The sequence below is a fragment of the Bos mutus genome, chromosome X (genome assembly GCF_027580195.1).
Source record: "Bos mutus isolate GX-2022 chromosome X, NWIPB_WYAK_1.1, whole genome shotgun sequence".
Taxonomy (NCBI): Eukaryota; Metazoa; Chordata; class Mammalia; order Artiodactyla; family Bovidae; genus Bos; species Bos mutus.
The window spans coordinates 76652294-76796472 of record NC_091646.1 but is presented as its reverse complement, the minus strand read 5'-3'; the positions used below and the strand labels follow the sequence as shown (position 1 = coordinate 76796472).

Below are 144179 nucleotides of genomic sequence, written 5' to 3'. Positions count from 1 at the left end.
TATTCTCAAATCATCCCACCTCGCCTTCTCCCACAGAGTCCAAAAGTCTGTTCTTTATATCTGTGTCTCTTTGGCTGTCTCGCATACAGGGTTGTCATTACCATCTTTCTAAATTCCATATATATGTATTAATATACCGTATTGGTGTTTTTCTTTCTGACTTACTTCACTCTGTATAATAAGCTCCAGTTTCATCTTAAATCATAAAATAATACAAGTAGTATTCTCCCTTCTTCTATTTTCTGAAAGATATTGTGTAAAATAGTGTTAATTATTCTTTATTCAGTAGGTTTGGCATGGAGATTTCTTTTTCTAGAGCTTTTAAATTGCAAATTGAATATCTTCCATGGTTATAGGACTAATCAGATTATCAGATTATGTATATTATCTTGGCTAGATTTTGGCAGGTTATGATTTTTGTTGAATATGCCTTTGTCTTCTGTGTTGTCAAATTTATAAATGGAAAATTATTTGTATATTCTTTATGTTTTTAATTATGTAGAATCTTTAACAATATCCCCAATTTTATTCATGATAATGGTGATTTGTGAGTCCTTTCATTTAATTTTTACTCATCAAGCAAAATGTTTATTATTGTTATTGGTTTTTCCTCAAAGACTTTCTTTTTGTTAACACTTGCATTATATATTTTTTGTATGTTTCACTTTACCTATATTACTGAGTTTGAATGACATAGATAAAGTGAAGCTTTACTGAGTTTCTTGTAAATAGCGGCACTCATTATTTTGTCACAGGATCTTGAGGTTCTGGTTTGTATTTGGTCTATTCTACTTTTGGATTGAATAAATTCATTTGATATAGCCTCAATTCAGTGATTTGATACTCTCTTCTCCACTATACTATTGAGTTGAGTTTTCTTATTTCAGTATTACATTATTTCTTTCCAAGAGTTCCTAATTTTTCATTTAAGTGAATTTAAAATTGCTTGTGAAATCATTTTTATGATGACTGCTTTAAAATTCTTGGCAAGGGTGTCTGAGGCCCTGGGGATGAAGAAGCTTCCCCGGTGGAGCTGCTTGTTGTGGTAGAAGCACTCTGGATCCTGCCACCCTGTTGCCTCTTATCTCTTGTAGCAGAGGGTAGCCCAGCAGGGAAGAAATGCATTTCCTCTGGCTGTTTATTATCAGCAGGTGTCCTGATAGATCCTCCTGGCCGTTACTACCAGGCTCCTTTGAGTGTTGGTGATGGTATTTCTCTTCAGCTCAGGCAAGAAATAAGCCTACCTGGGCTTTCTACTGCTAACAGATTGGAGTTTAGGAAATGCCAGGCCTGGGTTGTGTGTGTGTGTGTGTGTGTGTGTGTGTGTGTGTGGTGGGGTTGTCATAAGATACTCTGCCACCATGTTGTTCCTACAACCCCAGGGCCCTAACTAGACTATCTTCCCCTTTCTACCTTTCAGAGTTCTCATTTGGTTTCTTCATGCATTATTTCCAGAGCTTATAGTTAGAAGAGAGGAACACGAAAAAAATGAGACCATGGTCTTGCTACTCACTATTTTTAGAATTCCATTTTTACTTATCTATAGTGTTTCTGAATGTATCACTTTGTACAGATTTTTACATTGTATTAAGTGTATTATATACTATACATATTATTTCATTATACATATTATTCTCTATATGTACATAATTTATCACAGTCCAACCATGTCTTCATTTTTTAGTTCAAGATTAGAAAACTTTCCACCTATTAATTCCCTTTGTTCTTCCCTATTATAATATTATCATCATCTTAATTATTTCTCTACATACTTTGAGAACCACTTAAGACAATACTTTTTTCCTTCAGTTCCTAAATATGGCTTAGAAAACTAAAGAGACAGAAAGTCTATTATATTTATCCCTAATTTTTCTTTTTGTGTTGTTCTTTCTTCTTTATTGATGTTCCAAAGACTCCTTCTTTCATCATTTCCTTTCTATTTAGATTTTTTTTTTCTAGCCATTCTTTTAGGGTAGGTCTGCTGGGGACAAATATTCTTAGTTTTACTTCATCTGAGAATGTCTTGATCTCCTCCTCTTTTCTGACAGATATCTTCTCTGGATATAGATTTCTATATTAACATTTCTTTTCTTGCAGCACTTGAAAAATGTTTTGCTACTTCCTTTTAACCTCCACATTTCTGATGAGAAATCTATTGCTAATCTAAATTGTTTCTTCCTATAATAGCAAATGAAACAACTGACAAAGAATTATTTCCCAAAATATACAAGCAGCCCATACAACTCAATCCAGAAAAACAAACAACCCAAACAAAGAGTGGGCAAAAGATCTAAATAGACATTTCTCCAAAGAAGACATACAGATGGCTAATAAACATACGAATAGATGCTCAGTATCATTCATTATTAGAGATATGCAGATCAAAACTACAATGAGATGTCACTTCACCCCAGACAGAATGGCCGTAATTAAAAAATCCACAAGCAACAAGTGCTGGAGAGGGTATGGAGAAAAGGGAACCTTCCTAAGCTGCTGGTGGGAATATAAATTGATACAGCCACTATGGAAGACAGTATGGAGATTCCTTAAAAAAAAAAAAAAAACTAGGAATAAAACCACCGTATGACCCAGCAATACCACTTATAGGCATATACCCCAAAGAAACAAAAACTGAAAAAGACACATGTACTCCAATGTTTATTGCAGCACTATTTACAATAGCCAAGACATGGAAGCAACCTAGATGTCCATCAACAGATGACTGGATAAAAAAACTGTGGTACATATATACAATGGAATACTATTCAGCCATAAAAAGGAATGCATTTGAGTCAGTTCTAATGAGGCAGATGAACCTAGAGCCTATTATACAGAGTGAAGTAAGTAAGAGAAAAACAAATATTCTATACTAAAGTATATATATGGAATATAGAAGGATGGTACTGACAAATCTATTTGCAGAGCAGCAGTGGAGATGCAGACATAGAGAACAGACTTATGGACAAAAGTGGGGGAAAAGAGGGAGAGGGTGAGATAAATGGAGAGGAGTAGCATGGAAACATATACACTAACATGTAAATAGATAGCCAATGGGAATTTGCTGTGCAACTCAGGAAACTCAAACTGGGGCTCTGTAATAACCTAGAGGGGTGGGAATGGGCAAGAGGTGGGAGGGAGATTCAAGAGGGAGGGAACATATGTATACCTATGGTTAATTCATGTTGATGTGTGACAGAAATCAAACCAATATTATAAACCAATCATCAATTAAAAATAAATAAATATTAAAAATTAAATTTTTTCTTCCTTATATATCATACATCACTTCTTTCTTGCTGCTTTCAAGAATTTTTTCCTCCAAATTTGGAAAATTTTATTCCATTATTTCTTCAAATACACTCACAGTTGCATTCTCTTTCTCTCTTCTTGTGAGTCTCTGATGACAGGAACATTATATTTTATAACAGACCCTGGTGCTGGGAAAGATTGAAGACAGGAGGAGAAGGGGACAACAGAGGACGAGATGGTTGAATGGCATCACTGACTCGATGGACATGAGTTTGTGCAAGCTCCGGGAGTTGGTGATGGACAGGGAAACCTGGTGTGCTGCAGTCCATGGGGTTGTGAAGAGTTGGACATGACTGAGCGACTGAACAACAAGTACTCGAAGGTCTGTTCTCTTTTTTTCCAGTCTGTGAATATTATTCAATTTTTATTGTTCTATATTCAATTTCAATTATTCAGTTTCTTGTCTTCTCTATTCTGGTTTTGAGACCATCCAGTGATTTTATTCTGGTTTTTGTGTTTTCAGTTTAAAATTTTCTATTTGATCTATTCTATTTTATTTCTATTCTATTTATGTCTTTTATTTCTTTGCTGATACTTTATTTGCTGAGATTTTCTACTTTTTTTGTTTCAAGTGTGTTTGTAATGCACATTGAAACATTTATATGATGGCTGCTTTAAAATATTTGTCAGATAATGCTAATATTTTTGTCAACTCGGTGTTGGCATGTGTTGATTGTCTTTTCTCATTCAAGTTGAGATTTTCCTGGTTCTTGATGTGATGAGTGATTTGTGTTGTATCTTGGACATTTTTATATCATGTTATGAGGCTCTGGATCTTATTTGAATCCTTCAACAGATCTCCTCTGACACCATACTAGTGGGATAAGGGGATATGCTGCCATTGCAGGCAGATTCTTTAATATCTGAGCCACCAGACCTGTCCTGGAAGAAGGGGAAGTACTGCCTTATCATTTCCAGGTGTTTGTGGAAGTCTAGGTTCCTCACTCAGCTTCCCTTGATACTCAGAAAAGGAGTGGCTCCTCATTACTGTTGGAAGGTGAGCAGGAGTTCAGGCTCTCCACTAGGCCAACACGGAGACAACCCTATCTGGATGTTGTAAAGGGCACCTTGTTACTGTTCCCTATGTGGCCTCTACTGAAACCACAGGGGAATGCTTCCTTATCACTGAAAATGGAAAAGTTAAAGTGCTGGTTGCTCAGTCATGTCTGACTATTTGCAACCCCATGGACTGTAGCCCACCAGGCTCCTCTGTCCATGGGATTCTCCAAGAAAGAATACTGGAGTAGGTAGCCATTCCCTTCTCCAGGGGATCTTCCCAACTAAGGGATCAAACCTGTGTCTCTTGCATTGCAGGCAGATTCTTTACCGTCTGAACCACCAGGGAGGATAAATTCCAGCTCCCCACTTGGCTTCATCTAAAACCACTCTGATTCAGGAAAAGATGTGCCTTGTTACAGCCAGGTGAAAATGGAAGTCTATGCTCTCCACTCAGCCGTTATTTTGGACCAAGGGGTGAAGTAAGGCTGCATTCTTTTCCGTGAAGATTGGCTGGAGCAAGGCAATAATTGCCTAAAGTTTCCTATCGTATTACACTGAGGTGTGTGATCTTATCCTGGTTCTTTTGCTACAGAAAGAGGCTTTTCTTTAAAATGTACCCATTGGCATTTCTGGGTTGCTAGATTTTGTTGCACATAGTCTTGGATATACGAGGGAAAAAAAAAATCCAGGAACTCACTGCTGTGTTGTACTTCATGTCCTGAGGTTCCTGCTGCTGCTGCTGCTAAGTCACTTCAGTCGTGTCCGACTCTGCAACCCCGTAGACAGTGGCCCACCAGGCTCCCCCGTCCCTGGGATTCTCCAGGCAAGAACACTGGAGTGGGTTGCCATTGCCTTCTCCACCTGAGGTTCCTAGCTGGTCTGATTTCTTCTCTTCACCTATCGTGTGTAGGGTTTTTAGTTGTTCTTAGTGGGAAGAATAGGGAGAAGTGTGTCTACTCTATCTTGTCCCATAATGTGACAGTTGATTTTTAATGAGAATTTAATTTTTCAAGTGCATCAATAATTTACACCTTTGCATAAGTATGTTCTCTTCCTATCTACAATGGAAAAAAGTCCTAATGAGTGAGAAAGATTCCTTGGTGCATAAATAAATAAGATCAGACCTTACAGATTATGATTCTTATGGGTTATGTCAATGAGCCTAACATACTTATCACTTCTACCAAAGGAATTAAATGTTCACATCTTCTTAATTATTGACACTGCACCCCCTCTTTGTTTACTAGTTTTTCTACAGTCTATGCCTAATATAGTCTATTAGATTTCAAGTTTCTTGGATTCTAACATGTAATTTTCATACTGTACTTCTTGTCATTTATATGGACCTTAGGTATGGGTTTTCCTTGTAACTCAGTCAGTAAAGAATCTGCCTGCAGTGCAGGAGACAGGGATTCAATTCTGGGGTTGGGAAGATCCCCTGGATAAGGAAATGGCAACCCACTCCAGTATCCTTGCCTGGGAAATCTCATGGACAAAGGAGCCTGTCCATGCAACCATGGGGTTGCAAAGAGTCGGGCACAACTGAGCAACTAACACTTACTTAGGTATTGCTAAATTATTTCAGACAAATTTGTAAACATGGTTGCAAATAAAGCATACATGGTAGCCCATGATACATTATATAAGAGCATTTTGGTATCTGAATAATATAATACATGATAAAATTTTAAAGTGAAGTTAATACATTTTAGTGGCATGATAACATGACTTCATAAGTTTAGAGAAAGATAGAACTCTATCTAAAGTTCTTAGGATCACTAAGTTTAAAATATCATAACATGTTAGAGACATTTAAAAAGGTATATAGAACTGTACAGTTTAGTCCCATGTCCATACCATCCTGCCTAATAAACTAAACTATACTAATGTTAATGTTTTGTGTTCTTTGAATCATTATGATGATTCTGAAAATTTTGAGTACAGAGTAAGAGATATAATAGTTGATCCAATCTTTACTATTTACTACTACTATGTTAATCGACCTATGCAAGTACTTTAAACTCTTTGAGACTCAGTTTCCTCATCTGTAAAACTGGGTAGTTCAGTTCAGTTCAGTCGCTCAGTTGTGTCTGACTCTTTGCAACCCCATGAACCTCAGCACGCCAGGCCTCCCTGTCCATCACCAACACCCAGAGTCCACCCAAACCCAAGTCCATCGAGTCGGTGATGCCATCCAACCATTTCATCTTCTGTCGTCCCCTTCTCCAGCCCTCAATCTTTCCCAGCATCAGGATCTTTTCAAATGAGTCAGCACTTTGCATCAGGTGGCCCAAGTATTGGAGATTCAGCTTCAGATCAGTTCTTCCAATGAACACCCAGGACTGATCTCCCTTAGGATGGACTGGTTGGATCTCCCTGCAATCCAAGGGACTCTTAAGAGTCTTCTCCAACACCACACGTCAAAAGCATCAATTCTTCTGCGTTCAGCCTTCTTTATAGTCCAACTCTCACATCCATACATGACTACTGGAAAAACCGTAGCCTTGACTAGACGGACCTTTACTGACAAAATAATGTCTCTGCTTTTTAATATGCTGTCTAGGTTGGTCATAACTTTCCTTCCAAGGAGTAAGCATCTTTTAATTTCATGGCTGCAATCACCATCTGCAGTGATTTTGGAACCCCAAAAATAAAATCAGCCACTGTTCCCAATGTTTCCCCATCTATTTGCCATTAAGTGATAGGACCAGATGCCATGATCTTTGTTTTCTGAATGTTGAGCTTTAAGCCAACTTTTTCACTCTCATCTTTCACTTTCATCAAGAGGCTCTTTAGTTCTTCACTTTCTGCCATAACGGTGGTATCATCTGCATAGCTGAGGTTATTTATATTTCTCCCGGCAATCTTGATTCCAGCTTGTGCTTCTTCCAGCTCAGCGTTTCTCATGATGTACTCTGCATATAAGTTAAATAAGCAGGGTGACAATATACAGCCTTGATGTACTCCTTTTCCTGTTTGGAACCAGTCTGTTGTTCCATGTCCAGTTCTAACTGTTGCTTCTTGACCTGCATACAGGTTTCTCAAGAGGCAGGTCAGGTGGTCTGGTACTCCCATCTCTTTCAGAATTTTCCACAGTTTATTGTGATCCACACAGTCAAAGATTTTGGCATAGTCAACAAAGCAGAAATAGATGTTTTTCTGGAACTCTCTTACTTTTTCCATGATCCAGCAGATGTTGGCAATTTGATCTCTGGTTCCTCTGCCTTTTCTAAAACCAGCTTGAACATCTGGAAGTTCTCAGTTCACATACAATCGAAGCCTAGCTTGGAGAATTTTGAGCATTACTTTGCTAGCATGTGAGATGAGTGCAGTTGTGTGGTACTTTGAGCATTCTTTAGCATTGCCTTTCTTTGGGATTGGAATGAAAACTGACCTTTTCCAGTCCTGTGGCCACTGCTGAGTTTTCCAAATTTGCTGGCATATTGAGTGCAGCACTTTCACAGCATCATCCTTCAGGATTTGAAACAGCTCCACTGGAATTCCATCACCTCCACTAGCTTTGTTCATAGTGATGCTTCCTAAGGCCCACTTAACTTCACATTCCAAGATGTCTGGCTCTAGGTGAGTGATCACACCATTGTGGTTATCTGGCTCATGAAGATCTTTCTGTATAGGAGACAGATGGGTCTTCCTTTCCATTCTCCTGAGGAGCCTCCTAGGGCTTTTGCTTTTTCTTCTTTTTGGGTCTTTCACTTGTCTCCTTCTACTCCTTCAATCCAGGACAACTGCAGCCAGCCTTTTCTTTTCCTTCTTCAAGTGTTTCTTCTCCTGTTTCTCCAGCTTCCTAGTAATCTCAACAGCCACTTCCCCTGCCTGAACTATTGCCTCCTTCATGACATCCAGATTTTTTGTGTGGAGTCTCCCCAGTCTCATAGAAGGACAGCTGCTCCACATCTTGTCCTTGAAGTTTCTCTCCAAATATACAGGTGGGTAACTCAGAACCAATCAGTTCATGAGGCAGTACTGGATTTGTTCACCAGGTATTGGGAGATGCAGCCTTTGTTCTTGGCAGCTGCTCAGCCAATGAAGGTAGAATGGAAAATTAGTCCATATTTTGGAGTGTTAGCACTTGTCTTCAAAGCTGTGGAATTTTGGTCCCTTTGCTAGGTGCAGAGAATCACTCAGACACCAGGACCAATGTATTTCATATCTCATATGCATTATATATATTGTATACTATACATATTGTAATATATATTATTTGTAATATAAAATATCCATAATATATACCACATACAAGCTCTTTATATCTTTATATATTATATATAGAATATATTATGAGTATTATATATATTATATACAGATATATGTTCATTATGTATATTAATATATAAATAAAATATATATTCATTATATATATCATGCATGATAAATATAACAAATATCACATAATCTATTTTATATTCATACATATCTCTTATTGTGCCTTATTATTATATATATTTTATAACTTACTTTATATTGATAGTAATATTAATATATATTTATTATATCCATATACATGTATAGGTATGAAATATAATGTATATGTATGTACATATATAATATACAAAACATATATTATGTATTCACATATATCTCATTATGCTTTATTATAATCTATATTATATGGTATATTACATATTAGCAAATTGCCAACATCTGTTGGATCACAGAAAAGCAAGAGAATTCTAGAAAAACATCTACTTCTGCTTCACTGACTACACTAAAGCCTTTGACTATGTGGATCACAGAAAACTGTGGAAAATTCTTGGAGATGGGAATACCAGACCACCTTACCTGACTCCTGAGAAACCTGTATGCAGGTCAAGAAGAACCGGACATGGAACAACGAACTGGTTCAAAATTGGGAAAAGAGTATGTCAAGACTGTATGTTGTCACCCTGCTTATTTAACTTATATGCAGACCACATCATGCAAAATGCCAGGCTGGATGAAGCACAAGCTGGAATCAAGATTGCCGGCAGAAATATCAATAACCTCAGATATGCAGATGACACAACGCTTATGGCAGAAAGTGAAGAGGAACTCAAGAGCCTCTTGATAAAGGTGAAAGAGGAGAGTGAAAAAGCTGGCTTAAAACTCAACATTCAAAAAATGAAGGTTTATGTCATCGAGTGTTCTGCCTATGTTTTCCTCTAAGAGCTTTATAGTTTCTGGTCTTATATTTAGGTCTTTAATCTATTTTGAGTTTATCTTTGTGTATGGGGTCGCACAGAGTTGGACACGACTGAAGCGACTTAGCAGCAGCATTGTGTTAGGAAGTGTTCTATTTTCATTCTTTTACATGTAGCTGTATAGTTTTCCCAGCACCACTTATTGAAGAGGCTGTCTTTGCCCCATTGTATATATTCTTACTTCCTTTGTCAAAAATAAGGTACCCATAGGTGTATGGGTTTATTTCTGGGCTTTCTATCTTGTTCGATTGGTCTATATTTCTTTTTCATGATGAGGTTTGACATAGAACAGCAAAATTCTGTAAAGCAATTATCCTTCAATTAAAAAATAAATAAATTAAAGAAAACAATGAAGATCATGGCTTCTGATCCCATCACTTCATGGCAAATAGATGGGGAAACAATGGAAACTGTGACAAAGTTTATTTTCTTGGGTTCAAAAATCACTGCAAATGGTGACCAAAGCCATAAAATTAAAAGACACTTTGAAGAAAATCTATGACAAACCTAGACAACATAATAAAAAGCAAAGACATTACTTTGCCAACAAAGGTCCATCTTGTCAAAACTATTGTTTTTCCAGTAATCAGGTATGGATGTGAGTGTTGGACCATAAAGAAAGCTGAGTGTCGAAGAACTGATCCTTTTGAACTGTGGTGTTGGAGAAGACTCTTGAGAGTCCCTTGGCCTGCAAGGAGAACAAACCAGTCAATCCTGAAGGAAATCATTCATCATTAGACCCAGAGGGATGGTACGGGGAGGGAGGAGGGATGAGGGTTCAGGATGGGGAACACGTGTATACCTGTGGCGGATTCATATTGATATATGGCAAAACCAATACAATATTGTAAAGTTAAAAAATAAAATATATATTAAAAAAAAGAAGGACTGATGTTGAAGCTGAAGCTCCAATGCTTTGGCCACCTGATGCAAAGAGCCGACTCATTGAAAAAGACCCTGATGCTGGGAAAGATTGAAGGCAGGAGGAGAAGGGGAACGCAGGAGGAGAAGGGGAAGACAGAGGACATAATGGTTGGATGGCATCACTGACTCAATGGATATGAGTTTGAGCAAGCTCTGGGAGATGGTGAAGGACAGGGAAGCCTGGTGCCCTGCAGCTCACGGGGTCACAGAGTTGGACATTATTGAACAACTGAACATCAACAATAACATATTAACGTAGCTATTACGTATATTCTAATATGTTACATATTATCATAGATATTATGTATTATTTTTATATAATTTACTATGATGTAGGTTGGTGTGCTGAAGTCCATGGGGTCACAATGACTCAGACATGACTTAGTGACTGAACAACAGCAACAGCAATATAAAAATCATATATAATTCTTTTTGTGCCTTATATGTAATTATATATATCATATTATATTATATAATTATGTAATAGATTTATTTTAGCATATTTAATATATTATTTTTCAAACGATTTCCAGAGGAAAAACACATTACTGTGTGTCTCTTCCATTCTCAGTTTTTTAACACTTCTTCACTTCTGACATGAGATGTGTTGGGGGGTATCTCCCAGCAAACAATTCTATACCAGCTGGGTGTTCTACAACTCTCATATTGTCTACCTGGAGATAGCATCATATGCCTGAAGTTAAGGACTCAGTCCCACAAGACTGTCCCTCTCACTTCAGATGTCAATCGCAAGTCCAAGTTGTTACCTTTACTTCTCACCTGTTGACTGTAAATTGGAGGTTTCCATGACCCCCTTCTAAGATTCAATTAATTTTCTAGAGCAGCTCAAAGACTACAGGAGGAAATTCATTTACTAGATTACTGGTTTATTATAAAAGGATATAACTCAGGCACAGTCCAATGAAAGAGATGCGTAAGGCAAAGATGTGGGAAGGGGCACAGATTTTCCATGCTCTCTCTGGACACACCACTTTTCCTGCATCTTGGGATATTCAGCAACCTGGGAACTCTCTGAATCTGTTCATTTGGGTTTTTGTGGAGGCTTTATTACATAGGCATGGTGAAATAAATCTTTGGTCTTTGGTGACTGAACTCAATCTTCAGCCCCTCTTCTTTCACTGGGGGCTATGTGTGTGTGTGTGGAGGCGGGGGGTGGTTAAGTCTGAAAATTTCAAATCAAAGTTGTTTCTCCTGGCTACCAGCTCCTATCCTTAGGAGCTTTCCAAAAGTCACCTCATTAACATAATCTTAAATGTGATTGACAGGGATTTGTTATGAATAACAAGACATCCATTTCACCTTTATGCCTTAAACTATTTCAGGAACTGAGGAAAAAGACTAAATGTTATAGCAAAAAATGCCCTTATGGCTCTTATACAGGAAATCACAAGAATTTTAGGGGCTATGTGGCCAAAGACCAAGTATATATTTCTTATTATAAATAACAATATCACACTATTTCTGGCCTTCTTCATTGTTTTCTGTAGATAAGTCTTTCCATCTGGTACCATTTTCCTTCTCCATTAAGCAGTTTTACTAGTTATCGTAGTACATGTTGCCAGTAATAAATTATTTCAGCTTTTGTGTGTCTGAAAAATGTCTTTACTTTTGAAAGACATTCTTATCAGATACAGAGTTTTGCTTTACCATTTTACTTTCTTTCACAATGTTAAAGATGTTTCTCCACTGTCTTCTTACTTGCATCATTTCCTAGGAGAAAACTGATTTCATCATTTTCTTTATCCCTCTGTACATAACAAGCCTTTTACTCTGGGTGCTTTTAAGATTTTCTGTTTTTCAATGGTTTTAAGCACTTTGATCATAATGTGCATAGGTGTAGTTTTCTTCTTTTTTCTTGTGCTTGGAATTCATTTATCTTCTTGGTTCTGTGGGTTTATAGTTCTATCAAATTTATAAATTTTCAGCCTTTTTTTCTTCAGTTTTTTTTTCTGTCTCCTTCCCCTCTCCTCTCTTTCAGAGACTCCAATTATCCATTCGTTAGTTACTGGTCCCATGGCTCACTGATACTCTGTTCATTTTTTATAATTCATTTATAATTCTCCCTGTTTCATTTTGGATAGGTTATGCCATCAAGTACATTAATCATTTCTTATGCAGTGTGTAATCATCCATTAATTCTATCCATCATTATTTGCATCCTAAAAATTTTAGCTTTCATCTTAACAATGTCTATTTGAGTCTTCATATATTCCGTGTCTCTAACTTTATGAACATAAAGAATATGATTATAGTGTCTATTTAAATGACTGTGTCTGCTAAATCTAACATCTCAGCTTTTGATCAGTTCCAACTTCTAGTTTGATTTTTTCCCTCAATAATTTTTGTTTATATTTTTATGCTTTTTGCATTCTCTGTCATTTGAAAGTAAATACTACCTGAAAATGAAAAATGAAAGTGTTAGTTGCTCAGTCATGTCTGAATCTTTGCAACCCCATGAATAGCCCACCAGGTTCCTCTGTCCGTGAAATTCTCCAGGCAAGAATATTGGAGTGGGTTGCCATGCCCTCCTCTAGGGGATCTTCCCAACCCAGGGATCGAACCCAGGTCTCTTGCATTGCAGGCAGATTCTTTACCCTCTGAGCCATCAGGGAAGCCCCAAATACTACCTTGATAGTGTCAATTTTAACTTTTTCAGTGCTAAATATGTTTGTATTCCTATAAATATTCTTGACAAATTTCTGGGACATAATTAAGGTACCTGAAAATGGTTTGATATTCTTGGATCATGCTTTGATTTGTAATTATACCACAGGACTGACATAGTGCTCATTCTAGGCCCAGTGATTCCTCACTAATGAAGCTACTGTTCTGTATACTCTATCTTGTGTACCATGAATTTTGAGGGCTTTTTTTTTTTAGTGTGGTTGGTGGGAATAGATATTATTTCTGGCCCTGCATCCTTCTGCCAGATACTGTTAGTTCTAATCCTTTTGGGTGACTATCTGGCCTTGGATACTTTCCTCACATGCATGTTCTGATCAGTCCTCAGCTGAATGCTAAGGGGAATCTCAGTAGATATCTGTAGTTTGACTTCTGTGCAGTTTCTCTTCTATAGTACTGTCTGCTGAAAATTCTAGCCACCTAGGCTTCTCTGGACACTCAACTTCATGTTCTCAATGCAAGGAGTCCATCACTCTATCCTCAGTTCTCTCTCCTTGCACCATAGCCCAGAAAACCTCTCAAAGTAATAAACTGAGGCAACCTTTGAGTTCACCACACTTGTTCCCATTGCTGGACCTCTGGATCTCCAGTGTCTTAAAAACTGATGTTTCATATAGTTTGACACATCTTTTGGTTGTCTCAGCTTTGAGTGTAAATTTAGGTTTTTACTTCATATTGTCCATAGTAAAGATATATGTAATTTTTTCTTATTGTCATTTTTTAAATTTTTTAATTTATTTTTTAATTTTTAACTTTACAATATTGTATTGGTTTTGCCATATGTCAACATGAATCCACCACAGGTATATACATGTTCCCCATCCTGAACCCTCCTCCCTCCCCATACGATCCCTCTGGGTCATCCCAGTGTACCAGCCCCAAGCATCCAGTATCGTGCATCGAACCTGGACTGGCGACTCATTTCATATATGATATTATACATGTTTCAATGCCATTCTCCCAAATCATTTGAAGTATTTTATGTGCAATAATAGGCACTGGCAATAAGTGCATTACATTCTGCTTTATCTACTTCTGCTTTATTGACTACACCAAAGCCTTTGACTTTGTGGATCACAACAAACTGTGGAAAATTCTTCAAGAGATGGGAATACCAGACCACCTTACCTGCCTCCTGAGAAATCTGTATGCAGGTCAAGAAGCAACAGTTAGAACTGTACATGGAAGAACAGACTGGTTTCAGATTGGGAAAGGAGTATGTCAAGGCTGTATATTGTCACCCTGCTTATCTAACTTACATGCAGAGTACATCATGAGACATGCCGGGCTGGATGAAGCACAAGCTGGAATCAAGATTGCTGGGAGAACTATCAATAACCTCAGATAGGCAGATGACACCACCCTTATGACAGAAAGGGAAGAAAAACTAAAGAACCTCTTGATGAAAGTGATAGAGAGTGAAAAAGCTGGCTTAAAACTCAACATTCAAAAAACAATGATCATGGCATCTGGTCCCATAACTTCATGGTAAATAGATGGGGAAACAATGGAAACAGTGACAGGCTTTATTTTCTTGGGCTCAAAAATCACTGCAGATGGTGAATGAAGCCATGAAATTAAAAGATGCTTGCTCCTTGGAAGAAAAGCTATGACCAACCTAGACAGCATATTAAAAAGCAGAGGCATTACTTTGCCGGCAAATGTCCATCTAGTCAAAGCTATGGTTTTTCCAGTAGTCATGTATGGATGTGAGAGTTGGACCATAAAGAAGGCTGCTGCTGCTGCTGCTGCTGAGTGCCGAATAATTGATGCTTTTGAACTGTGGTGTTGGGGAAGACTCAATTTTTTTTAATTTTATTTTTAAACTTTACAATATTGTATTAGTTTTGCCAAATATCGAAATGAATCCGCCACAGGTGTACCTGTGTTCCCCATCCTGAACCCTCCCTCCTCCCTCCCCATACCCTCCTTCTGGGTCGTCCCAGTGCACCAGCCCCAAGAATCCAGTATCGTGCATTGAACCTGGACTGACGACTCGTTTCATACATGATATTATACATGTTTCAATGCCATTCTCCCAAATCTCCCCACCCCCTCCCTCTCCCACAGAGTCCAAAAGACTGATGTATACATCAGTGTCTCTTTTGCTCTCTCATACACAGGGTTATTGTTACCATCTTTCTAAATTCCACATATATGCGTTAGTATACTGTATTGGTGTTTTTCTTTCTGGCTTACTTCACTCTGTATAATAGGTTCCAGTTTCATCCATCTCATTAGAACTGATTCAAATGTATTCTTTTTAATGGCTGAAGTAATACTCCATTGTGTATATGTACCACAGCTTTCTTATCCATTCATCTGCTGATGGGCATCTAGGTTGCTTCCATGTCCTGGCTATTATAAACAGTGCTGTGATGAACATTTGGGTACACATGTCTCTTTTTGGGGAAGACTCTTGAGAGTCCCTTGAACTGCAAAGATATCAAACCAGTCAATCCTAAAGGAAATCAGTCCTGAACATTCACTGGAAGGACTGATGCTGAAACTGAAGCTCCAATACTTTGGCCACCTGATGCAAAAAGCCAATTCATTGGAAAAGACCCTGATGCTGGGAAAGATTGAAGGCAGGAGGAGAAGGGGAAGACAGAGGATGAGATGATTGGATAGTATCGCTAACTCGATGGATATAGTTTGAGCAAGCTCAGGGAGTTGATGATGGACAGGGAGGCCTGGCGTGCTGCAGCCCATGGGGTTGCAGAGTCAGACGTGACTGAACTGACTGAATATGCACTACTCAGATGTATACAACTCAATTATCTACCAATCTGTGCAATCATTGTCCAGATCAAGTTATTAAAAGTTTTAAGCATTTCTAGATTTCCCATTCCTCCTCCACTACTGTTTCATTGCAAGCCAGTCTCCTTGTTCTTAGGCTACCACCATGAAAAGTCCATGTGATCTTTTTGCTGCCACACTTCAGCTATCAATTCCTGTCTTTTTTCTTCAAGTATTATCACTTCTGATTTTTTTTTTACAGATAGCTATCACAAAACAGAGTAGATCTTTTTGTTTCACTTTTTAAATATTGTGTTATACAAATTGGACAGTTACATGTATAAGAATGAAATTTGAACATTCCCTAACTCCATGTTTCTTCCCTGTGACTCAAGTGGTAAAGAATCTACCTATAATGCAGGAGACATAAAAGACACAGGTTTGATCCTTGGGTTGGGAAGGTTCTCTGGAAGAGGGAATGGCAGCTAACTCCAGTGTTCTTTCCTGGAGAATACCATGGACAGAGGAACTTGGCAGGCTACAGTCCATGGAGTCGCAAACAGTTGGACACGACTGAAGTGATTTAGCCCTTAGCCCTAGCCCTAACATCATATACAGAAATAAACTTGAAATGGATACTGATCCAAATCTAAGATGAGATACTTCTAGAAGAAAGCATAGGCAGAGCAATTTTTGACATAAATTGCAGCAGTATTTTTTTGGATCAGTCTCCTAGAGTAATTAAACAAAAACAAAAATAAACAACCAGTACCTAATTAAACTTAAAATTTTTTGCACAGCAAAGGCAACCATAAACAAAACAAAAAACACACAGAATGGGAGAAAATAGTTGCAAATTATGTGATCAACAAGGGACTAATTTCCAAAATATACAAATAGCACTTACAGCTGAATAAAAAAAAAAAAAAAACAAAAACAAACAATAAAAAAACTGGGCAGAAGTCCCAGATGGACATTTTTCCAAAGAAGACATACAAATGGCCAATGTGCAAATGAAAAGATACTCAACATTACTAATTATTAGAGAAATGCAAATCAAAACCATAATGAGGTATGTAACTGATACCTCACATGAGTTACCAAAAAGTCTAAAAATAATAAATGCTGGTGTGGGTGTGGAGGAAAGGGAACCCTCCTACACTGTTGGTAGGGATATAAATTGGTATGGCCACTACAGAGAACAGTATGGAGGTTCCTTAAAAAACTAAAAATAGTTACCATATAATCCAACAAGCTCACTCCTGGGCATCTATCCAAAGAAATTTCTAATTAGAAAAGATACATGCACCCCAGTGTTCATAGCAGCACTATTTACAATAGCCAAGACATGGAAGTGACCTAAGTGTCCATTGACAGATGAATGGATAAAAGATTTGGTAGCTATATACAATGAAACATTTTCAGCCCTAAAAAAGAATGAAATAAAGTCATTTGCAGCAACGTGGATGTACCTAGAGATTATCACACTAAGTGAAATAAATCAGACAGAGAAAGATAAATACCGTAAGGTATTATGTATATGTGGAATCTAAAAATACAAATGAGCTTATTTACAAAACAGAAATAGGCTCACAGACTTTGAAAACAAGCTAATTTCTCAAAGAGAAAAGTGGGGAGGGTTAAATTTGGGATTAACAAATACAAACTACTATATATAAAGTATATAAATGACAAGGACCTATGGTATAGGACAGGGAACTATATTCAATATCTTGTAATAACCCATAAAGCAAAAGAATCTGAAAAACAATAGATATGTATGTATAACTGAATCCCTTTGCTATACACCTGAAACATCGCAAATCATCTCTACTTCAATTTAAAAAATAAACATTTTAAAAAGAAGTAAATATGGTACTGGGAAAGAATAACAAAGAACAGAAAGAAGCCAACATAGGTGCACAATTGGAATTCACCCAGTTGGACAACTCTGGGAAATAGTAAATGCATCTTAGAGTTACATCAATTAAGGTATAGGAAACTACTGTATTTAGCCACTCATTCCCATCACTTACTAGTTTTTCTAAGGGAAATATCTAACACTTTTGGCTTGCTCTGATTGAAAATAAGTGTACTTCTAGGAATTCCCTGGCAGTCCAGTGGTTAGGTCTCTATGCTTTCATTGCCAAGGGCCCCGGTTCAATCCCTGGTTGGTGAACTAAGATACCACAAGCCACACAGAGTAGGGGAAAAAAATACTTGTACTCCTATCCTATAGCAAGAAACAAAATCAAAAGTTCCCTCAGACAGAAAGTTGAGAAGTTCAATAAGGGCAACCTTCATTGTAAAGACATGAGTGTGGACAGGATATGGGCAGGGCAACAGTATCTGCCACAGCATTTATTTGATAGTGATTATGCTTCCCTTGTAGCTCAGTCAGTAAAGAATCTGTCTTCCTGGGTCAGGAAGATCCCCTGGAGAAGGAAATGGCAACCCACTCTAGTGTTCTTGCTTAGAGAATTCCATGGTCAGTGGAGACTGGCAGGTTACAGTCCATGGGGTCTCAAGAGTCACACACGACTTAGCAACTAAACCACCACAGTGATTATCTGAGGTATTTAATACCTTCAAATGTCAAACAAGATATGAGTATTAAGGAGTTAACTGACAATATACAGATTTTTTAAAGAACATATGAATCAATATAAAATAAAAAGTACAGATCATTTACATTCAAAGACATGACAATCCTAAGTGGGAAATGAAAGTAATAAAAATAAAAAAAAAACACAGGATACTTTTTGATCAACCAACATAGTGGAAAATAAACATTTGGGAAAAAATTAAAGTGTAATTGACATATAACACTATATTAGTTTCAGGTGTATAATAATGATGTGATATTTGTATATATTACAAAATTATCACCACAATAAGCCTAGTCACCACATATAGTTACAAAAAATGTTTTTTTATGATGAAGACTTTTATGTTTACTCTCTTGGCAACCTTCAAATATACAATCCAGTATTTTTAACTAACTATAGTCACCATCTGCACATTATATCCCCAAGATTCATTTATATTATAACTGAAAGTTTGTACCTTTTGACCCCCCTTCACTCATTTTGCCCACCTCTACCCTCTGCCTCTGGCAGCCACCAGTCTGTGTTCTGTATCCATGAGCTTGGTTTGTTTTTGCTTTATTTTTAATTTCATATACAAATGAGATCATATGATATTTATCTGTGTCTGACATTTCACTTAGCATAGAACCCCAAATTTCATCCATGCTGCTGCATATGGCACGATTTCCTTCTTTTTTTGTAGCTGACTAGTAGTCCGTTTATCTACTATCTTCCATTGATAGACATTATTTATCATCTTTATCTAGTCTTCCATTGATAGACATCAGTTTTCTCAAATATCTTGGCTATTGTAAACAATGCTACAATGAACATGGGAATGCTTATATCTTTTCTAATTAGTGTTTAATTTCTTTGGATAAATTCCCAGAAATGGAATTGCTGGATCATATGATAGTTCTATTTTTAGTTTTTGGAAGATCCTCCATACTGTTTTTTTTTTTTTTTTTTTTGTGGCTGTACGGATTTACATTCCCATCAACAGTGCACAAGAGTTCCCTTTCCTTTACATCCTTGCCAGCACATTTTGTCAAACAGTACTGAGCCTGAGTATTCATGTTTTCCCAGCTTGATACCAAACCCACCTAACCCATTGTTATGGTTCAGTTGCTAAGTCGTGTCCAACTCTTTGCAATCCCATGGACTTGCAGGCTTCCCTGTCCTTCACTATCTCCCGGAGCTTGCTCAAACTCATGTCCATTGAGTCGGTGATGCCATCCGAACATCTCATCCTCTGTTGTCCCTTTTCCTTCTGCCCTCAATCTTTTCCAGCATCAGGGAATTTTCCGGTGGGTTAGCTCTTCACATCAGGTGGCCAAAGTATTGGAGCTTCACCATCAGTACTTCCAGTGAATATTCAGGGTTGATTTCCTTTAGGATTGTCTGGTTTAATCTTCCTTCTGTCCAAGGGACTCTCAAGAGTCTTCTCCAGCACCACAGTTTGAAAGCATCAGTTTTTCGGCACTCAGCCTTCTTTATGTTCCAACTCTCTTACCTCTCATTTAGCATGATGTACCCTGCATATAGGTGAAATAAGTAGGGTGACAATATACAGCCTTGATGTACTCCTTTCCCAGTTTGGAACTAGTCTGCTGTTCCGTATCCTGTTCTGTTACTTCTTGGCCTGCATTCAGGTTTCTCAGGAGGCAGGTTAGGTAGTCTGGTATTCACATGTCTTTAAGAATTTTCCACATTTTGCTGTGATCCACACAAAGACTTTAGCATAGTCAATGAAGCAGAAGTAGATGTTTTTTTCTGGAATTCCCTTGGTTTTTCTATGATCCTTGCTTTTTCTATGTTGTCAATTTGATCTCTAGTTCCTCTGCCTTTTCTAAATCCTGCTTGTACACCCAGTCTGTTACCAGTTATTTATCATTCACATGGTAGAATATCAATAGGTGCTAGTAAACGTGAATGATGCTAATAGAATTACAACCATTACTCCAATCAAGAAAAGTGGCAGGATGCTGTAGAAAAAGTAGTGGTTTACTTCCTGTTTTTCATCTTTCCTGTCTAGACAGCAAGTCAAAAACTTTATTTTTTAAATCAATGGTATTCTTTCCTGAGTTTATTTTTTCATCTGCCAATTACCAATTTTTCATGTTTCTCAGGCCACAATGGCCAAAAACTTAAAAGACTAATAAAGGAATATTTCTTTTATTCTGCTCCCACCTAGTCTTCAGAAATTCCAGTCTTTGGCAAATTACTTTGAGAGAAGCCAGGGAGGTTTCTTTTGCCCCTTAGGTTTTCTCACCTTGTTTAGCATAAGAATTACCTCAAAGCCTCTCAGGCCTAATCTCCTCCTCCCCACTCTTCCTCCTACCACTCCTCCTCCTCCCCGCCCCCTCCACTTTCTCCTCCTCTTCTTATTTTTCTTCTGTTAATTTTTGTGTTTAGTATGAGGTAGGGGTCCAAATTCATTCTTTTTGATGTGGATATTCAGTTTCTGAGGACCACTGAAAGGACTATTCTATCACTATATACTGTCTGGTACTCTTGGTGTATTTATGATGAAAATTAATAGACCTAATGATGAAAATCAATAGACCAATTCCAAGAGTTTATTTCTGGACTCTCCTCTTTATTCCATTTATCTGTATGTCTATTTTTATGCCAATATCAAAATGTCTTGATTGCTTTAGCTTTGTAGAAAATCTTAAAATCAGGCAGTCTATGTCCTTCAATTTTGACAATAAAGATTGTTTTAGCCATTATCAGTCCTATGAATTTTATGGCTAACTTGCCAATTTATACAAAAAAATGTAGGATTTGACAAGGGATTGCATTGAATTTGTAGATTAATTTGGAGAGCATTTCCATCTAAACGATACTAAGTCTTCTGATTCATGAACATGTGATTTCTTTCCCTTTATATAGGTCTTCTTGAATTACTTTTAATAATGTTTTCTAGCCTAAGAGTATACTTTTTAAACTTCTTTTATTAAATTTACCCCTAACTGTGTTTTCTAATTCTATGGTAACTGGAATCACTTCCTTGGTTTCATTTTTGGATTGTTTAATGCTAATGTATAAAAATATAATTGAGTTTTGTATATTGATCTTATACTTTACAAACTTGTTAAACTCATTTATTAGTTCTAATAGGTTTCTTCTGGAGATTCTTAGGATTTTCCCTAAATGAGATCATGTCTTCTGCAAATAGAGATAGTTTTACCTATTCTTTTCAATCAAGATTTGTTTTTTTAATCTTGTTGCATAACTGCCCTCTCTAGAACCTCTAGCACAATGCTCTAGTATAGTGTTTAAAAACTGTGGACGTGTCTATCATTGCCTTATTGTTTATCTTAGGGAGAAAGCATGCAATCTTTAATTATTAAGTGTGATAATAGTTGTGCATTTCTCACAGAAGACCTTTATAAGATTGAGGAAATTCTGCTCAATTTCTAGTTTGGCTTTTTTAAAAAAAATCTTGAAGGAGGATTGGATTTTGTCAAATGCTCTTTCTGTGTCTATTCAAATAAGTCATGGTTTTCGTCTTTTATTCTATTGATATGGTGACTTGTTTTAATAGATTTTATGATTTTGTACCAACTTTACCTTTATAGGATATATTCTACTTGGTCATAATATGATCCCTTATATATGCTGGTAGGTTTGTTTTGGTAGTTTTTTGTTTTTTTTTTTTTGAGGATTTTTGTGTAAAAACCTGTAGTTTTCTTTTCTTGTCATTCCTTTGTCTGCTTTTGTTAGTAGGAAAATATTGGCCTTGTAGAATTTGGGAAATATTTCTCTTTTTCTTGGGGCTTCCCTGGTGGCTCAGAGGGTAAAGCATCTGCCTGCAATGCAGGAGACCTGGGTTCGATCCCTGGGTCAGGAAGATCCCCTGGAGAAGGAAATGGCAACCCACTCCAGTACTCTTGCCTGGAAAATCCCATGGACAGAGAAGCCTGGTAGATTACAGTCCATGGGATCACAAAGAGTCAGACATGACTGAACAACTTCCCTTTCACTTTCTCTTTTTCTATTTTCTGTAACAGTTTGAACAGAGTTATTATTGATTCTAATTAACCATTTAAAAGTTTGGTAGAATTTATCAGTGAATCTGAACATGTATTTTCTCTTGTAGGAAGTTTTTTAAATTACAAATTCAATCTTTATAGTTGTTATAGTTTTATTTTGATTCTCCACTTCTTCTTGAATTAGTTTAGATAGTTTAATTCTTTCTAGGAATTTGTCCATTTCATCTAAGTATTAAAATTCATTGGCAACAGTTGCTCATAGCATTCTCTTATATACTTTCTTGTTTCTTTACTGTCAGAGTAACACCCACTATCTCATTCCTTACTTTAGTAATTTGAGTTTTCTGCCTTTTTTCTCTTGGTCCATCTAGCTAAAGAGTTACGAATTTTGTTGGTCTTTTCAGATAATTGATTTTTTTGTTCTCTTGATTTTCAATTTGTTGTTCTATGGCCTAGTGTAATTGTCTAACTTGGAGAATGTTCTGTGTGTACTTGTCAAGAATATCTATTCTGCCTTTTTAAGTGGAGTGTTCTATAGATGTCTATTAAGTTTATGTTCTTTATAGTGTTGTTCAAGTCTTCTAATTCCTTGTTGATCTTCTGCTTTATTGTTCTGAATATCCTAAAAGTAAAGTGTTAAAGTTTCCAACTATTATTGTTGAATTCTCCATCAGTTCAGTTCAGTTGCTCAGTTGCGTATGACTCTTTGTGACCCCATGGACTGCAGCATGCCAGGCTTCCCTGTCTTTCTCCATGAAAGAAAGAAAGTGAAGTCTCTCAGTTGTGTCCAACTCTTTGCGACCCCGTGGACTGTAGCCTATCATGTTCCTCCGTCCATGGGATTTTCCAGGCAAGAGTACTGGTGTGGGTTGCCATTTCCTTCTCCAGGGGATCTTCCCAACCCAGGGGTTGAACCCGGGTCTCCCGCATTGTAGGCAGAGGCTTTATCATCTGAGCCACCAGGGAAGATGTCTTTCTCCATAACTCTCTTCAATTCTACAACTTTCTCCTTCTTTCATTTAATACTCTGCTTTGGGGTGCATATATATTTACAAATTTAATATCTTACAGAAATACTCTTTTATCATTTTAAATGTTTTTCTTTATGCATAGTAAACATTTTTGTTTTAAAGTATATTTTTTTCTAATATTATTGTAGCCACTCCAGCTTTTATACTTAAAAAGCTGAATGCTTTCTGCCTAACTTCTGCAAAGAGGCTATTCTCACCACTTCTATTCAATATTGTATTTTAAGTCCTAAAACAGTGCAATTATGCATGAAAAAGAAATAAAATTTACATTAATTGGAAAGGGGAATAAAAAGATTCCTTATTTTCAGAAAACATAATTGTCTAGAAAAAATTGCCAGGAATCTACAAAACCAAAACCCCTAGAAGTATCAAGTGAGTTTAATAAAAACTCAGGATATAGGTCAGCACACAATAGTGAAATTTTTTAAAAATTGTACTAGCTCCAACATTTAAGCAAAATTGAAGAAACAATACAATTTATGATAACTCAAAAAGGAAAACCGTTAGGTGTGAATTTAACAACAACAAAATAAACAGAATCTGGATCTGCAGGTTGAAAACTATAGGACACTGATTAAAGGAAGCTAAGAAGATATAAAGAAATGGAGATGATCTAGTGCTCTTGTAGAGTCCTATTAATAAGATAACAATTATCCCAAGTTATTCTATAGATTTAACATAACTTCAATCCAAATCACAACAGGATTATAGGTAGTTATAGAAAAGCTGATTCCATAATTCATAGGGAAAGTCAAAGCAATTAGAATCATCAAACCAATTTTGAAAAAGAAAAATATATTTGGAGGAATCACACTACTTGAGATTAAGATTTACTTTAAAACTACAGTTATTAGAGGGACTTACCAGGTGGCTCAGTGGTAAAGAATCTGCCTGCCAATGCAGAAGATGCAGGAAACTTGGGTTCGATCCCTTGGTTGGGAAGATCCCCTGGAGGAGGAAATGGCAACCCACTCCAGTATTCTTGCCTGGAAAATTCCATGGACAAAGGAGCCTGGCAGGCTACAGTCCATAGGGTTGAAAAGAGTTGGACACAACTGAGTGACTAAGCACACATACAGAGTTATCAGGACAGTATGATATTGGTGAAGGAGTAACACACAGATCAGTGAAAAAGAATAGAGCATTCAGAAATAGACCAATACAAATACAATGAATTGATTTTAAAAGCAAAGATACAGATTCAATGGAGAAACAATTGTCCTTTTAACAAATGATATGCATACTAAAATCACTAAGAGATTCTACTACATATCTGTTAGAATAGCAAACATAAAAGTAGTATAAACAATACCAAGTGCTGGCAAAGATGTAGAGCAATTATAACTCACACATTGCTGGTGGGAACACAAAATATTAGAGTCACTTTGGAAAACATTTTGGCAGTTTCTTATAAACATCTATACATCATAACCATTTATAAGCAATCCTATTCCTAGGCATTTCTTTTGAGAAATTAAAATTTATGTTCACCCAAAAGACTGATATGAATGTTATAGCTGCTTAATTCATCATCTTCAAAAGTGGAAACTACCCAAATATTTTTCAATTGGTCAATAGGTAAACAATTTGCAATACATCCATATGATGAAATGCCCTTCATAAATAAAGACTAATGAATGGTTGATATATGCATCAACTTGAATGAATCTTAAAGGTGTTATCTGAAGTAAAAAAAAAAAAAGCCTGTCTCAAGAGGTTACATATTCTATACTTCCATTTAGATGATATTTTAGAAAATAATAAACTAGATTGAAAGAGAACATTAGGAGTGGGAAGGCTGTGTGACTTAGGGTATCATAGGAAATTTTGGGAGTTATGGGATTATTCTGTATCCTGACTGTGGTTTGGTTACATGATCTATGCTGTACATACCATAAAAGTAATTTACTGTATGTAATTAAAAAAACCTTTTTATTTTGTTTTGGAGTATAGCTGAATAACAAACAATGGTGTGATGGTTTCAGCAGAACAATGAGGAGACTCAGCCTACTATATGTAATTTTTTTAAGTGACAATTGTCTATATACCAAGATGAAATTAATGCCCATAAAATATAATTAAATGAAAAAATAATGGTGCAAAATAATTTGTATCACATTAGTTGTTTGATAAAAACATAAATATATATATATATGTGTGTGTTTATTTGCATACGTATAACATATCTTTTGGAGAAGGTAATGGCACCCCACTCCAGTACTCTTGCCTGGAAAATCCCATGGATGGAGGAGCCTGGTAAGCTGCAGTCCATGGGGTTGCTAGGACTCGGACATGACTGAGTGACTTCACTTTCACTTTTCATTTTCATGCATTGGAGAAGGAAACGGCAACCCACTCCAGTGTTCTTGCCTGGAGAATCCCAGGGACGGGGGAGCCTGGTGGGCTGCCGTCTATGGGGTCGCACAGAGTCGGACACGACTGAAGTGACTTAGCAGCAGCAGCAGCAACATATCTTTGGAAGAATAATTAAGAAATGCACTAGGTAGCTAAGGGCCAGGTATAAGATGGAGAGTTGGACTTCCCTGGTGGTTCAGTGGTAAAGAAACAGCCTACTGATACAGGGGACATGAGTTAGATTTCTGGTCCGGGAAGACGCCACATGCCACAGGGCAACAAAGCCCAATTGCCACAATGATGAGTCTGCACGACTAGAACCCACAAGCCACACCTACTGAGCCCATGTGCTCCATCTACTAAAGCCCATGCTCCACAACAAGAGGAGCCACCACAATGAGAAGCCCACTGTGTACAACTAGAGAAAGCCCATGCACAGCAATGAAGACCTAGTGCAGTCAAATTTAAATAAATAAATAGATGGAAAGTTTTTATCATATATCATTTTGTTTCTTTTATGGCAATTTAAAATTATTCTTTATATCTTTATTAAAATATATGATATATAGAAAATAATACATCTAATATATTTCCCATTCTAAACAATAGAATGGGGAAGACTAGAGATCTCAAGAAACTTAGAGATAGCAAAGGAACATTTCATGCAAAGATGGGCACAATAAAGGACAGAAACAGTATGGACCTAACAGAAGCAGAAGATATTAAGAAAACGTGCAAGAATACACAGAAGAACTATGCAAAAAAGATCTTAATGACCCAGATAACCACGATGGTGTGATCACTCACTTACAGCCAGACATCCTGGAGTGTGAAGTGAAGTGGGCCTTAGGAAACATCACCACAAACAAAGCTAGTGGAGATGATGGAATTCCAGATGAACTATTTCAAATCCTCAAAGATGATGCTGTTAAAGTGTTGCACTCAATATGACAGCAAATTTGGAAACCTCAGCAGTGGCCATGGGATTGGAGAAGGTCAGTTTTCAGTCCAATCCCAAAGAAAGGTAATGCCAAAAATGTTTCAAATTACCACACAATTACACTCATTTCACACACTAACAAAGTAATGCTCAAAATTCTCCAAGCTAGGCTTCAGCAATATGTGAACTGAGAACTTGCAGTTGTTCAAGCTGGATTTAGAAAAGGCAGAGTAACCAGAGATCAAATTGCCAACATCTGTGGGATCATCGAAAAAATAAGAGAATTCGATAAAAACATCTACTTCTGCTTCATTGACTAGGCTAAAGCCTTTGACTGTGTAGATCACAACAAACTGTGGAAAATTCTTTAGGAGATAGAAATACCAGACCACCTTAGCTGCCTCCTGAGAAACCTGTATGCAGGTCAAGAAGCAACAGTTAGAACCAGACATGGAACAACAGACTGGTTCCAAATTGGGAAAGGAGTATGTCAAGGCTGTATATTGTCACTCTGCTTATTTAACGTTTATGCAGAGTACATCACAGGAAATGCCAGGCTGGATGAAGCACAAGCTGGAATCAAGATTGCCAGGAGACATATCAATAACCTCAGATACACAGATGACACCACTCTTATGGCAGAGAGTGAAGAGGAACTAAAGAGGCTCTTGGTGAAGGTGAAAGAGGAGAGTGAAAAAGTTGGCTTAAAACTCAACATTCAAAAAGCTAAGATCATGGCATCTGGTCCCATCACTTCATGGTAAATAGATGGGGAAACAATGGAAACAGTGAGAGACTTTATTTTTTTTGGACTCCAAAATCACTTCAGATGGTGACTGCAGCCATGAAATTAAAAGACACTTGCTCCGTGGAAGAAAAGCTATGATAAATCTAGACAGAGTATTAAAAAGCAGAAACATTACTTTGCCCATAAAGGTCTGGATAGTCAAAGCTATGTTTTTTTCCAGTAGTCATTTATGGATGTGTGAGTTGGACCAAAAGAAGCCTGAGCACCAAAGAATTGATGTTTCTGAGCTGTGGTGTTGGTGAAGACTCTTTTGAGAGTCCCTTGGACTGCAAGGAGATCAAACCAGTCTGTCAATCCTAAATATTAATTGGAAGGACTGATGCTGAAACTCCAAAACTTCGGCCACCTGATGCAAAGAGCTGACTCATTAGAAAAGCCCCCGACGCTGGGAAAGATTGAAGGCAGGAGGAGAAGGGGATGACAGAGGACAAGATGGCTGGATGGTATCACCCACTCAACGGATGTGAGTTTGAGCAAGCTCTGGGAACGGTGAAGGACAGGGAAGCCTGGTATGCTGCAGTCCGTGGAGTCGCAAAGACTGAGCAACTGAACTAACTAATTCCATTCTATTCCTCTACAAATTTAAGTGTATGCGTTTTTCCTTATTGTACTTTTTACTCTCACTGTACTTCTGTTATTTTAGTGGTAACTTCTGAATATTTCTTAATTATTTAACTTAACAATGTCTGAACTTCAAAAATATATTAACTTCTCTACCAATTTTATTCTGATCTCTATCTCTTCCTGAGTTGTATGATATTTTTGTTTAGAATCTTTGAATCACCATTTTTTCAATCCACCACTCAGTATGATTATGTTTTTAATACACACCATGTTTTTTAAATTGACATCCATGTTTATCATTTTATTTACTCTTAATTCCTTTTAGCTTTTTAGACTGTCCTTCTGGTATCATTTTCCATATCCTGGAGTGCAATAGTTTTCTATCGTCTCTGTCCATCAGAAACACTTTTAAGGAGCTTTAAAAATATACATAAATGCCTGACCTCACTCCTAAGCTTTAGATTAACATTAGCTGGGATGGGGATCAGGGATTGGCATTTAAAAAAGAAGAAAGATGGAAGCTCTCCTAGTTATATTAATGGGCATCCTGAGTTGAGAACTACTGCTTTATAAAGTCCATATTTATGTTGTTTATTGTTTGTCTTCCTCACTAAAATGTAAATTACAACAGTGAAAGGACTTTTTTCCACTCTTATTTATGGTTTTATTTCTACTGCTTGGAACAGTGGCAATCACAGGATAGTTGACCATCAAATGTTTGTTGAGTGAATGAAAGTACTAAGAATAGTATACATGGCAGAAGCAGAGAAGGGGAGCAGTTGTCTGGTTTTGTTTAAGGAGTGAAACAAAGCATCAGCAGGATTTTGAGCTGACCTTTGAAAGATGAATACGAGTTAGCAGAGTGTGAAAGCACAGAGATCTGAGATCTTAGTGCAGTTTCCAAATGATAAGCAGCTGCATGAGACTTGGATTTAGGGAGAAGCTGTGTGTTGAGAGATGGAGTGAGAGAGAGACAGAGTTAGACTGTCAAGTGTTTTGTATATCATGGTTGGCATTTGGGGGAGAAACATGGAAGGTCTGAGCTAAGTGATCCTGATAAATTAGAAGTGGATGAAGTCTGTAAATGTCCAGTGAGTTTTTCTATAATGGCAACCTTCTCCCCCTTCACTACGTAATGTAACCCCGATAGTACATTCCTATCTCACTTTATTGTTGTTCAGTGTATGTCTCTTTTGTGACCCCCATGAACTGTAGCCTTCTAGGCTCCTCTGTCCATGGGATTTCCCAGGAAAAAATACTGGAGAAGGTTGTTATTTCCTTCTTCAGGGAATCTTTCCAACCCAGGAATCAAACCCTCATCTCCTGCATTGGCAGACAGGGTTCTTTACCACTGAGCCACCAGGGAAGCCCCGCTATTCCACTTCCTTGGGTTATTTCTATACTTGTCACCTTTTAGCATGTATTTTCTAAAATATTTTATTATTCATGACACAAGAATGAAAGTTCTGTCAGAGCAGAAATTTTGCCCAATTTAGTCACAGTTCTATCCTCAGGGCCTGGTGCATATTAATTAAATTTTTTTTTGCATGAAATAATCAAAATTTTGATTGCAGAGGGCACCAAGGAAAATGCTCAGGTTTCACTGCCTCTGGATTTATAATAATCCATTGTTTTTTTCTTTCCAGCTCAACTCCAAACACAATTAATTCTTAATATCATAAACCCCCTCATTTTCTGTATGTGGTCACTGATCACCACAATAGCCTCTAAACCAATCTCTCTGTCTCAAGGTTGCACTTGTTGCTGTTCAGTCGCTCAGTCATGTCTTACTCTTTGCAACCCATGTACTGCAGCATACCAGGCTTCCTTATGCTTCACTATCTCCCAGAGTTTACTCAAACTCAGGTCCATTGAGTCAGTGATGCCATCCAACCATCTCTTCCTCTGTTGTCCCCATCTCCTCATGCCTTCAATTTTTCCCAGCATCAGGGTCTTTTCCAGTGAATCGGCTCTTCGCATCATGTGGCTGAATTATTGGAGCTTCAGCCTCAGCATCAGTCCTTCCAATGAATATTTAGGGTTGTCCCTTAGGATTGACTGGTTTGATCTCTTTGCTGTCCAGTTCAGTCGCTTAGTCGTGTCCAACTCTTTGCGACCCCATGAATCACAGCACGCCAGGCCTCCCTGTCCATCACCAACTCCTGGAGTTCACCCAGACTCATGTCCATCGAATCAGTGATGCCATCCAGCCATCTCATCCTCTGTCGTCCCCTTCTCCTCCTGTCCCCAATCCCTCCCAGCATCAGGGTCCTTTCCAATGAGTCAACTCTTTGCATGAGGTGGCCAAAGTACTGGAGTTTCAGCTTCAGCATCATTCCTTCCAAAGAAATCCCAGGGCTGATCTCCTTCAGAATGGACTGGTTGGATCTCCTTGCAGTCCAAGGGACTCTCAAGAGTCTTCTCCAGCACCACAGTTCAAAAGCATCAATTCTTCGGCCCTCAGCCTTCTTCACAGTCTAACTCCCACATCCATACATGACCACAGGAAAAACCAGAGCCTTGACTAGACGAACCCTTGTTGGCAAAGTAATGTCTCTGCTTTTGAATATGCTATCTAGGTTGGTCATAACTTTTCTTCCAAGGAGTAAGCGTCTTTTAATTTCATGGCTGCAGTCACCATCTGCAGTGATTTTGGAGCCCCAAAAAATAAAGTCTGACACTGTTTCCACTGTTTCCCCATCTATTTGCCATGAAGTGATGGGACCAGATGCCATGATCTTCGTTTTCTGAATGCTGGCACTCTCAAAAGTCTTCTCCAGCACCAAAGCTTGAAAGCATCAATTCTTCAGTGCTCAACTTTCTTTATGGTTCAACTCTCCCATCCATATATGACTACTGGAAAAACCAGACAGATGTTTTTGTCAGCAAAGTGATGTCTTTGCTTTTAACATGCTGTCTAGGTAAGTTATAGCTTTTCTTCCAAGGAGCAACTGTCTTCATTTCATGGCTGCAGTCACCATCTGCAGTGATTCTGGAGCCCAAGAAAATAAAGTATGTCAGTGTTTCCATTTTTTCCCCCATCTATTTGCCATGAAGTTACGGGACCAGATGCCATGATCTTAGCTTTTTGAATGTAAAGTTTTAAGCCAGCTTTTTCACGCTCCTCTTTCACTTTCATCAAGAGGCTTTTTAGTTCCTCTTCACTTTCTGCCATTAGGGTGGTGTCATCTGCCTATCTGAGATTATTGATATTTCTCCAGGCAATGTTGATTCGAGCTTGAGCTCATCCAGGCTTGCATTTCCCATGATGTACTCTGCATATAAATTAAATAAACAGGGTGACAATATACAGCCTTGATGTACTCCTTTCCCAATTTTCAACAAGGTTGCACTAGTACAACCCATTTCTATATTTTGATTTGAATCATTACTACATTTTTTCTTACTTAAAATTGTCTTTGATTTTCTGTTTTCCTCATAATTAAGCTCAAACTCCATAACATGGCATGCAAGGTTCTTCCTTGTCTGATCTCTTACATTCAGCCTTCATCTCTCATCACTGCTTCTTTCACACTATACTTCAAAATCCACTATCTTTCTTCCTTTCCATTCATCCATTCCATCATGTAGTCAACATTAAACAAGTCTTCATTGAGTACCCTCTAGTATATAAGGAGTATTTTAGATTTTAATTATTCACCAATTGATGGAGTAGCCATAGTTTCAACACTGTCTTCTCTTCATCTATTATTATTGTCACATTATAGTGCTACTAGTTGTTTATGTGTTCATTTTGCTCACTGGTTGGAGGGTCTTGAAATCCAGGATTATATCTTAATCTTCTTCATATGGACAATATCAGAAACAGAACCTTACACCAAGTGGTTGTTCAAAATCTGTTGGTTGAATGACAAAACATGAGTCAAATGCTGAAATGAACTATACAAATACTAGCAAAAGTAAAGACCTTGTGCTAGCGCTTGTCATTACCCTGACCACATTTTGGTAATTTATTTATTCATTCCACAAGCATCCATAATCACCTATTTTATGCTAGACTCTTAAGTGTTTAAATGTTGCCTTAGCTCTTAGGCTGTGGGCTTCTAGTGCCATGTCTCTGGGTCTAGCATAGTATTTGGTACACTTGTGAACTGGCTGAAAATAACCACAAAAGAGAAGAACTGGGGTATAGATTTTGGCCCTAGAGGAGTTTTCTGGAGGTAACAGCAATAGGTAACTCAATATTGAACTTTTAACCAAAGTAAGGCTTATTCTTATTATTGAAACTTTTTGTCAATTATCATTGTCTTCATTTGGGTGGGGGATATAAAAGTACACAAGAATGCTTTCTAAATGAGCTCACTTTCATTTGCAAATTTGAGTATGGAATGTTACTCTCTGGATTCCATTTCAAGACAGAAATGATTCAGATTTAAGACTTTTTAAAGATCTTGAAATTTTTATACCAGTAATTAAAATGAACTTATTTTTTAATTCCAGAAAGCAGTTAATCAGCATGGTAAATATGTAACTGTAGACATCCGAGAGTTAAGGAAGTAACAGTACTTGAAAGTCTGAATCAGTAAGGCGAGGTGACAAATAGGATACATAGAGTTTGGCAGAGATGCCTCAGTTCCTGGGATGACTAGGGCTAGTAGGATTTGTAAAAAATTACTGATTCCTTCTTCCAGACATTCTACGTCACTATCCAGGTGCGCATCTGGTGAGAGAGCCATTGAGATACAGTATTTCAAAAGCTTGCTAGAAAGGCACAGGAAGTTGTCTGGAGTGAAGGCGGAGGTGGGGGCGGGGAGTGATGAGGGCGGGGGTGAGGGTGTGGCGTCCCGGGCAAAAGCTTCCGCCAACAAAAGAAATTAGCACTTCCGGTCACGCCTTCATCTTGTCGCGGCGTTCTTCACCAAGGTGAGTGTAAAGAAAGGGATTGATAATTTTCACAAGTGAGTCCCCAAACACTTCAGGAACGCTTTCCTCTTTGTTTCACCACGAGGTGGAAAGAATTCATCTCCAGGGTACACTGAAGGATGTTTCTGACGCTTGTGGTTCTGATCTCTATCTCCACTCTCTCACTCCTCAGGAGATGGCTGGCCGTCGTCCCCTCCTTCTGACTCTTATGGTCCTTTTATGCCTGATTATTCTTCACTTCACCTCTTTATCTCGAATCCTCTTCCTGGTCTTTATGAATTTGGGTCATTCCCTGTACCATCGATTTTCTTTCCTACCTCTTACTCCCACCTTCCACCCCGCCCTCCTCTTAGCTTCAGAACTTTTGCTACCCTCTTCCCCGACTCTGGCTTCCATGATGGCTCAGACAGTAAAGCGTCTACTGCAATGCGGGAGACCTAGGTTCGATCCCTGGGTCGGGAAAATCCGCTGAAGAAGGAAATGGCACCCCACTCCAGTACTCTTGCCTGGAATATCCCATGGACGGAGGAGCCTGATAGGCTACAGTCCATGGGGTCGCAAAGAGTCGGAAACGACTGAGAGACTTCTGTTTTCTTTCCCCTAGTCTGAGCCTACATTCTTCCCTTTTTTTCCCCTTTAAACCCCAGTATTTTATTCCCCCTGAAGGCTTTTGATTCTCTTTGGTCCTACTTCTGCAGAGGACAGTGAATTATTTATTAATACTTTATAAAACCAGGTGTGGCTTCTATTTCAAGGGCAAGGCTGTTTTTGTTGTCTTTAAAAATAAGCAAAGGAGCAGAAAATTTTTAGAGCTCTCAGAGACGTAGGAACTTGTTCAGATTATGTACTTGTATTTATTTATTACCCTGAACGAAATCACATATCAGATATTGCACTGGTTTCAGCCTATGACATAAAAAAATTTTGGTATACAACTGAATCTCCAAATTTTGAGTGACAAACATAGTGAGTTTTGCTTATAACTTGGTGTCAGCTTTAGAGGGTGGAAGCTTTCCCATCTTTAGAATTTCTCACAGGGCAGAAATGGTTGACAGATACGACATCCAATCACAAATTTATTAATTCATGTGAGTTGGGTTTATTATGTAAATATTTTCCTGGTGTTCAGTAGCAACATTGAAGAACAAGTTGACAGATTTTTAAGACGATTTTTTTTTTTTTGAGCTATGCATGTATTATCTATTTGGTGCAATATGAATTTTGTCTTTTTCATTTGTTGCAATGTGAATTTATGTTTTTGCACCATTTATCGTGTGTAAACTGTCTTGCAAGACTATTCATTAATTATCACAATTTATTATTTCAATTCCAAGAGAGAAAATTAAATTTATAATGAGGGTGAGGGGTATTTCAGGTTATAAAGAGGAATTTAACTAGCAGTCTCCTTGAACAAGCAACTTATTCCCTCTTCTGTAATGTGTTAGACTTGCCAAAGTAAGGGATGATTAAGTATAGTTGAGAGACAATGAGTGAATATATCATAAATATATAATAGGTTGTGATAGAGAGGGTTGTACTATGTTAGATAGGAAAGGCAGAAAGGCCTCCCTGGTATTGTGACATTTGAGCAGAAATCTAAAGGAAAAGAGGGCACAGACTATACATATATGAGTGGGAAGCTGGGATATATTTATGACAGTGGCTTTGCATTTGTTGGTAATTTTGCTTCCAGCATTCCCTCTTCTCCCCTCTACCTGTGGTCACTAGCCAATGGCAACCCACTGCAGTATCCTTACCTGGAAAATCTTATGGACAGAAGAGCCTGGTGGGCTGCAGTCCATGGGGTCGCAAAGAGTCCGGCACGACTGGGCGACTAACACTTACTTACTGCCTACTCGAATGATCTAATCTGTCCATGTAGGTTCCCCATATTGTCTTTCTCCTGGCTAGCTTCTTGCTACATTTAGGTGAATTGTCAGTTACCAGCCCCTCTGGGAAGACATGTCTGCCTCTATCCTCACCTCTTCCTCAATGTGTTAATTTGTGGTGCACTGTATGCTAACCTGCAGCATATTTGCTTTCCTCTCTCACTGCTCTTTTCTCTGCATGTTCGTAATGTTGCCCATAAATGTTTGGTGTGGTAAATTGAAATGAATTTAGTGCCTGTCTTTTATATACAACCTTTTTAATGTAGTTGGCTCCCTAATTAATGTTCAGAACCACTGTTTAAAAGTCAGTATCATCATTGTCATTTTCCTGATGACAAAACCCAGACTCAGGTGGGTAGTAACTTGCTAAATGGTGGAGTTAATGGAGTTAAAGTCTGTCAGATACTCAGTCCTGGCCTGATTGTCTCTTTCTCTCTCTCTGTCTCTGTTTATTAATGAGAAGTAGAAAATACACAAAATTTTATTAGACATAGTCTGGATATAAAAATTTCATTTTGTAAGCTCTCTTTCACAAGTCTGATTATATCAGGTACTTGATTTACTTCCTAGTTATAAATGTTAAGAGCTGAAAAGTGTGATGACTTTTTACTTTATTTTTTTTTCCCATTTTCAAACTTTTTATTCTTTTTTTCCTTTTTAACTTTTATTGGGGTATGAATACATAAGGGTACAGCTGAAAGCATTGTCACCACTGTGTAACCTACCACATGATCCAGCAATTCCACTCATGGTATATATCTGGAAAAAGTGAAAACACTAATTTGGAAAGATGTGTGCACTCCAGTGTTCTTAGCAGTACTATTTACAATGGCCAGGATATGGAAACGACCCAAGTGTCCATCAGCAGATGAATGGATAAAGATATGGTGTATATGTACAATGGAATATTGTTCTTTAGTCACTAAGTCGTGTCCGACTCTTTTGCTACCCCCTGTACTGTAGCTCGCCAGGCTCCTCAGTCTGGGGGATTTCCCAGCAAGAATACTGGAGTAGGTTGCCATTTTCTTCTCAAGGGGATCTTCCTGACCCAGGGATCCAACTCACATCTCCTACATTGGCAGGCAGATTCTTTACCACTGAGCTAGCAGTGAAGCTTTGCAATTACTCAGCCATAAAAAAGAATGAAATTCTGCCATTTGTAGCAGTGTTGTATGTACCTAGAGAATATTATGCTTAGTGAAACAGAGAAATACAGATACTTTATGGTATCACTTATATTTGGAATCTAAAAAATAATACAAATGAATATATATATAGCAAAACAGAAACAGACTTGGTGATATAGAAAACAAACTAGTGGTTACCAGTAGGGAGAGGGGCAAATAGCAGGTATGGGATTAAGAGATACAAACTACTATGTATAAAATAGATAAGCAATAAGGATATATTGTATAGCACATGGATTTATAGCTATTGTATTGTAATAATTTTAAATGGAGTATAATCTGAGTCACCATGCTATACACCTGAAACTAATATAATACTGTAAATCAACTGTAAATTCATGTTGGGCTTCCCTGGTGGCTCATTGTTAAAGAATCTGCCTGCCAGTGCAGGCAATGCAGGTTCGATGCTTGGTCCTGGAAGATCCCCTGGAGAAGGAATGGCACCTTGCTTCAGTATTCTTGCCTGAAAAATCCATGGATAGAGGAGATTGCAAAAAAGTGGGACACAACTTAACGACTAAACAACAGCATACTTCATTTAAAAAAAAAAAACAATTATCAGTATCTGAAATCCCTTGAATATATTTCCCTACCAGTTACAATCTAAACCTCAAATTAACCACATCTTGGCTTCTATCACTGTATAATAATTTTCCCGTTTTGGGACTTTATAAAGATTTGGTATGTTTTTGTGTGTGGTTGACTTTGGCTTAAGATTTTGTTTTTGATACTGAGCCAAGTTATTGAGTGTAGTAGTAATTCCTTCATTCTTATAGCTCTGTATTCCATTGTGTGAATATGCCACAACTGATAGGCAATTTGGTTGTTTATATCTTTATTTGGTCTGCAAATAGTACTATAAACATTCTACAACATGTCTTTTGGTGATATATACACAGATTTCTGTTGAACATATACCTAAGAGTAGAACTGATTAATTCATAGGTTATGGATAAGATTAGCTTTAGTACGTATTGCCAACCAATTTTCCAAAGCAGTTGTACTAAAAAAACTCCTAATAGAAAATTTTAAGAGTTCCAATGCTCTAGAATATTGCCAACACATACTGTGTTGTCTTTTTAAGGAAAAAATATGTAACCATTCTAGTGGTTATTAATAGTATCTTGTGGTTTTATTTTGCATATCTCTGCTGATAAATGTGCATCTTTTCCTGTTTGTTGGCTTAGATATCTTTTTTTCAAGGTACCTATTCAAGTCTTTTGACCACTTTTTCTCCTGGACCATCCTTTTCTTATTGTTCTGTAGAAGATCTTTCTTTAGTAAGAATGTGAATACTTTGTTAGATCTGTTTATTGCAAATTTTCAATTGCTTGCACTTTCAGACTCTTAATGGTGTCTTTTGATGAACTGAATACAACCACATTTTGGAGATATTGCAGGTTTGCTACTACCGTTGCAGTAAAGTGAATATCACAATAAAACAAATCATACACATTTTTTGGTTTCAAGTGCGTTTAAAAGTCAATTTTGCACTATGCTGTAGTCAAGTAAGTGTGCAATGCATGCATGCTCAGTCGTTAAGTCTTGTCCAACTCTTTGCGACCTGACCCCATGGACTGTAACCCACCAGATTTCAGGCAAGACTACTGGAGTGGGTTGCCATTTCCTCCTCCAGGGGATCTTCCCAGCCCAAAATCTGTGTCTCCCGCATTGGCCACCTGGGAAACTCCAAGTGTGCAATAGCACTGTCTAAAAAAGAATATACCTTAATTAAAAAATACTTTATTACTAAAAAGTGTTAACCAGCATCACACAGGGTTGCCACAGACCTTTAATTTGTAAAAAATGCAGTATTTGTGAAGCACAGTAAAACAAGATATGCTTGTATCTCAATTTTAATATTGTTGAGTTCATAATTTTTCCTCTATATGGGTAGTGCTTGTTTGTCCTGGTTAAGAAATCTTTGCCTTTCTCAAAGTCATAGAGATGTTTTTCTATGTGATGTTATTGTTTAATCTCATTTATATTTCTAGTTCATTTGATACTGATTTTATTGTATGTTGCCAGTATGATATATGGATAAAGGCCCATTGTTGTTGTGTTGTTGTTTTGAAACAGACATCCAGCAATTCAATACCATTTATTGAAAAGATCATCCTTTCCCTCTAGCATCATCATCTTCTTCATAAATCAGATGATTAGGTTATATATGTGGGTTTATTTCTGAATTCATTTCATTTTGGTTTTTCTATTAGTACCACTGTCATAATTAATGTAACTTTATAATGTATCTTATATATGGTCAGTAAGTCCTACAATTTTGCTCTTTATCTTTAATAATGCTTTGGTTATTCTTGGCCTTTTGAATTCCATATACATTAAAAAAAACTAGCTAATATATTTATTTTAATTGGAGGCTAATTACTCTGCAATATTGTAGTGGTTTTTGCTATACACTGACATGAATCAGCCAGAGGTGTACATGTGTCCCTCATCCCGAACCCCTCCCCATCCCAGCCCTCTGGGTTGTCCCAGTGCACTGGCTTTGTGTGCCCTGTTTCATGCATCGAACTTGGACTGGTGATCTATTTCACATATGGTAATATACATGTTTCAATGCTATTCTCTAAAATCATCCCACCCTCACCTTCTCCCACCGAGTCCAAAAGTCTGTTCTTTATATTTGTGTCTCTTTTGCTGTCTCACATATATGGTCATTGTTGCCATCTTTCTAAATTCCATATGTATGCATTAATGTACTATATTGGAGTTTTTCTTTCTGACTTACCTCACTCTGTATAGTAGGCTCCAGTTTCATCCACCTCATTACAACTGGTTCAAATGCATTGTTTTTAATAGCTGAGTAATATTGTATTGTGTATATGTACCACAGCTTTCTTATCCATTCATCTGCCGATGGACATCTAGGTTGCTTCCATGTCCTAACTTCCATGTAAACAGTGCTGTCATGAACATTGGGGTACATGTGTCTCTTTCAATTCTGGTTTCCTCGATGTGTATGCCCAGCAGTGGGATTGCTAGGTCAAATGGCAGTTCTATTTCCAGTTTTTTAAGGAATCTCCACGCTGTTCTCCATAGTGGTTCTACTAGTGTGCATGCCCACCAACAATGTAGGAGGGTTCCCTTTTCTCCACACCCTCTTCAGCATTTATTGTTGGTAGACTTTTTCATAGCAGCCATTTTGACCAGCATGAGATGGTACCTCATTGTGGTTTTGATTTGCATTTCTCTGATAATGAGTGGTGTTGAGCATCTTTTCATGTGTTTGTTAGCCATCTGTATGTCTTCTTTGGAGAAATGGCTGTTTAGTTCTTTGGCCCATTTTTTGATTGGGTCATTTATTTTTCTGGTATTGAGCTGCATGAGCTGCTTATATATTTTTGAGATTAATTGTTTGTCAACTGCTTCATTTGCTATTATTTTCTCCCATTCTGAAGGCTGTCTTTTCACCTTGCTTATAGTTTCCTTCGTTGTGCAAAAGCTTTTAAGTTTAGTTAGGTCCCATTTGTTTATTTTTGCTTTTATTTCCATTCCTCTAGGAAGTGGGTCATAGAGGATCCTTCTGTGATTTATGTCGTAGAGTGTTTAGCCTGTGTTTTCCTCTAGGAGTTTTATAGTTTCTGGTCTTATGTTTAGATCTTTAATCCATTTTGAGTTTATTTTTGTGTATGGTGTTAGAAAGTGTTTTAGTTTCATTCTTTTACAGATGGTTAACCAGTTTTCCCAGCACCACTTGTTAAAGAGATTGTCTTTAATCCATTGTGAATTTTTGCCTCCTTTGTCAAAGATAAGGTGTCCGTAGGTGTGTGGATTTATCTCTGGGCTTTCTATTTTGTTCCATTGATCTATATTTCTGTCTTTGTGCCAGTACCATACTGTCTTGATGACTGTAGCTTTGTAGTATAGTCTGAATTCAGGCAGGTTGATTCCTCCAGTTCCATTCTTTTCTCAAGATTGCTTTGGCTTTTCAAGGTTTTTTGTATTTCCATACAAATTGTGAAATAATTTGTTCTACTTCTGTGAAAAATACCATTGGTAGCTTGATACAGATTGCATTGAATCTATAGATTGATTTGGTTATTATACTCATTTTCACCCGTATATATTTTTTAGAGGGCTTCCCATGTGGCACTAGTTGTAAAGAACCTGCTTGCCAATGCAGAAGACTTAAGAGATGTGGGTTTGATCCGTCAGGAACATCCAGTGGAGGAGGGCATGGCAACCCACTTCAGTATTCATGCCTGGAGAATCCCATGGACAGAGGAGACTGAAGGGCTGCGGTCTCTAGGGTTGCCAAGAGTTGGACACGCCAGAATTGACTTAGCATGCACACATTTTAGAATCAGCTTGTCAGTTTTCACAAAAATCCTTGGCATTTTGATTCAGATACCAGTTTAATAGGTCAATTTGATACTTTTCCCACAAATATCTCATTGTTCATCTCCTAATATTAGGAACACTTTGTAAATAATTTAATTGCCATCATCTTACTAAGAAAACTTAACAATAATTCCCTAATATCATATACCTACCTACTGCATTTTCAGATTTTTTTCAAACTGTGTTTTATTTAAAACTATTATCCAACCTAATGTGTTTTTATATTTCTTAAGATTTTATTGTTTTCTATATTGTATTGAACTTGTTATATATTTAGTACTTTTCAAGTCATTACTTCTTCTGTTGCTCAAACTGTCTGGTTTGGAAGTAGTCATATGAAACTCCTTCACGTTGGCTTCTGTTTTTTTTTTTCTTTTATTCCTGAAATTTTCAAATAGTTTTAAAGAAGAAAGTAGTAAGCACATGCACCACACATAACCATGCATAATCCTTTCCCAAGCTTCAACAATTAATACTGTTTAACCAATTTCGTTTTATTTTTTCTCCTCACCCACTTTTCTCACTGGGGTATTTGAGAAAACGGCACTCAGCCACTATGTCATTGGACAGATAAATAACTCATTATGGATCCTTAAGTCATAGGTGTGTTAAATAAGGAACCACAAGGGGACGACAGAGGATGAGATGCGTGGATGGCATCACTGACTCAATGGACGTGAGTCTGAGTGAACTCCGGGAGTTGGTGATAGACAGGAAGGCCTGGCGTGCTGCGATTCATGGGGTCGCAAAGAGTCAGACACGACTGAGTGACTGAACTGAACTGAGGCTGTTATACTTAATAAGATTAACAGTAATGCTTTATATTATCTAATACTCAGTTCATATTCAGATTTCCATGATTGTCTGAAAAATGTCTATTTACAGTAGCTTTGTTAAATCTATATCCAAAAAAGACCATTTATTGCTACTGGCTGTTTTTCTCTTGAGTCTCTTTTCCTGTAAATCCTCTAAAGCCCCCACCCCCATGCCCTGCCAGTTTTAAAGACTGTTGATTTATTGGAGAAACTAAGTCATTTGTCTGATTGACAAATGGACTTAGATGATTGCTTCTTTGATGTGGTTTTTATTGTTTTCTCCTTCCCATATTTCCTCTTCACTGGAATTTAGAGCTAGAGGCTTGATTAGCTTCAGTTTAATTATTTTTTTAAAGGTAAGAATCATCTCAGGCAGTGTAATGCACTTTTTATTGCAATACCTCATGGGTGATTTTATCTTTTTAACTGATGCTGGGGTTGATTTGTGTTTTCAGGTGATCTCAGCCTGATCCCTCCATTGTAGCATTTCCTCCCAACCTTTCTCCTGTTGATTTTCAGAGCCATTGGAGATAACTGTCTAAATTCAGTATTTCAGTAGTGGTTGTAAAGTAGTGGTAGAATTCTACCAGTTATTCTGCATTTATTAGCTGGGATTATTTTATAAAGGAGAACTTTTCCTTGCCAGATATGTTTTTTTGTTCTAATTTATGTTTCATTAAAAGAAACTCAAGATTTATGAACAGAAATAGACTCACAGACATAGAAAACAAACTGACGTTTACCAAATGGGATAGTAGGATTAGGGGAGCAAGAGATAAATTAGAAGTTTGGGATTAAAATATACACTACTATTTATAAAACAGATAAACAGCAAGATCCTATTGTGTAGTACAGGGAACTGTACTCAGTATCTCATAATAACTTATAATGGAAAAGAATGTGAAAAGCTATATATACATACACATATGTGTATATAACTGAGTCACTTTACCATACACTTGAAACTAACACAACAGTATAAATTAACTGTAGTTAAGTTAAAAACTGTTAACATTTAAAACAAAGGATAAATGCTTTTTTTCATATATCAGTTTTCAGAATTGATTTCCTAGAGACCTTCATTGCTTAATATCATTAAGAATTCATGGATTTTTATGTATTTAATGTGTATCCATTGTGATTAAAATTTTTCACTGAGGTATAGTTGGTTTACAATGCTGTGTTAGTTTCAGGTCTACAGCAAAGTGATTCAGTTACAGACATATATTTATTCTGATTATTTTCCATTAGAGGTTATTATAAGATATTGAATATAGTGCCTATGCTATACAGTAAATCCTTGTTACTTATCTGTTTTATATGTATATTAGTGTGTATTTATTAAACCCATCAGTTCAGTTCCATTCAGTCACTCATTCATGTCTGACTCTTTGTGACGCCATGAACTGCAGCACACCAGGCTTCCTGGTACATCACCAACTCCCAGAGCCTGCTCAAACTCATGTATGTCGAACTGGTGATGCCATCCAACCATCTCATCCTCTGTCGTCCCCTTCTTCTCCTGCCTTCAGTCTTTCCCAGCATCAGGGTCTTTTCCAGTGAATCAGTTCTTCACATCAGGTGGCCAAAGTATTGTAGTTTCAGCTTCAGTATCAGTCCTGCCAATGAACACTTAGGACTGATTTCCTTTAGGATTGACTGGTTGGATCTCCTTGCAGTCCAAGGGACTCTGAAGAGTATTCTCCAACACCCCAGCTCAAAAGCATCAATTCTTTGGTGCTCAGCTTTCTTTATAGTCCACCTCTCACAGCCATACATGACTACTGGAAAAACCATGGCTTTGACTACACAGACCTTTCTTGGCAGAGTAATGTGTCTGCTTTTTCATATGCTATCTAGGTTGGTCATAGCTTTTCTTCCAAGCAGCAAGTGTCTTTTAATTTCATTGTTGCAGTCTGCAGTGCAGTTCGCATCTGCAGTGATTTTTGAGCCCCCAAAATAAAGTCTCTCACTGTTTTCATTGTTTCCCCATCTATTTGCCATGAAATGATGAGACCAGATGCCATGAACTTAGTTTTCTGAATGTTGAGTTTTAAGCCATCTTTTTCACTCTCCTCTTTCACTTTCATCAAGAGGCTATTCAGTTCTTTGCTTTCTGCCATAAGGGTGGTGCTATCTGCACATCTGTTTTGCCCTGCTTCATTTTGTACTCCAAGGCCAAACTTGCCTGTTACTCTAGGTATCTCTTGACTTCCTAGTTTTGCATTCCAGTCCCCTATGATGAAAAGGGCATCTTTCTTTTGTTGTTAGTTCTAGAAGGTCTTGTAGCTCATCATAGAACCTTTCAACTTCAGCTTATTCGGCACTGGTGGTTGGGGCATAGACTTGTATTACTGTGGTATTGAATGTTTTGCCTTGGAAACCAGCAGAGATCACTCTGTCGTTTTTAACATTGTACTCAAATACTGCATTTTGGACTCCTTTGTTGAATGTGAGGGCTAGTCCATTTCTTCTAAGGGATTCTTGCCCACAGTAGTAGATACAGTGGTCTCCTGAATTAAATTCGCCCAAAGCGGGAGTATGGGTTTAATGGGGATTATTCAAGATGGTGGAGTTGAAGGATGTGCATTCATCTTCTCCTGTGAGAACTCTAAAACTGCAACTCACTCTGAACAACCATTGACAGGAGAATGTTGGATCCCACCAAAAAAGATACCCCACGTCCAAGGGCAAAGGAAAAACCCCAACAAGGCAGTAGGGAGGCAAAATCATGTTTAGAATCATACCTCACACCCGCCAGAGATGCTCAGAGGGATCAAACAAATTGTGCCATTTTAGAAATTAGAAGTAGTTTTCATTTGTTTCCTGTATCATTTGACAAGAATTCATTAGATCTTGACTTCATTGCTCTCTGATACATTTTAGGCTCATCATGTACACTGTCTGCCCCAGTGCTGGAATCAGTCATTTTGCAAGGAATCGTGTATTCTTTCAGTAAGGATTGGTACTTAGAAAACAAGATGTGAATGCTCAGGAGATTTTTTTTGTCATGTGCTCTTTTCCTCTCTATTTTGAATACATTTGAATGGCTTTATTTATGTAGTTTTTCATTCATTCAGCAAAAATTCACTTACAATGATATATATGGTGTTATGTTTGGTATAGGAGATGTGAAGGTAAATCTGACTAGTTTCTTGTCCTTGATGAAGGTTCATTATAGTGGTAATATGAATAAACAGTCAGTGACTAAAGTATGATCGGTACTCTGGTGGGCATAGGCAAGTGGGATTGACAGTCTGTGGCAGCAGAGAATGGGCATTTGAAAATGCCTTGGAAAGAGGAGATCAGATCAGATCAGTCGCTCAGTCGTGTCCGACTCTTTGCGACCCCATGAATCGCAGCACGCCAGGCCTCCCTGTCCATCACCAACTCCCGGAGTTCACTGAGACTCACGTCCATCGAGTCAGTGATGCCATCCAGCCATCTCATCCTCTGTCGTCCCCTTCTCCTCTTGCCCCCAATCCCTCCCAGCATCAGAGTCTTTTCCAATGAGTCAACTCTTCGCATGAGGTGGCCAAAGTACTGGAGTTTCAGCTTTAGCATCATTCCGTCCAAAGAAATCCCAGGGCTGATCTCCTTCAGAATGGACTGGTTGGATCTCCTTGCAGTCCAAGGGACTCTCAAGAGTCTTCTCCAACACCACAGTTCAAAAGCATCAATTCTTCGGCGCTCAGCCTTCTTCACGGTCCAACTCTCACATCCATACATGACCACAGGAAAAACCATAGCCTTGACTAGACGAACCTTTGTTGGCAAAGTAATGTCTCTGCTTTTGAATATGCTGTCTAGGTTGGTCATAACTTTCCTTCCAAGGAGTAAGTGTCTTTTAATTTCATGGCTGCAGTCACCATCTGTAGTGATTTTGGAGCCCAGAAAAATAAAGTCTGACACTGTTTCCACTGTTTCCCCATCTATTTCCCATGAAGTGGTGGGACTGGATGCCATGATCTTTGTTTTCTGAATGTTGAGCTTTAAGCCAACTTTTTCACTCTCCTCTTTCACTTTCATCAAGAGGCTTTTTAGTTCCTCTGCACTTTCTGCCTTAAGGGTGGTGTCATCTTCATATCTGAGGTTATTGATATTTCTCCTGGCAGTCTTGATTCCAGCTTGGGTTTCTTCCAGTCCAGCGTTTCTCATGATGTACTCTGCATATAAGTTAAATAAGCAGGGTGACAATATACAGCCTTGATGAACTCCTTTTCCTATTTGGAACCAGTCTGTTGTACCATGTCCAGTTTTAACTGTTGCTTCCTGACCTGCATACAAATTTCTCAAGAGGCAGATCAGGTGGTCTGGTATTCCCATCTCTTTCAGAATTTTAATGTTTGATATTGGATGAATAGAAGAAGTATGAAGGTAGAGGAGCTATGAAGGGTTTCAGTCAGAGGAAACTGAAAGAGGCAGAGGGATCTTGATGTATTTAAGGAAAGGTATGTATATAGTTGGTCATAACTGAAACATAAGTTTTATGTAGGGGAAGAGAGACAAAATTGGAGACCTGGATGGGGTCCAGGATGTTGAGAGCCCCAAAAGTCAGGTCAGAGAACTGAGATTTCACTCTGAAGGCTATGAAGGAGAAGTAATGAAATTGTCTAAAGCAGATAAGATATATAATCACCCCTGTGATGTACTGATGATACACTGGCTGGGTGGGGAGGAATGGGGCAGTAGGAGAATAATAAGGAGGAGAAACAGAGGAGAAAGAATGTCATGTTACAGTGAACCTCAGGTATGTGTGTAGCATGTGGGAGAAGTGTGTGTGTGTGTGCATTACAATAGGTTATAACATATATACTATAGAGTATATATATACACACGATAGATTATATATATTACACATAGAACTATATGCAACAGGTATATATAAAGTGTTGAATATATAATGTATATACATACACACACACATGACTGTCCCACACACCACACATACATATAGAATAATATATTAAAATAGATCTGTGCATACACACATAGATGTAGTGTTATGTGTTTATAATTCTGTATGTGGGTGTATATCCAGGGGCTGTCTCATTGCCATGGATGTAGACTTTAGAATATTTCAGTGGAGAAGCATTTCCCATGGAAGGCGGAGGGATGGGAAACCACAATAAAGATTCTCCTTGACCTAACATTAGTCATGCTCCTTTGAGCCCTTTTTTCAACTAAACTTTATCCTTGGACATTGTCTTGGCCTACTTAGCTCAGTTTTAGAAAGAATCCTGCCAAGTCAATTTAGCAAGAGTCCCCCCACCCTTGCTTGATATTTTAGCACTCTGATCTGCCTTCAGCGAGAATCCCAAGTCAGTTTAGCAAAGATCAACTTAGTTTTGATGTCTCCTTTTAGTAATTTTCTATAGCTCCATGCCTGTAGATCCCCAACTGTCTTTAACTGTATTCATAGTTGAGTCCAGTCTCTCCCCTGTACTGCAGTAGTCTTGACACCTATCACAGTAGTCTTTAATAAAGTCTTTCTTACCATTTTAACAAGTATCAGAATGATTTTTTATTTAACAGGCCACACCAAAACTTTGGCTTATTGTGCTTTTCCTCTTCAAAGCTCCACCAGTTGGCACTGAGGCCCAATTGTGTATCCTTAAGTAATATTGAGAATTCCTCTTCCTCCTCTCCTTGGGATTTAAGGGTATGGAGAGGGAGGGAGTGAGGTGATTTTTTTTTTGGCTTCTCCTGGAGGTTAGTATGTCGCTTTAACAGTTATCTCCGGGAGAGTGAAATGATGATTGAAGATGCTTATCTCCTTTTATATGTTTCTCTGTGCCGGGCATTGCTGTATACTAAAAAACGTGTATTGCACTTCTCTTTTAAAACTACTGTCTTAAACTTTTAAAAGTATATAATGTGAAATTCATCTACATGGATATATAAGATACAGACTTGAGACGGTTCTGTTAGGTTAAGGATTTAGGGGAAGCCAGGGCAGTGAGTGTGTATCGATCTGTGTTGGTGAAGGCAGAGAGAACCAGTAATGTAGTTGGCAAAGGTGTTGATGAAGTGAATGTAGACTGTTGTCTATGAAAAGTAGAATAGGTAACAAGTGGTATATGTATATTTTCAGGATGAGAAATTTGAGCATGTTTATATGCTCTGTAGTGGAGGAGCTAATAAAGTCAAAGAGGTTGTTGAAAATAGAGGAGAGAAATGGGGTAACTGGAGAAACAGGTGTGGAAAAGGTATGGTATAGTGAATATGTGGAAGAACTGGCCATGAGCAAGAGAAGGGGCATCACTTCTAATATCAGAGTTAAAGAGGGTCAGAAAGGCTTGTTTGTGAGGTTGTGGAGAGGCAAGAAATTGAGAGTTTCTTTCTTGCCCTGGTACATTCTCTGTGATAAGGTAGTAAGGGCTTTCTGGAGTGTGCGAGGGGATGAACAGGGGCCAGAGGAAGGAGGAGTAAGGTTGCACCCTTCTCTGGGGAATGGGAGAAGATTGATGGGCAGTAAGTAATAAATGCATATCTGAGCTGGAAATAAAGTGATTTTAGTCTTGTCCTTTTTTCCAGGTGTATTCAGCTGCCAAGAAGTGGGAGCAAGGAAGGCAAACGTTGAATTTGATTTTAGATTTATGAATGTGTGATGATGATTTTGAGTGGTGGGAGGTTTGAAGGGCTAAGTGGGTTGTTGAGGTTACTGATGAGGTTTGTTCAGGTTATAGACCATGGGATCTAGTCTCATCAGGAAAGAGTGTATTCTCAGTAGGATTCTGTAGAGAAGCTGGGAAGATATGAAGCTGTATGGCAACTTCAAAGCTCAAAGAGTGGATGTTTAAAAGGTGGAATTGCGAATAAGAAATTATGGTCAGAGTAGGATATTGGAGTTTAAGATTTCAGAGGAAAAGTAGTTCTGAGTGATGAGAAGGTTCTGTGGGTGGGTGAATTGGAGTGGAGGAGGTCAAGGAACTGTGAAACTGGGAGATGAACAAGCTAGCCATGGGATCATCAAAGATGGGGAAAGATACAGGGTTTAAGAGTGGAGAGGAAGGTGAGAAAGATGCTCTATTTTGTAGAAGAAGGGGTGAGTGTGGCTGAGAAGCACATGGTATGACATTGATTGGACATTGGATATGACATTGATTGGACAAAGGATAGGACATTCCTATCCTTTGATAGGAATGGAGATTTTTACAGAAGGGAGGAGGATGGAAGCAGCTTTGCACCAGATCCCTTGGATGGTCCTGGCCTTGTTTCAACTTTGTCTTTGCTTCACAAACTTTTTTTTTTTTTTTGGCCAAAAACCAGGACTAGGAAAAAACTGGTGGTAAAATCTTGAATGTAAGGGAAGCTAAGATAGCATTCTGTTCACCGATTCCTGTGCTTGGAGGGACTTGAACAACTGCCCTTAGCAACTCTCAGGGAAATGGCACTGCTGGTAGGACCGTAGCCTGCCCGGGCTTCCCGTTCTAAGAATTCTATTATAAATGAATGTGGATAACCAGTGCCTATAGCTTTCACAAAGGGGTGGATGCTTTTTATATCATCCCTTATGAGATTGAGAACACATGCTCTTAGGGGATGCTTTAAAGGAGTTCTATATGAAGGCCCTAGATTCTTTTTTTTTTTAATGTTTTTCATATTGTGTAATATAATAAAAATACCAAAAGTTGCATAAAGTGTAAAAGTACACTGAAATGAGTAATTATAAAGTAAACACCCATAAAAGAACCTTTCAACACCAAATATAGAACATTGCAAGTTATCTAGAAGCCTCAATTCTCTACCAGAGGTAATGGTTCTCTCTCAGAGGTAACCATTTATCCTGACTTGCCTTTTATGGTAATCATTTCTTCACATGTGTATACAGACACGTTTCCACATGCACACCTACTTGTGCATTCTACTACTTATGAACATTTGGATTGCTTTCAGTTTTTGGCTGTTGTGAACAGTACTGCTCCTGTTCCACATGTGCTTGAGATACATATCTGGGAGAGGGATTTGCTAGTAATAGTTTATGCATATCTTCAGCTTTACTTTGTTGTTGTTCTTCAGTCACTCAGTCATGTCCGACTCTTTGTAACCCCATGGACTATAGCAAGCCAGGCTTCCCTGTCCTTCATTATCTCCCACAGTTTGCTCAAACTCCTGTCCATTGAGTTGGTGATGGTATCTAACGATCTCATCTTTTTCCCCCTTCTCCTCCTGCCCTCAATCTTTTCCAGCATCAGGGTCTTTTCTAATGAGTTCGCTCTTTGCATCAGGTGGCCAAAGTATTGGAAATTCAGCTTCAGCGTCAGTCCTTCCAATGAATATTCAGGGTTGATTTCCTTTGGGATTGACTGGTTTGATCTCCTTGCTGTCCAAGGGACTCTCAAGAGTCTTCTCCAATACCACAGTTCAAAAGCATAAATTCTTCTGTGCTCAGCCTTCTTTAGGGTCCAACTCTCACATCTGTACATGACTACTAGAAAAACCATAATTTTGACTATATGGATCTTTGTTGGCAAAGTGATGTCATTGCTTTTTAACCTTAAAAGATAACTTTAAGAGATAATTAAAAGATAATGGAAAGTTGATTTTCAAAAGGATTGCACCAGTTTTGACTCCCAGTAAAAGTATATGAGGATTCATACTTTGGTTCTTTTCTCCCCTAGTTTTGAGGCCAGAATACTATGGCTTGGAGGTGATCAGAGATAGCCAAGGACTCGTGATTTGCTGTGAATATGGGGGACTTGATTACAATCTTACCTTTCTCCTGGAACAGTTGCCCTTAACTGCTTCAGTAGAGAACCTTGGTTTGGTCCTATCTTTCCCAGAATTGCTAGGCCCAAGAATTGGGCCATAGAATTCAGTGTGGTTGCTCAGCCTTTGAGGCCATTTGAGAATGCAGATAACCTGGGTTACCATCCTACAATACTCCTCTTTCTTGGATGGTCCAAACAATGATCTTAGCAATTAGCCAGGGGTTCTGTGTGTGGACTCTAACTCAGTTAACTCTTCCTCATACTCAGGGCTCAAGAACTGAAACCAGGAATTGATCAGAGATAATTAGCATATGTGGATAATAAGATATAAAGACTTAGATGACCCTGTGTCTTTGGAGGATCCTTGAATAACCGTCTTTAGCCAACTCCAAGGAGGGAGCTGGCTTGTTCCTTTCTTTCCCAGAGTCTGTCCCTTAGGGAATCTTTTCCTTAGGGAGGGCCATGGCTTGTTTGTTTCTTTCCCAAAGTCTCAACTATTGAGAACCTTGGTTGGTTTATTTCTGTGGCCAGTGTGAAGTGAAGCTGGCTGGGTAAGCATTTGGATTGCTTACCAAAGTCTGCTTACCAGAGTCTCATTTTTTTTTTTTTTTTCAGTTTCTTCTCTTATTTATTTGGGGTTTGATCTTTTCATACAATCATGCTCAACAGAAACCAAACTCTCTGGAAGATGCATATTCAACTTTAAAATGCCTTACATTTCTAATACTGGGGAAAGGCATTGTCTTCTAAATTGTCTTGGGGTCTAGAAAGTTGCTTTTAAATTTTTATTTATTTTTTAAAATAATTTATTTTTTTGTTGAAGGATAATTGCTTTACAGAATTTTGCTGTCTCCTGTCAAACCTCAACATGAATCAGCCATAGGGATACATATATCCCCTCCCTTTTGAAGCTCCTTCTCATCACCCTCCCCATTCCACCTCTCTAGAGCCCCTGTTTGAGTTTCCTGAGCCATATAGCAAATTCCTGTTGGCTATCTGTTTTACGTATGGTATGTAAGTTTCCATGTTACTCTTTCCATACATCTCACCCTCTCCTCCCATAAGTCAATAAGTCCATAAGTCAATTCTCTATGTCTGTTTCTCCATTGTTGCCCTGTAAATAAATTCTTTGGTTCCATTTTTTTAGATTCCATATATATGTGTTAGAATATGGTATGTATATTTCTCTTTCTGACTCACTTCACTCTGTGTAATAGGTTCTAGGTTCATCCACCTCATTAGTACTGACTCAAATGCATTCCTTTTTATGGCTGAGTAATATTCCATTGTGTGTATATACCACAACTTCTGTATCTATTCATCTGTCGGACATCTAGGTTGCTTCCATATTCTAGCTATTGTAAATAGTGCTGCAATGAACAATAGGCTACATATGTCTCTTTCAATTCTGGTTTCCTCAGGGTATATGCCTAGGAGTGGGATCCTGGGTTATATGGTGATTTTCTTCCTAGTTTTTTAAGGAATCTCCATACTGTCTTCCATAGTGGCTGTATCAATTTACATTCCCACCAACAGTGCAAGAGTGTTCCCTTTTCTGCACACCCTTTCCAGCATTTATTGTTTGTAGACTTTTTGATAACAGCCATTCTGACTGGTGTGAGGTGATATCTCATTGTAGTTTTGATTTGCATTCTCTAATAATGAGTGATGTTGAGCATCTTTTCATGTGTTTGTGAGCCATCTGTATGTCTTCTTTGTGTGTTTAGGTCTTTTTCCCACTTTTTGATTGGGTTGTTTGTTTTCCTGGTATTGAGTTGTATGAGCTGCTTGTATATTTTGGGAATTAATCCTTGGTCAGTTGTTTCATTTGCTATTATTTTCTCCCACTCTGAGGGTTGTCTTTTCACCTTGCTTATAGTTTCCTTTGCTGTGTAAACACTTTTAAGTTTAATCAGGTTCTACTTCTTTACTTTTGTTTTTATTTTCGTTACTCTAGGAGGTGGGTTATAGAGGATGTTGCTTTGATTTATGTCATCGAATGTTCTGCCTATGTTTTCCTCTAAGAGTTTTATAATTTCTGACCTTACATTTAGGTCTTTAATCCATTTTGAGTTTATTTTTGTGTATGGTGTTAGGAAGTATTCTAATTTCATTCTTTTACATGTAGCTTTCCATTTTTCCCAGCACCATTTATTGAAGAGGCTGTCTTTGCCCCATTGTATAGTCTTGCCTCCATTTTCAAGAGTAAGTTGCCCATAGGTGTATGGGTTTATTTCTGGGCTTTCTATCTTGTTCCATTGGTCTATATTTCTGTGTTTGTGCCAGTACCATACTGTCTTGATGACTGTAGCTTTGTAGTGTAATCTGAAATCAGGAAGCTTGATTATTCCAGCTTCATTCTTTCTCAGGACTGCTTTGGCTATTCGGGGTCTTTTGTATTTCCATATGAATTGTGAAATTTTTTTGTTCCAGTTCTGTGAAAAATGCCACTGGTAATTTGATAGGGATTGCGTTACATTTGTAGATTGCATTTGGTAGTATATTTTGATAGTATATTTGGTTATTTTCGCAATATTGATTCTTCCTAACCAGGATCATGGAATATCTCTCCATCTGTTTACGTCATCTTTAATTTCTTTCATTAGTGTCTTATAATTTTCTGTGTACAGTTCTTTTGTCTCCTTAGGTAAGTCTATTCCTAGATATTTAATTCTTTTTTGTTGCAATGGTGAATGGGATTGATTCCTTTATTTCTCTTTCTGATTTTTCCTTGTTAGTATATAGAAATGCAAGTGATGTCATCTGCAAACAGAGCTTTACTTCTTTTTTGATCTCAAATCCTTTTATTTCTTTTTCTTCTCTGATTGCTGAAACTGGAACTTCCAAAACTGTGTTAAATAATAGTGGTGAATGTGGACACTCTTGTCATGTTCCTGATCTTAGGGGGAATGCTTTCAGTTTTTCACCATTGAGAATAATGTTTGCTGTAGGCTTATTATATATGGTCTTTACTATGTTCAGTTAGGTTCCTTCTATGCCCATTTTTTGAAGAGTTTTAATCATAAGTTGTTGGTGAATTTTGTCAAAGGCTTTTTCTGCATCTATTGAGGTGATTATATGGTTTTTATCTTTCAATTTGTTAATATGGTGCATCACATTGATTGATTTCCATATATTGAATCCTTGGATCCCTGGAATAAACCCAACTTGATCATGGTGTATGAGCTTTTTGATGTGTTGCTGAATTGTTTGCTAAAATTTTATTGAGAATTTTTGCATCTATGTTCATCAGTGATATTGGCCTTTAGTTTTCTGTTTGTATGTTGTCTTTGTCCGGTTTTGGTATCAGGGTGATGGTGGCCTCATAGAATGCATTGGGAAGTGATCCTTCCTCTGCCATTTTTTTATTATAAATTTATTTATTTTAATTGGAGGCTAGTTACTTTACAATATTGTATAGGTCTGCCATTTTTTGACAGAGTTTTAGAAGGATCGGCATTAGCTCTTCTCTAAATGTTTGATAGAATTCTCCTGTGAAGCCATCTGGTCCTGGGCTTTTGATTTTTGGGAGATTTTGGATCACAGCTTCAATTTCAGTGCTTGTAATTGGGTTGCTCATAATTTCTATTTCTCCCTGGTTCAGTCTTGGAAGATTGAACTTTTCTAAGAATGTGTCCATTTCTTCTAGGTTATACATTTTATTGCCATATAGTTGTTCGTAATAGTCTCTTTTAGTCCTTTGTATTTCTTCATTGTCTATTGTAACCTCTCCTTTTTCATTTCTAATTTTGTTGATTTGATTCTTCTCTCTTTCTTGATGAGTCTGGCTAAGGATTTGCCAATTGTGTTTATCCTCTCAAACAGCCAGCTTTTAGTTTTATTACTCTTTACTATTTTTTCTTTCATTTCTTTTTCATTTATTTCTGCTTGTTCTTTATGATTTCTTCCTTCTAATTTTGGGATTTTTTCTTCTTTTTTCAGTTGCTTTAGCTGTAAAGTTAGGTTGCCTCTTCGATGTTTTTCTTGTTTCTTGAGGTAGGATTGTATTGCTATAAACTTCCCTCTTAGAACTGCTTTTGCTGCATCCCATAGGTTTTGAGTTGTCCTGTATTCATTGTCATTTGTTTCTAGAAATCTTTTTATTTCCATTTTGATTTCTTCAGTAACCTGTTAGTTATTTAGAAACATGTTATTTAATCTCCACGTGTTTGGGTTTCTTACAGTTTTTGTCTTGTAATTGATATCTAGTTTCATAGCATTGTGGTCAGAGAAAATGCTTGATACAATTTCAGTTTTCTTAAATTTACTGAGCTTTGATTTGTGAGCCAGGATGTAGTCTATCCTGGAGAATGTTCCATGTGCCCTTGAGAAGAAGGTGTATTCTGCATTTGGATGGAATGTCCTGAAGATATCAATGAGATCCATCTGATCTAATGTATCATTTAAGACTTGTGTTTCCTTAGTAATTTTCTGTTTTGATGATCTGTCCATTGGTGTGAGTGGGGTGTTAAAATGTCCTATTATTACTGTGTTACTGTCAATTTCTCCTTTTATGTCTGTTAGTGTTTGTTTTATGTATTGAGGTGCTCCTATGTTGGGTGCATAGATATTTACAATTGTTATGTCTTCCTCTTGGATTGATCCCTTGATCATTATGCAGTGTCCTTCCTTATTTCTTGTAATCTTTATTTTAAGGCCTATTTTGTCTGATATGAGGATTACTGCTCCAGCTTTCTTTTGCTTCCCATTTGCATGGAATCTAATTTTCCATCCTGTCACTTTCAGTCTGTATGTGTCTTGAGGTCTGAAGTGGGTTTCTTGTAGACAGCATATATTGCATCTTGTTTTTGTATTCATTCAGCCAGTCTGTGTCTTTTGGTCAGAGCATTTAATCCATTTACATTTAAAGTAATTATTGACATATATGTTCCTGTTGCCATTTTCTAATTGTTTGGGGTTGATTTTGTAGACCTTTTTTCTTCTGTTGTATTTCTTGACTATGTAAGTCCGTTTAACATTTGTTGTGAAGCCAGTTTGGTGGTACTGAATTGTCTTAACTTTTGCTTGTCTGAAAAGCTTTTTATTTCTCCATCAATTTTGAATGAGATCCTTGCCAGGTACAGTAATCTTGGTTGTAGATTTTTCCCTTTCAATACTTTAAATATATCCTACCATTCTCTTCTGGCCTGCAGAGTTTCTGCTGAAAGATCAGCTGTTAAGCATATGGCGTTTCCCTTGTATGTTACTTGTTGCTTCTCCTTTGCTGTTTTTAATACTCTTTCTTTGTGTTTAGTCTTTGTTAGTTTGATTAGTATGTGTCTTGGCCTGTTTCTCCTTGGGTTTATCCTGTATGGGACTCTTTGTGCCTCTTGGACTTGATTGACTATTTCCTTTTCCATGTTGGGGCATTTTTCAAGTATAATCTCTTCAAAAATTTTCTTATACCCTTTCTTTTTCTCTTCTTCTTCTGAGACTTGTATAATTCGTATGTTGGTGCATTTGATATGGTTCCAGAGGTCTGTGAGACTGTCCTTAGCTCTTTTCATTCTTTTTACTCTATTCTGCTCTTATTTTCACCATTTTATCTTCCAGCTCACTGATTTGTTCTTCTGCTTCAGATTTTCTGCTATTGATTCCTTCTAAAGTATTTTTAGTTTCAGTAATTGTGTTGTTTGTCTCTGTATGCTTAGTCTTTAATTCTTCTAGGTCTCTGTTAATTGATTCTTGCATTTTCTCCATTTTGTTTTCAAGGTTTTTGATCATCTTTGCTGTCATTATTCTGATTATTTTTCAGGTAATTTTCCTATTTCCTCTTCATTTATTTGGACTTCTGTTTTTTTAGTTTGTTCCTTTATTTGTGCAGTATTTCACTGCCTTTTCATTTTTTTTAAAGTTATTGTGTTTGAGGTCTCTTTTTCCTAGGCTTTCCTTGAAGAAGATTGAGTTCTTTCTTCCTTTTGGTTTCTGCCTTCCTCAGGTTGGTCCAGTGGTTTGTGTGAGCGTTGTATAGGGTGATATTTGTGCTGAGTTTTTGTTTGTTTGTTTGTTTTTCCTCTGATGGGCAAAACTGTCTGAGGTGGTACTCCTGTCTACTGATGATTGGGTTTGTGTTTTTTTGTTTGTTGTTTGGATGAGGCGTCCTGCACAGGGTGCTACTGGTGGTTGGGTAATGCCGGGTCTTGTATTCAAGTGGTTTCCTTTGTGTGAGTTCTCATGATTTGATACTCCCTAGGGTTAGTTCTCTGGTTGTCTAGGGTCTTGGAGTCAGTGCTCCCACTCCCAATGGCTCAGGGTTTGATCTCTGGTCAGGAACAAAGATTCCACAAGTGGTTTGTTATGGCATTAAGGGAGAGTAAAACAAATATCCAAAAATGAGAAACCAAAGATGAACCCCAGACAAATGGCAGTTACAAAATCAGGCAAGTGATAATTAAAATAATGGAATATACACATATACACCCATGAGCAAAGTGAAAACAGTCCAACAAAAATACAGTACAGTAGATTGATCTGGCGAACAAAGGAAAGAAAAAATTATATTTACCAGTTAAGAACAAAACTAACTTAAGCACAAACTGGAAAACAAAAATAAAGCAAGGTGCCAAGTGGGGAATAAAGCAATGAAAACAAAACTAACAAATATGTTGAGAGGAAAGGAAAGAAAGAAAGAACAGATAAGTTAAATAGAGTGAGATGAAGAGGATTTATATACATTAAAGATTAACTACAAGGGGAAAAGAACAGTAGGAAAAGCAAAGAAAGGAATAAATTTGGAAAAAATAAAAATAGGTTTTAAAAATTAAAATGAAAAAAAGGAAAACTCCATACAACTGCAAAAGCCTAATGTAGAGGCAGAAGTTTATGACAACAATAAAAAATGTGAGTGAGAAAACAGAAAAAGCTCAAAAGTTTCATTGGATTTCTTAGTGCCAATAAAATCGACAACCACAACAGACCAGGGTGGGGGTGGCAGGGGGAAGGGGAAAAAAAATGAAAAAAAAAAAATCCAAAAGAATCTACAGAACAAGTCAAAAAATAAGAATAATAAATGTTTCTTTTTTTTTTGATTCTCTACTGTCAGAGTCCTTTCCCGTGCTGGGAATCACCATCCACCTTACCTCCCTAGGATGCCCTCCAATAGGGTACTGATCTTTGGACCTGCCGTCAGGGCTCTTCAGATTCTAATCTGGTCCTACTCCTGTGTGTTCTGCCTCCAATGTCCACAGCTATCACAGCCAGTGCGTTTTCTTTTGTGGGAGCTCTCAATGGCCTTTTATATATTCCATAGACACAGAGTCTGCTTAGTTGATCGTGTGGATTTAATCTGTAGCTTGTATAGCTGGTGGGAAGGTTTTGGGTCTTCTTCCTTAGCCATACTGCCCCTGGGTTTCAATTGTGGTTTTATTTCCACCTCTATATGTGGGTTGTCCACTGGGGTTTAGCTCCTGAGGCTGCCCTGGAGGGCTTGGGTTTGCCCCTTTGAGGGCCAGGTGTGGAAGTGGTGCAGCTGCTTGGGTCACAGAGGTTCTGGCAGCACCAGGTACTCAGGGGCATTGGCGGCTAGGGCAGCAGGAAATACCATGCTTTAGAAGGGTATGGCACCCAGTGTTTGCCAATATGCTCCAGTATTCTTGCCTGGAGGACTCCTTCTCTGACAGAGAAGCCTGGCAGGCCACACTCTACAGAGTCGCAAAGAGTCAGACAGGACCAAAGCGACCCTGAGCGCATAAACACAAGACTTTTTTTTTTTTTTTTTTTTTGCCAGTGGCAGCTCTGCTCCAGTGAGAGTTGAGCATGAAGGTGGTACAGCTGCTTGGCTTGCAGGGACCCTGGCAGAGCCAAGTGTTCAGGGACACAAACTGCCTCCATGGCAGGAATTATGTCCCTATCAGAGTCTTTTTTCGAGCCTCTTGTAGGTGGCAATCAGAAGGCCTCTTTGGCTAGTCTTTCTCTGTAGCTCTGCCCATTCAGGCACTTAAAGGCATCCCTTGCCTGGGGTCCTTCTTTGTTGTTCAGCACATCAGGCACATAGAGGCCCCCCCCCCCCCGACTGGGGTCCTACTTTATAGTTCAGTACTTAAGTCACTTAAAGGATCACCCTGGGTGGGGTCCTACTTGATCGGCCAGCCTCTCTATTATTCAGCTGCTGATGCTGGCCTATGGAGAGGGAGAGGCTATGGTGATGACTCTAGCCCCTACATGTGACTCAGCAGTATCGCCTTGCTTCAATGGCTGCCTGGCTTTCCTCCACAGGCATTTCCCACCATGATCTCCTCCCTCACATCCCCTTGATCCATCTTGCTGCAGTCAACAGCAGCCCTTGCCCTGGGATTGCTCCACAATCCCTAAACTCCAGCTCCTAGCTGCTGCCACTTCCAGGACACCCGCGTTCCTGCTTACCATAAGTATGGCTGCAGCAAGGACTGTCTGATTCTCATTCCATTTAGGTTGCCACAGATCAGCTGTTTCACTCTCAGCCTTAAATGTTTCTCCTCTGACTCAGACAGTTGCCCTGCGGTAGGGATTGGATCCCTGCTTCAAGTCCCCCACCCACCAAGGGTAGGTCCAGTCCTACTAATACTCCTGTTTTTTCCCTCTAGTTCCTTTGTTCTACTGAGTTTTGCATGGTTCTATACATTCTTTTGGAGAAGGCAATGGCAACCCACTCCAGTACAGTCCTCCTGTCCAGAGTCTCATTTTTTATGCTTGTTTGTTTATGGCACACCTTGAATTACCTGAATTTAGTGGAAATACACTTACAGTGGTCAAAAATTGAGTTTATCAACTTTCAGAAAATTGACAAAATGTTTTATATTAAGATGTGAAATATTATGCATATGTATTATTGATTTTTTATTTTAAAACTAATAATAGAATAATAGCTCTAAACCTTAATTAAAGTTAGTATTTAATGTACTTCTTGGATCTGACTATGTATAAGTTATTTCATTAATATTACAGCATATTTAAAATTGGGCTTCCCAGGTTCCACTAGTGGTAAAGAACCCATTTGCCAATGTAAGAGATGTAAGAGACACAGGTTCAGTCCCTGGGTTGGGAAGATCCTGAGAGCATATTTAAAATTAGGAGGTGCTTATTTCATATTTTAGTTCACTGTTTCTTTACTTTTTACTGTTATTATTTCTGTTTTCTCTATGTATGTTGAGAATTAGAATTTTCAAGATATTGAAAGCAGTGGCATATTTATTGTGCTTCTCCACTTGATGTCCTTTCATCCTTTGGCTTCTGTTTGTGTCAGTCTGTTTAATGCTCTGGCTGCATTTTCATACATACTCACATGGAAAAATTATTGTAGAATAACTTTTGTTATTCTATGTTCTAGAAAACATCCTCTTTATTACCAGTTGGACACTACAGTGTAGTCCTATAGTACAGTTAGTGTAGGGGCCTGTTATCTTTTATGACACATTGGGCTTTGCTCTCTTTCACAGGGCAAGCCACCTGAGAATGTCCGTCTGACAGATGTTGCTTGAGTACTATGTTATGCAGAGGTTTCACATACCAGTGTGTGTAGTTTACCAGTTGGGAATTTTGCGACCAGGGATGTGGGAGATCCAGCAGGCTCAGGCTCCGTTTATGGCTTGGAGGTGAAGGGTGTGTTCTATACATCACTGAAGGGTGTTTTGAGCTTATTTTTCAAGGAGGAGGGGATCCTGGAGATCACAAAGGAGAGATTCTAGGTGGGAAGGAGAATAGTGAACAGATAACTTCAGGAGGCAATGAGCATACCTTCCTACTTTTCATTTCCTCTATTTGTTTTCTTGGTTATTAGAAAAATGTTTTCCCAAGGCCCTGGTAGACAAAAAATGTGAGTGAACAAAGGGGGAAGCCATAGTAGATGAGAGAGGAAAACGTACGAAGTCTGAGAATGTTAGAAGTGCTAGGATACCAATGGAGAAGATCAGTTGATTGCAAACCTTAGAAAAATTAGCTAGAAACTGTTAATAAAGAAAATAAGTTAAAATGTAGTGATATAGATAGACTCTTTGCTGCAAAATAAGCAGGTGTAGTTGAATTAGATGTATTTTCTACTGAGTCTGGTGGGTGAGATAGACACAGGCATTGCAACAGGGAATATTCTGATGATGAGACCAGGGTGTGGTACTTTCAGTAGCAATATGGAGGAGGGTATCTCTAACCCATCCTGGGGCAAGGTTCAGAGAAGACCTCCTGGAAGGGCCCATGGGAAGAACTTATTTTCCATAGAAGTAGCAGTTAACCTGGCAGTGGATGAGAATCCTCTGGATGTTGGGACCAGAGAGCAGGTGGTCATCTAGACCATGTAGGTCATCTAGTCTTGAGCTTGGGAACTACCTGAAGAAATGGACAGTTGGAGGCCACTCTGGTCTAGACAAGCTAGAAAAGGGGGGCAGATAGAAATAGTTGCATAAATGGTTCAATTTATGCTATGATATTGATCACCTTAAAAAGCAGAGACATTACTTTGTCAACAAAGGTCCGTCTAGTCAAGGCTATGGTTTTTTCAGTGGTCATGTATGGATGTGAGAGTTGGACTATAAAGAAAGCTGAGCACTGAAGAATTGATGCTTTTGAACTGTGGTATTGGAGAAGACTCTTGAGAGTCCCTTGGAGTGAAAGGAGATCCAACCAGTCCATCCTAAAGGATATCAGTCCTGGGTGTTCCTTGGAAGGACTGATGTTGAAGCTGAAACTCCAGTACTTTGGCCACTTGGTATGAAGAGCTGACTTATTTGAAAAGACCCTGATGCTGGGAAAGATTGAGGGCAGGAGGAGAAGGGGATGACAGAGGATGAGATGGTTGGGTGGCATCACCGACTCAATGGACATGGGTTTGGGTAGACTCTGGCAGTTGGTGATGGACAGGGAGGCCTGGCGTGCTGTGGTTCATAGGGTTGCAAAGAGGACATGACTGAGCGACTGAATTGAACTGATTGATCACCTCAGCCTTCATGGAAGAGCAGCCACTTCCATTTCCCTATGAAATTATCAGTTTCTCTATATGCCATGGTTTTTGCATCTTTTTGAAGGAATTCTTTCTCATCGTGATTTCATAAAGGTGTTCTAGTATGCTGCTGCTGCTAAGTCACTTCAGTCGTGTCCGACTCTGTGCGACCCCATAGACGGCAGCCCACCAGGCTCCCCCGTCCCTGGGATTCTCCAGGCAAGAACACTGGAGTGGGTTGCCATTGCCTTCTCCCTGTTCTAGTATATCTTCCTATAAAATTCTTGTAATCTTCAGAATTAGATTTATGACTCACTTTGAATTCATTTTTATGTATTGTACTATGTAGAGGTCTTCATTTTTTTCTGAATGATTAATAAGTAGTTCAGGACTGTTTACTGTGTTGTCTGTTTTTCTCCACAGATTTATAATGCTGTCTCTATAATATACCAAGTTGTTATGTATGTATATATTTATGTATCTGTTTTTAGATTTTCTGTTCTGTTCCACTGGTCTATTTGTCTCTTCTACACTAGTATTACACTGTTAATTACTGTAGTTTTATAATGTATCTGATATTTGATAGGGAAAGACCCCTTCCTTATTCCTCTCCCTCAAAAGTATGGTCTTTGCTGTTTACTTTTTCATATGAATTTTGAGATAAGGTTAATACGGTCTCTAAGAAACTGAAATTTTGATTAGAACTACATTTTAGTTATAGATACAGAAATGGCATCTTTACAACAAGAATATAGTTTATCTCTCCTTTTATCTAGGTATTTTTAATGTCTTTGAAAAAAGTTTTATAATTTTCTCTGCAAGGGTCTCATACCTGTTTTGTTTCTTTGTACTGGTAGTTTTTGTTGCTCTAGTTAATATTTTTAAATTATATTTTGTAATTTGTTGTGACTAGAGTATAGGAATGCTTGTTTCTGGTGTATGGTTTTTAGATCCATTAACCTTACTAACCTTTGTCCAGGCCCAATTGTTCATTTGCAAATTTTATGAGTTTTTACATAATATTTATGTAAAACATACTTAGAAGTGTGTTTTATACATGAATTATACAGTTCAGTGAATCATTGGAAAATGCTTTTGGTTTGTTCATGTAATTTGTGAATAACTGCAATTGTTTTTCCCATTCAGTCCTTATACCTCTGTAAGTTGATGTCACTGTAGATAAAGTAAAGTAGAATTCTTTTGTGAAACAGTTTCACTTGAGCATCTCTTGAGGCCTCCTGCTCTAACGAGCTGTGTTTGATGTGTAAATACTGTAAAATTCATCAAAGAAAGGAAATTACCTTTATTTGGAAATTTTACCAGTACTTAATAAAAAACCCTGTTGTTGTTTAGTCGATAAGTCGTGTCTGACTCTCTGACCCCATGGACTGTAGCCTGTCAGGCTCTTCTGACCGTGGGATTTCCCAGGCAAGAATACTGGAGTGAGTTGCCATTTCCTTCTCCAGGGTATCTTTTCAACCCAGGGATCAAACCACATCTCCCCCATTGCAGGTAAATTCTTTACCACTGAGCCACCAGATGGTAGTATTTCAGTTAAGTGACTACTATCTGGGTGGTGCTAGTGATAAAGAACCCTGCAATGCAGGAGCTCTAAGATCCTTGGGTCAGGAAGATCCCCTGGAGGGAAGGGCATAGCAACCCACTCTAGTATTCTTGCCTGGAGAATCCCATGAACTGAGGAGCCTGGCAGGCTACAGTTCATGGAGTTGTGGAGTCAGACACGACTGAAGCGACTTAGCATGCTTGCACGTCCAGGATTTGGTCTTTAGCATTTGTGAAATGCTAAAATGAAACTTGGTGATAAACAAACACAAATTAATTTACTGAGACTAAGATATATACAGAGAGAAAAGCACATATGTCTTACACTAATATTTTCTTTCTGATAGCCCAGAACACTCAGGTCCTCTTTCTAGGGCATGTCATTTGGGGTACTTGGAAAGTCAAACTAAGAAAACATCATGTTGCTCATTATAAGCATGGAATTACAGCAAGAGTATCTCACAAACATGGAGTTTTTTGTGCAGCTGTGGTTTGTCTGAGGAATAGATTTAGATGTTCTACCCTCTCTTCATCACATCCCAAGTAGTTTGAGAGGCAGCAAGATGTAGTGAAAAAATATTGGACTTTGTAGCCAGTAGATAGGGATTTGAATCCTGGCTCTTTGTGCACTGACCTTAGATGTTTCATTTTTCTCACTGGTGAAATAGAAATCATTATAAATACATCCTCTCAAAGTATTTTTTACATAGTGAGTCCAGTGGAATCATGGGTTTATGTTTACCCATGCCTATGGGTAGAGAAGAAAGTGCCAATGATCCCTACCCAATTTGTCAGAATGATCTTAAAAGTATTAATCTGTTTTTAAATAGAGAGATGGCAATTTCAACTTTATCACCAGATGTATTAGTTTCCTATTGCTGCTGTAAAAATTGTGGCATAGATAATAAACACAAATTTACTGTCTTGCAGTTCTGGAGGTCAGCAGTCCTAAAATCAGTGTATTATCAGAGTTGAGCTCCCGCCTGAGGTTCTAAGGGGAAATCTGTTTCCTTGCTTTTTGCAGCTTCTTAGAGGCTTCCAGCATTCCCTTGGTTCATGGTCTTTTTCTCCATCTTTAGATCTACCCGTATATCATCTTCATCTCTCTGATTCTGACCTTCTACTTTCATGTTCATAGCTCCTTCTCTGACTGATCCTCCTGCTTGCTTCTTATAAAGACTCTTGTAATTACATCGAGTCCACCAGGATAATTCAGGATAATCTCTTCATCTCAAAATCCTTAATCTCAAATGCAGAGTTCCATTTGCTATGTAAGGTGACAAATTCACAGGATCAGGATGTGGACATCTTGGGAAGGCCATTATTTTGTCTACCATACCAGGTTAATGAATTATCAAGTAAGAATTACACGTTTCTTTTGTGGGTTATTTTCATAGAACAAAACATCAATTTCTAAAGTTGTAGAAGTCTTATCCCTTTCTTTAAATAATACTTTTAAGGAAAGATTTGTATTAACAGAGAATAGAATTAGTTGGTAGAAGTAATGAATATTCTTAAGTCTCCATATTGTAAAAGAGCACAAGATTGACATCTTATTAAAATTCTCAATTTAACATCTTTCAAATTTAGAATATTTGAAATGATTGTGAAGCAAAATGATTTCCACCCCTCCAAGGCTGTAGGGGAGTGAGTCCAGAGCCCACATCTCTTTTTGATTTTCCTTTTGTTGATTGTGAACATTTGCATTTGTAAAATTAGGTTATGGACTTTTACTAGAATATTTTTAAAGAAAAAGCAGGTTTGGAGCCCAATTTTTTTCTTTTAGAAATGGAAAAAGATATGAAAAGGATTTTATTTATTATCAGTGAAATTCTGTATTTTGTGTCTCATAAAGTAGTTAAGATTTAGTGTGATCACTTTTACAAAGTTCTTATACCTGCTTGGTGAGTAAGAGCAATTTGAATCTCTTACAGTCTTCTGGGGCTTTCCAGGTGGCGCTAGTGGTAAAGAACCCACCTACCAATGCAGGAGTTGTAAGAAACCCAGGTTCAATCCCTGGGTCAGGAAGATTGCCTGGAGGGGGAAATAGCAACCTACTCCAGTATTCTTGCTGGAAAATTACATGGACAAAGGAGCCTGGCAGGCCACAGTCCATAGGGTTGCACAGAATCGGACATGAGTGAAGCGATTTAGTGTGCACACACCTATACTTACATTCTTCTGTACTTTCCACCTTTTGACTCTTTTTAATTTCCTCTGACTTGTCTTAAATTTTCACAAATTATTTTCCTAGTCTCCCTACTGAAGCTATTCCTTGAACTTTTCATTTAGGATATTGTATTTTTTTTTAGTTTGATTAGGTTTAATTATTATATACTAGTTATAATTTCCTGTTGCTTGGAAATATCTAAGTTTGTTATTTATCTGTGAAAAATACTTATTTATGGCTTGGGTTTGCTAATCCCAGTGTTTGAAATCTTTTCTGTTATCCTGCTGATTTGCTTCTTTGTCTAATTCAAGGTTCAAGGATCCCAGGGCAAGTCCTGTAGTTGAGCTGCAAAATGACCTCCTTCCCATCTATCCAGCTGGTTGTAGGGAGGGTCTCCTGATAGTTTTCCTACTGTAAGTAGTTCTGGGCTTTAATCTGTTTCCTTTGCCTTTCAAGACAACTGAAATGGAAGTTAAATTTGTGGGGATTGCCCTCAGGGCAGAAATTGCCTCTGCTTATATTTACTTTTCTAGGTTCCCCTTTTCTCATGGTGTTGCTTTGTTGCCATATTTTTATTGCCGTTTTTGTTGTTTTCAGGTAGTTGTTACTTCTTTTTTACCAAGATTTTTTTCAGTTGTTTTATTATGAGAGTTTGTCCAAACAAGCTGGGGGGCAATTACCAGAACTAGAAAATTTTCCTCGAACTCTTTCCTGCCTTTTTTTTATTTTTGAGATAAGATTTAGGCTCAGGATGTTTCATTACCTTTAGGGTTTTATTTTCTTCATTTTAGAAAGGAAAGATCTGTTGGCTGAATTAAAATGTACAACCTAAAAGTTGGGAGTTAAGTTTGATTCGGGAACCTTACTGAGGGAGGAAACAGGATATATAGGAGGTTGTTTTTTTTTTTTTTTTTTTTCTGGGAAAAAAATGTACTCAAACCTCAAAATATTATTGTTAATCACAAAGATATACATCTCTAGTTAATGATTTTAGTGTTTATGTTTGGGAAGATGCAGGAGTCTGGGATCAATTTATTTCTTACATATGGATTTTATGACTATCTAGAGCAAGTGTCCCCAGCATAGATTGCTTCCTGTTTTTCTCTATTCCCTTCAGAATGAACCACGTGGAGGGAGGCAGGGGGTGGGGGGGTCGGGCGCGGGGGCGGGGGGTGGCGTCTCCGGTGCCTGTTGACTTGACGGTGGATAACATCTGTTGTTTACTGGAATGGCAGGCAACATTGTTTCCACACATCCAGTGCTCAAAAAAGCAAAGATACTTGCCCAAGGTCCAATAGCAAGGAAGAAACAACATTGGGATTTTAGCCTTGCTCTGTTTAACCCTGAAGGCTATGTGCTTAACCAGTTCAGTGCACTCTAACCTTTGGATTCCAGAGTTTTTTGTTTGTGGATTATGGAACAAATCCATGAAGAGTAAATGACTTTTTTTTTTTTTTTATCGAGTTTTCATTGATCAAGGTCAGTACCCTCTCCCTGGCCCTTGGAAACACAAACATTTCTATGCCTCTTTCATAAGACCTTTGCCTGGTTCTGAAACCTCCTGAGTAAAAAACGCCCTTCCACCGCCCTCCCTATACCTTTCAGAACTGAATTTAGGGACATGAAGTACCCCAATTCTAACCACAAAGTTTTGTTTCCTTTTCAACTGCAGGATTTTCCACATCAAAAGACCAAAATAAATTCCCAGCTGAACTTGGAAAGAGCTGAGGACAAAGAAACCCAGAAAGAAATCTTCTTAGGTGAGCACAGAAAGGAAACTGAGGCAGGCAGAGGCTTGTGAACTTATACCTTTATTAGATAGTGTTAAGGTAGTTTTGGAATTTTGGTTGGTGCCCACAGGCCCCTTTGCATGGTGGGAAAACACAGGTTAAGAGCCAGGCATACTTGAATTGGCTGTCAGTTCCCCTACTTACTAATTCTAAAATACTGGTCAGTTCCCCTCTCTGACCATCAGTTTCTTCATCTATGTATTTGAAATAATATCTATCTCTCAAGGTTTTCCATGTGAAGTACAGCCTTTCAGTGAAGTGCTTGTGCTTTTGTTATCCTTATTGTTGCAATTGTAGGGGCGGGAAATTTTTTCCTTCTTCGTTTCTAGGTTCTTTGGCTGGTCTAATAATTGACATATGACAGATTAACAGGAGAAAAACTAATTTAATTTTTAAATTAATTTTAATTGGAAGATGATTACTTCACATATTGTGATGTTTTTGCCATATAACAACATGAATCAGCCATGGGCGCACATGTGTTCCCCCATCCTGAATCCCCCTCCTACCTTTTCCACAACCCTATCCCTTTGGGTTGTCCCAGAGCACCAGCTTTGAGTGACCTGCTTCATGCACCGAGTTTGCACTGGTTATGTAGTTTACATATGGTGATGTACGTGTTTCAATGGTATTCTCTCAAATCAGAAAAGCTAATTTAATTTTGTATGTACAGTAGTCCTACAAAAATGTGAAACTCAAGTGACCAGAGCAGAGCTGTTATATACCTTTTAGACAAAACCCAATAAATTTATGAAGTATCAACAAGGCATAGAGGGTTTGGGGCTAGAAGTAGTAAATAGTAAAGAATTAATAAGGTTTCTGTCCGGCCGTCTTGGGCTCTAAATTACCTGTCTCTGGTGATAAGGATGCCTTCTACCACACGGAAGATATCTTTCCCTTGAGAAACTTTTCTCCTGCTTTCAGGGAGACAAAGGAGGTCCAGAGTATCCTTGTACTAGCTGTTTCTCAAGTACCTTTAATTCAAAATAATCAATATGCGAACATGGCATATTTTGGGGTGACATTCTGAACCCCTATGCCCCTCTCAAACTCTCCATCTGGTGGGGGCCACAAGACCAGGCAAAGGAGGATTTTTTCCTGTTTTCTTTGTGGCTGCCTTTTTGTTAGCATGCCCAGTTACTTCTTACTTCTCTATTGCTTCCCCTTTTTCAGTACCCTGAAAATGAATGTCTTGCTGTCTTCCTTCTTCCAAATCCTTGCTTTTCACTCTTAGCACCTCCTTTGTTCAGGTCATCTTCTGATTTCTCTACTCAGTTGAATTTCCTTCACTGTCTCTGCCACTACCTTCCAAACAAACCAGTCATCCTGACATTACTTTGCTTCTCTAAGCCTTCCTGAGTTGAGCAGCCACCTAAAAATGAGACAAAGCCAAGAAGTTCCTGGGTCTTACTTTTCTGACCAATTTTCTTTCTACCTCATTTTGGCAGCTTCATCAAGTAAAAGTTATATGATTTTTTTCTGTCAGTTCTTTTAAAATTGTTTGCTTATGGATATCTTTACCTTTTTTAAAACATATTTTGTATTAAAACTTTATAGGGAAGGAAATAAACTTGTTCATTTCATTACCCAGCTATAAATCCTATTAACTAATTGATATATTTTCTTTCAGTATATACAGTTTTGTATTCTGCTATATTAGTTTGCCATTGCCAGTACTGCCATAACAAAATACAGGGTGTTGATAGGGTTGGTTTCTTCTCGGTCCTCTCTCCTTGGCTTGTAGATAGCTATCTTTTCTTCTGTGTCATGTCTTTACATGTTCTTTCTGCTGTGTGTCTCAGTGTTCTAACTTTTTCCTGTAAGGACACCAGCCATATTGGATAAAGGCCTACCCTAATGACCTCATTTTAACTAAATTACCTCTTTAAAGGTCCTGTATCCAGATAGTCACATTCTGAGGTATTGGAGGTTAGGACTTCAACATAAGAATTTTGAAGGGATGCAATCAGCTCATACTTTCTCCTCTAAAACCTGCTTTCTTTAAAAATTATCTCATGAGAATCTCCCTTGTCAATAACAACTTTTGGCAACATTTTTGATGTCTGCATAATATCCCATCAGAAGAGTATACTGCAATTTTTTGAGTATACTGCAGTTTCCATGTTTTTGGATATTTTGTGTTTCCATTTTTTCACTAATATTAATGCTTCCTTGAGTCATTTTGTACGTGAATTTTTATTTGCAATCTGACCATTCTGTTGGATAGATTTTCTAAAGAGTGGCTCAAAAGGTACAACTATTTTTCTGACTGATAATTACACATTGGGAAGTTGTTTTCTAGAAACTGGTACCAGTTTACATTCATAACAGCAAAGACCACAATCAAACATGCACTCATATAAATTGCTTGGTGAGAATGAAAAAGGAACAGTTAACCTCACATGGTTGTTTCAATTTGTTTCAGTTATTGATGACTAATAAGGTGACGTATTTCATGTGTTTATTATCTGTTTGTATTTCCTTTTTGTGAATGGTTTACACATATTTTATACCCATTTATGTTTGAGGATCTATCATTTATAATTAAGTACGATCTACTCGATAGAGGGAAATTTCAGAAAAAGCCAAATTTCAGAGAATATTATGAATCCAGAATCTAAGACCAATTGGTCAGAGTCTCTTTTGTGGAGAAGACTAACATGTGATGACATAGGCTTCAAGAAAGCTTGGCAGGAATGAATCTAACATGTTCCCTTTTCCAGGGAGGTCTGTTGCAGGCACAACACTGCCTGCCACTTATAAAAATAATCCTACTGAAGAGAAAGGCTGAGAGTGCGATGGCTGAGAATAGGCTGAGCTAGATGTCTGCTATATGAGGAAAACCTCTAGAAGAAATAGCATAGAGTTACAGTTCCTAGGACTATCACTCTGAAAAATTTTTAGAATGTATGACACTGGGAGATTTTTGATGCACAGAAATTCTATGTGTATTTAGTGTCTGAAAGCTTTTTGATGTTGTTGTTAGTGTTCATGCTTGATGCCTCAGAATACTCTAGTAGAGAGAAATCTTATGAAGGTAATGAATATAAAGTAATTTTTAGTCATTGAGGTTGGTTTTATTTGACATCTGAGGATTCACTCCTGAGAACTTATTCATTCATGTGACTGTAAAAATGTGGGAAGGCCTTCAGGCAGAGCTCAATTCTCCTTCAACACCAGAAATTTCATAGGGTAGGGAAACATTCCCAATGTGAAAGAAATTGCAGTGAATAATCAAGCTTTTTCCAGTATATGAAGAAGCATAGTGAAGAGAAACCCTGTGAATGTATTAACTGGAAAAGACTTTAAGAAAAGCTCAGAGATTTTCTTTTGAAACATGAGAGAGAGAAGAGAATATTTGATGGGAAAAAAAATCCTCCATGCTTGTAATGCCTGTGTGGAAAGCTTTTCAGATCCAGTTCAGACCTTACTAAGTATGGAAGAATTCATGGTGCAAAGAAACCTTATGCGTGTAATGAATGTGGAAAAGAGATTTTGCTGATATCAGCCCTGTAAAACATCAGAAAATTCATAGTGGAGATGGAAAGAGATCCTTCTTTATCATCGGCAAATTCATGGTGAAAAGAAACTACTAGAATGAAGAAGCCTTAAATTAGAGGCTGTCTTATCTATCATTAAATGATTCATAAAGGCAAGACCCTCTGTGTAAATAAAAATTATAAGTATGCTTTCAGCAGGATTTAGCCTTATTTGATATCAGTGAGTTCATAGTGCAGTAAATGTAGAAAGGCCTTCAGTTTGAAGTGTAATTTTACTCAGCATTAGACAATACAGGAATCGTATTAGTGTAATGCTATGGAAAGGTCTTTGTGAGAAAAATCAAATTTTGGTAGAAATGAAAAGAAGGTTTATAATAAAAGTTAATTAAAATGCTTTCCAGTTATTGCATATAATTATGCACCTACCATGTGTGAGAGTTGGACCATGTAAAGAAGACGGAGTGCCAAAGAATTGATAATTTTGAATTGTGGTGCTGGAAAAGACTCTTGAGAATCCCTTGGACCTCAGGGAGATCAAACCAGTCAATCCTAAAGGAAATCAACCCTGAATAGTCATTGGAAGGACTGATGCTGAAGCTGAAGCTCCAGTACTTTGGCCACTTTATGCGAAGAGCCAACTCTTTGGAAAAGACCCTGATGCTGGGAAAGATTGAGGGCAGAGGAGAAGGGGGCAACAGAGGATTAGATGGTTGGATGGTATCACCAACTCAATGGACATGAGTTTGAGAAACTCTGGGAGATGGTGAAGTACAGGAAATCCTGGCTTGCTGCTGTCCATGAGGTCATAAAGAGTTGGATATGACTTAGCAACTGAACAATAACAGCCATGTGCTAAGCACTATAAGAACTTTACATAGTTTAATCATTTAATTCTTACAACAGTCATAATATAGGAACTCTCATTCTTTTTTTGCACATGAAGAAACTGAGAAAAAGAGATGAAAGAATTTCCCCAATGTCACAGAGCTATCACTGGAAGAGCTAGGATTTGAATCCCAGAGAGTTTAATTCTTCTGAGTTTATAATGGCAATGTGTAAATCTTCAGAGATGTGTTAGCCTTTATTTATCATTTAGGGATTCATTCCAGAAATCACAATTCATTCTTCAGTGCAGTGAGTTTTTGTAGCATTCAGTCAGTTGTGGGATCTGGTAAATACTCCCAGAAATTGCACATCGGTCTCCAAAAAATGGAGTAAAGGTTATAAAGAGTTTATCCTATAACTCCCTTTGAATAGGGATCACCTCCAATTTTGAAAGATTTCATTAATAGCTTGATTCTCTTCTCAAATGTTCTTCATAACCACTTCTTATGGTGTAGACTCTGAAATTGGCAAAGACAGTTTTGTTGTTGTTTTTCAGTCGCTAAGTCATGTCTGACTCTGCGACCCCATGGGCTGCAGGGAGGAAAGAAGATGCTAAGTTGCTGGCTTTGATAATGAGTAAAAGAGTCATGAACTAAGAAATGTAGACTCTCTGGAAGCTGGAAAAAGCAAGAAAATGGATTCTCCCCTAGAACTTCCAGAAGGAATGCAACCTTGTGAACCCATTTTAGACTTTTGACTTCTAGAATTATAAAAGAATAGACGTAATGCTGCTTTAAGTCACTAAGTTTGTGGTAATTAGTACTGATGATAGGAAACTAATACACTGCACAGGTAGCCCAGTTTGCCTGGAGGTTCCAGGCCAGTTACTTCTGGCCATGAAAAGTCTTGTCGAGTATAGCCTCGTGTCTGTACATGTCACGTTTATATATGTGTTATGGTCTTAAGATTTGGAAACAGTGCTCCAATAAATTGTTCCATTTAAGGAAAGAGCTTTTATCCTTTTCTGTACTTTTCCCCAGAGAAGGTAATGGCACCCCACTCCAGTACTCTTGCCTGGAAAATCCCATGGATGGAGGAGCCTGGTGGGCTGCAGTCCGTGGGGTCGCTAAGAGTTGGGCACGACTGAGCGACTTCACTTTCACTTTTCACTTTCATGCATTGGAGAAGGAAATGGCAACCCACTCCAGTGTTCTTTCCTGGGGAATCCCAGGGACGGGGGAGCCTGGTGGGCTGCTATCTGTGGGGTCGCACAGAGTCGGACACGACTGAAGCGACTTAGCAGCAGCAGTACTTTTCCCAGGGGTCCTGGATGCAGAAGGAATGAAGATATGTCGATTCATGGTTTCTCCAGGTGTGATACGCCTGTTAGCTCAGGTACAGCACTTTGTTACCAGATTTCTGATCCTTAGGAATATTTTCTGAATCAGTTGAGACAAAATTGAAGTATAAATCAGAATACCAATATATGGGGTTTTGTTTCTTCTGATGATAAGATGTTTCTTCAGTGGGCAGTCTGTATGCACATGGACAGAATTTACCTCCCAGTGCCGATTTTTGGTACAACATACTGTTGAAAGAGTGTTTAGGAGATACTCTGCCATTAGTTATGTTACTTCTCCCATGCTAGTTCTCTTAGATCAACTCTTCTTATTACTTAGGCGCTCCATTGTGACAGCCTACATTCCAAGATAAATAAGTGTTTTGTGCCTATTCCAACCGATTGAAATAGGTTTTCATACTATGCTGTCTTGACAGTGATTCTGAGGTGCAAGGGGGCAACTGTTTGGCAGATTACTGATATTTGCCAGAGATCGGAGACTGGCATCAGGCTGGCCTCATATACTACATCCTGATGATGATTTTTTAAAGAAATATTTTAAGTTTCTTCTCTATACCAGGTACTCTGATATATAGTTTGATAGAGATAAGCAAAAGATATGTTCCTGGTCATAGAGAAACTGATGTTAGTAAAAAGAGACATGTAAACAAATCTACACAGCAACATATCACAGATGCTTGATAAAAAGTCTATATAGAATACATTAGAGACAAAAAGAAAGAAATAGTTAATTCTGCTGGGTGAGAGAGGGTTCCAGAAAAAAATTAATGCATACATCTTGAAAGGTGTGTTGTCAGTTTTAACTGTTGGATCTGAGAAAGAAAGAGTCATTTCAAGCAGTGGTGGTATGAGCAAAGACACATTATATGAAATAATTCAATGTTTACAGTATGTTTATGATATGTTCAAGATCATTAGTAAACTTGGAACATAGAGAGTGAGAGGGTATTTAATAAGCAGGAGATAGCGGCTGGATCATGGAGAGCCTTGAATGCTATACTAAGAACAGTGGGAAGACATTTGGGGATTTCAGTCAAAGAATTAACAGGGTAAGATTTGCACTTTAGAAATATCCAGTGGGTGAGATTGTGATGGATACACTGAAGAAGACAGAACTGGGTACAGGGAGACCATTTCAGAGGCTATTACAAAAGAGGAGAGATGTTGATGCCTGAGTTAAGGCAGTGGGAATGAAATTAGAATACATGTATATAAGGAATTAAGAACTTGGTGCCTGACTGGAGGATATGTGAAGGCTGATGAGAAGAAGGAATCTAGGATGATTCTCAGTTTTCTTACTGCCTTGGGTGGTTGAGATTTAAAAGCCATTCCCTGAGCTGGGGAACTCAAAATGAGGAACAGGTTTGAGGGCGAAAATGATGAGTTCAATTTTGAACAGTTGAAATCTGAAGCACCTTTGGAATGTCCAAGAGGAATTACTCAATAAGCAACCAGCAATTTTATTCTGCTGCTGTGAAGAAAGTAGGGTTAGATAGTTTTGGAGGTCAAATGCAGAGGTGGTGATTTTAATTAAGGTATGAATGAGACTGCCCCAAGAGAATATGTGGAGTGAGAAGGGGGAGCAGGACAGAATCTCAGAAATACACGCATGTGAGGGTGAAGGGTGTGGGCAAAAAAGATGAGAATGAGCAGCAGGAAAAATGGAGGGGAACCAGGGGAAATACTGCATTCTTGTTGTGCCCTCTTGTGGCGATCTGAGTTTCTCTCTCAGAATAAATTTCCCCTCTCCTGTCTTCAGTCTCCTCTGTCCGTGACTGTTTTGGACCAGTAATTTCCAGCTCCACTCTATCTGTGACTGGAGCTACCAAGTCATATGGTGGTTCACCTTGTGATTCATCTAGCCTAGCATTTCACGTGATGTACTCTGCATAGAAGTTAAATAAGTAGGGTGACAGTATACAGCCTTGATGTACTCCTTTCCCAATTTGGAACCAGTCTGTTTTTCCATGAGCACCGAAGAATTGATGCTTTTGAACTGTGGTGTTGGAGAAGACTCTTGAGAGTCCCTTGGACTGCAAGGAGATCCAACCAGTCCATTCTAAAGAAGATTAGCCCTGGATGTTCTTTGGAAGAAATGATGCTGAAGCTGAAACTCCAGTACTTTGGCCACCTCATGCGAAGAGTTGACTCATTGGAAAAGACTCTGATGCTGGGAGGGATTGGGGGCAGGAGGAGAAGGGGATGACAGAGGATGAGATGGCTGGATGGCATCACTGACTCCATGGACGTAAGTTTGAGTGAACTCCGGGAGTTGGTGATGGACAGGGTGGTGATGGACAGGGAGGCCTGGCGTGCTGCGATTCATGCTGTTGCAAAGAGTCGGACAGGACTGAGAGACTGGACTTGATGAAGATTGAGGTCTATGTATCTTTTTGAATGAATGTTTCCATTTTCTTTGGATATGTACACAGGAGTAGAGTTGCTGAATCACATGGTAGTTCTTAGGTTTAGTTTTTTTGAGGAGCTTCCATAGTGTTTTCCATAGTGACTGCACCAATATACATTGCCACCAACAGTGTGAGAAGCTTCCCTTTTCTCTACATCCTCACCAACATTTGTTACTGGTGTTCTTTTTGATGACAGCCTTTCTGACAGGTGTGAGGTGATAGACCTCATTGTGGTATCTCATTGTAGTTTTGATTTACATTTGTCTGGTGATTAGCAGTGCTGAACATATTTTCATGTGCCTGTTGGCCACCTGTATGTCTTTGTCGGAAGAATGTCTGTTAGTGTCTTCAGCCGATTTTTTATTAAGTTGTTTGTTTTTGATACTGAATTGTATGAGCCTTTTATATTTTGGATATTAACCCCTTGTTGGTCGAGTCATTTGCACATATTTTCTCTGGTTCTGTAGGTTTTCTTTTGGTTTCATTTATGGTTTCCTTTGCTGTACAAAAGCTTTTAAGTTAATTAGGTCCCATTTGTTTATTTTTGCTTTTTCTTTTTTCTTTAGGAAAAAGATCCAAGAAAACATCGTTATGATTTATATCAAAGAATGTTCTGTGTTCTCTTCCAGAAGCTTTTTGGTTTCAGGTCTTAACCTTTAGGTTTTTAATCCATTTTGAGTTTACTTTTGTCTATGATGTGAGAAAATGTTCTCATTATTTTACATGTAGGTGTCCAGTGTTCCCAATACTACTTGATGATGATGAGACTATCTATTCTCCAATGTATATTCTGGTCTCTTTTGTCATAGATTAATTGATCATAGACGTTTGGCTTTGTTTCTGGGCTTTCTGTCTGTTCCATTGATCCGTGCCAGTGCCATATTGTTTTGATTACTATAGATTTGTAGTATAGTCTGAAGTCTTGGAGGATGATATCTCCAGTACTCTTTTTTCCTAAATATTCGACAGTTTGGGGTCTTTTGTGTTTCCATGTGAAATTTAGGATTGTTTGTTCCAGTAGTATGAAATATGTCATGGGTATTTTGATAGGAATTGCATTAAGTGTATAAATTGCTTTGGATAGAATGGCCATTTCAACAGATTAATTTTTCTAATCCAAAAGCATGGAATATCTTGCCCTTTTTTGGTATCATCTCCAATTTCTTTCATCAGTGTTTCATAGTTTTTATTTTTTTTACATAATTAATATTTTTACAATTTTCACACAACAGTAGGGTATAAATTCTTTTCAAGTTCCCATTGACTATAAGTTGGGAGACACTGGAACATATCCAGTTTATGTTTAGGGACATAAAACAAGGTGCAAAAGTTTCATGGTCTAAATGTGTTGAAGTCCTACAGAGTCTGTGCCCTTATAACTGTGGAATTATTTTAGAAACCAGTATCAAAAGATATTTGAAAATAGCCCACATATTTTCAAGTGCAATGTGACATTTACCAACAGAGATCTTTGACCTAGCCACTGAAAGCCTCAATAAAATTAGAAGACTGAAAACACACAGAGGGTGATTGGAGAGAGGAAAGCATTTAAATGAGAAATTAATATCAGAGATTTTTTTAAAACCTCATGTATTTTGAAATTAAATGCCCACTTTTAAATGGTGGCTGTGAAGAAGCCATAACAAGGAAAACTAGAAAATACTTGTAACAGAATAAAACTGAAGAGAGAATTTACCAGAATTTGTTGCAGGCAGCTGAAGGTACTCAATGCAACTAAATACTGTGTGGTATCTGGAATGAGGTGTGAATGAAAATAGTGGACACTAGCATAAAACTGTGAAGTTTGAACAAAATCTGCACTGTAGTTAATAGTGTGGCATCACATGTTAATTTTATATATTTTTAAACAATATAGTATTTCTTTATATTCTCAGAATTGAATTAGAAATTTCAAGCCTCAATAACAAATTTTTTTTAATCATTAAGGTAATAAACTTTCTAGACTTTTAGCCATAATACTAGATGCCAAAGTACATGGAACTATATCAAAGTTTTGAGTGAATATAAATTACAGATTTAGCATTCTGTTCATATTAATTCAAACAAGTGGAATCAAGATGTCATAAAATTTTCAGCTAGGCAAAAATTAATGAGTTTTCTAGAATATATATTATGCATGCTATTTATATATATATGTATACAAAAGCTTTTCTACTATGCTTAAAAAGGGCTTGAGAAGCAACTTCTGTAGCTCAATACCAGAAAAATAAATGACCCAATCAAAAAATGGGCCAAAGAACTAAACAGACATTTCTCCAAAGAAGACATACAGATGGCTAACAAACACATGAAAAGATGCTCAACATCACTCATTATCAGAGAAATGCAAATCAAAACCACAATGAGGTACCATCTCATGCCAGTCAGAATAGCTGTTATCAAAAAGTCTACAAACAATAAATGCTGAAGAGGGTGTGGAGAAAAGGGAACCCTCTTACCCTGTTAGTGGGAATGCAAACTAGTACAGCCAATCTGGAGAATAGTGTGGAGATTCCTTAAAAAACTGGAAATAAAACTGCCATTTGACCTAGCAATCCCACTGCTGGGCATACACACCGAGGAAACCAGAATTGAAAGAGACACATATACCCCAATGTTCATCGCAGCACTGTTTACATGGAAGCTAGGACATGGAAGCAACCTAGATGTCCATTGGCAGATGATAAGAAAGCTGTGGTACATATACACAATGGAACATTACTCAGCTATTAAAAAGAATGCATTTGAATCAGTTCTAATGAGGTGGATGAAACTGGAGCCTATCATACAGAGTGAAGTAAGTCAGAAAGAAAAGTACCAATACAGTATATTAACACATATATATTGAATTTAGAAAGATGATAATGATGACCCTGTATGCAAGGCAGCAAAAGAGACACAGATGTGAAAAACAGGCTTTTGGACTCGGTGGGAGAAGGCGAGGGTGGGATGATTTGGGAGAATAGCATTGAAACATGTATATTATCATATGTGAAAGAGATCGCCAGTCCAGGTTTGATGCATGAGACAGGGTGCACTGGGATGACCCTGAGGGATGGGATGGGGAGAGAGGTGGGAGGGGGGTTCAGGATGGGGAACACGTGTACACTCATGGCTGATTCATGTCATTGTATGGCAAAAACCACCACAATATTGTAAAGTAATTAGCCTCCAATTTAAATAAATAATTTTTTTTTAAAAAGGGCTTGAGAAAGAACAACAACAAAGAGATGGAGAAACTGGAAAACAAACTAAGTGAAATGGGAACACTGAATACGAAATAGAAAAAGTTAAAAAATTAGAAGTAAAAGATCATCATATAGACTAATTGTTTTTAAACATGGCTGCTCATTAAAAACACATTTGGAGCTTTGGAGAAAAAAGCAATACCTGGGCATTTGTATTTTTCAGAAAATTCCAAGATAATTTTGATATACATCTGGAATTTAAAAAGTGGTTATGGGCTTTTCTATTAAATGGTGGTTTAAGTGATATAGAATTACATTGTTTTCTGTTGACCAATCATGATACAATGGTATTTAGCAAATAATAGTTACATAGTTGCAATAGTAAAAGATGTTTATCAATTTTCACATTCAATAACCAGACAAAAAATAAAAAGATAATTAGAATTGCAAGCCATAATGGAAATATGATTAAACTAACATCCCATGGACAGAGGCCTGGCAGGCTACAGTCCATAGAATCACACAGAGTCAGTCATGACTGAAGCAACTTAGCATGCATGAATATAACATAATTATATACAATTTGGTGGGTTAAGTAAAATGATGTGATAAGTGGAAGTACATACATGCACCTGTTTTTATGTACTAGCCTGTCTTTGTCTTTTGGTTGATGTATTCAATCCATGTACACTTAAGGTAATTTTCTATATGCATGATCCTATTACCACTTTATTTTGGGTTTATTTTGTGTTGGTCTTTTCCTTCTCGTGTGTTTCCTGCCTAGAGAAGTTCCTTTAGCATTTGTTGTAAAGCTGGTTTGATGATGCTCAATTCTCTTAATTTTTGCTTGTCTGGAAAGCTTTTGATTTCTCTGTCAAATCTGAAGGAGAGTCTTGCTGGGTAGAGTATTCTTGGTTGTAGGTTCTTCCCTTTCATCACCTTAAATATACCATGCCATTCCCTTCTGTATAGTTTCTGTTGAGAAATCAGCTGATAACCGTATGGAAGTTCCTTTGTCGGTTATTTGTTGTTTTTTCCTTGTTGCTTTTAGTGTTTAATTTTTGTCTTTGCTTTTCATTAGTTTGATTACTACGTGTCTTGATGTGTTCCTGCTTGGATTTATCCTGTCTGAGACTCTGTGCCTCCTGGACTTGGTTGACCATTTCCTTTCCCATGTTAGGGAAGTTTTCAGCTATTATCTCTTCATATATTTTCTCGAGTCCTTTCTCTCTTTCTTTTTCTTCTGGGATGCTTAAAATGTGTTGTTGGTGTAATAATGTACCAGAGGTTTCTTAGGCTGTCTTCATTTTCTTTGATTCTTTTTTCTATATTCTGTTCTTCAGCAGTGATTTCTACCATTATGTCTTCAGGGCTGTGATTTCCACCATTCCGTCTTCCAGGTCACTTATCCGTTCTTCTGCCTCCGTTATTCTGCTATTGATTCCTTCTGGTGTGTTGCTCATCTCTGTTTGCTTGTGCTTTAGTATTTCTAGATCTTTGGTAAACGTTTCTTACATTTTCTCCATGCTTTTTCCAAGATCCTGGATCATCTTCACTATCATTCTGAATCATTTTTCTGGAAGGTTGCCTCTCTCCACTTCATTTAGTTGTTTTTCTGGGGCTTTATTTTGTCCCTTGAGCTGGGACATAACCCTCTTCTTTTTCATGCTGATTAGCTTTCTTTGATGTGGTTTTAATTCTAACAGCTGCAGGAATATAGTTCTTACTTTTTCTGTCTGCCTTCTGGTGGATGAGGCTAAGATTCTTGTGTAAGCTTCTTAATGGGAGGGACTGGCAGTGGGAAATACTGGGTCTTGCTCTGATGGCATGTTCAGTAAAACTTAAGTCCAATTATTTGATGATGGATTTTGTCAGTTGTTTGGCTTGAGGTGACCCAGCCCTGGGTCTAGGGCTCTATAGTTGGGTTAATGGTGACCTCCAAGAGGGATTACACCAAGGGATACCTTCTAGGACTGCTGCTGCCAGTTTTCCCATCCCCACAGTGAGCCACTACCAACCTATGCTTCCACAGAAGACCCTTCAACACTAGCAGGTAAGTCTGGTTCAGTCCCCTATGGGGTCATTGCTCCTTTCCCTTGGGTCTTGGTGCACACAAGATTTTGTTTGTGCCCTCCAAGAGTGGAGTCTCTTGTTCTCCCAATCCTGTGGAAGTCCTGTAATCAAATCCCACTGGCCTTCAAAGTCAGATTCCCTGGGAATTCCCAGCCCCTTTTCTGGATCTCCAGTCTGGGAAGCCTGAATTGGGGTTCAGAACTTTCACAACAATGGGAGAACTACTTTGGTATTATTATTCTCTAGTTTGTGGGTTGCCCACCTGGAGGGTAAAGAATTTGATTATGTCATGATTGTGCCCTTCCTACCATCTTGTTGAGGCTTCTCCTTTGTCTTTGGACGTGGGGTATCTTTTTGGGGGGTTGCATTGTCTTCTCATCAATGGTTGTTCAACAGCTAGTTGAGATTTTGGTGCTTTCACAGAAGATAAGCACACATCCTTCTACTCCACCATCTCAAACCCATAGTGTGTTATAGTTTAGAGTATAGGTGTTTCACTTTCATAGTTATGTTTATTCCTAGGTATTTTACTCATTTCAGGGCTCATCAATGACTTTCATTTTATTATGTAATTGGAATTTTTTTAAGCTTTGAGATTCAGAAAGGTTTTGGTATATGTGCTGTGCTTGACTTTCCTTAGGTATTCTAAAAAGAATACCTCTTCAGTTAGGTTTTCACATATATTGTTCAGCAGTTTTATTTTTCTTTGTTTGCTGAGACATATTTTATATGTGTATTTGTTTTTATGATCACTATTGCCTCCAATGTAGGCTGTAGAGGATATATTTAGGTCAGTACCACTAGGGCACCCAACTATGTACAAGTATGAAAAGTGTTGCTATGCAAAAGAGATCACATGTAAAGTGCAGTCTGCTTTATTTCCGGAGAACAGTTCTTTACAACACAAATTGTCCTAGGGCAAAAACTGTGAAAATTCCATTATTTGGCCCTACTTACCTTGGACACAAATTGTACTCTGAAATGGTGTTATTTCAGTAATAGCAGACAAGCACAGTATTTAAGTTTGTATGCAAGGGCTTGAAAGCTAACACAAAGCTAGCTAGCAAAAGGAAAAAAAATAGCCAAAATGACTGTCAGATCTCAATTTCCAGAGAACTTGTTAAAAAGAACATCCTATCAGAGTAAATTCTAGTTGTTTATTAAAAGGTGTTTTTATGCCTTAAGAAATGATTCACTGATGTAAAATCTGTCTTACTTTAAAAAGGCTTCCATACATTTAGATGATTATCTAACTTCCTTTCTAATATTTCACATAAAGGTTTGTCATCCTATCCCAGGAAAGAGTTATTTTGGTTATGCTCTAGTAAGACTTATCAGTGTGGCCAAGGAGGATAGATCCAGTTGGTGCTTAGTCCCCACCATCCTGATTAATTAAGTAGCACCTACTGTACTATAGTATTTCTATCCCTTAAGAATTTGAACTCCCTAATCCAGGGCAGTTGGGAGTCTAGTGGTGGTGGACATAAAGTTTCATGTTTAGATTTAATCTTCAATTCAGTTCACTTCAGTTCTGTCACTCACTCGTGTACAACTCTTTGCGACCCCATGGACTGCAGCACAACAGGCCTCACTGCCCATCACTAACTCCCGGAGTCCACTTAAACCCATGTCCATTGAGTCGGTGATGCCATCCAACCTTCTCATCCTCTTGTCGTCCCCTTCTCCTCCTGCCCTCAATCCTTCCCAGCATCAGGGTCTTTTCAAATAAGTCAGCTTTTTGCATCAGGTGGCCAAAGTATTGGAGTTTCAGCTTCAACATCAGTCCTTCTAATGACCCAGGACTGATTTCCTTTAGGATGGACTGGTTGGATCTCCTTGCAGTCCAAGGGACTCTCAAAGAGTCTTCTCCAACACCACAGTTCAAAAGCATCAATTCTTCAGTGCTCAGCTTTCTTTATAGTCCAACTCTCACATCCATACATGACCACTGGATAAACCATAGCCTTGACTAGACGGACCTTTAATTGCTGCCAAATATTTGTCTTAAGTGCTAATCAAAAACAAATTGCACCTAGAAACTTGTTTATGTTAAAAGATGGATAAAGCCAGTAAAGTGAATTTACGTGATTTTAGTGGTCTGCATCATGTAGGAGTTGTAAGGGATCAGTACACGGCATCCATTCCCATCACTTGATGGCAAATAGATGGAGAAACAATGACAACAGTGGCAGACTTTATTTTTCTGGGCTCCAAAATCTGCAGATGGTTACTGCAGCCATGAAATTAAAAGATGCTTACTCCTTGGAAGGAAAGTTTTGACCAACCTAGACAGCATATTAAAAAGCAGAGACATCACTTGGCCAACAAAGGTCCATCTAGTCAAAGCTATGATCTCTCCAGTAGTCATGTATGGATATGACACTTGGACTATAAAGAAAGCTGAGTGCTGAAGAATTGATGCTTTTGAACTGTGGTGTTGGAGAAGACTCTTGAGAGTCCCTTGGACTGCAAGGAGATCCAGCCAGTCCATCCTAAAGGAAATCAGTCCTGGATATTCACTAGAAGGACTGATGTTGAAGCTGAAACTCCAATACTTTGGCCACCTAATGCGAAGAGCTGATTCATTTGAAAAGACCCTGATGCTGGGAAAGATAGAAGGCGGGAGGAGAAGGGGATGACAGAGGATGAGATGGTTGGATGGCATCACTGACTTGATGGACATGAGTTTGAGTAAACTCCGTGAGTTGGTGATGGAAAGGGAGGCCTGGCGTGCTGCAGCTATGGAGTCACAAAGAGTTGGACATGATTGAGTAACTGAACTGACACTTGTATTCCTTGCCCAGGTTCAGAATCAATTGAAATATAAATGTAAGAATCAGATAGATGGAGATCAAAACATTATCTTCATTACTCATAAAGCTGCTTGGAGAAGATGGTTTTAGTGTGAACTTCCAATTAGTGTGGACCCCAGAGTTAGGCAGACTTAGACAACTACAAAACCACAGGACTCCAGGCCAAAAGTAACCCCCTTCTTGCATAGCAAGGAGCCAGTCAGAATGCATGTTCACTGTAGACACACAAGTTACTGAAAGGGAAGCAGAGCACAAGTGCCGGAGCCAAATCTACTCAGATATTTCTCCTAAACATACTAGGCATATAACTCATTTCTTCTCCCATGGGCAGAAGAGCAGGAGTGTTAGTCTAGTTGAAGTTCTTCCACATGGAAACATGAGAAGTAAAGATTAAGTGTCCCATCTAACATAGCTCAGTGATATATTCAGTACTGCCATTTACTTGAAACTGTCTATCCTCTTCAGTACCAAAAATATCACACTTTTGCTTCCAGGTTCACACAAAAAATCTATTGGGATATTTTGGGAAGACTAAAGTATAGTGCAAATAATTGCATAGTATCATATTAAAGTCATATCAGTGGAACATTTCAAAACTTCATCTAAATGCAATAACAAAACATGAAGAAATGCTTCTTAAAGGCAAATGTACTGAAAGAAATCCATTCACAACTATCAAGTGGGAACTCTAAATATTGTAACTTTTGAGCAAGGTATGTTCTTCTAGTTACTAAAGCTCTGAAATGAGGCTTCAAGTAAGAAATTTCAGTATTATATTTGCATTCATTTAATATCCTCATATTGGGAGAGTTATGATATGGGGGCAGGAGAAAAGAGAAAGGAAGAGGAACAAAGAAATGAGAAAGATTGCAGTGGCTGGGCACCATGTATAAAATTGTGGATGATCTGAGCTATATATTTGATGCAGAAATGGGAAGAGTATTGAGTGACAGTGGGATAGTGTGGTGGTGAAGTGCCAGGGTTTGTGTGATCGTGGTGGCAGTGGGGACAGTACGAATAACAGTGGAGGATGATATGAGATCACTGGAAATGAAGTTGAGCAGTGTGAATGATAGTGACAGGGCAAGAGCAGAATGTATGTGGTAATGATAGTTAGGGACACAGTGTATGTCATACTGTGGAAGATGAAAATTGTGCATGTGAATGGATGTGTGAAGGAGTAGGGTGGGAGAGACAATGGTGAGAAAGGATATGAAGTTAATGAGACACTGGGATCTTTGTGTGTTTGAAAATTGTGGATGGGGCATTTCAAGCAATAATAAGAGGATGTAGACAGTGGATGGAATGGGGAAAATGTAGTGTGATGGTAGAAGATAGGTACATGGTGGAAGTGATAGGGTTAGGGCATTTGTATGCTTGTATGTGATTCGGTGGGCAATGAGAAGTGTTACCAATTTGCGGGGGCAGATAGGTACAGTGAGCATGCCTGACAGTGGAGAATGATAACATGATCATTTGGAGCATGGAAATCATGAGTGTCTGAGTGGGGTTGTTGAATAAAGTGTATGTTGGGAAAATGCAGTTTCTGACTGTCAGGAATGGCGCAAGTATGTGTGTGAGGATGGAGGTAATGTGGATATTCATTGTGAGAGTGTATGATATGGAGATGACATGAGCATGTGGGAAAGGAGTTTTGGAGGATGATGGAGATTTTATACTGGGGATGTGGACTCTGTGTGATAGTGGGTGTGGATAGGCGCTGTGTGATAGTGTAGGGATTGAGTAATGGTAGATGTGACTGAGTAATGGAGATGGTGTGTGTGATAATGTAAGTTGATTAGAGATAGTCGTATTTGACAATGGGTATTGTGATACTGTATGGACTCTTGTGTGTATGATAATACAGGATAGAACAATGTATGTGCAGAAATGGGAGTAATAATGACAGTTGTGTGTTAGTGTGAGAGTTTAGAGAATTGGGATAGTATATGGAGATCATAAATTAGTCATTATCATATAAGTTGTAGAAGGAATCATGTATGAATGAGATAGTATGTTAAAGACTGTGTATGTTTGTTAGAGAGATTTCATGTTTTGTGATAGGTATTTGAAATTGATATGATATGAGTAACAGTGATCTGAAAAATAAGTTGCTTATAGGGGATAGTTTTATCTTACCCAAAACAAATCCAATGGTATAAAGCCCAAGACTTCCATGATTTTCATCAATATCTTAGCTACCACATATTTTATTGTTTGTTGTTCCATGACTCTACTTAGCATGCTGTTTCCATCATAGTTGCTCAATGGCTGCTGCAAGTCTATTCCAGGTTGGAAGATGAGGAAGAGGAGAAGGCAAAATATCTTGTCAGTAGAGTTATTCTCCTTTATACAAAGCTTTCCCCTAAATCCTACCCAACAGTTTCCACCTACATCCAGTGTCCAGTGGACAGATCTGTGACACATGACCACCAGTATCTGCAAGGTTGTCTGGGAAATATAAGTTTAGCATTGGGAACATTATCACCCATAATAAAAAAAAAAAAAGGTTTATCTAAATAAGAAAAGAAGATGTTGGGTAGGATACAGCCAGTAGACAAAGAGAGGTTGAACATATGGAAAAGAGGGTATAATGAATAGATTAAAATATCAGATGTGAGAGATACAGGATTCAGGGTACAGGGACACTATATAATTGGCATAATTTGAGATGCTGGGGATGATGTTGTGGTAGGCAAAAATAAACATGTTTTCTCTGTCGTCATTGACTTTTACTATCTTGTGAAGAAGGCAGACATTAATAACAAACCAAATTTTTGTGAAGTTGATACTGCTGTGGACGGGAAGTACGGGGTTCTGTGAATAGGTTTAAAGAGAGGTTGATCTACTCAGGGAGGTCAAAGACAGAGGAAGTGATGATTGAGCCGAGATCTGAAGGCAGAGTCAGAGTTAACTGGATGAAGGATGATGGATGGTTGGGATGGGGGAAAAGTGTTCCCAAAAGAGGAAACAGGATAAATGGCATTTGTGCACTGTTTTTTTAAAAAAATTTTAGCTTTAATTTAGAATATTTGCTATTGTTATGTCTTCAAGTTCACTAATGTTTTTCTAGTTAATTCCATCCAGTGTATTTTAAAATTTCAGTTATTATGGTTTTAATCACTACACCTATGATTTGCATCTTATTAATTATATATCATTTCTCTACTTAACATGACCATTGTTTTCTCTAGCTTTTTGGTCATATGGAACACATATATGTTATCTGCTAAATATAGCATCTATATAAGTTCTGTGTCAGTTTGGATTGATTTTTTTTTTTCTCCTCATGATGGGTCATGTTATTTTGTTTCTTCATATGCCTGGGTTTTTTTAATTGGATGCCAGACATAATGAACTTCACTTTTTGGTAAAATTTTGGTATATATGTTTACCTTTGGGTGCTATTTTTGTATTATTATACATATTCTTTAGCTTTATTACAAGAAGCAGTTACTTTGAAGTAATTAAATCTTTTTCAAGCCATGCTTTTTAAGACTGATTAGGCAGGACCACAGCAGTGTTTGCTAAATCATCCCAGTGTACTGAAGCAAGACTCCTCTGAATAACCCATGCCTCAGGAATTATGAGTTTTTCTGCTCTGAATGTTGGGAACAGTCCACAGACCTGTTTGAGCTTTTGACACTTGTTCCCTCTAATACTTTCAGGTGGTTCTTTTCCTAGCCTTGTATGATTTCCTTAAGTGCATTCACTAATCAGTACTCTCCTGAATACTGCAATCCTTCAAAGGTCTTTGGAGTACTCCCTAAGTGCAGCTTTCTCCTTTTTAGTATTCTCTGAACTCCAGCCACCTTGGTCTTTCTGGTCTTATCCCTGTCACCTAATAGAATCCTCTGAGGCTTGACTGCATTCTCCCTCATTGTACCACGAACTGGAAACTCCCCCAAATTGTAAAGGTTCACCTCATTTTCCTTTATCTCTTAGGGATCACTGTTTTTCACTTCCTGATGTCTAGTGTCTTTAAAAAAATTATTTCACATTTTTGGTCCTGTCTTTTTAAGTGTTTGCTCTTCTTCTTTATTCTTCCTCTCCCCTCCTGTAAGCTGGTTGATTTCCTCACTGCTGCCATGTATCAGGTATAAGTGATGGCTGTACTTTAAAATTTGTGTTGTCAGATAAAGAGAAAGAGCCTGATCAAGAAAAAGAACTTTATTCAAAATCAAGGATTGGAGGAAGATTTTGGGTCATAGGGAATGTGACCACATATTTCAAGGGTCACTCTTCATGATTATGAATTTAAGGAGCTTCTGAGTGTAAAGACAGGTTAAAGAGGTGGATTAACTTCCCGTCAAAGGATAGATGTTTAAGCCTTGGAATAGATACTCACAGAATTGGTTCCGAACCAGAGAGCTTCCAGGACTATAGTAAGTGTTAGAGTAACTGTGCTTTAATCTCAGACTCTGTCTTATATTAGGATAAATCCATACATAGGACAGACAGCCCATGATGTAGGTCACATGATTATAGCTTCAGTCCAACTGTAGAGATCATAAGTCACCAAGAAGGTCATGATGGTGAGAAAACATGTGCAAAGAGCATTGAAGAGCCTTTAACCAGACTTCAGATATTGCTAACACCAGAAAATTCATCAGCAGAAGTAAACCTTACAAATGTAGTGATCATGGCTGATCTTTCAGCCATAGTTCAGATTTACTCAACATCGCTAGCCATTAGTTCAGTTCAGTTGCTCAGGCGTGTCTGACTCTTTGCGACCCCACAGACTGCAGCATGCCAGGCTTCCCTGTCCATCACCAACTCCCAGAGATTACTCAAACTCATGTCCATCGAGTGATGCCATCCAACCACCTCATCCTCTGTTGTCCCTTTCTTCTGCCTTCAGTCTTTCCTAGCATTAGGGTCTTTTCTAGTGAGTCAGTTCTTCATATCAGGTGGCTGAAGTAATATCAGCTTCAGCATCACTCGTTCCAATGAATATTCAGGACTGATTTCTTTTAGGATGGACTGGTTGGATCTCCTTGCAGTCCAAGGGACTCTCAAGAGTCTTCTCCAACACCACAGTTCAAAAGCATCAATTCTCTTGAGCTCAGCTTTCTTTATGGTCCAGTTCTCAAACCCATGCATGACTACTGGAAAAACAATAGCTTTGACTAGATGGACCTTTGTTGGCCAAGTAATGTCTCTGCTTTTTAATATGCTGTCTAGGTTGATCACAGCTTTCCATCCAAGGAGCAAGCGTCTTTTAATTCATGGCTGCAGTCACTATCTGCAGTGATTTTTGGAGCCCCAAAAAATAGTTTTTCACTGTGTACATTTTTTCCCCATCCATTTGCCATGAAGTGATTGGACCAGATGCCATGATCTTCATTTTCTGAATGTTGAGTTTTAAGCCAACATTTTCACTCTCCTCTTTCACTTTCATTAAGAGGCTCTTTAGTTCTTCTTCCCTTTCTGTGATAAGGGTGGTGTCATCTGCATATCTGAGGTTACTGATATTTCTCCTGGAAATCTTGATTCCAGCTTGTGCTTCATCCAACCTGGAATTTCATATAATGTCCTGTCATATAAGTTGAATAAGCAGGGTGACAATATGCAGCCTTAACATATTCCTTTCCCGATTTGGAACCAGTCTGTTGTTCCATGTCCAGTTCTAACTGTTGCTTCTTGACCTGCATACAGATTTCTCAGGAGTCAGGTCAGGTGGTCTGGTATTACCATCTCTTACAGAATTTTTAAGAGTTTGTTGTGATCCACACAGTCAAAGGCTTTGGTGTAGTCAGTAGAGAAGTAGTAGATGTTTTTCTGGTATTCTCTTGCTTTTTTGATGATCCCATGGATGTTGGCAATTTGATCTCTGGTTCCTCTGCCTTTTCTAAATACAGCTTGAACATCTGGAAGTTCATGGTTCATGTACTGTTGAAGCCTGGCTTGGAGAATTTTGAGCATTACTTTGCTAGCATGTGAGATGAGTGCAAGTATTCAGTAGTTTGAACATTCTTTGACATTGCCTTTCTTTGGGATTGGAATGAAAACTGACCTTTTCCAGTCCTGTGGCCACTGCTGAGTTTTCCAAATTTGCCAGCATATTGAGTGCAGCACTTTCACAGCATCATCTTTTAGGATTTGAAATAGCTCAACTGGAATTCCATCACCTCCACTAGCTTTGCTCGTAGTGATGCTTCCTAAGGCCCACTTAATTTTGCACTCCAGGATGTCTGGCTCTAGGTGAGTGATCACGCCATCATGGTTATCTGGGTCATGAAGATGTTTTTTGTATAGTTCTTCTGTGTATTGTTGCCACCTCTTCTTAATATCTTCTGCTTCTGTTAGGTCCATACCATTTCTGTCCTTTATTGTGCCCATCTTTGCATGAAATATTCCCTTGGTATCCCTAATTTTCTTGAAGAGATCTCTAGTCTTTGCCATTCTATTGTTTTCCTCTATTTGGATTGATCACTGAGGAAGGCTTTTTTTAACCTTTCCTTGCTATTCTTTGGAACTCTGCATTGAAATAGGTATATCTTTCCTTTTCTCCTTTGTCTTTTGCTTCTCTTCTTTTCTCAGCTGTTTGTAAGGCCTCCTCAGACAACCATTTTGCCTTTTTGCATTTCTTTTTCTTGGGGAGGGTTTTGATCACTGCCTGCTGTAGAGTGTCATGAACCCCCATGCATAGTTCTTCAGGCACTCTGTCTATCAGATCTAATACCTTGAATCTATTTGTCACTTCCACTGTATAATCATAATGAATTTGATTTAGGTCATACCTGAATGGTCTAGTGGTTTTCCCTACTTTCTTCAATTTAAGCCTGAATTTGGCAATAAGGAGTTAATGATCTGAGCCACAGTCAGTCCCAGTCTTGTTTTTGCTGACTGTATAGAACTTCTCCATCTTTGGCTGCAAAGAATATAATCAATCTAATTTTGTGGTGATGTCCATGTGTAGAGTCTTCTCTTGTGTCGTTGGAAGAGGATGTTTGCTATGACCAGTAGGTTCTCTTGGCAAAATTTTGCCCTGCTTCATTTTGTACTCCAAAGCCAAACTTAGTTGTTACTCCGGTATCTCTTGACTTCCTACTTTTGCATTCTTTCCCCTATGATGAAAAGGACATCATTTTTCGTGTTAGTTCTCGAAGGTCTTGTAGATCTTGACTGAAGCATTGAACTTCAGCTTCTTCAGCATTACTGGCTGGGGCATATACTTGGATTACTGTGATATTGAATGGCTTGCATTGGAAATGAACAGAGATCACTCTGTCGTTTTCAAGATTACAACCAAGTACTGTATTTTGGACTCTTTTGTTGACTATGAGGGCTACTCCGTTTCTTCTAAGGGATTCTTTGCCCACAGTAGTAGATGTAATGGTCTGAATTAAATTCGCCCATTCCAGTCCAGTTTAGTTCATTGATACCTAAAATGTTGGTGTTCACTCTTGATATCTCCTGTTTGACCCCTTCTGATATATCTTTATTCATGGACCTAACATTCCAGGTTCCTATGCAATATTGCTCTTTACAGCATCAGACTTTACTTCCTCACCAGTGACATCAACAACTGGGCATTGTTTTTGCTTTGGCTCCATCTCTTCATTCTTTCTGGAGTTATTTCTCCACTCTTTTCCAGTAGCATATTGGGCACCTACAGACCTGGGGAGTTAATCTTTCAGTGTTGCATCTTTTTGCCTTTTCATACTGTTCATGGGGTTCTCAAGGCAAGAATACTGAAGTGGTTTGCCATTCCCTTTTCCAGTGGACCACATTTTGTCAGAAATCTCCACCATGACCCGTCTGTCTTGGGTGTCCCTACAAGGCATGGTTCATAGTTTCATTGAGTTAGACAAGGCTGAATGGATAAATGAGTTAGACAAGGATGAATGCATAAAGATGTAGTATACAAATACAAAGAAATACTAACCATAGAAACAAATGAAAATCTGTGATTTGTAACAACATAAATGGTCCTAGACAAATACTGTATGTTATCACTTATATGTGGAATCTGAAAACTAAGACAGATGAATGAATATAGCAAAACAGAAACAGACTCTGAGGTACAGAGAACAAGCTAGTGGATACCAGTGGGCAGAGGGAAGGAGAGAAGGGCAATGTAGGAGTAGGGGATTAAGACGTATGAACTACCATGTGTAAAATAAATAAACCACAAAGATATATTCTGCAGCACAGGGAATTTATAATTCCTTTAAATAGAATATATTCTGTAAATGTATTGAATAGTATTGAATAATCTATAAAAGTATTGAATACTGTAAATGTTGTATACTTTAAATGAATATAATATTGTAAGTTAACTAAATTTCAATATAAAAAAGTTCCTAACTGTAGTTCAATGCATGGTGATGAGAAGCCATAGGCATGCACTCTAAAAGTCTTTAGGAACAAGTCAAACCTTAGTAATCATCAGAAATTCCAACTTGGAGGGATACTGTTGACTATCCAAAATGTAATGCAAAACTCCCCTCTCTTCATTTAAATAATTTTTTGGAGTATAGTTACTTTACAATGTTGTGTTATGTGCTGCTGTACAGCAAAGTGAATCAGCTATATGTATACATACATCCCCTCTTCTTTGGATTTCCTTCCCATTTAGGTCACCAGAGGGCATTGGGTAGAGTTCCCTGTGCTATACAGTAGGTTCTCATTTCTTATCTATTTCATACATAGTAGTATATGTATGTCATTCCCAGGATCTCCCAATTCATCACTCCCACTTTCCCTTTTGGTGCCCATACATTTGTTCTCTACATCTGGGTCTGTATTTCTGCTTGGGAAATAGGTTCATCCATACAGTTTTTCTAGATTGCACATATATATGTTGATATATGATATTTGTTTTTCTCTTTTTGACTTACTTCACTCTGTATGGTAGTCTCTGAGTCTATCCACATCTCTGCAAGTGGCACAGTTTTGTTCCTTTTTATGGTTAAATAGTTTTCCAGTGTATGTATGTGCTACATCTTCTGTATCCATTCCTCTGTTGATGGACATTTAGGTTGCTTCCATGTCCTGGCTGTAGTAAATAGTGCTACAATGAACTGTTGGTGGGAATGTGGTTAGGTGCAGCTGCTATGGAGAACAATGGGGATGTTCCTTAAAAAACTAAAAACAGAGCTATCATATGACCCAGTAATTCCACTCCAGGGCATATATATATATACACCCAGAGAAAACCATAATTCCAAAAGATAACATGCATCCCTTCTCTTACCTCATGCAGATTCCCCCTAATCTCTGTAAGTGGTTCTTTGGATCCCTCGTCACATGGCTTTGGGCTTCCCTGGTGGCTCACATGGTAAGGAGCCTGCCTGCAATGTGGGAGACTGGTTCTGTCCCTGGGTTGGGAAGATCCCCTAGAGAAGGAAATGGCAATCCACTCCAGTATTCTTGCTTGGAGAATTCCATGGACCAAAGAGCCTGGTGGGCTATTGGTCCATGGGGTCATAAAGAGTCGTACACGACTGAGCAATTAACACTCACATGGCTTTGGTAAGGGAATCACATGCCCTTCCCTTCTTCAAGAGAGGGAAAGATACTACCAAGCCAAGGACTCACAACACTGTAAATTGTTCTCTGATTCTTTCTAGTCTCTAAGTACATTTGATTTGGGCTGAAAAGGAATGGAATAAGTATCAATAGCATGACTAGTCAGCCACCCCTGCCTAAGCCCTATAGGATTGTGTTCAGGACTCTGTGGTGTCTCTTTTTAGAATATGGGGATACTTGGCATCCTTTTTTGTTTGCTTGTTTTAGCAATGCAGCTTTAACCAAAATTCTGAGGCAACTGTAGAAGTCCCATTAAATGTCCTGCTGAATTTGTATTGTGTTTTCTTACTTTATACTTCTGTAGAAGCATGCTTCTGTCATGAAAAATCATCAAAATAATTCAGAATTTTATCATTTTCACTTAGTCTTGAAAGGTAAATTACTAAGAAAGCGTTTTTAGGCCCGAAATCCACATTTCCAAATTAATTTCCAGAAAAATAAATGTCTATTTGACTTTTGGATTGCCATAAAAAAATAGACTAACAGTGGAAAAGAAAGTAATGGTTTACCTTTTTTCTTAGATCAGGAATTCATAAACAAAATTAAAAGGCAAGCTACAAACTAAAAAAAATGCAACAAATGTGCTAGGTATAAGGTCAATATCATTAATATTTAAAGAACTCTCAGGCAGAAATACACATGACTAATAAACACTGAAAGTGTGTTGCGCTTCATTAATCATGAAAGAAATACAACTTAAATCAATTAAGTATCAGTTTGTCTATCAAACTGGAAATATTTTTAAGGTAAACATTCAATACTAACACTCTCAGAGTACATGAGACCTCTTGTACATTACTAGTATTGATTAAAAATTCTTACTGGAAAACATTTTGGTAAAAGAGTTCATATACCTTTGCCTAGTAATTCCATTTCTAATAATATACCATAAGGAAATAATTTGAGATATGCATTTAAGTTTGTGGGGGAAAAGTCACCACAATGATAATCTAATGAACAAAAATAAATAGAAATAATACTTTTGTTAATTAGGCATAGGTAAATTTATATCCTTGGATAGTGCATAGTTATTATAAAGGGAGTTTGCAAGGCTTTTTAATGTCATGGAAAATATTTTGTGAAAATAATTGTGATGTAACATCACGTACTGAAAACTGTCTTAGATGGAGTACATCTATTACTATTGTGCATGCAAGTGTGGTGTACAATGTTGGCGTTGGTATGGTATTCCAGTGCTTTTCAGATGATCCTTGTTTCATAAAATATAATCAGGAAATGCCATAAAGCTGAAGTATGTGATGACTTGTCTAAGCCCAGATCCTTATCTGTTACAGTTGTTGTTAATGCTTCTTGATTCTCAAATTACATCTTATATTGATACTGAACATTAAGACACACATGGAGCTAAATCATATTGCAGGTATCTGAGAACGTAGATATATGTATGGATTTGCCAGTGCAAATGATAGAGAGCCTGTATGTCACAAGATACTGAGAGCCTGTGTGGCATGATCATCTGATAAAATATCAAACAAACATTCTCAAACTGTGTGGAAAGTTCTACTAGAACTTGTCTTGTCTCTTCTGGTAATCTTCTGCCTATTAATGGAATGTTAGTTGTTAGGTGATGGGAAGGAGGAATTAACTGGAAGGGAAGTGGGTGGGGGTAATGAAAGAAGGCAATGGCATCCCACTCCAGTACTCTTGCCTGGAAAATCCCATGGATGGAGGAGCCTGGTGGGCTGCAGTCCATAGGGTCACGAATAGTTGGATACAACTGAGCAACTTCACTTTGACTTTTCACTTTCATGCATTGGAGAAGGAAATGGCAACCCACTCCAGTGTTCTTGCCTGGAGAATCCCAGGGATGGGGGAGCCTGATGGGCTGCCGTCTGTGGGGTCGCACAGAGTTGGATACGACTGAAGTGACTTAGCAGCAACCTATTTAAGTTTATAACAAAATCATTTGATGTAATCGTAAGATGTCAGTTTGACGGCTCCCATGATGAAAATTGGCATGAAAAACACAGTAAGGTTTCTTAAAATTGTGTGTGATTGGGCTCAGTTGTTTATGTAAGACTGAGATCCATTAGTCCTTGAAAGCAGTTACTAGGTGTGTTTTTGCTCATCATTCTATCCCCTACACTTATCACAATACATAGCATCTCATAAGTATACAGGACTTTAAATTTCTATGTTCTTTTACATATGTAATGAAAGAGATGAAATCAAGTTACCTTCATTTCAGAAAACATGGAAGAGGGATTTAAGAATTCCATAATGCTCATTTTGAGGCACCATGGTGTTTTATGTTTGGGCTTTGATGTATAGTATCTTTGTAAGAGTTTCAAGAATCATATTTGTTTATTTTTAATCATAGTTTGGCCACTCATTGTGGCATGCAGGATCTTAGTTCCCTGATCAGGAATCAAACCCATGCCCCCTGCAGTGGAAGCACAGAGTCTTAACCACTGGACCACCAGAGAAATCCCTCAGAAATCGTATTTTGAATGATTAGTTTATCATTTACTTAGAAAGGGGTGTTATAATCACATGCTATGATTTGGGTTTTTTATTCCTTGTACATCTATCAAATTGTTTTTTGTATATTATTCTGTTTACATTATGCAAGAAACTTAATCTAAAATAATGAATCTAATATGAATATATCTTCTTTTGTTTATTGATTACGTGCCATAACTTATTTCATCCTTTTATCCTTGCTGTATGTTTGTGGTTGAGATAGTTCTTTTGTGAATTTCATGTAATTATTTAATAATGAAAAAGGTATTGCATAAATTTCCTTTTATTAAAGCATCCCCAAGATATCTGTAATTGTAGTTTGGATTTCCTCTTTGAAGGAAAGCTTCACTTATTCCCTCTCTAATGCTTTTCCTGTCTTTATATAATTCTACGTTTCTGCCCTGTGTCATTTTTCTTGTGCCTGATAAATCTTTTAACACTTCTTGTAGGGTGGATCTTCTGGTGATGAATTCCTTCAGTTTTTGTTTGTCTGAGAAAGTCTTTTTATCTCCTTCACTTTTAAAGAATACTTTAGCTAGACACAGAAATCTAGGCCATTGGGTTTTATTCTTTTAACATTTTAAAGATTTCACTTCACCTTCTTCTTGCCTACATAGTTTCTGATGAAGTCTTCTGTAATTCTCATCCTTATTCTGCTATAAGTATACTTAGATTTATTTCTCCCTTGGTTTCTTCCAGTATTTTTTCTTTGCTTCTGATTTTCTGCAGTTTGAATATGGTGTTCCTCAATGTAAATTTCTTAGTGTTTTTCTGCTGGTGTTCTCTATCTAAGTTTCTTGAATCTGTGATTTGTTGTCTGCATTAATTTTGGAAAAGTCTTAGTCATTATTATTTGCAATATAATGTTCCATTCCATTCTTCTGTTCCATTCTCTCTTTTTTCTTCTTCTTTTGTTCCAGTTGTGGCATATGTTGAATCCTTTGAAATTGTCTCACAATAATTGAATGTTCTGTTTTTGTTTGTTTGTTTGTTTGTTTGTTTTTTCCTTTCTTCTGTTTATATTTGTTTGGGAAGCATCTCTGGCCATATCTTCCAAGTTCACAGATTCTCTCAGCCATGTCTAGTCTACTAATGACCCCATCAAATGCAATCTTTGTTTCTTTTATGAGATTTCTGTATTTCTAGCATTTCCTTTTGGGGGGACAGCACCCCTTGGCATGTGGGATCTTAGTTCCTGGATCAGCAATGGAACACATGCCCCCTGCAGTGAAAGCGTGGATTCTTACCAGTGGGCTGCTAGGGAAGTCCTTCTGGCATTTCCATTTGATTCTTTCTGAGGATTTCCATCTCTTTGCTTACATTACCCATTTGTTCTTGCATATTGTCTGCTTTTTTATTAGAGTCTTTGACATATTAATTATAATGTATTAAATTCCCTAATAATTCCAATAGTTCTGTCATATTTGAGTCTGTTACTTTTGCTTTGTCTCTTCAGACTTTTTTTTCTTGCCTTTTGGTGTGCCTTGTAATTTTTTTTGAAAGCTGGACAAGTAATAGGAACTGACAGAGGGGGGCCTCTATTGTGAAGATTTATGTTTGTCTTACTAGGAGTTGGGCTTCGTTTAAATTTTGCTTTAGCAATTAAATTTTGCTTTAGCAATAGGTAGCAGAGGCTTCATATTCCTTTAGTGTCCTTGATTTTGTCTCCTGTCTTGACTTTGGGCTTCTTCATTCAAATATAATCCATTATAATATACTTGAGCCCTGTTGGTATGGTGGTAGGTGCTCTCTTGCTCTGTCATGTCCAATTCTTTACAGCCCCATGAACTATAGCCCGCCAGGTCCTCTGCCCATGGAATTTTCCAGGCAAGAATACTGGAGTGGGGTGTCATTTCCTACTCCAGGGGATCTTCCCAACCCAGGGATCAAACCCACATCTCTTAAATATCCTGCATTGGCAGGTGGATTCTTTACTACTGAGCCACCTGTGAAGCCCAAGGTATGGTATGGTATGGGGGAAAGGGAGTGTTTTGTAATATTCCAATTATATTTCAGTGTTTTAGTGGGCCTGTGACTCTGGCCTGTGGCCTTTACAAGTATTTCTATTTGTTTAGTCCTCCCCTGCCCCCACCCCTCCCACCCCTTGTCTGCCACACACACACCTTAGGTGAGACAAGAAAGGTAAAGAGGGGCTGGAACAAAGCTCTGGTAGTCTTTCCTCTTGAAAAGTAGGACTTTGTTACAGAGTAGGCTCTGGGCATATTTCACAGGTATAATCGCAAAGACTCTTCCCCTGCTTATGGTGGGGCCATAGCAGGGGGTCTTTCTCAGATCTTGACTGTGAGAACCTGATGAGATTCCTGAAATAAAGCCCATGAAAATGTGCTTCCCCAACAGGACTACCACTCCCAAGAGTTTCTCACTCTCATTTTAGTCCACATTCAGCCTCTAGGAGTTTGTCACATTTTCATTTAAGAGTTCCTACAAGTTTATGGCTCTAGTGTCTTCTGCCTTAGGTAAGCAGATCTTATTTGTGACCCTTGATTTGCCTGTCCTTCAATATTACAGGATGGTGATTTGCTCTGAAACCTCATTTTTCTGTTGAGTACAAGGAAAGTCATTGTTAGTTTGTTTAGCTTTTTTGTTGTTAGCACTTCTTTTCAAGACTCTCTAGCCTCACATTCACTGTTTTGTGAAGAAATGCAAAAAAAGAGTCAGTTGATACTGTGGGTTCCTGAAAAAAAAGGAGAAACCTAGACCCTGTATTCTAGTGATGGGAAGAAACCCCAGATAGGTTTGTAAGATTCTCTAACAGTGTGGCCTTGCATCTCACTTCCTGGGAAAGGCCAGGAAGAGGATGAGAACAAGACTACAAAACAGAAATGGTTGTGTGGTGTCTTTAGGCATTCTGAGCTTTGAGTCTCCTCACATAGTTTCTCTCAGCTCAGGATATCATGGAAGTATAAAAAGAGTATGTTCATCAAAGACAGCCTCACAGAGATGAAAAAGCCTCAGCATATTATAGGAGTAGCAGGGTATTTCCCATGTATATGAGTGGAATATGACACCCTCAGAGAGAGTGAGACCCCATCAGGGCTTTGTGGTAGAAATTGAGGCTCAACTCAACAGCTACCTGCTTGGACAAACAATGGTAAACCAAATATGACATCATATCATGCTGGCATGTATATATGATACCCAACATATATCACGCATCCTCATGTTTTTGACACTGAGATACCATAATTTAGGCACAACCCCAATAAATGGGGTGAGGAGAACTTCACACTGCTGGAGTTGAGTTTCAGCCGCTCAGTAGATTGGGAAATTGACAGAATTCAAGCTAAGTTGCAGAGAAAAAGAAAACTTGCATTTCTTGTATACCTAAATTTGTCAGATGATATCCATACCTGATGAAGAACCAGCAGCAGAAAGTATGTGATAAATGCTGAGTGTGTGTGCTAAGTTACTTCAGTTGTGTCCAATTCTTTGTGACCCTATGGACTATATAGCCTGCCAGGCTCCTCTATCCAAAGCATTCTCCAGGCAAGAATACTGGATTGGGTTGCCATGCCCTCCTCCAGGGGATCTTCCTGACCCAGGGATCAAACCCATATTTCTCTCTGTCTCCTGCATTGGCAGGCAGATACTTTACTACTAGCGCCAGCTGGGAAGCTCTATAAATACTGAGTATCACAGACAAATTTATCTATTCAAAACATGGGCCACGTGGCTCTTATTGATTGAAAACCACAGTGGTCTTACCTCCAGGCAAGAGTGACATCATGTGAGAAATGACCCCTGGCACTTTGATGAGTACCAAATATAAAGGGAACTAGATATTTGAGGAGCAAAAAGAAAGAACTTCTAACATTAAGCATTCTTTCTGCAGTGAAAGCTGCCATTCCACATCACTCCTCCTCCTCCACATTTTCCCTCTTACTTCAGACACTTCTCTTTTCTCCCTAGTTATTTTCTCTACATTCCTCTTCTTTTTCTTCTTTCCCCTTGTTTATTTTCCTTTCTTTTTCATTTACCCCTAACCTGTTTTATCTCCTTCCATTTCCTTTACACACTCTTCCATTCTACGTCCCTTCTCCCTTCTGCATTCTACTTCCTTATTCTCTTCCTGCTTTTTCCATTTCAACTTAGTATCCATTGTTTCTCCATTCTCTTGTTTCTCATTATCTTAATAATTCTATTTACTTGCAATTGTCATTAATTTTTTCTTTTATTACTGTTTTCCTGTTTCTTTTTTCCTTCCTCCCTTTTCTTCCTCTTATACCCTCTCTTTTCAATTTTTCTCTCTTCATTTCTTTCTCTCTTCATGCTTCTAACAACAAGGTGATAAAAAGTAAGAGAATAGAATGGAACCAAGGTGTACTTAAAATGGTACAGTCAACAGGGATAGGATTTGGGAAAAAAGGCAGAAAAAAAAACATGAAAAACTGTAAGTAAAAAAGAGAAATAAACTACTAAATATGATGTTTAAAAACTACTTATAAAAAAGCAACAACATTCTAAATGGTGAAATGGTAAAGTCATTTCAAGAAAAAGAAAGGGATATTACTTATTGAGATTATTACTTAATATCTTTTTTGATGTTTCACCAAGTCATCAGAATAACTGTAATATATAACGTAAATTCAGTTCAGTTCAGTTGCTCAGTCTTGTCCGACTCTTTGTGACCCCATGGAGTGCAGCACGCCAGGCCTCCCTGTCCATCACCAACACCCGGAGTTTACTCAAACTCATGTCCATTGATTTGTGATGCCATCCAACCATCTCATCTTCTGTCATCTCCTTCTTCTGCCTTCTGTCTTTCCTAGCATCAGGGTCTTTTCAAATGAGTCAGTTCTTCGCGTCAGGTGGCCAAAGTATTGGAGTTTGAGCTTCAGCATCAGTCCTTCCAATGAATATTCAGAGCTGATTTCCTTTAAGGAAAATGTAGTGTACTTTTTAATGTAAATTAAGTGATCAAATTATTTTTATAGTATGATTTTACATTAGAGATCTCAATTTTTAAAAAAATACTTGACTTGGGGACTTAGACCTCCAGCAAGAAGGAATAAATGGTGTAGATGTACTCTTCCATGCTTGTCCTTGTGTGCATTCTGTATAATCTAAATGTGAAATCACGCTGAAAGGAGAAGATACGATGGTTATGGCTATAGTCTCTGGCTATGTAATTAGGCACCCAGGTCTCTTCCAGTCAGGGCAGTATTCCTACAAGCTTAATATGGAGTTGGAACTCTCATTTAGCCCTCAGTAACAAGGAGCCCCTCTCTCCCAGGTGTCAGTGGAGGCTGAGTGGGAATATGGACTTCCACTCACATGTGATAAGCCAGAAGATTAAATAAGATTCAGATCCTTATAAGATGCAAAATATCTTGGATACAATTGAAAATCACTTGTCATATCAAGAAATATGATAATCACACCTTGAATGAGAGAAGACAGTCAACACATACCAACATCAAGATGATACAGATATTAGAATCATCTACAAGGGTTTTTAAACAGCCATGATAAAGATGTTTCAATGAGCAACTGTTCATAGAATACAGAAAGTCTCAGCAAAGAAATAGAAAATCTCCAAAAGAAATAGAAAGTATAAGGAGCAATCAAAAAGAAAATTAGGAACTGAAAAATCCAAAATCCAATAAATGAACTTAACTAATAATAGATGAACTCAGAAGTAGAATAAATAGAAAAATGAATTAATGAACTTAAGGTGGAATGACAGAAAGTATCATATCTGACAGGTAAAAATAGACTGAAAACCAAAAATAAACAGAGCTTTCAAGTATTTGTTGGACTACTGCAAAAGATCTAACATAGGTGTCATCATGGGAGGAGGGACTGAAAAATGTCTGAAAACTTCCCATGTTTGGAAAAAAGCATAATTGGATAGACCCGACATCATCAACCAACAGGATCTAGTCGATATTTATAGAACACTCCCCCCAACAATGACAGAATACAAAAAAAACTGTGATTAAGAAGTCAAAGAAAATCAAAATAAAAGGAGAGAATGCCCACAGATTGAATGCAGTTGCTATCATAATTACAGTAAGATGCTTTGTGTGTGTGTGCCCAGTCATGTCCTACTCTTTGTGACCCCCGTGGACTGTAGCCCACCAGGCTCCTCTGTGCATGGGATTTCCCAAGCAAGAATACTGGACCATTTCCTTCTCTAGGGGATCTTTCCAACCCAGGGATTGAACCCAAGATACTTTGTAGATATAAATTATTCCCAAATGTATGGGAAAGCAGAAGAACTAGAATAACAGATAAAATAATTCTGAAAAAGAACAAAATTCTATTCAACTTCAGGACTATTGTATAGCCACAGTGATCAAGACCACTGCAGTACTGATGGAGGAGTAGACACATAGACCAGTGGAACAGAGTAGAGAACTTGAGAAATAGCCTTACACAGGTATGGCCAACTGAGCTTTTACCAAGGTGCAAAAATAACTCAATGGGAGGATTATCTTTTAACAAATTGTGCTGGAATGATAAGATGGATTTTTGTAGCTCTGCCTCTCCCATCCCCCCAAATAAAACTCAACCTAGACCTCACATCTAATTGAAAATTTAAATCCAAATGGAAGATAGACTTCCATACAAAAGTTAAAACCACAAGACTTCTGGAATATAATACATGATAAAATCTTCAGATCGTTAGGGCTTGTTGAAGAGTTCTTAGAAATGACATAGATCTTTAGAAGGAGAAAAAATCAATAAATTGGACTTTCTAAAAAAATGTGCCATGTGACTCTCTCAAAGAGGATGAAGACAAAAGTTACAAACTGGGAGAAACCAGTTTGTAAACCATATATCTGACAGGGGACTTACACATAAAATACATAAATTCTTAAGACTCAACACTTAAAAAAAAACAAGCAATTAAATTAGAAAACTGGACAAAAGACATGAAGAAACATTGCACCAAAGAGGATATATTGATGGCAAATAGGCATGTTAAAAATATTCAACATCATTAACCATTAGTGTTAGCTGCTCAGTCATGGCCAACTCCTTGCGATCCCATGGACTGCAGCCCACCAGGCTCCTGTGTCCATGAGATTTTCCAGGCAAGGATACTGGAGTGGGTTGCCATTTCCTTCTCCAGGGAATCTTCCCAACCCAGGGATCAAACCCGGGTCTCCTGCACTGCAGGTAAATTCTTTACCGACTGAGCTACAAGGGAAGCCCATAAGTTCTTATTTCTCTGGGATAAATGCCCAAGAGGGCAATTGTTGGATTGTGTAATAGGAGCATGTTAGGTTTTATAAGAAACTTGCCAAACTTTCCCAGTGATTGTATCATTTTACATTCCCAGCAACAATGTGTGAGTGGATCTATTTTCTCCAAATCCTTGCCAGCACCTGTTGTATTTTTTGTAAGCATTCTGATAGATGTGAAATACTAACTCATTGTGGTTGTAATTTACATTTTCCTCATTAACCTGAGCGACTGAACTGAACTGAACTGATGACTGTCTGTGCAATAGAAGACTTGACTCGGCAGGTCTGAGGTGTTCAGACCCTGAGCATTCCAGAAAAATGTCTGCACATTCCAAAGAAAGGTCCAGCTCTTGACAAGCTCCTGGGAGATAACCTTTAAACCTTTGGCATATTATGCCTGATTAAAATCTTTTTGTTCAGCCGGGGCTTTGGGCCAACAGATGGTTTATGTTAAGAGTATGATTTATAGTGGGGCCTTGAGCCTTGTGGCATTAGTTTGACCTCAGCACAGGCCGGAGACTGAGTAGCTAAGGTTAGCCACCCAGGTGTTCCATGCCTACGTGACTAACCTCCAGTAAATTCCAGGGATCAGGTTTGTCACACATCTTGCTGGGAGAATTAAGCACTGGCCATACAGTTCCACTGAAAGGGAACAAATGGAAGCTCACCCCTGTTCTCTCCTGGACATGTGAATTATCCACCTTTTAGCTTTGTGGATTTAAATTGGTATCCTTGCATTGTAATAAACTATAGCCTTGAATGTAGCACCTATCCTGAGTTCTGTGAGTGCTTCTAGTGAATCATTGAATGCAAGGGTGGTCTTCAGGACCCTGCTGCTGCTGCTGCTAAGTCACTTCAGTCGTGTCCGACTCTGTGCGACCCCATAGACGTCGACCCAGTAGGCTCCTTCAGGACCCTACCACTGGTAAATCCTAGGTCACATTCTTTTAGCTGATAAGGTGGCTCTTGCAGTTGGAACTGTTACGTAACAGAGTATACACACTGTATTACCTTACTAAAATGTGAAAAAAATATTTGCAATACATCTAGCCCTACGGGATTTCAATTAGCATCTGTAAGACTGTTCAAAGAAATCTCCAAAATAATTAAGACAAAGACAACACAAGAAAAATAGGCAAAAGACTTGCACAAGCACTTTACAAAAGAAATCCAGTAGGTCCATTGACATATGAATATGTATTCCACTACTTACTTACCAGAAATGTAAATTAAAACCACAAGGAGATACTAATAAAACACACACCAGGTTGGGAAAAAAACTGGAAAAGGCTTATGATGCCAAAACACTGTCTAGTGTATTGATCTTACTCCTGGGCATCCGATGTCACAGGAATAAATATTAAGCATTAAAAGTAATGATATATGTACAGTTATTTTATTGCAGTGTTGTCAGTATGTGCTTCCTCCCCACACCAAAACACCTGAAACCAAAATGAATTACCATCAATGAGAAAATGATTTAATATATTGTGGTCCCTCTCTATCATGGAATAGTATGCAGCAGTGCAAAAGAATGAATCAGAGGTAGATTAACATTAACTGAGATAAATCAGATAGATTAAAATATATATAATATGATCTTCATTTTTGTAAAACAATAAAGGACTTTTTGAACATGATAGAATATAAAAAATGGTTTTTAAAATGCATGTCTCAGATGAGGGTAGAGGTAAAAGCAAGTGGGAGGCAGTAAGTATTAATAAAAGAATGCAATTCAAAGTAATCCCATTTATGTGAGAATATATGTACATAAAGTGTTGTATGAGAAGTTAGCAACAAACCCTTAACAGTTAACTCAAAGTGGTGAAATTTGGAGTGATGGCTACTTAATTTCTGAAATACTTAGGTAATGTTTGAATTTTTAATGACAGATATGCATTTGTGTAATGAGGAAAAGTAGGTGAATTCATCACAGGAAAGAAACAAGAATGCCTCTGAGGTTTCTTGTATAAGCAACAGAATGGATGGTGGTATTCATTCATTCATTAAACAAGTATTTTTTGAGCATATAAAATACACTAGGCACCATTTTATGTTCTAAGGATACAGCAATGAATAAAACAAAAATCCATCTCCCTAAAAGGATTCTAATGGAGAGAGAAGGGCATGATAGGACAAACACAGTGTTGGTTAGGAGGAGGATATATGGGACCTGTTAATTGTGAAAATACAGAGACAATTGCAAGAGTGGCGTAGGTTGTCAGATTACAGATTTAGAATTCATAAGTCAAGACTGGAGATAATAGATACGGGATCAGAAAGCATATAAAATGGTGTTTTAGGCCTCCTTTCTTGAGTCTGATCACGTCCCACTGCAGACACTTTCCAGAGGAAGTGCTGAGAAAAAACAGGCAGCTGACAGAGGAGGTTGCTATGCAACAGATGGGGAAAGTTATCCAGCCAGGCAGAATTGATGTTGGCCCTTGGGGACCAAATGCTGCAGTACTTCCCAGCATTAGCTTCCTTTTGTATGTTGGCTTCTGGCAGGAGCTGATGCCAGAATAAATGTGAAAGGTACAAAGATGTACCTTGGATGTTTGGAAAGTATCAGTTTAGTTTGAGTCATTTCACATCTATGTAACATTTTCTGCCTTTTTAAGCCTCTCCATTCTGGAAGCACAGTTTGTGTCATTGCATAGGACCCCAGTAAGTGCTACTTGTCTTTCCCATTTTGCATGTTGAGAAGCCAGACTCAGAGAATTCCAGTGGCCTGAGTGGGCTCACACAGCTAGTGACAAACTGGCCCAGCACTCCATCCCAGGAACTGAGGCCCAGCCCTGGAAGGAACCAGGGCAAACATTCACTCTCAGTCAAGGCTTGCCATGATTCAGACACACAAGTACCTGAGCGTCCTGGCTGCTCTGGAGGGCGCCAAGAAGGCCTCAGGGACATTTGTGCCACTTAGAGCAAAAGAGGCCTGACGGATCAGGGAGTGGACCCCAGAGAGCAATTTGCACACCTGGGTGGACCCACATAGAGCAGGCAGGGGTGGGGAGGGGGTGCTGGGGCCCCTTCCTGTGTTCTCCACGATGCAGAGCATGAGCTCAAGTTTGGGATGGACGTTGACAGAGTGGGGGAGGTTGAGTGAATCTGCTGCTCAAACTGAAGAAGTGAGGGTGCCTCAGTCCCTGAGCCAGCAATGGTGCAACATGGGTTTTAGGGTCTGGAAAACCAGGTCCACATTTTGCATTTTCCGTTTACTGACTGTCCTTGTCTAGTTCATGCAATATGTCTGTACCTCATTATCTTGATCTGTAAAGTGGAGATGCTGATATCCACTTTTCAGGGCTTCTGTGAGAGGAAAACAAGCCCCAGCATAGATCCTGCTGTTAAGTACAAGCTGTACCCATCCCTCCCCACCTCCCCACACAAAATAAATAGCTGGAGCTGCACAAAGGGCAAGAAAGTAGCTAATGTTTGAGTCCGGAAACTGTTGAGTGGGGAGGAGATCTTGTAGGGTCACATGGCAGGCACAGATTTTTTCTATCGCCATTAATGTATCCCTCTCTGGCCATTTTCCTAGGTGCCTAAATGGATGAGATTATTTTTAGCAGGAGCTTAGCACTTGTTGCAATTAGAGACCCTACACAGAGACCTCTTTAATAGTGACCTAAATGCTGCTAGACAAGCGGGTGGTTGATGTACGCTGACTGACAGGAGGGGCCACTAGAGGGGAGGGAAAGAACAGAGACGCATTGCGGAAAAGGTAGGGGGGCCGACGCGTGGGGCAAGGGGTGGGATCTAGAGGCACAGCGCATCTGTTTGGGGGAGGGGCCGATGCATACTGTCAACCTGGTTGGTGATGGGGTGGTGTGTTGGCAAAGGGGCGGGACTGCCTCCCACTGCACATGCTCAGCATAGCCTTCAGGGCGAAGCTTTTGTTGGGGAAGCGGGCGGGACTCTTATTTGGTCGATCAGGTCTTGCGCATGCGTACAACCATCTGAGGTGGTGGGTGGTATATTAGGCGAAGAGGCGGGGTCGTCTTAGCTGCCGCGCTGGCATTTTCTCCTGGACAAGGAGAGGGTGCGGCTGCTGAGAGCCGAAAACTGCAATCCCGATCCTCTGAGTCGTGAAGAAGGGAGGCTACGAGGGGGTTGGGGTTGGGGCCTGAGGCAAGGTGAGAATTAGCCCCCAGATAGGGCATCTTGCCCCCTGGTGCGGGCCCCCTATTTTTCATCCCGATCCCTTTATCCCGGATTCTTATCCCTTTTCCACTCCCCAAGCCCCGATTCACACCCCTCACCCGATTCTCCCTTATTCAGAATCCCTGTTCGCTCTCTAAACCCCTCCCATCGTTCAAAACCTCTACAGATTTCTCGACTTCGGTCTGTACTGTTATACGATTCTCATTATTTGAAAACTCCATTCAATTTCCCAAATGCGAATCCTAATTCAATCTGCCTGGATTCAGAATTCTTATCTGAATCCCGATTTGAAGCTTCTCTTCGTAGCTTCTCAGGATTCAGAACCTCCATCTGGACATCCATTCACTTTTCCCACTCCAGTCTGGCCCGTTCCTCTCATATTCAGCACCTCATCCGCCCCCACAATCAAACCTCAAACACCACCATCTCCCCAAATTCGTTCCTTCCCGTTTGCCCTCTAGTATAACGCTCCCCAAATTCGTTCCTTCCCGTTTGCCCTCTAGTATAACACCCAACTCCTCCTCCACACCCCCCAGGCTCTGCTCTTGCCAGAGGGACAAGAATCATGTCTGAGAAAATGGACTGTGGTGCGGGCCTCCTCGGCTTCCAGGTGAGATCTCCACTCCCCACCCCACCGTTTCCCTAGCCGACAGTTCCCCCGGGGCTCCTTTGGTTGTCCAGACACTTGGATCTGATGTTGCCTTCTTGATGCCTAGATTCCGTCATTTTTCAAATTCCTATGGTTTAAGGTGTGTGTGTGGCGAGGGGGGCGGGTGTCATCCCTTTTCAGCCGTCAGTTCCCCTTCAGATAAAGGGGAGACCCTGTTAATAGTAAGGGCAATCTGCCCAGAGAATCCCGATTGAGTAAGGAACCTTCCCCCCGCCCCCCATAGTCCTGGCGCTTATGGAGCTCTCTGCCGCCCCCTCCCCCAACCTCCTGCCTCCACCTTCCCTTTCTCCTGCATTCCCCACCCCCTGAGACCCCCTTATTTTCCTCAACTCCTCAAGGCGGCACTCTTGTTCCACCTCCTCCTCCTGAGCTCCTACCCCAGGCTGCATTGCTCTGCTCTAACCTCACTCCTAGATCAGCAGCCCCCCTCCACACTTGTCCCCTCTCTTCATTTGGCCCCACTCCTTGTTTACCCACTGCCTCACTCAGCCCCTATCAGATGTTTTGTAACCCCTTCATGCCACTCAGGCCTCTAGATGTCTTACTCACCCTTCTCTTTTTGCATCAACCAGCCTCACCTTCCCTACACATTGTGCTCCCCACCTCACCCTTCCAACCCCACTTCGGGAGCCCAGAGATTTAATTTTTACCCCTTATTTGCAGGCTGAGGCCTCCGTAGAAGACAGCACCTTGCTTATGCAGACCCTGATGGAGGCCATCCAGATCTCGGAGGCCCCGCCTACCAGCCAGGCCACAGCAGCTGCCAGTGCACCGAATGCTAGTCCTCAGAGTTCACAGCCCCCAGCAGTCAGTGAGATGGCTGATACGCAGGCTTTAGCAACTGCCACTAAGCCTAAGACAGCCTTTAAGGTCCAGAATGCCACCACAAAAGGTCCAAATGCTGCCTATGATTTCTCCCAGGCATTTAATGCCAAGGAGACTCCCAACATTCTGCCTACAGCACACTTTAAGTCCCAAAATGCCTCCGCAAAGGGCCCAAATGCTGCCTATGATTTTTCCCAGGCAGCCCCTACCGGTGAGTTAACTGCCAACAAGTCAGACATGGCCTTTAAGGCCCAGAATACCACTACTAAAGTGGTCCCAAATGCGGCCTACAATTTCTCTCAGTCTCTCAATGCCAGTGAGATGGTCAACCCTCAGCCCAAGACAGCCTTCAAGGCTTGGAATGACACCACTACGGCCCCAACTGCTGATCCCCAGACCCAGAATGTTAACCCAGCCAAGATGGCCACTTCCCACACTGACATAGAGGCTGACCCAAGCCCAGGTATCTGTGAATCTGATGGTGCAGCTGCACAGACATCAGCGGATGGTTCCCAGGCTCAGAATCTGGAGTCCAGGACTATAATTCGGGGCAAGAGGACCCGTAAGGTGAGATCCCTGCTAGTTCTATTTTGCTTTGGGCTCTCTCCTTTCTTCTTTGAGGCGGTTCATTTGTTCTAAACAAGACAAAACTAAATATATATAACTGTATTCAGCTACATTGTAGGGGATGATAAGGTAAATATGATGATTCTTGTTAGTCCACAGACTAATGGGGAGATGAGACATGGACCCGTAATATATACAGTCTTTGTGTAATTCATTTTACATTTTAAAAGTAGCCATGTGTTAGATCTTGGCCTAGGCACATTCACGCAGGTTATCTCACTCACTAAATCTTCGAGGTATCTCATAGCAGCTAGGGATCATAGTTTCAGTTTTACAGAGAAGGAAAATAAGTCCCAGAGAGGTGAAGTGACTTGAGTGATTTGTCCAGGGTGGTACAAGCAGAGCCAGTGATGGACATAGGAAGAGGAGAAGCCTCAGGCCCCACCCTTGGGTTGCTCCTGGCCTGGTTCAGAGATGAAACTCCTGCCTGGAAGACAGTGAAAGACAAGCCCAGGACTCAGGGTGACCATTGGCTAGTAGGTCAGGCTGTCACTACAGGTGAGGGTTTTAGGGGGCCTTCCTGAAATAGATATGGTGAGGACATAGAAACACTTGGTAACCCTGACCTTCCTTTTCTTTGATAATGCAGATTAATAACTTGAACGTGGAAGAGAGTAGCAGTGGGGATCAGAGGCGGGCCCCACTGGCTCCAGGGACCTGGAGGTCTGCACCAGTTCCAGTTACCACTCAGAGCCCACCTGGCGCACCCCCCAATGTGCTCTGGCAGACCCCATTGGCCTGGCAGAATCCATCAGGCTGGCAAAATCAGCCAACCAGGCAGACCCCACCAGCACGTCAGAGCCCCCCAACTAGGCAGACCCCACCAGCCTGGCAAAACCCAGTTGCTTGGCAGAACCCAGTGATCTGGCCAAACCCAGTGATCTGGCAGAACCCCGTGATCTGGCCAAACCCCATTGTCTGGCCTGGTCCGGTTGTCTGGCCAAACCCACTGGCCTGGCAGAATCCACCTGGGTGGCAGACCCCACCTGGATGGCAGACTCCACCAGGCTGGCAAGGTCCTCCAGATTGGCAAGGCCCTCCTGATTGGCCACTACCCCCTGACTGGCCACTGCCACCCGACTGGCCGCTCCCCGCTGACTGGCCGCTCCCACCTGACTGGATCCCCACTGATTGGCCAGTTCCACCAGACTGGCAAAACCTGCGCCCCTCACCGAACCTGCGCCCCTCTCCTAATTCGCGTGCCTCACAGAACCTGGGTGCCTCACAGCCCCGAGATGTGGCCCTTCTTCAGGAAAGAGTAAGAACTGTAACTCCCCAGTTGCTTCTCCCCACCCACCCTCACTTCTTTTCTTTGTTGTATTTCTATCTATAATTCAATCAAGTGTTCTGTCAATATCTTATAACTTGAATGATTTCCTTTTTCCCTCTCAGGCTAATAAGCTAGTCAAGTACCTGATGCTTAAAGATTACACAAAGGTGCCCATCAAGCGCTCAGGTAGGCATTCAGTACCCTCTCCCAGAGATCTGCCCTTCCCCTCACCCCATTCTCTGTGGATATCTCTGTGCTTATATGTCCCCTCCCCTTCAATCCCCTCCTTCCATGGTTGAGTCTTCCTTTTTCACTTACTGTGCTCCCCTGGGCAGGGCTGGCAAAGATGTCACAGCTCTGTGGCCCCTGCTCAGCTCAGATGCTTCCTCCTCTCACCTACAGAAATGCTAAGGGATATCATCCGTGAATACACTGATGTGTATCCAGAAATCATTGAACGTGCATGCTTTGTCCTGGAGAAGGTGAGAAGGCAACCCTGAAGGACAGAATGATGGGGAAAGGTTTGCGAGGAGGGGCTTTGATAGATATTATGAGAAAGTCTTGGTTTAAAAGATTCATGGGATTCCTATTGGGAGTTTGATGCAGATCACAGGGAGTGAATGTGGGTATGCTTATGCTAGATTCTGTAATTTCATAGTCCGTTTTCTTGCCCCTGTAGAAATTTGGAATTCAACTGAAAGAAATTGACAAGGAAGAACACCTGTATATTCTCATCAGCACCCCTGAGTCCCTGGCTGGCATACTGGGAACGTAAGATGGGAAATTCTCAGTGGTGGTTTTTTTTCCTGGGAGTTTCAAGTAGATCAGGGTTCAGGATTCAGGGTCACATAGCAGGTCATGGGCAGAGTTGGGATAGAGTTGTCTCCTGGCTGAGGAATACTAGGAAAGCTGGATGGGTAAACGGCCCGGGGTGCCTGTGTAAATGGCTGCTGAAAATATATATATATATATTTTTTTACTTCTTTAGGACCAAAGACACACCAAAACTGGGTCTCCTTTTAGTGATTCTGGGTGTCATCTTCATGAATGGCAACCGTGCCAGTGAAGGTGAGTGGCCGGGCCAGCAGCTGGGGGTTGGCTACCGCCTGATTTCCATGTTCATTTTCCATCCCTTGTCTCCCCTTGCCTCCCATTGCAGCTGTCCTCTGGGAGGCACTACGCAAGATGGGACTGCGTCCTGGGTATGATTGGGCTCTCTCATCTCTTGCCTGTTATATGATTCTTTGGCAACAGAGGATGGTTCCAGGATTGCATCAACCTGGTAGTCTAAGGGAATTGGTTTGGGGAGGTACAGAGCCCAAAGATGTGACCTGGGTGGATGGGGAAATAGTCCTGGTCTCTTCCTCTTCTCTTATCTCTGACTTCTGTGCTGGAAAACTCTTTTCTTTCCTTTGGGCAATGTCACAGTCTCTAATTATGGATCTCTCCTTTTTTTTTTTTTTTTGCTTTCAGGGTAAGACATCCCCTCCTTGGAGATCTGAGGAAGCTTCTCACTTACGAATTTGTAAAACAAAAGTAAGTGATGCCTAAGCGGCTTTGTCTTGTCCTCATGAATTCTGTGTGCTGGTCAGCCTCAGAAAGCCCTTCCCATGCTGCTCATTTCTTATATTAACTGTACCTATGCATATGCACACATATATACTCAGGAGTATTTACTGAGTATATTCCTTGTGGCTAAATTTTCCTGCAGTATAGCTGTCTTGCAAGTGGAGCTTGTCCACCACGCCTACAGTAGATATTCCCAAGGCTGGGTTAGCAGAGGCTTTTCAATGGGCCTATCTGTGGTTCAGTAACAAGATTGTAAGAACCTGGAGTCAGAACTGTGGCAGAGGGGGTGAAAAAGTGTTGTCCTTTCTATGACTCTATATAAGTCATCCTCTAGTCCTAGATGACTGGTGTAGAAACACAGGAATTTGAAGGCTTGATTATTAGAGGGTAAATAATCTGTGTTTTGGAATGAGACTGGAGGAGTTGCTACCTGAAATCTGAGGTGTCAGAATCTCGGATTATTATGCATTGATGAACTCTGATTTTGGCTGGGTAGAAACAAAGGCCTTTCTCCTCTTTCTAAGGTACCTAGACTACAGACGAGTACCCAACAGCAACCCTCCTGAGTATGAGTTCCTCTGGGGCCTCCGATCCTACCATGAGACTAGCAAGATGAAAGTGCTACGATTCATTGCAGAGGTAATAGAGGAACAGCTCTAGACTTGATAGGTTAAGGGATGAAGTATGACTGGCTGGGAAAAGTCCAGAGCAGGAATGAGATCTTTCTTAGGTATTGCACATGGTAGGCGCCACATTATTGGTGGTATTTGTTGTTGTTACTATGTAAACAGTAGCACAAAGTAGGGTGCTAAGTATATAGTGGGTGCTTCATAAATATTAACTAATACTATCACGGGCTTTATTTTCTACTCCTCATCTCAGGTTCAGAAGAGAGACCCTCGTGACTGGACTGCACAGTTCATGGAGGCCGCAGATGAGGCCTTGGATGCTTTGGATGCTGCTGCAGCCGAGGCTGAGGCACGGGCTGAGGCGAGAACCCGCATGGGGATTGGAGATGAGGCCGTATCTGGGCCCTGGAGCTGGGATGACATTGAGTTTGAGCTGCTGACGTGGGATGAGGAAGGAGATTTTGGAGATCCCTGGTCCAGAATCCCATTTACCTTCTGGGCCAGATACCACCAGAATGCTCGCTCCAGATTTCCTCAGACCTTTGCCGGCCCCATTATTGGCCCTGGTGGTACAGCCAGTGCCAACTTTGCTGCCAACTTTGGTGCCATCGGTTTCTTCTGGGTTGAGTGAGATTTTGGGTAGGTATATCACTTTGGATTGGGCACTTAGGGTCACTGGGAGTTATAGAGTCCATGGGAATGTATTTATGTGCTCTAGCTGGGAGTTCTAGGAAACCCATGGTGATGAGATGAAGGAAGTATGGGGAAGCAGTATTTGTTATTTATATTCCTTACTACTTGGTATATGCATTGATTTTTAATTTTTTTTTCTTTTTTATGTTCACAGATATTGCTAATACGTTGCAACTGTCTTTCCCCTGAGTGAGGATGAAGCCTCAGAATCCTTCTAAACGCAGCTATCTAGAGAGCCACATCCTGTTGACTGAAAGTGGCATGCAGGAAAAATTTATTTGCTGTTCCTTGTCTATTGCTTACCCCCTCCCTTGTGTGCTGTCAAGTTTTGGTATCAGAAATAAACGTTGAAACTGCAAAGTAAATTAGATGTGTTCCCTGTTTTTTCTGGGTTTAATGAAAAATCACCATGTTTGTATGGGAGAAATGGGGCCTCAGTACTAGCCTGAAGGGCAGATCCGTTTTCTAGCTAATGGATAGGGAAACAAAAGAGTGATTGATGAACATGAATGTTAAAGAGGTCTAAAAATAGGTATGGTATTAAATATCACTTAAGTGAATCATGTGATAGATATGCTGCTAGATGTTTTGGAGTGACATTGAAAGATGAAATGAGAGAGGGTGTAGGTGGTCAGACAGTTGCATTTAAGAAGACAGAGGAGGTAGAACTCCAGGTAATAATAATAAAGTTCAGAGAGTGGGTAGTTGAAGGGAATGGAATATAGCTGTTCCTGGAGATAATGTTCTGGGGACTCAAGGGTGTTGGTTATATTACCCATGTGGAAAGTGAAATAACTCTTTGATGGGGGCAAGAATAGGAGCAGAGAACATGATGAACCAGGTGCCAAAGATTCCTGTGTGAGCAGAAAAGTCTCATACCTAATCACATTGCCTGTAAAGGAGTGGGCCCACTGATCCCCCCACCTCCATCCCCGCTGCTATCTCTGGAAATGCTGCCCAGGAATCTGCCTCTAGAAAGCGTTTGCAATTCCCTACCCCCACAGGAACAGGATCTCATCACAGAGACAACATCTTACGCATAGTGAAGGAGGCCTCACAATGGCTTCTCCCCTCCTCCAGGGAGAAAACGGAAATTATTGCTTATGTGTGCATGCTAAGTCACTTCAGTTGTGTCTGACTCTGACCCTACAGACTGTTGTCTGCCAGGCTCCTTTGTCCAAGGAATTCTTCAGGGAAGAATACTGGAGTGGGTTGTCATGCTCTCCTCCAGGGGGTCTTCCCAACCAGGGATTCAACCCTGGTCTCTTATCTCCTGCATTGGCTGGTGGGTTCTTTACCACTAGAACAACCTGGAAAGCCCCCTTTATTGCTTAGGGAACAAAAATTCAGAAAGTAAGACAAAGTTCCATGCAGAGCCAGTCAGCCTTTTGGCTGTTGTATGGGAATGGCTTGAACTGCTGGAGTCTTGCTGGAAGCAGAGTTCTCTTGCTGAGGATCAAGTTAGGCTGAGGTCATAACTTCCTCAAAGGCTTAGTGGAACCCACGCATGTGGGCAAGGTCAGATGTAGGAGCTCTTGGGACTGAAGAAAGCAAGAGCCAAGAGTTTAGCTTCCTGGGAAGGGCTCGGCAGTGGGCAAGGACAGTGTCCAAGGCTTCTTTCAGGTTCCTGGGTAATATCCATCCTCTGAGAGGAAGAACCCAGTGTTAGTTGGAAGGAGCCAGTAGTCTGGAGCCCCCACCCCTCCCTGCCTTTTGTCCTCACTGCCAGGCTTCCCTCAGCCAGGCCTGGGTCCTGACCACTTTCTTAGGCAAGCTTGGGGGAACTGTTGAATCCTGCCCCAGTCCCCTTTTACCAAGGCCACAGAAGCAGAGCCCAGAACCAAGGACACCTCCAACGCTAATTGAACCCCTTTGTAACGTTGCCAAAAGCCCCTGATCATCATTAACAAGCTTTCTGACTCCAACTTAGCCAAAGATGCCCACTCCAGTAAACACCTATAGCACCCCAACCAGTTACCTAATGCCAACCTTAAAGCAGGATTTTTTCTTTGACTTGAGGCTATAAAAATCGGCTATTAACTCATGAAAACTGTTGACTCTCTTTGGCTTGTCAGGAGTTGTCAGCCTGCTGCACTTGCAGTGCCCACTTTATCTCTGATCTTTGTTCTTGATAAACTTACTCCTATCTGTGGTACTCTGTATTTGGAAATTCTTTTCCAACTCATGGTTGGACTGGCCCAACATTTGGTGGACTGTACAGGGACTACTCTCAGGGAGCTCTACCCCACTCTCCTTTTCTCTCTTATTTTTTTCTCAAACCCTCTGTGAACAGGCGAGTGGCCGTGGAAGCAATTGAGGAACTCTGGTCAGGGTTACTCTCTGGCATGTTCCAAAGGCTCCACTGCCCACGCCCCAGTATCTGCCACCCAAGTGGATGCTGCTGCTGCTGCTAAGTCGTTTCAGTCATGTCCAACTCTCTGCGACCCCATAGACTGCAGCCCACCAGGCTCTGCCGTCCCTGGGATTCTCCAGGCAAGAACACTGGAATGGGTTGCCATTGCCTTCTCCAGTGCATGAAAGTGAAAAGTGAAAGTGAAGTCGCTCAGTCCTGTCTGACTCTTGGCGACCCCATGGACTGCAGCCTACCAGGCTCCTGCGTCCATGGTATTTTCCAGGCGAGAGTACTGGAGTGGGTTGCCATTGCCTTCTCTGCAAGTGGATGAGGGCTCTCGTTTTCTCTTTCTCCTCCTCCATTAAGCTGAGGACCAGGCCAATTAAAATTGTGTGGGTATGGGTCAGGCACTTAAAACCATTAGGGCACCTGCTGCTTGAAGACTCACATGACAGGATAAGGGGAATCACAGAACAGACCAGGCTATCAGAGCATCTGCCCTCAGCAAGACCACTTTGTGCGCTGTCTCAGGCACATATTGCTTCAAGCAAAACAGCCCACTCCCCAGGTCGCTGCCTTCCCAGCAGGGCTACAAGGCAGATTCCTCAGCCTGTCCTCTCTGCTACTTTCACTTTTCCTCCCTCTGTCCAGATTAATTTACAGGAGCCTAAAAGCAGCCTCTGAGTCATCCCAAAGAGTGCCGTCCACATTTCAGGGAATCGTCAAAAAGCATTCACAGTTGGTTCCAGGAAACTCTTTTCTGTTGTCACTGACCTTAGCCACCAGGTGTATTTTCGCAGTGTGTGCCTAGGCTTGGGCCTAACTGCATGGTTTTGTGCCACTCTGTCAAACACTCGGGTCACCTCTCACTGTCAGATGCGGTTGTTGGGACAGTTGTGCATTTGTGCCATTAGCCACATGTGGTGCCTTGTCACACGTGGAGGATTCACTGGGAAAGTTGGGATGGTTTTTGTGGCTAGTGAGCTCTCAATACTCGCATTCTAAGAATGGATTCATGGTACATGAATGGTACATCTTGAGAACCTCCCTTAGACTCACCTCTAGGCTGTATTCTCAGTAACTGGAAAAATTTGACCCTGGAAATCTTGAAAAAGCTCACATTCTTTTGCAACAAAACTTGGATCTGGTATAAATTGGGGAACCAAGAGGAATGGCCTCTTAATGGCACATTAAATTATAACACAATCCTCAACTTGATTTCTTTTGCCATTCCTTGTGCTAAAACCTTAATGGCACTTAGTCAGAATCTGTACTTGAGGGACTCATGCCACATATGTCTTTCTGTTGCCACCCCATCTCCTCAACTCCCTCTGTCTCTCCCTTTCCATCAGATCTCCTAACCCAGAACTTTTTCCTATAATCAAAAGCCTGGGGAAAACTCTTCTAACATTCTACAGAATCCCCTTCTAACTCCTATCTCCTGGGGCAGTAGAGGGTGGGGGGAGGAGAAGAAAACAGGAAAAGAACCTTCCCCTATTGCAAGTTCCCTTACTCCTTCAGATTCTTATCAAACTAAGACCCCTACCTCCCCAGATAAACAATTCTGGCTGGGAAAACAGTCTGCCTCTGTCATCAGAGTCAATCTGAACATGCTTTGGTTTAAAATTTTTAGCTATGAGACCATGACCACAGAAAAGAAAAGGACAATATAGCCAGAATATTGTTAGACTCTGGAGAAAACTGGTTAAAATGAATTTTTTTTGAAACTGCAAAACTGGTTCTTTTCACATGTGCAATTAGAAAAAGCTGGCTTGTTAAAATACTTTTTTGGAGCTCTGATCCTAATATAACAGAAACACCCCTGGGTAAAAGCCTGAAGTTAACTCTTACCATGTCCTTTAAAAAGCCTCTTGATGAAAGTGAAAGTGGAGAGTGAAAAAGTTGGCTTAAAGCTCAACATTCAGAAAACGAAGATCATGGCATCCTGTCCCATCACTTCATGGCAAATAGATGGGGAAACAGTGTCAGACTTTATTTTTCTGGGCTCCAAAATCACCACAGATGGTGACTGCAGCCATGAAATTAAAAGACGCTTACTCCTTAGAAGGAAAGTTATGACCAACCTAGATAGCATATTCAAAAGCAGAGACATTACTTTGCCAACAAAGGTCCGTCTAGTCAAGGTTATGGTTTTTCCTGTGGTCATGTATGGATGCGAGAGTTGGACTGTGAAGAAGGCTGAGCGCCGAAGAATTGATGCTTTTGAACTGTGGTGTTGGAAAAGACTCTTGAAGAGTCCCTTGGACTGCAAGGAGATCCAACCAGTCCATTCTGAAGGAGATCAGCCCTGGGATTTCTTTGGAAGGAATGATGCTAAAGCTGAAACTCCAATACTTTGGCCACCTCATGTGAAGAGTTGACTCATTGGAAAAGACTCTGATGCTGGGAGGGATTGGGGGCAAGAGGAGAAGGGGACGACAGAGGATGAGAGGGCTAGATGGCATCACTGACTAGATGGACATGAGTCTGAGTGAACTCCGGGAGTTGGTGATGGACAGGGAGGCCTGGTGTGCTGCAGTTCATGGGGTCGCAAAGAGTCATCGATGACTGAATGAGTGAACTGAACTGAACAGGGAATGGAATTACACTTTATTAAGTGAAATGGCAGTAAATGTGATTTTACAGGTGGTTGTTCTCTGTATGGGCAAATAAGTGATGAATCAGTTCACTTCAGTTCAGTTGCTCAGTCATGTCTGACTCTTCGCGACCCCAAGAATCGCAGCACGCCAGGCCTCCCTGTCCATCACCATCTCCTGGAGTTCACTCAAAGATCAGAGATCATTCTTCATATTTGAGAATGCACCCAAGCACTGCTTTTAGGACTCTTTTGTTCACTATGAGGGATACTCTAAAGGATTCTTGCCCACAGTAGTAAATGTAATCAAGATGGCAGAGTAGTAGGATGTGTGCTCATCTTCTCCTGTTTGAACTCCAAAATTAAAACTCACTGCTGTACAACCCAGAGAAGGAAATGGCAACGCACTCCAGTACTCTTGCCTGGAAACTCCCATGGATGCAGGAGCCTGGTAGGCTGCAGTCCTTGGGGTCGCCAAGGGTCGAACATGACTGAGTGACTTCACTTTCACTTTTCACTTTCATGCATTGGAGAAGGAAATGGAAACCCACTCCAGTGTTCTTGCCTGGAGAATCCCAGGGACGGGGGAACCTGGTGGGCTGCCGTCTATGAGGTCGGACACGACTGAAGCGACTTTGCAGCAGCAGCAGCAGCAGCAGCTGTACAACCATCAATAGGAGAATGTTGTGTTCCACCAAAAAACAATACCCCACGTCTAAGGGCAAAGGAGAACCCCCAGAAAGATGGTTGGAGGGGCAAAATCACATTTAGAATCAAGACCCATACCCGCCAGAGACGTTTGAGGGCTCAAACAAAACCTTGTGTGTACCAGGACCCAGAGACCCCACAGAGACTGAGCCAGACCTGCGTTTGAGTGTTTGAGTGTCTCTTGTGGAGGTATGGGTCATCAGTGGCCTGCTGCAGGGGCAGGGACTCTCTGTGCAGCAGACCTGTATCACACAGCTTGTTCCATATGCCCTCTTGGAGGAGGTCACCATTAAATCCACCATAGAGCCCCTGAGCAGATGGCTCACAAACTGTAGGACAATTATACCAAATAAATTCTCACACAGTTAAGAAAGTTCTAGGACCCACAGCAGATTTCCCAACCTGGGGATCTGGCAAAGGGACTGAGAACCCCCAGGTAATTTGACTTTGGAGGCCAGTGGGATTTGATTACAGAACTTACACAGGACTGTGGAAACAGACTCTTGGAGGACACAAACAAAACCTTGTGGACACCGGGACCCAGCAGAAAGGAGCAGTGACCCCACAAAAGACTGACCCAGACTTGCCAATGAGTGTCCAGGAGTCTCCGGTGGAGGTGTGGGTTGGCTGTGGCCTGCTTCAGGGTCAGGGGCACTGAGTGTGTCAGTGCGTGCATGGGACTTTTTGAAGGAGGTTGCCATTATCTTCATTACCTCCACCATAGTTTGGTCTCAGGTCAAGCAACAGCCCTGCCCATCAATGGAAAATTGGATTAAAGATTTGCTGAGCATGGCCCTGCCCATCAAAACAAGACCCAGTTCCCCCCACATCAGGAAGCTTCCATAAGCCCCTTATCCTTACCTGTCAGAGGGCAGACAGAATGAAATCCACAATCACAGAAAACTAATCAAACTGATCACATGGACCACAGTTCAGTTTAGTTACTCAGTCATGTCCGACTCTTTGCAACCCCATGAATCGCAGCATGCCAGGCCTCCCTGTCCATCACCAACTCCCGGAGTTCACTCAGACTCACGTCCATCGAGTCAGTGATGCCATCCAGCCATCTCATCCTCTGTCGTCCCCTTCTCCTCCTGCCCCCAATTCCTCCCAGCATCAGAGTCTTTCCCAATGAGTCAACTCTTCACACGCGGTGGCCAAAGTACTGAAGTTGCAGCTTTAGCATCATTCCTTCCAAAGAACAGCCAGGGCCGATCTCCTTCAGAATGGACTGGTTGGATCTCCTTGCAGTCCAAGGGACTCTCAAGAGTCTTCTCCAACACCACAGTTCAAAAGCATCAATTCTTCAGCACTCAGCTTTCTTCACAGTCCAACTCTCACATTCATACATGACCACTGGAAAAACCATAGCCTTGACTAGACGGACCTTTGTTGGCAAAGTAATGTCTCTGCTTTTGAATATGCTATCTAGTTTGGTCATAACTTTCCTTCCAAGGAGTATGCGTCTTTTAATTTCATGGCTGCAGTCACCATCTGCAGTGATTTTGGAGCCCCCCAAAATAAAGTCTGACACTGTTTCCACTGTTTCCTCATCTATTTCCCATGAAGTGATGGGACCAGATGCCATGATCTTCATTTTCTGAAAGTTGAGCTTTAAGCCAACTTTTTCACTCTCCTCTTTCACTTTCATCAAGAGGATCACAGCCTTGTTTAACTCAATGAAACTATGAGCCATGCCATGTAGAGCCACCCAAGACAGACAGGTAATGGTGGAGAGTTATAACAAAACGTTGTCCACTGGAGAAAGCAATGGCAAACCATTTCAGTATTCTTGCCTTGAGAACCCCATGAATAGTATGAAAAGGCAAAAAGATATGACACTGCAAGATAAACTCCCTAGGTTGGTAGGAGCCAAATATACTACAGGAGAAGAATGGAGAAATAACTCCAGAAAGAGTGAAGAGATGCAGCCAAAGCAAAAACAACTCCCAGTTTTGGTTGTGACTGGTGATGGGAGTAAAGTCCAATACTGTAAAGAACAGTATTGCATAGGAACATGGAATGCTAGGTCCATGATTCAAGGTAAATTAGAAGTGGTCAAACAGGAGATGGCAAATGTGAATATCAACATTTTAGTAATCAGTGAACTAAAATGGATTGGAATGGGTGAATTTAATTCAGATGACCATTATATCTACTCCCGTGGGCAAGAATCCCTTGGAAGAAATGGAGTAGCCCTCATACTCAACAAAAGAAAATGTAGTACTTGGGTGCTATCTCAAAAACGATAGAATGATCTCTGTTAGTTTCCAAGGCTGCACCTAAGGAAAGTTCTTAAATTCTTACCTATGACGTTTCTATAACTGCTAGCTATATTGTTTTCTATATTGCCTGTTTTACAGAATTGTCTCTCTCACATTACTAAATGTGTGACTGAGTTTCTAATGAAATGATGATGTATAGTTCCATATGAGATCAATGATTGTAATAATGTTACTCTATATATGGGATAAAGCAACAAGAGGGAATATTTTTCTAGACTATGAGACTACTAGTTAGACAGATATGGCCCAGGAGTTTTGCTACTTTCATAGTCCAGTAACAACATATTGCGTGACCTTTCAGAAAAATCTTCACCAGACCTGGGAATGGACTTTCACAGCACTATAGGACAAAATGGTCATAAAATACCCCCAGATCATGGTCAAATTAATGCCCATGAAGAGGCCCTGCCAACTGAAAACTGCCACTTGCTATGTGCCTCTGCATAGATTAAATTAGGAGCTGCTGCAACTGCTGACTTTGAACATCCCCTGAAAAGAGTTCATGGTAGAAATCAGGAATGAGGTACTCTGTGCTCTGGGAAAAACTGGCAGGACAGGCCTTCAGATAGTTAGATATTTTCAAGTAAAGGTTTTCATGAGCCCCAATTCTTGCATCTTCCACATACCCAGAGGAAAACTTACATCACAGGCCAATGTCTGGTCCTGACTCTCTTGACTGGCCCCCCTTTTCTAGGCCCCTTGGCAGCTTTTCTGCTTCTGTTAATCTTTGGGCCATGTATCTCTAACCTTCTTGTTGAGTTTGTTTCATCTAGAATGTGATAAATAAACCTCCAGTTGTTGCTACAACAAGGATAGCAGCCTGTTAGTACACAGACTGCATTGGAACAAGTCACTTTATCATTCCACAGACTCTCATTTCCCTCTGCAAATGCACCCTGGCAGAGAGCAGGCATTGGAACCCAGGACCCCACAATGCCTCTTTCCAGAAGGAAGAAGCCAGAGTGGTCTCTGCCCTTTTCTAATGACCTGGGTCCTCGTGACCTAAGATGAGGATAAGCAGGTAGACATGAGCAGGGTGTTAAGGGGCCAAAGATTTGGCACATTGATAAGAAGAGAGAAGAATGTAGAGTCTCGCCCAAGGCCACAGGTGTGAAGCCTTGTGCCAAGGCCACAGAAGCAGAGCCCAGAACCAAGGACACCTCCAAAGCTAACTGAGCCCCTTTGTAACATTGCCCAAAGCCCGTGATCCTCACCTAGAAGTTTCCTGACTCCAAATTAGGCAAAGATACCCACTCCAATAAACACCCTATAGTGCCCCAACCAATCACCTAATGCCAGCCTTTCAGCAGAAATTTTCTTTGTCTTGAGGCTGTAAAAATTGGCTATTAACTCACAAAAACTGTCCCTGGTCTGTCAGGAGTTGTCAGCCTGTTGCGCTCACAGTGCTCACTTTATCTCTGCTATTTGTTCTTGATAAATTCACTCCTATCTGCAGTATTCTATATCTGGAAATTCTTTTCCAACCTCTTTTAAGACTGCCACAACAGAACCTCACCCAGGCCTTTCAGGCAGGGTTGCTCTAGACCTGCATCTTATGGTACCTTGGGTCTGGACTGATGTCCTTACATTTTTTGGGTGCTGGTTATTCTACGTGTTGGTGGAAACACCCAAGCTCTGTTGGACTGGGGCTGCCTTTCTGCAGGGGATGGTGCTTTCACCACGTCCCAGCTTCAGCCACAGAGGCCCTCACCTACCCCAGGCTTCTCCCAATACTTGTTTACAGCACCCACGTTCAGGTAGATGGACTCTATTTTGCAGCCTCAGGAAAGAACAATGTGTCCATCCGTAAGCCACCCGGGTAAGCGCAGGTCTCCCCTGAGCTATCATTCCCTCTCCCCATCAACACCCACACCCCCAGCTCCAATTTGTGTGCAGATTATAGCTGACCTTTAGGGAGGGGAGCTATAGGGGCTTTTGACAATGTTATAAAACTTCTCTTTAGACCAGCTGTGTGATGTCTGGGGATGACACCAGGCCTAAGAAGCAGGCTCTTCCCTTAATAGTCTCAGAGTTCTTTGAGGCTCCCTTGCCCAGTTGTCAATGGAAAATGACAGATGAGAAGAGATGATCTCTTCCCCCCTCCTTAGCTCTTGTCTGTGAGACATAAACCTAATCTGTGTAATAAGGATGGAACTCTGTGCATCCTCCCAGCTGTGTTAGGTGCTGAAGTGCTGGAAGAATCTTGGGATCACTGCCTTTGGACAACTAATCCCAGGTAAATTATATTTCAAGAACTATGTGGTTACTGTAGCAAGGAGAGCAGCAGTGTGCAGATGGCTCTGAACTTTCTCCACCTCTGAGGGCACTTGGAGAACTTTTCGTCCTTCTCTTACCTCGCCCACACTCTCCTTTGGAAAATAAATATGTTTAAATGTGCAGCAGAAAGATCACTGACTTTGGTGTGAGATCTGAATTTGAATCCAGCTTTCACTTATTCTTAGTGTAATACTGGTCAAGATATTCAGTCTAGAGTCAGTTTTCCTACCTGTAATATAGAGGCAGAGAGCTTGGCTGGTGGTGGGCCATGCAGGCAGCAGGTTGGCCCCTGGTCAACCAGAAGCAGCAGTGAAGTCAGGGAGCTCTCCACTTCTGAATATCCTCCAACCTTGACTCCAGCCTTCCCCAGACCTCCCAGTGACTCCAGCAGGGCCTTTGCCCAGGCCCCCAGGTAGCATGCTGACTGACACCTGGTGGCTGGTGTAGGTTTACATGGTTAATGAAGACCAGCAGTGAGACAACCAAGACACCATACATGTCACCGAGCTATGTGGAGCAGCTGAGGGGCATGTCCCTGCTAGACAGTGCCTGACAAAACGTGGTCCACTGGAGAAGGGAATGGCAAAACACTTCAGTATTCTTGCCTTCAGAACCTCATCAACTCAATGAAAAGACAGAAAGTACGACACCAGAAGATGAGCCCCCCAGGTCAGTAGGCCTCCAATATGCTACTGGGGAAGAGCAAAGAAACAACTTCATAAAAAATGAAGAGGCTGGGCCAAAGAGGAAACTTGGCTCAGTTATAAATGTGTCTGGTGGTAAAAGTACAGTCCAGTGCTGTAAACAGGTTCTCATTGCATAGGAACCTGGAATGTTAGGTCCATGTATCAATGTAAATTGGAAGTGGTCAAGCAGGAGATTGCAAGAGTGAACATCAACATTTTAGGAATCAATGAACTAAAATGGACAGGAATTGGTGAATTTAATTCAGATGACCATTTTATCTACTACTGGGGGTGGGGGCAATAATGCCTTAGAAAAAATGGAGTAGCCATCAAAGTCAACAAAAGAGTTTGAAATGTAGTACTTGGGTGCAATCTCAAAAATGACAGAATGATCTCGGTTTGTTTCCAAGGCAAACCATTCAACATCAGAGTAATCTAAGACTATGCCACAACCACTAATGGTGAAGAAGCCAAAGTTGAATGATTCTATCAAGACCCACAAGATCTTCTAGAACTAACAGCCAAAAAAGATGTCCTTTTCATCAGAGGGGACTGGAATGCAAAGTAGGAAGTCAAGAGATACCTGGAGAAACAGGCAAGTTTAGCCTTGGAGTACAAAATGAAGCAGGGCAAAGGCTAACAGAGTTTTGCCAAGAGAACACACTGGTCATAGCAAACACCCTGTTCCAACAACCCAAGAACCCAAGAAATGACTCTACACAAGGACATTACCAAATGGTGAATACTGAAATCACACTGATTATGTTCTTTGCAGCCAAAGACAGAGAAGCTCTATACAGTCAGCAAAAACAAGAGCTGGAGCAGACTGGGGCAAAGATCACCAGCTCCTTATTATAAAACTCAGGCTCAAACTGAAGGAAGTAGGGAAAACCACTAGGTCATGCAGGTATGACCTAAATCACTTCCTTTACGATTATACAGTGGAAGTGATGAATAGATTCAAGGGATTGATCTGGTAAACAAAGTTCCTGAAGGACTAGGGATGGAGGTCCTAACATTGTAAAGAAGGCAGTGACCAAAACCATCTCCAAAACAGAAACACAAGAAGGAAAAGTGGTTGTCTGTGGAGGTATTACAAATAGCTGAGAAAAGAAGAGAAGTGAAAGGCAAAAGAGAAAGGGAGAGATATACCCAACTGAATGCAGAGTTCCAAAGACTAGCAAGAGAAGATGAGAAAGCCTTCTTAAGTGAATAATGCAAAGACATAGAGGAAAACAATAGAATGGGAAAGACCAGAGATCTCTTCAAGAACATTGGAGATACTAAGGGAAGAATTCATGCAAAGATGGGCACAATAAAGCACAGAAACGACAAGGATCTAACAGAAGCAGAAGAGATTGAGAAGAGGTGGTAAGAATACACAGAAGAACTATGGAAAAAAGATCTTAATGACCCAGATAACAGCTATGCTATGATCACACACCTAGAACCAGACATCCTGGAGTGTGAAGTCAAGTGGCCCTAGGAAGCATTACTACGAACAAAGCTAGTGGAGGTAATGGAATCCCAGCTGAACTATTTCAAATCCTAAAGGATGGTACTGTTAAAGTGTTGCACTCAATATGCCAGCAAATTTGGAAAACTCAGCAGTGGGCACAGGACTGGAAAGGTCAGTTTTCATTCCAATCCCAAAGAAAGACAATGCAAAGATTGTGCAAACTACCATACAATTGCACTCATTTCACATGCTTGCAAGATTATGTTCAAAATTCTTCAAGCTAGGCTTCAGCAGTATGTGAACTTTCAGATGTACAAGCTGGATTTAGAAAATGTAGAGACCAGAGATCAAATTGCCAACATCCCCTGGATCATATACAAAGCAAGGGAATTCCAAAAACTTCTGCTTCATTGACTATGCTAAAGCCTTTGACTGTGTTAGTTCAGTTCAGTCACTCAGAGATGTCCAACTCTTTGTGACCCCATGGACTGCAGCACAGCAGGCTTCCCTGCCCATCACTAACTCCTGGAGCTTGCTCAAACTCATGTCCATTGAGTCAGTGATGCCATCTAACCATCTCATCCTCTGTTGTCCCCTTCTCCTCCTGCCCTCAATCTTTCCCAGCATCAGGGTCTTTCCCAATGAGTCAGCTCTTCCCATCAGTTGGTCAAAGCACAGGAGCTTCAGCTTCAGCACCAGTCCTTCCAGTGAATATCCAGGACTAATTTCCTTTTGGATTGACTGGTAGGATCTCCTTGCAGAACAAGAGACTCTCAAGAGTCTTCTCCAACACCACACTTCAAAAGCATCAGTTCTTCAGAACTCAGCTTTCTTTATGGTCCAAACCTCACATCCATACATGACTACCAGAAAAACCATATCTTTGACTAGATGGGCCTTTGTTGGCAAAGTAATGCCTCTGCTTTTTAATATGCTGTCTAGGTTGGTCATAGCTTTTCTTCCAAAGAGCAAGCATCTTTTAATTTCATGGCTGCAGTCACCACCTGCAGTGATTTTGGAGCTCCCCAAAATAAAGTCTCTCACTGTTTTCATTTTTTCCCCATCTATTTTCCATGAATTAATGGGTCAGTTTTCATTGCAATCCCAAAGAAAGGCAATGCCATGCTCAAACTAACACACAATTGCACTCATCTCACACGTTAGTAAAGTAATGCTCAAAATTCTCCAAACCAGGCTTCAGCAATACATGAACCCTGAAATTCTAGATGTTCAAGCTGGTTTTAGAAAAGGCAGAGGAACCAGAGATCAAATTGCCAACATCCATTGGATCATTGAAAAAGCAAGAGAGTTTCAGAAAATCATCTATTTCTGCTTTATTAACTATGCCAAAGCCTTTGACTGTGTGGATCACAATAAACTGTGGAAAATTCTGAAGGAGATGGGAATACCAGACCACCTGACCTGCCTCTTGAGAAACCTGTATGCAGATCAGGAAGCAAAGGTTAAAATTGTACATGGAACAACAGACTGGTTCCAAATAGGAAAAGGAGTACATCAAGGTTGTATATTGTCACCCTGCTTATTAAACTTATATGCAGAGTACATCATGAGAAATGCTGGGCTGCAGGAAGCACAAGCTGGAATCAAGATTGCCAGGAGAAATATCAATAACCTCAGATATGCAGATGACACCACTTTTAAGGCAGAAAGTTCTTCTTCTTTAGTAAGTTCTTTTTACTAAAGAGCCTCTTGATGAAAGTGAAAGAGGAGAGTGAAAAAGTTGGCCTAAAGCTCAACATTCAGAAAACTAAGATCATGGTATCTGGTCCCATCACTTCATGGCAACTAGATGGGGAAACAGTGGAAACAGTGGCTGACTTTATTTTGGGGGGCTCCAAAATCACTACAGATGGTGATTGCAGCCATGAAATTAAAAGACGCTTACTCCTTGGAAGGAAAGTTATGACCAACCTAGACAGCATATTCAAAAACAGAGACATTACTTTGTCAACAAAGGTCCATCTAGTCAAGGCTATGGTTTTTCCAGTAGTCATGTATGGATGTGAGAGTTGGACTATAAAGAGGGCTGAGCACAGAAGAATTGCTGCTTTTGAACTATGGTGTTGGAGAAAACTCTTGAGTGTCTCTTGGACCAGTTCATCCTAAAGGAAATCAGTCCTGGGTGTTCACTGGAAGGACTGATGTTGAAGCTGAAACTCCAGTACTTTGGCCACCTGATGTGAAGAGCTGACTCATTTGAAAAGACCCTGATGCTGGGAAAAATTGAGGGCAGGAGGAGAAGGGACGACAGAGGATGAGATGGTTGGATAGCATCACCGACTCAATGGACATGGGTTTGGGCAAACTCTGGCAGTTTGTGATGGATAGGGAAGCCTGGCATGCTGCGGTTCATGGGGTCCCAAAGAGTCAGACACGACTGAGTGACTGAACTGAACTGAAATGAATGAGACTGGATGCCATAATCTTGAGTTTTTTGAATGTTGAGTTTTAAGCCAACTTTTTCACTCTCCTCTTTCACTTTCATCAAGAGGCTCTTTAGTTCCTCTTCAGTTTCTGCCATAAGGGTGGTGTCGTCTGTCATCTGCATATCTGAGGGTATTGATATTTCTCCCTGCAATCTTGATTCCAGGTGTGCTTCATCCAGCCTGGCATTTTACATGATGTACACTGCATATAAGTTAAATAAGCAGGATGACAGTATACAGTATTGACGTATTCCTTTCCCAATTGGAAACCTGTCCGTTGTTCCATGTCTGGTTCTAACTGTTGCTTCTTTACATGCATACAGATTTCTCATCACAACAAACTATGGAAAATTCTTAAAGAGATGGCAATACCAGATCCCCTTACCTGCCTCCTGAGAAACCTGTATGCAGATCAATGAAGCAACTGTTAGAATAGGACATGGAGCAACAGACTGGTTCAAAATTGGGACAGGAGTATATCAAAGCTGTATATTTTCACTCTGCTTATTTGAGTTATATGCAGAATATATGGTGCAAAATGCCAGGCTGGGTGAATCACAACCTGGAATCAAGACTTCCAAGAGAAATCTCAAGAACCTCAGATATGCAGATGATACCACTTTATTGGCAGACAGCAAAGAGGAAGTAAAGAGCGTCAAAATGAGGGTGAAAAAGGAGCATCATAGCACCCAGTTCCCTCAAAAAACGAAGTCTTGGTACCCGGTTCCAACACTTCATGCAAATAAAAGGGGGAAAAATTGGAAACATTGACAAGTTTTATACTCTTGGGCTCTGAAATCACTGTGGATGATGACTGCAACCACGAAATTAGAAGATATTTGCTCCTTGGAGAAAGAGCTATGACAAACTTGGTGTATTGAAAAGCAGAGACATCACTTTGCCAACAAAGGCCTGTATAGTCAAAGCTATGGTTTTTCTGGTAGTCATGTATAGATGTGAGAGTTGGACAATAAAGAGGGCTGAGGACCCAAAAATTGATGCTTTCAAACTGTGATGCTGGTGAAGACTCTTGACAGTCCCTTGGATAGCAAGGAGGTCAAACCTGTCAATTCTAAAGGAAATCCACCCTGAATATTCATTGGAAGGACTGATACTGAAACTGAAGGTCTAATACTTTGGCCACCTGATGTGAAGAACTGACTCATAGAAAAAGACCCTGATGCTGGGAAAGATGGAGAGCAAGAAGAGAAGGGGGTGACAGAGGATGAGATGGTTGTCTGGCATCACTGACTCAATGACATGAGTTTGAGCAAACTCCTGGAGATAGCAAAGGACAGGGAAACTTGGTTTGCTGCAGTTCATGGGGTCGAATGAGTAGGACATGGCTTAATGACTAAACAAAACATTGTGATTACTGCAAGATCATATGTGTGGAAGGCCACAAGGTAGTTCTTGGGATACTGAAGTAAGAGGAAGGTGGTGCCATTGAGACCTGGAGCTGGCAGAGGAGGCCCAATGCCTGTGGAAGCCCCTTTGGCTCCAACTCTGGATTTCACCCTAATCCTGGCTTCCGTATACCATCTGCCCTGTTCACACCTCAGAAGAGATTCAGTACTTTCCCTTCTCTGCTCACAAAATTCTGGTGCAATTTGGATAGCTGACAAAATCCAAATAAGGTCTATTAATATCAATGTTACTGGTCTGGGTTTGATTATTGTACTGTTTTCTATAAGAGAATGTCTGCAACTTACTCTCAAAATATTTTAAAATTTATGTCCTCGTGTGTGTGTGTGTGTGTGTGTAGAGAGTGAGAGATAGAGGGAGGATAATACAAATATAGTAAAATATTAACATTGAGGACCTAGGCTAACTGTATATGGTAATTCTTTTCATTATTCTTGCAACTCTTTTGTAAGTCTTAAATTATATAAAATAAAAATTTAAAAAAATTTTTTATTTTAACAAATATTACTCAAGTTCATTTATCCAACATCCATACACACTTCTTTCCATTGCACTCTTTGAGGTTATATATGGCCTTAGGAACATGATTTCCCTGTTCAAAGGCTGATAGCCAACTTGTCAACACTATACTGAATTCCTAGTATATACTAATCTCAAGGACCAGTCAGTCAAGTACTGAGGGCATATGTTAATTAATTTGAACCCATTATATCATGGAAGAGTTAGTTAGCTTTATAATTTCTCTGCAATAAGTGAGTATTCTAGACATGGACTTACCTTCACTGCCTGCAGTACTTCTGTCAATACCACCATCTGTGATTTCACAGAACATTTCATCCATATTACAGAAACTTCATCCATGTGAAATTTCATGAAGAATTGCTTCTGATCAAGGGATTATTTTAAACCCAAACAGTGTGGTGATTGGTTTATACCTGTGGAATTCACTGCTTTTATCATGTACTCCATCACTCAGAAATAAAAAAAAAATGTCCTTATCCAATAGAATAATGACTGTATTGAAGAAAGTTATGCCACAAGTTGAGAGACAACACGTTTTGTGTTAGAGGTGCTGCCCTACAATATAATGCTATATGTCTTGAAAGTGAAAGTGAAGTCGCTCAGTTGTGTCCGACTCTTTGCGATCCCATGGACTGTAGTCTACCAGGCTTCTCTGTCCATGGGATTTTCCAGGCAAGAGTACTGGAGTGGGTTGCCACTTCCTTCTCCAGGGGATCCTTCTGACCCAGGGATCAAACCCAGGTCTCCTGCATTGCAGTCAGATGCTTTACCCTCTGAGCCACCAGGGAATACTACATATGTCTTGAAGTAGCCACAAATATATATGAGGTCATCTAGTGGCTCAGTCGGAGAAGGCAATGGCAACCCACTCCAGTACTCTTGCCTGGAAAATCCCATGGATGGAGGAGCCTTGTGGGCTGCAGTCCATGGGGTTGAGAAGAATCGGACACGACTGAGGGACTTCACTTTCACTTTTCACTTTCCTGCATTGGAGAAGGCAATGGCACCCCACTCCAGTACTCCTGCCTGGAAAATCCCATGGATGGAGGAGCCTTGTGGGCTGTAGTCCATGGGATCGCTAAGAGTCTGACACGACTGAGCGACTACACATTCACTTTTCACTTTCCTGCATTGGAGAAGGAAATGGCAACCCACTCCAGTGTTCTTGCCTGGAGAATCCCAGGGACAGAGGAGCCTGGTGGGCTGCTGCCTATGGGGTCGCACTGAGTCGGACACGACTGAAGCGACTTAGCAGCAGCAGCAGTGGCTCAGTGGCAAAGTATCCACCTGCAACGCAGGAGACGAAGATGTGGATTTGATCTCTGAGTCAGGAAGATCCCCTGGAGGAGGAAATAGCAACCCATTCCAGTATTCTTGCCTGGAGAATTCCTTGGACAGAGGAGCCTGGTGGGCTACACTCCATGGGGTAGCAAAGAGTCAGACAGGACTGAGCACGCATGCAGGCGATCAACAACCAGAATTCCTATGTCTAAGAATGGAAGAATGGAAGTTAGAGTTGCTCCTAAAGACCTAGTCACAAAATGTTTTTGTTCCCTGAAACTTTGGACTCTACTGGGTTAGAAGTTTTTAGTATCTAAGGAAGGCATAGTCCTATCAGATTACTCAACAATGTCTCCATTGATTTGGAAGTTTAGATGGCCACCTGGTGATTTTGGAATCTCCGTGCCAGTAGACAAATAGGCAAAAATTGGGTCTTTTGAACTGGCTAGATGACAGATTTCTTTTTTCTTTTCAGAGTGTTAGGATTTTATTTAAAATAAGAGGTTTAGAGTTCCCTGTAGAAAGTAAAGGAAAAGGTTCCCCTTCCTTCTTTTTTCATGTACTTTAGAAACCCTAAAGTTGTTAGTAATTTCTTTACGTTTCTTTGAAATGTAAATAAATCCTTTCACGAACTAGATAGGTCTTTTGTCAGCTTTACAACCCAGAAATGCCTTTCTCAAAGACTGGAACCCATCTCTTTAAAATGCAAATGTCAAGGCAGATACCCCTAACTCCCATTTTCTGGGAAGTCGGGGTAGGAGTCTAACATCTGTGGGTACCGGATCCAAGCTGTACAGCTACCTTCAGTCATAAAGAGATTAGAAGTTTGTTTTACCTCTATATAAAATCAATTAGCTAACCTATATTATCACCCCAATTACTGGGTAAAATTAGTGACAAATGGTGTTGTCAAGTGCTAAGATGACTGATTTCAATCTTCAAGGGGAAGTAAGGTTGATCCTACATAATGGGGGCAGAAAGAAGTGTGTCTGGAGACCAGGAGATCTTCTAGGGTAACTTATCATGTCCCAACATGGTTAAAGTTATTACACAACTACTGCAGCCCCATAGAGACAAGGCTACCAATCTCTCAGACTCCACATAAACAAATGTTTGAATTGTTCTTCTAGATCTAGAAGCCATCCAACTGAAATGCTCACGGGACAAAAGGAAACAGGACATGAAGAGTAAAGAAAGAAAGTTTATATCAACTTTGACCTTGCAACAAGTTTTAGAAATGAAGACTGCAATAGTTAACCATATTTGATTCTTCACAACAATATGCATATAAGTATATATTTTTAGCGTGCCCCTTTATCATTCACTTTTAGCTACTATTTTATGTATGATGAGGGTTTCCCTGGTGACTCAGATGATAAAGAATCTTTCTGCGATGCAGGAGATCCAGGTTCAATCCCAGTTCAACAATATCCCCTGGAGAAGGAAATGGTAACCCATTCCAGTATTCTTGCCTGGGGAATTCCATGGACAGAGGAGCCTCGTGGGCTGCAGTCCATGGGGTCACAAAGAGTCAGACATAGCTGAGTGACTAACACTTATACATGATGAGTTAGTGGTAGATTTATTTTGTATTTATCCATTTTATTACAGAATATTGATTCAATATTTGTATTGAACCAGAAGAAGAATTGATGCCATCTGAAGATCCTGAACTTGGACCTGGATACTATGATTGGTAACACTTCAGGTTTGGCTCCCTTTGGGGATGAGCAAATACATTTCTGCTTGTATGAAGGATAGTTTCATGTTGTCATTTTCCCAGCATATGAGATGGCAAAAGTGTGTGTATATATTGGACGAATGGACTGTAAGGAATATCTGTCTTGTTGGTATCCATTCATTTTCTTAGTGGCGCTCAATTTCCTTTCAGAATAGTATAGTTCTTCCATTTTTGTAGTAGACAAAACTACGGTAGTTAGGGTTCTAGGATGAATCACAAGATCCCCACCGCTGGTGTACATACAGCTTCTCACAGCTATTCAATAAAGCACCAATCTAGACACTGCCGTGAAGAGATTTTCCACATGTAATAAAGGTCCCAAATCAGTTGACCTTAAATTGGGAAGATCATCCTGGATGGGCCTGCACTAATTAGATGAGGTCTTAGGGGGACCTGTACTCTTCCTGTTAAGAGATATTTGAAGAGTGAGAAGGATTTAGTGCATGGAACTTACCCATTCCTGGATTTGAAAATTTGAGGGGCTATATGGCAAAGAATATGGGTGGCTTCTATGAACTAAATGAAGCCTTCAGTTGATAGTCAGGAAAGAAACAAGGACCGCAGACCAACAACTACAAAGACAGGAGTTCTGCCAATAGTCTGAATGTACATGGAATTGAATTCTTCCCCCAGAGGCACCATAAAGGAATGTGGACCTACTAATACTTTGATTTCAGGCTTGCCTGAACAGAGAACCCAGTCAAGTTGTGCCTAGACTTCTGACCTACAATTACTATGAGATAATAAATGGATGTTATTTTCAACTCAAATTGTAGTCAGTTGTTTTTCATTAATAGAAAACATACATAGTCTTTGTAGGATGACGTGTTCAGATATGTGCCTCATCCTATTGAAATGTCATAAGCCAAATTCTTCCTCTCCCTGTCCTGCTATTGTAAAGGGGCAGGCATGCAACCTACTCTGCTCAATCACATGCCTTTCCTTTGGACTTTGAAGCTTAACTTATTGACCCAAGAGTGAAAAGATGGTTTATGTGATTTTTATCCCCAGAGCAGCATCCTGATCAGACTATTCCTGTTTTTCTGCTTTGTGCTCCCTATCCAGTTCTCAGATTCCTTTTTCCAGTCTTCCTCCAGTTCTGTGAGTCTCTGACATCTTTCTAATAAAGTCAACTTCCTATTGCTTATGACCAATAACGTGCTGGGGCCAGCTTTCCCCTATGTGTACTTCATCCTGTCTTTACATTCAGTGAAACTGGTAACTTGAAATTGGTCATGGTGGAATTATGTACTCTATGAAAAGTGGCAAGGATTACCATTCAGGGACACTTTTTGTTACATTGGGAGAACCAGTTGTTAACCATTACCAGCATATCATGCTTATAATAAAAATCTTAGATGGTGAAATGTGTGAGAGCATGGAAAAGGGCTGCAATACTGTGAGCTTTGGAGGGCAGAGATAGTAGGATGTTGTAGAAAGAACTTAGATTTTGCCATCAGAGAGCCCTAGCCTCTAATTCTGCTTCCACCTATGGTGTGATTTGAGGCAAGTATTTTCTCCTTTCTGTGTTTTAGTTTACTCATCTATGAAAGTATATGACAAAGGCCATCTATGGCAAACCCACAGCAAACACCATTCTCAATGGTGAAAAAAATGAAAGTACTTCCTCTAAGGTCAGGAATAAAACAAGGATGTACACTCTTGCCACTTATTATTTGCTTCTTTGCTTTCTTTTCTTTTTTTAAAATTTATTTTTTGATTGGAAGAAAATTGCTTTATAATAATGTGATAGTTTCTGCTGTGAAAGTGAAGTGAAAGTCACTCACTCATGTCCAACTTTTTGCAACCCCATGGACTACACAGTCCTTGGAATTCTCTAGGCCAGAATACTGGAGTGGGTAGTGTTTCCCTTCTCCACGGGATCTTCCCAACCCAGGGACTGAAGCCAGGTCTCGCACATTGCAGGTGGATTCTTTAGCAACTGAGCTATCAGGGAAGCCCGTAAGACACTGCAAATTAGCCATAATTATACATATATCAAATTGCCAACATCTTCTGGATCATCAAAAAAGCAAGAGAGTTCCAGAAAAACATCTATTTCTGCTTTATTGACTATGCCAAAGCCTTTGACTGTGTGGATCACAATAAACTGTGGAAAATTCTGAAAGAGATGGGAATACCAGACCACCTGACCTGCCTCTTGAGAAACCTGTATGTAGGTCAAGAAGCAACAGTTAGAACTGGACATAGAACAACAGACTGGTTCCAAATAGGAAAAGGAGTATGTCAAGGCTATATATTGTCACCCTGCTTATTTAACTTATATGCAGAGTACATCATGAGAAACGCTGGGCTGGAAGAAACGCAAGCTGGAATCAAGATTGCCGGGAGAAATATCAATAACCTCAGATATGCAGATGACACCACCCTTATGGCAGAAAGTGAAGAGGAACTAAAAAGGCTCTTGATGACGGTGAAAGAGGGGAGTGAAAAAGTTGGCTTAAAGTTCAACATCCAGAAAACAAAGATCATGGCATCTGGTCCTATCACTTCATGGGAAATAGATGGGGAAACAGTGGAAACAGTGTCAGACTTTATTTTTTTTGGGCTCCAAAATCACTGCAGATGGTGACTGCAGCCATGAAATTAAAAGACGCTTACTCCTTGGGAGGAAAGTTATGACCAACCTAGATAGCATATTCAAAAGCAGAGACACTACTTTGCTAACAAAGGTCTGTCTAGTCAAGGCTATGGTTTTTCCTGTGGTCATGTGTGGATGTGAGAGTTGGACTGTGAAGAAAGCTGAGCGCCGAAGAATTGATGCTTTTGAACTGTGGTGTTGGAGAAGACTCTTGAGAGTCCCTTGGACTGCAAGGAGATCCAACCAGTCCATTCTGAAGGAGATCAGTCCTGGGTGTTCTTTGGAGGGAATGATGCTAAAGCTGAAACTCCAGTACTTTGGCCACCTCATGTGAAGAGTTGATTCATTGGAAAAGATTCTGATGCTGGGAGGGATTGGGGGCAGGAGGAGAAGGGGACAACAGAGGATGAGATGGCTGGATGGCATCACCGACTTGATGGACATGAGTTTGAGTGAACTCCAGGAGTTGGTGATGGACAGGGAGGCCTGGCGTGCTGCAATTCATGGGATTGCAAAGAGTCAGACACAACTTGAGCGACTGAACTGAACTGAACTGATACATATGTCACCCCTCTCTTGAGCCTCCTTCTGCTCCCCCATTCCTATCCCTTTAGATCATGACAGAGCTTATGCATGGGCTCCCTGTGTTAAACAGCCACTTCTCACCAGCTCTCTGTTTCACACAAGGTAGTGTATATATGTTGATGCTACTTTCTCCACTCATCCCACTCTGTCCTTCCCCCACTGTGTCCAGAAGTCCCTTCTCTATATCTGCCTGTCCATTCCTTCCTGGCAAATAGGTTCATCAGTACCATATTTTTAGATTCCATATATATGTGTTAATATACTATATTTTTCTCTTTTACTCACTTCATTCTGTATAAAAGGCTCTAGGTTCATCCACCTCACTAGAACTGACACGAATGTATTCTTTTTTTAATGGCTGAGTAACCTTCCATTGTAATATGTACCACTCCTTCTGTATTCATTTGTCAATGGACGATGGCTTCCACGTCCTCAGTTCAGTTCAGTTGCTCTGTCATGTCCGACTCTTTGCGACCCCATGAATTGCAGCACGCCAGAACTCCTTGTCCATCACCAACTCCCGGAGTTCACTCAGACTCATGTCCATCGTGTCAGTGATGCCATCCAGCCATCTCATCCTCTCTCGTCCCCTTCTCCTCCTGCCCCCAATCCCTCCCAGCATCAGAGTCTTTTCCAATGAGTCAACTGTTCGCATGAGGTGGCCAAAGTACTGGAGTTTCAGCTTTAGCATCATTCCTTCCAAAGAAATCCCAGGGCTGATCTCCTTCAGAATGGACTGGTTGGATCTCCTTGCAGTCCAAGGGATTCTCAAGAGTCTTCTCCAACACCACAGTTCAAAAGCATCAATTCTTCGGCACTCAGCCTTCTTCACAGTCCAACTCTCACATCCACACATGACCACAGGAAAAACCATAGCCTTGACTAGACGGACCTTTGTTGGCAAAGTAATGTCTCTGCTTTTGAATATGCTACCTAGGTTGGTCATAACTTTCTTTCCAAGGAGTAAGCGGCTTCCATGCCCTAGCTATTGATAATAGTGGTGCTATAAACATTGGGGTACATGTGTCTTTTTCAATTATGGTTTTCTCAGGGTATATCCCCAGTAGTGGGATTGCTGTGTCATATGGGAGTTTTATTCCTAGTTTCATAAGGAGTCTCCATACTGTTCTCCATAGTGATGGTATAAATTTACATTCCCACCAACAGTGCAAGAAGGCTCTCTTTTCTCCACATCCTCTCTACCATTTATTGTTTGTAGATTTTTTGATGATGGCTATTCTGACCAGTTTTGATTAGCATTTCTCTAATAATTAGTGATATTGAGCACCTTTTTATGTGTTTATTAGCCATCTGTATATCTGCTTTGGAGAAAGATCTGTTTAGGCTTTCTGCCCATTTTTTGATTGGGCTGTTTGTTTTTCTGATATTGACCTATATCAGCTGCTTACATATTTTGGAGATGAATTCTTTGTCAGTTGTTTCACATGCAATTATTTTCTCCCATTCTGAAGGTTGTCTTTTAATCTTGTTTACTTTGCTGTGCAAAAACATTTAAGTTTCATTAGGTCCCATTTCTTTATTTTTATTTCCGCTATCCTAGGAGATCACTCAAAGAGGATCTTGTGGTCATTTATGTCAAAGAATGTACTGTCTATGATTTCCTCTAAGAACTTTATAGTTTCTGGCCTTAAATATTTAATGCATTTGAGTTATTTTCATGTATGGTGTTAGAAAGTGTTCTAGTTTCATTCTTTTACATGTAGCTGTCCAATTTTCCCAGTACCACTTATTGATGAGGCTATCTTTTCTCACTGTATATTCTTGCCTACTTTGTCAAAGATAAGATTCCCATCGGTGCATGGGTTTATGTCTGGGCTTTCTATCTTGTTCAGTTGGTCTATATTTCTGTTTTTGTGCCAATCCCACACTGTTTTTAATGACTGTAGCTTTGTAGTATAGTCTGAAGTCACAAAGGTTAATTCTTCCAGTTCTGTTTCTCTTTGTCAAGATTACTTTGGCTATTCAAGGTCTTTTGTGTTTCCATACAAATTGTTAAATTTTTTGCTCTAGTTCTGTGAAAAATCCTATTGTTATTTTGATAGGGATTGCATTGAATCTGTAGATTGCTTTGGGGGTGTGTGTATGTTAGTCATTCAGTCATGTCTGACTCTTTGGAATCCATGGACTGTAGCCTGCCAGGCTCCTCTGTCCATGGAATTCTCAAAGCAAGAATACTGGAGTGGGTAAGAATTCCCTAACCAGGGGATCTTCCCGACCCAGGGATTGAACTTGGGTCTTCCGCATTACAAGCAGATTCTTTACCCTCTGAGTCACCAGAGAAGCACAGATTCCCTTGGGTTGTTGTTCACTTGCTCAGTTGTGTCTGATTCTTTGTGACCTCATGGACTGCAGCACACCAGGCTGCCTTGTCCTTCACCATCTCCCGGAGCTTGCTCAAACTCATGTCCATTAAGTCAGTTATGCCATCCAAAAATCTCATTCTCTGTCATCCCTTTACCTCCTGCCTTCAATCTTTTCCAGCATCAGAGTCTTTTCTAATGAGTTGGCTCTTGGCATCAGGTGGCCAAAGTTTTGGAGCTTCAGTTTCAGAATCAATCTGTCCAATGAATACTTAGGATTGATTTCCTTTAGGATTGACTGGTTTGATCTCCTTGCAGTCCAAGGGATTCTCAAGAGTCTTCTCCAAAACCACAGTTCAAAAGCATCAATTCTTTAGCATTCAGCTTTCTTTATGGTCCAACTCTCACATCCATATATGACTACTGGAAAAACCGTAGCTTTGACTAGGCGGACCTTTGTTTGCAAAGTAATGTCTGCTTTTTAATATGCTGTCTAGGTTGATCATAGCTTTTCTTCCAAGGAACAAGCATCTTTTAACTTCAGGGCTGCAGCCACAATCTGCAGTGATTTTGGAGCCCAAGAAAATAAAGTCTGTCATGGTTTCCATTGTTTCCTCATCTGTTTCCCATGAAGTGATGGGATCGGATGCAATGATCTTAGTTTTTTGAACGTTGAGTTTTAAGCCAGCTTTTTCACTCTCCTTTTCACTTTCCTCAAGAGGCTCTTTAGTTCCTCTTCACTGTCTGCCATAAGGTTGATGTCATTTGCGTATCTGAGATTTTTGACATTTCTCCCAGCAATCTTGATTCCAGCTTGTGCTTCATCCAGCCCAGCATTTTGTATGATATACTCTGCATGTAAGTTAAATAAGCAAGGTGAAAATATACAGCATTGATGTACTCCTTTCCTGATTTGGAAGCAGTCCATAGTTCCATGTCTGATTCTAACTGTTGCTTCTTGACCTGCATACAGGTTTTTCAGGAGGCAGGTAAGGAGGTCTGGTATTCCCATCTCTTTAAGAATTTTCCACAGTTTGTTGTGATCCATACAAAGGCTTTGGCTTAGTCAATGAAGCAGAAGTAGATGTTTTTTTCTGAAATTCTCTTGCTTTTTCAATGATCCAGTGGCTGTTGGCAATTTGATCTCTGGTTCCTCTGCCTTTTCTAAATCCAGCTTGAATGTCTGGAAGTTCACAGTTCATGTATTGTTGAAGCCTAGCTTGGAGAATTTTGCGCATTACTTTGCTAGCATGTGAAATCAGTGCAATTGTATGGTAGTTTGAATATTCTTTGGCATTGCCTTTCTTGGAGGCTTGAATGAAAACATCTTTTTCAGTCCTGCGGCCACAGCTGAGTTTTCCAAATTTGCTGATGTATCGAGTAGAGCACTTTGACAGCATCACCTTTTAGTATTTGAAATAGCTCAACCGGAATCCCATCACCTCCACTAGCTTTGTTCATAGTGATGCTTCCTAAGGCCCACTTGACTTCGCATTCCAGGATGTCTGGCTCTAGGTGAGTGATCACACCATCATGGTTATCTGGGTCATGAAGATCATTTTTGGTACAGTTCTTCCATTATTCTTGCCACCTCTTCTTAATATCTTCTGCTTCTGTTAGGTCCATACTATTTCTGTCCTTTATTTTGCCCATCTTTGCATGAAATTTTCCCTTAGCATCTCTTAATTTTCTTGAAGAGATCTCTAGTCTTTCCCATTCTATTGTCTTCCTCTATTTCTGCATTGTTCACTTAGGTAGGCTTTCTTATCTCTCCTTGCTATTTGGAACTCTGCATTCAGATGTGTATATCTTTCCTTTTTTCTTTGCCTTTCACTTCTCTTCTTTTCTCAGCTATTTTGTAAGGTCTCCTCAGACAACCATTTGCCTTCTTATACCTTTTTTTTTTTCCCTTGGAAATGGTTTTGATCACCACCTCCTGTACAATGTTACAAGCCTCCATCCATAGTTCTTAAATGACTCTATCAGATCTAATCCCTTGAATCTATTTGTCACTTCCACTGTATAATCGTAATGGATTTGATTTTGTTTGTATCTGAATGGCCTAGTGTTTTTCCCTACTTTCTTCAATTTAAGTCTTAATTTTGCAACAAAGATGTCATTATCTGAGCCACAGTCAGCTCCCGGTCTTGTTTTTGCTCTCTGTAAAGAGCTTCTCCATCTTCGGCTGCCAAGACTGTAATCAGTGTGATTTCAATATTGACCATTTGGTGATAGCCATGTGTAGAGTCGTCTCTTATGTTGTTGGAAGAGGGTGTTTGCTATTATCAGTGGGTTCTCTTGGCAAAGCTCTGTTAGCCTTTGCCCTGTGTAGTGTAGTCATTTTCACAGTATTGATTCTTCCAGTCCAAGAATATTATCTCTCCATCTCTTTGTGTCATCTTTGATTTCTTTCATCAGTTTCTTATGGTTTTCTGCATACAAGTCTTTTGTCACTTTAGGTAGGTTTATTCCTAGGTATTTTATTCTCTTTGTTGCAATGGTGAATGGGATTGTTTCCTTAATTTCTCTGATATTTTCATTGTTAGTGTATAGGAATGCAAGGGATTTCTCTGTATTAATTTTATATTCTGTGACATTATTATATTCATTGATTAGCTCTAGTAATTTTCTGTGGCATCTTATGATTTTCTATCTATAGTATCATGTCATCTGCAAACAGTGAGAGTTTTACTTCTTTTTTTCCAATTGAATTCTTTTTATTTCTTTTTTCTTCTCTGATTGCTGTCACTAGGACTTCCAAAACTATGTTGAATAGTAGTGAGAGTGGGCACCGTTGTCTTGTTCCTGATCTTAGAGGAAATGCTTTCAGTTTTTCTCCATTGAGAATAATGTTTGTTGTGCATTTGTCATGTATGGCCTTTATTGTGTTGAGGTAGATTCCTTCTATGCCTACTTAATAGAGAGATTTCATAATAAATGGGTATTGAATTTTGTCAAAAGCTTTCTCTGTATCTTTGAAGTGATCATATGGTTTTTATCTTTAAATTTGTTAATATGGTGTATCATAGTGATTGATCTTCATATATTGAAGAATCCTTGAATCCCTGGGATAAACCCCACTTGATCATGGTGGATGATCCTTTTATTGTGTTGTTGGACTCTGTTAGCTGAAATTTTGTTGAGGATTTTTGCATCTATGTTCATCAGTGATGTTGGCCTGTAATTTTCTGGGGTGTTTTGGCATCTTTGTCTGATTTGTTATCAGGGTGATGTTGGCCTTGTAGAATGAGATTGAGAATCACTTTCACCAGTTTTTTTCAACATAGTTTTGGGGCTCTTAGCCACAACAATCAGAGAAGAAAAAGAAATGAAAGGAATCCAGGCTAGAAAAGAAGAAATAAAACTGTCACTGACAGGATACCAAATGTAGAAAATTCTAAAGATCCTACCAGAAAACACCAGAGCTCATCAATGAATTTGGCAAAGTTGCAGGATACAAAATTAATGCACACAAGTCTCTTTCATTTATATGCACTAACAATGAAAAATCAGAAAGAGAAATTAAGGAAATAATCACATTTATCATCATATAAAAAGAATAAAATACCAAGGAATAAACCTACCTAAATGAGGCAAAAGACCTGTACTCGGAAAACTATAAGATAACAATGAGAGAAATCAAGGATGGCACAAATGGATGGAGAGATATACCATGTTCTTGGATTGGAAGAATTAATATTGTGAAAATAACTATACTACCCAAAGTAATCTACAGATTCAATGCAATCCCTATCAAATTACCAATGGCATTTTTTTCACAGAATTATAACAAAAGAAAAATAATTTTTATGGAAATACAAAAGATTCCAATTAGCCAAAGCAATCTTGAGAAAGAAAAACAGAGCTGGAGGAATCAGACTCCCAACTTCACACTATACTACAAAGCTAGTCATCTAGACAGTATGGTACTGGCACAAAAAGAGAAATATAGATCAATGGAATAGGATAGAAAGCCCAGAGATAAACCCACACACCTTTGGTCACCTAATCTCTGACAAAGAGGCAAGAACATACAATGGAACAAAAACAGCCTCTTCAATAAGTGGTGCTGGGAAAACTGGGCAGCTACATGTAAAGGAATAAAAATAGAACATTCTTTTACAGCATACACAAAAGTAAATGCAAAATAGATTAAAGACCTAAATGTAAGATCAGATACTACAAAACTTTTAGAGGAAACCGTAGGCAAAACATTCTTAACATTAATCACAGCAAGATCTTTTTTGATCCACCTCTGAGAATAATGAAAATACAAATGAAAGTAAACAAGTGGGATCTAATTAAACTTAAAAGCTTTTGAATATAAAAAAAAAAACCATGAAAAAATGAAAATAAAACTCACAGAATCAAGGAAAATGAAGCCATCAACAAGGGGTTGATCTCAAAAATATACAAACAGCTCATGTAGCTCAATGTAAAAAAAACCCATACAAGTCAAGAAAGTGGTCAGAAGCTCTATATAGACATTTCTCCAAAGAAGACATACAGATGGCCAAGAAGAACATGAAAAGATGCTCAACATCCTCATTATTAGAGAACTGCAAATCAAAACTAAAATGAAATATCACCTTACACTGGTCAGAATGCCCATTATTAAAAAATTTACAAACAATAAATGCTAGAGAGAGTTTGGAGAAAAAGGAACCTTCCTACACTGTTGGTGGGAATGTATATTGGTATCGCCACAATGTAGAACAGTGTGGAGTTTCCTCTGTTGTTGTTCAGTCATTGTTATGTCTGACTCTTTGGGATCCCAGGGACTGCACCATGCCAGCCTTCCTTGTCCTTCACTATTTCCTGGAGTTTGTTCAAACTCATGTCCATTGAGTCAGTCATGCCACCCAATCATCTCATCCTCTGTCGCCCATTTCTGCTTCTGCCTTCAATCTTTCCCAGCATCAGGGTCTTTTCCAATGAGTCAGCTCTTCGCATCAGGTGGCCACAGTATGGAGCTTCAGCTTCAGCATCAGACCTTCCAACGAATATTCAAGGTTGATTTCCTTTAGGATTGACTGGCTTGATCCCCTTGCTGTCCAAGGGACTCTCAAGAGTCTTCTCCAGCACCATAGTTTGAAAGCATCAATTCTTTGGCACTCAGCCTTCTTTATGGTCCAACTCTCACATCCGTACATGATTTTTGCAAAAATCACAGCTTTGACTATATGGACCTTTGTCAGCAAAGTGTATTCCTTAAAAAACTAAAAATAGAGCTACCATATGATCCAGCAATCCCACTCCCAGGCATATGCCCAGAGAAAATAGTAAATTGAAACGATACACGTGCCTCAATGTTCATTGCAGCACTATAAACAATAGCCCAGAAATGGAAGCAACCTAAATGCCCATTAAAACAGGAATGGATAAAGAATATATGGTACACATATACAATGGAATATTACTCAGCCATAAAAAAGAATGAAATAATACCATTTACAGCAATGTAGATGAACCTAGAGTTTGCCATACTAAGTGAAGTAAGTCAGACAGAGAAATACAAATATATGATATCACTTATTGATGAAATCTTAAAAAATGGTACAAATGAGCTTATTTACAAAACAGAAATTGAGTCATAGATATAGAAAATAAACTTATGGTTATCAAGAGGGAAAGAGGGGAATAAATTGGGAGATTGGGATTGACATATACACACTACTATATATATAAGATGATTAATAAGAACATACTGCATAGCACAGGGAATTCTATTTGTTCTGTAATGGCATCCCACTCCAGTACTCTTGCCTGGAAAAGCCCATGGACGGAGGAGCCTGGTAGGCTGCAGTCCATGGGGTCGCTGAGGGTTGGACACGACTGAGCGACTTCACTTTCACTTTTCACTTTCATGCATTGGAGAAGGAAATGGCAACCCACTCCAGTGTTCTTGCCTGGAGAATCCCAGGGACGGGGGAGCCCGGTGGGCTGCTGTCTATGGGGTCACACGGAGTTGGACACGACTGAAGTGACTTAGCAGCAGCAGCAATGACCTATATGGAAATGGAGTTCTAGAGTCACTTTGCTGTACAGCATAAACTAACACAACATTGTATGTCAACTGTATTTCAATAAAAATTGTTTAAAAAGAGGAACTATATGAGGAAAATTCACTATTTGGCAAACAAAAATAAAAAAATAAAAAACACGAAAACCACTTAGTCTTGTTTCTCAGCCACCTTTGCAATTTTGTTGGGATCATATGACTATTTCTAGCCAGTTGATAGAAGTAACATGTGCACTTCCAGGACAATACCTAAGAGTCCATATATCTTTGAAATAAAGTGTGCCCTGCAGACTCCTGGGGGAGGTTCCCTAGATGGATACTTGGATGTTGTGGTGGAAGTAGGACCAGTAGTAGTAGGATGAAAACATGGAAGGACTGGGGTGGCCTCTAAACCCGGGGTCTGGCCGCAACTTTCTCTGTCTCTGCCAGAGCACTGAGCTACCAAAAATTTCACACACAGAAGTAGTTGATTTTAGTTATTTGCTTTGTTATAGAGAAGGGCAAGTTAATGACATAGGTGGACTGGAGTAGGGGTCCCAATCCAAAGGGAAACAATGGAATTAGTGTAGGTTGGGGTCATA

At 39.7% G+C, this 144179-nt stretch overlaps 1 protein-coding gene across 5 annotated transcripts; it reads left to right on the top strand.

Moving 5' to 3' along the window:
• The first annotated feature begins 32970 nt into the window (after positions 1 to 32970).
• Positions 32971 to 112653, top strand: LOC102268082 (melanoma-associated antigen D1). 5 transcript variants are annotated; one of them, XM_070365751.1, is made up of 14 exons: positions 32985 to 33040; positions 66319 to 66406; positions 106542 to 106615; positions 107339 to 108067; positions 108717 to 109385; positions 109520 to 109583; positions 109800 to 109879; positions 110077 to 110168; positions 110386 to 110465; positions 110557 to 110599; positions 110871 to 110933; positions 111491 to 111605; positions 111849 to 112234; positions 112443 to 112653. In XM_070365751.1, the coding sequence occupies exons 3-13, from the start codon at positions 106571 to 106573 to the stop codon at positions 112224 to 112226; spliced, it is 2358 nt and encodes a 785-aa protein (XP_070221852.1). In that variant the 5' UTR covers positions 32985 to 33040; positions 66319 to 66406; positions 106542 to 106570; the 3' UTR covers positions 112227 to 112234; positions 112443 to 112653. The 5 variants fall into 5 exon arrangements, with proteins under 5 accessions (XP_070221854.1, XP_070221852.1, XP_070221853.1 ...); XM_070365752.1 differs by lacking the exon at positions 32985 to 33040 and adding an exon at positions 64978 to 65059; XM_070365753.1 differs by lacking the exon at positions 66319 to 66406 and having other exon boundaries at positions 32971 to 33040.
• The last annotated feature ends 31526 nt before the right edge of the window (positions 112654 to 144179 follow it).

Coding starts and splice junctions, on each gene's coding strand:
- LOC102268082 (XM_070365750.1), top strand. CDS start 91,859: ATGGCTTTGGGCTTCCCTGGTGGCTCACATG. Junction 108,068..108,716: donor GGGGCAAGAGGACCCGTAAG/GTGAGATCCCTG, acceptor TTGATAATGCAG/ATTAATAACTTGAACGTGGA. Junction 109,880..110,076: donor CATGCTTTGTCCTGGAGAAG/GTGAGAAGGCAA, acceptor TTGCCCCTGTAG/AAATTTGGAATTCAACTGAA.